This window comes from Callorhinus ursinus, unplaced genomic scaffold (assembly GCF_003265705.2).
Source record: "Callorhinus ursinus isolate GAN/ISIS: 27379988/994484 unplaced genomic scaffold, GSC_fseal_2.0 scaffold7, whole genome shotgun sequence".
NCBI classification, from domain to species: domain Eukaryota; kingdom Metazoa; phylum Chordata; class Mammalia; order Carnivora; family Otariidae; genus Callorhinus; species Callorhinus ursinus.
In genome coordinates, this window is record NW_027397069.1 from 42522012 (window position 1) to 42666190 (window position 144179).

The window sequence follows — 144179 nt, forward strand, 5'->3', positions numbered from 1 at the left end:
GACTGTGTAATGGCAGCCACCTCATGTTTTCATTATAACAGAGCTGTATGGTGCCGGCTGCCGCTTGTTTAACTTTACTGAGACGCATTTGACCATGGACTACATCCTTCTAAAAGCTAGTAGCAAACAAGGTAAAAGGAGTCTGGGGTTCTGGTGAAATAGTGGTAAGTGGTTACGTGACTTACTTGCTATTAATGTGCAAGAAATATAGTTGCTGTTAACGGCTGGGCAACTACAATAAACCAAGTAAACCCTGGACCTGTTTTGTGAGGACTGTTGTTTTGTTGTGTTTTGTTTTAGAATACTTTGTCTGACAAAGACCGTCAACAAGATTTGCAGACTCTGTATTGTGGTTACGTGTGAATAGATTTCTATTACCCAGAAGAGTCCTTTGTTACGATGGATGGTATTCATTGAGAGTGTACTATGTGTCCAAAGGGCTTCGAAACTTTCTACGTAATATCTCATTTATTTCAATTTCTTTACAGTTGCCTCATTTATTCCCATTTTACAGATGGAGAGATGAAATATACAGCGGTGACATAATTCAGGAGCTGCCCAGTTTCCTCTTTAAGACCAGATAGTAAAGATTTTTCTGCTTTCTGGGTCATACAGTTTTGTCCTAACTAAACTCTGCTGTTGTACTGGAAAACAGCCACAGACAATACAGAAATGAATTAGTATGCCTGGCTTCCAATAAATCTTTATTTACGAAAATAAGCTGAAGGGATGGATTTATTTGGCCCAAAGGCTGTAGTTTGCCCACTCCGGATATAAGGTCACATAGCTAGAGTGGTAGGAGACAGTTATAGCTCTAATCGAGGCAGTTCGGCTGCTCACCCGATGACCTTAAACAACCATCCTCTATTCCTCTCTGTAACTTTGCAACTAGAAATACTTCCAGTTCCATTCATGTGGGAACCTCTATTCAATGATTAACATTTTCAAAGAGAAAAAAGACTTTGCTCAATTATGTGCTTTCAAATATTTTTTGTTTTATTCTTTATATGTTCATTGTTTTCTCCCTAATGCTTTTATTTATGAAGCGCTTAAGATTTCTTTTGAATAATAGCCTACATAGGAAATGTATTATGGAAAATAAAAGTAGTCTTTTCCTGCAGATTAAAAAAATAAGCTATCAAATGCATTTTGACCTACATTTTCTTCATGTAAAAATGTTATGGAATAATTTCTTTTTTAAATCCAGCACTTTGTCACCCTCAGATTGCCGTAATATTAACATTACCAAATAGGGTAGTTGACAGATGTGTGTAGTTTGTTGAAATGATTAAAAGCTGTGGAGAATTGTAACCTGTCAGTGTTCCCTGGGAAACAAAGTCCTATCCATCTGTTAGGGGACTCTCTAAATGACTGTAATGAGTCACCTTTAAAATGGCAGCTCTCACCCTAGGATATGAACTCTGAAGCATGAAAAAAAAAAGAATATATTTATATATAAAAAGATGCATGCGCTTTAACAAAAAAGGAACATATATTCCCAAATTTCACGCTCTTGATCACAGAAGGAGGTCAGAAAGCAGTACTTTGTTATGTTAGGTTGTGATGTACAGTTTGCACCCCCCATCTTTATTTCGAGGCCCATAAAAGTCAGGCAAGAAGGAGTGATGTCGAAGTTTGGTAAGACATCCTACGTCTGCTTGTAACTCCTCACTTGTCTTTAACATTTCTCAAAATGAATATACCCTCACAATGAACTTTGTGTGCCTCAGCATCACCTGTGGAAATTACCTTTATTGAGCTGCAACAGCAAAGCCACAAAGAGAAGATTGAAACAGAAAGCCAATACACTAGTTGTGAGGGTAGGAAATACCAGGATTCTTCATGTCCTCCCCCGGCTGCTGGGTTCAGTGTTGCCAAGTAAGGATGGAGGTGTGAGACGGTTCTTATACTCATTCTCCTCTTTAACAGTTTTGGTTTTCTCTCTGTTTTGGTGTTTTATCTAAAATAGGGCAGGTGGAGTTATAACATTTGCTGTGAAATAAAATGCAAATTCCACTATGCAAATAGACCATTAGGAAGTAAATTAGCTTGAACAGTAGTGGTATTTCAGCAATTATATTGCTTTTTAATACGGAGTGATTCCAGCATAAATAAAACTCAGCAAGTTTGTATATGAGCTGGGTCGGTGACTGAGTCTCCACTGGAAGGAGGCTCCCTGAGACAGGAGGCTGTGGTTTTCAACATCTTGCTGGTCTGTTATACACTCACTACAATGTATAATAACTTTATTTTTTTAACATGCTTAATGCACATCTAGCCAAGTTATACCAAATAAAATCTCAAATGTGGATTGGTTATGGTAATGACTATTTATATTAATTGGCCTGTCAATGTGCAGACTTTCAACTTTGCCACTGGAGTTCCTGTCACCCTTTTAACACATTATCATTATTATTTTTAAACCAGAGTCATTTCAAGTTCAAATTCATAAAATGTGCATTGGAACCGCCCACCTTGCATTACAGATGGGTAAAACAGAATGTGTCAAGAGAAATAAAACTTTTAAGGAACCATTTGCACTAACCTTCCCCTCACCTCATTTAGAAAGTCAATCTGACATTTTTTGGCATTCCACGTATTACTTTGAAAGAATTAAAATCAGTATTTACAGTAGGAAGATGCCTAAGAGATCAATGGAAGCATTCATTCCACAGCATCCGGGCATATTTATGGTCACCTAGCGTCTGCTTGAACATTGCCATTCCTTGAGCCGCCTCCCACCGTCATCACCTTTTCTAGTATCTGGATCCCCCAAACTCCCAGTGCCATGGTAGAGACAGATTCTACATACACATTAAGGACAGATGACTTGAGGTTGGAGGATAAGTTGATCATTTGACCTATAAGGATCCATTGACCTATAAGGCACCAAGAGACTAGACTCTCAAGATGGTCCCAGAGGCATCTGGGACAATTGATATAGATCAATTGACCTATAAGGCACCAAGAGACTAGACTCTCAAGATGGTCCCAGAGGCATCTCTTTTCCCTCCCTATTCAGCTGGGGGATTTTGTTTTAGCTGTCCTTCTTAGGAAATCAGTTTCCGAAAGCTTCAAAGAAGAAAAGCAAATGGCCATCCCAAGCAATGCCTTTTCTTTACGTTCCATGGAGATTCCTCCAATTATCTATGTTGTTGGTATTGATTAAAGTCTGAGATGATATTTGTAGCTGCAGGAAGGCACTGGCCCTGCCCACCTCCCCGAGCAGACTGTTCCTGCAAGAAATTGAACATAAGCCCTATGCTCAGTAACTTAGAAGACTTTCCAGGACTTTTCTCAAAACTATGGAAGAAGACATGTCAATCCACTTAGTACTCAATGCCCATTGTTCAAGGCCCAGTGTTGTTCTCTCTTCTTTTCTTAACTCCATCCTTTCTGTCCGAGACAGGATTTCTCAACCTGGGCATTTTGGACATTTTTTTTAAAGATTTTATTTATTTATTCATGGAAGACAGAGAGAGAGAGAGAGAGAGAGAGAGGCAGAGAGAGAAGCAGGCTCCCAAGGAGCAGGGAGCCCGATGTGGGACTCGATCCCAGGACCCTGGGATCATGACCTGAGCCAAAGGCAGACGCTTAACCATCTGAGCCACACAGGCACCCCATTTTGGACATTTTTGATGGGGTAAATCTTTGTTGCAGAGGTCCATACTGTGAATTGCAGGACGTTTAGTAGCTTGCTAGGTGCTAGTAGAAAGCCAACTCCCTTACCTCTTGACAACCAAAATTGTCTCTAGATACTGCCAAATAACCCTGGGAGGCAAAACTGCCCCCCAGGTGAGAATCACTAATCTAAGTCATTATTCCCTATTTCAGTGTCCAAATAATCAGTAATTATAAGCTCCTCTACTGATATGCATAGAACATCATGGAAGCAATAAGACAGGATACCACTATCAGCCTGGGGGTTCCTGGGACAGCAGACATAGACAAAAGTTCTTAGGAATAGAATTATTCTGCCCAACAGAATTCACACAGCAGATAGCCAGGAGATGCTTGGAGAATCTGAAAATGTTAAAAAAACACTTTTCCAGGGATGGAAATCATCCATGCTCTTGATCTTTGTCTTTCTCTGCTGTCTCTCTTTGTCTCCCAAAACTTCCAACATGATTACAGATTTCAAAGGAAGAATTATTTCTGGAAAGTTGGAAATACACACATAAATACTCTGCTGAGGGCTTGAAGCTGAGAATTGCAAGATTCAGCAAAGTTGGCATTGCCTCTAGATAATTGGATCTGCCCCAAGAACAAGGTGCTATTAGGCAGCATCTTATAAAGAATGGATCACCAGGCAGCAGCAAGCTGTCCCAGTGTTTTCCTAAATTCTCATTTCCTTTGGCAAAACTTTCACAGAGCTCTCCCAGCTTGTGAACCTAATTCAGGGGTCCTCAAGCCTCCTCTTCTTTGGACTAGGCATTCAAGTGGTATCTCCTAAGCTCAGCATTCACTCTAATTCCCAGCTTCACCTAACCCACCTTTCTGACCCTTCCTAACTTTCTAATCAGAAAATATTCTGACTTCATTTCGATGTTTTTGCACATACTGCCTGTCTTCTTCCAGAATGCATTTCCCGTACAGCCCCACTGCCAAAATCCTGCCCCACCTTGCATGCTCAATCCAAATGCTGTTTTCTCCAAGAAGCTGCAACGATTCCTTCCCTCCATGGCTCTTTTCCTCAGCTGAAAGTACTTGTTCTATCTCTCTCCCTCTCTCTCTTTTTGTCCACTGCCACTTGCACTTCTCTCATGGTATCAACTACAATCTGTATTTGGGTAAATATCTTCATTTCCCAGTATATTTTAAATTCTGTAGAGACAAAGACCACATTTTATTAATATCCGTATGCTCCATTGTATTCAAAAACATGATACATGCTCCACAAATTAGTGTTGAATTGAATTGGGATGTTGTATTCTAAGGAGGAAAATCACCAGAGAAGCCACATTTGACCCATTCATTTATTTCTTTTCCTCCTCTGAACTACGAACAGAAAGTAAATTTTAGTAGTTATCCAAAATGAAAGAAATGATGAAATATGTATAGTAGTTGAATTTCAGAGGTGTATGGGGGATAAAGGCAGATTGAGAAATCATAAGCACATAATCTCAGAGGTAAGGGTCTTTTCTTATCTTCAATCAAAGCCAACCATTTCACATGAGATATTAAAATGAGGATTTCTTAGCGTATAGGAATTAATAATAATTGAGTGAGATGATTCACTTTCTCTTTTTCAACCTTTCAATGAAATAGCTAGGCAGTCTCACATAAAGATTTTTTAACTAAGATCCTGCGTATTAACCTATTTACTACTTTACATATATCTGTTATATTTTCCTATGCACTTTGTCCATTTTAACACTCCATGTAGGTTATATCTAAAAAATATTATCAGTTTTCTTATAGGTTCACTCTTGGCCCAAGCAGCTTGGACATTTTTCACATTGATGTAATTATTAGGAAACACATCACTATTTCCATAGTTGATCCATAACCATGAAGACACATATATATATATATATATATATATATAACATTTTTAATGTGAAAATAATAGATGATTTTGAGAGAAAATTATGAAGTAAGGATGAAAATAAGAGAATAGCCAAATGCAAGACAGCTATTTGATACTGTAATGTTTGATACTACAAATATCGACAAAAATCAAATTTTAATGAGGAAAGGATAACAGTTTAAAAATCTTATCTCAAAACAAATTATTATATTGAAGATAGTCTCTCAACTGCAATGTAAGAAAGAATATTATCAAAATATGATTTAATATTGCTAAAGAGGTAATACTGAGATAGTCAGCCGATCAATAAAATGAATGAATATTATACCCCACTTATTTGAATTTAGATTTTCAAACTATAAAATAGCTGATTAGTGTTAAAGGGCTATTAAAATTTATTTCTGGACCTCGTGAAAATAAAGCTGGTTTTCTGTAAATTGTAGAGAAATATTAAACATTTTAGTAAGTTAAATTCAGGCAGATCACAGATCTGTACTTCTGAAACAAATAATGCAATATATGTTAAGAAAAAAAAAAAGAAGAAGATAGCAGGAGAGGAAGAATGAAGGGGAGTAAGTCGGAGGGGGAGACGAACCATGAGAGATGATGGACTGTGAAAAACAAACTGAGGGTTCTAGAGGGGAGGGGGGTGGGGGGATGGGTTAGCCTAGTGATGGGTATTAAAGAGGGCACATTCTGCATGGAGCACTGGGTGTTATGTACAAACAATGAATCATGGAACACTACATCAAAAACTATTGATGTAATGTATGGTGATTAACATAACAATAAAAAAATTTTAAAAAAGATAAATTCAGGCAGAATCAGAACAACTTCACTTTTGATTAACCAGCCTGAAAATGACTTTGATAGCAACTGCAAATCATAGATTAAAAAAGAAATGTGTTGTTCGTCACTTAACCATATTGTTATTGCTTAAATTCCCCCTCACCTTTTTTTGTGATATTGGCTTTTGAAAGTAGTCAACTCTCATGCCTAATATGTGTATATTAATCCATATATATCGGTGTAATATTTTAAATGTCTCCTTAGTATTATTAGAGTTTATGTAATTATTTAAAAGAAACCAATTATTTATCTCATTAGTTCAGTATATGCCAAACTTCATGATTAAAGGGATTCAGTATAGTCTGTATCATTGTTTCTATATACCAAGTTCACAGAAAAACTAATATCCCATAATATTAGTTTAGAATATTTTGGAGAAGGGCGCCTGGGTGGCTCAGTTGGTTAAGCGACTGTCTTCGGCTCAGGTCATGATCTCAGGGTCCTGGGATCGAGCCCCGCATCGGGCTCTCTGCTCTGCGGGAAGCCTGCTTCTCCCTCTCCCACTCCCCCTGCTTGTGTTCCCTCTCTCACTGTCTTTCTCTGTCAAATAAATAAACAAAATCTTTAAAAAAAAAGAATATTTTGAAGAACTTACCACCAATGTTGTGAAACATTTTTACAGATAGCAACAAAAACTTGAGAGCAATCTTAAGAGAGGCATGATTCTTATGATGTCTTTTTCTTGGAGACTATAATCCCTATTTTCTGCTTTTCAAACCATTCAATACTGTTATGAACTATTAACATAGAGACTATTTAAATTATATGCCTGTCAACTTAAAGGGGAAGGTATATTACTGGAATAGTTTAATTTTTTCAGATAATAAATTTAAGATACTGAAGATGTAAGATATTAAATAGGGCAGGACTGCAGAAATCACAAAATCTGGAACAAGCAGAAGCACTGAACTTTTAGTTCAAGTGCGGGTTTAAAGCTTCCTAGTTAATTGCCCTCGGGTAAGTCCTTTTACCATTTTGAGTTTTAGAATCCTTAATTCTTTAATGTCTTGTAAATTTGTGAAAGTGCTCTGTGAATTGGAAAGTTCTCTACAAACAGAACTTATCAGTATTAGTTTAGGTTTGTGTAATCATTCTTTTATTTGATTGGCCTGATCCTGTAAACCCTTCGGGAAGCAAGCACAATTTTCATATAATTAGTGCTGAATACCAATATTAAAAATATGTATATAATGATAATCTGTATAAGGTAAACGAAGACTTCTAAATTTGGTTTTGTTTGTTATTAGTGATCTTTGAAAAATATTATGAAATAATTTGACTGAAGTTATGTCAAATCCAGGAAAGTAACTTCAGGAAAGTAGATTTTAAAATATAAATCACAATCAAAATTTAGTTTATAAAAATGCTATCAATAATGTAATATGTATAAGAAAAAAGAGAGTGGAACAAGTAATATAAGTTGTTCCTCTCAAAGTGAAATGTTTCACTTGTAAGACAAAAACCAGAATACCTATCTTGACCTAATGGGTGATAAGTCAACCTCTGTGATTCAAAATTTGTAAAAGCTCACTGAAATCTTCCCTCTCTCAATCAATCCTTGTAAGATATTCATTACCATTTAAAGTAGTTTGAAAAAAATAAAGTTATTTTTTGATAACTCTTTCTGAAACAGTAACAGAAGCTGCACCCTCTTTGAAAAATAGTGAGCATTTAATCCCTAGTGTACAATGGGTTGTTCAATACTATGAGTGTCTAAAATGAACAGAAAATAATATATTTCCTTGGTGAACCATGTGCAACCATCTCCAAAAGCACATAATAAAGAGTTGGAGGATGGTCCATTAGCTTGCTGATCAATTTCTGTGTGCTGTATTGATGTTATAGTGACCTTTAAGAATTCATTCTCTTCATATCCTACAAAGAATCGTTCTCTACCATTGTCAAATAATTGTATTTTGTGGGCATGTCTACTTAAAAAAGTGTAATTTGAGGGACTTAATAGCTTATTGACATGACGTAAGCCTGTAATATATGTCCCATTCATGACTTCCTTCTAATTGCAGCACTGCCAGACAGGGTCCCTCATTTGAATGACGCGGTTCTCTCTCAACCCTGGTCAGATGGTTCAGGTGAACCAATTAACAACTTGCTCTACCCTCACCCTTGAAAGCGATAAATGGCATGGTAGGCATATGGTTTTTGCTATTCTTAAAAGAAATTATTTTCGTTATGAAAAGATAATAATGTATAAAACAAGATAATTCCTATGTTAGTGTATATCATCTGGGCACAAACTACAGGTACTCTGAGGGCAACGTGATTGTAATTGGCTTAGTTCTTTGTAAGTTAGGATCCTTATATAGCACCTAAATGGTGTTCAATAAAAAAGAAACAGAGAATTCAACAAATAAATGAGCAAAAGAATAAATATATAAGCCATTTAGTCTATCCCAATAAGCCTAAACCATAAAGATATGAAATGTGGAAAAGCCTTGCATGCTTCTTGATATATATTATGCTGTTAGAAGAAAATTAAAATAAAGAAAAATCCAAATGGGCAGATTGTTATGTTTTGTTTTGTTTTTAATTTAGGAGATGCCATTCACTGAGAATGAGACAGTAGAAATAGGGATATATGAAGAAACTAAGGAAAGATGCAAACAACCCAATCCAATTTATATAAAGAGCAAGGCGTATTAGTACTTACCTATTTGTTTCTCCCACAAGACTGTGACCCAGGGACCACTGGTTTGTTTACTGTCTACTTCTCAGGCATAGTAGACAAGGCCAAACACACTAGCAATTCAGTAGATATTTGTTGAATGAGTAGAAAGAGAGGCTTATTATTTTAAGATACCATGATAAATATGTATTTACTTTAAAATCCTACTTATAAATACGTGTTTTCATCAATCATGTATGAGAAAGCTTTAAAAAAGGACTTTTCTGAAGTCCTTTCGGTTCTTATACCAAATTATTTTCAAACCAACTGTAGCTATTAGAAGTCGCAAGTGTCTAGGTCATGACTCCATGGTAATTATTTGACTAGCCAACTTATCAAAGCTATCTGAAAGGCTGTTAACCCATTCTTGTTGAGAACCTAATGACATTACTGTTAAATAAATTTTTAAGAAATCTTATTTTACCGGTAAACAAATAACAAGCCAAACAGTCGTGATGCCACAGTTGCTTTCCAAAATAATTATGATGAGGGTCCCTGTGGTTCACAGTGTATAACACACCACTTCTGTGTTAATGAATTCAAGGGAAGTCAACGCCACTATTAGTAATAGCTTTTTATTCGGAGTCCTCATTTTCCAGATAGGTCACATTAAACACAGCCATTAAACAATAGCGTTGAGATAAATCCATACAATGTATGCTGCTTTTGTTGTTGTCCTTGTTCACCAATTGCTTGGTGCAGCTAAGAACCTTATGGAATGATGGGGCTGATACATGGGAATAGCCAACCTGCAAGACACTGGGGCCAGGAAAGTCAGACTTTAATCAGGTCTCATTCAATTATGTTTCAAATCAACACATCTTGATAGCCAAAACTCTCATTTGAATTAATGCTATGATAAATGCTGTCTGTTGTCAAAAGAATATAATTAGACAATAATGACTGGGCATATATTATGCCAGACCTCAGTCTACTTGTTGACCTCAGCAACTTCTACTCCATTAGGCAACAAACAACTTTTAACCTAGTTCTAATAAAGCATACTGCTCTATTACTACATGACTTTTTTTTATGGTGTTATTTTTTAAATTGAGCACTGCCTAGATCCTTTAAAGGGAAGTCATGTTTTACAAGATCTCAGGAAAATGAAACAAAGTCAATTTCCCAACCAGGAATTCAATTAATTCATGGAGTAGTGAGCCAATCCTTGTATATTACCTGAAATAAAGATAAGTATGTAAGGTTAAGAAATAATATGAAAGCATTCCTTAAAATTGCATGATATGTCTCTTTAATGTTTACTTTGGTATAGGTATAACTAACACTGCTTCTCACTACTTTTAACTTTGATGAAAAGATCTTTCCTTAACATTTAATGAAAAAAATTGTTGTGTAACTGATTATTTTTAGTTCACCAGTAAATGATTTTTAGAACTTTTTGACTTTCTTACAAAAATTTCTATAAATTCTTATTCTGTGCTTGACTTCAGTTATTGAAGGACCTAAAAGACAAAGTATTATCAAATTATTATTTTTTTTAATGTGTGGGGTTTTCTGAGGGGTTAGTATTTGGAGTATGCAAATTAAGACAATTTTTCCACATTCTGAATTATGCTGAAATCCCTTGAAATATCACTGTTTGATCATGCATTACCCCTCAGAGCAACTTGTTCCTTAGAGGGGGTGATTTTGGCATCTCATAGACTTCCTCGGAAGCCAAGCACCAGAGGTCTGTGATAAAGTCAGTCGCCAGCCAAATGAATAAAGGCGAGATTCCCTCAACTCAACTATAAAAGCTCGGAGTCTTGACTGCTGAATTACCACCAACTTGTAAATAAATAATCACTACTAAATACAGATAATGTGTTAAACAGCTAACGCTAGTAAATCACCGGCGACAGCCTAAAGGTAAATCCCTCACACATTGGCACAATCAATTCTTAAAATCTTATAGTGTTTTAATGTCTTCAGACACATATAGTAAATTGAACAACTGGTTACTCAGTGTTAAGAATGTTTTAAAAATAAAACCTACTCTCTTTGTTGATTTCATTTACATACTGCCTTAGATTGTATCTGTCTAGTCAGAGAGAGGCAACACTTGGTAAGACTCAATGGAAATTAGTTTTCCATCAAATTTCAGCTATCAAGCTAAATCAACCTGTAGTCTCCTGGCAAAAACAAACAAACAAACAAACAAAAACATCATATAACATAGACAACACATTTCAGATACATAAATTGTCCAAAATATAGAGTCGATTAGGTTTCATGTGTACAAGATCCCTTCTTTTCTAATTTAAACATCGATGAGTAATAAAAACCAAGAGTAGAGCTTTGGAAAGGCTGTTACTAGGAACCAAATAGATTCTCAAGAGAATAAGGCTGATGGGAGTTGTCCACTCTTCCCTTTCAAAGCAGTTTTGCAAACGAGGTACAGTCTAAAATCTTGACGGCATTTGACGGAAATATTTTCGGTTGAATTTTTTGAGGTTTAGAATTACAAAACAATTCTCAAAGTTCAATGTTTGTTTTTGCTTTTGCTTTTGTTTTTAATATAATGATTTTATGACATTTACGCTGTTTCTACACTGGCTTGGTGGACAGAAAAGAAGGCACAGAATTCTCCACCAGTTTGCAAATAACGCATTTTTCTGCTCCACTGCACAAACAGCCTTTATTTAACTCAGCACCACATTTTCTAAGGTATGGGCTGGAAACTGTTTGTCATGAAGCTGTAAAATGCCAAAAATTTTAAACGCTGAAGGAAAATGTCAATCAAGGCATTTTCCCATCTGCTGCTACTTCTGCAAGTGCTAATTTTGTTTTTCCCAATTCCTGAAATCTGAGGTTTCCTAGCCTCATACGGAAGTAAGTTTGAAACTTGCTAAATGTCACAAGAAAAGGTGTAACCAAATGAAGGAAGAGAAGGTGTATTGTTCTCAAAGGACACCAATAAAAAGAGGCAGAGGAGTACTGAGAAAAAGGAAAAACATTTTGTTAAGACCCAGACCTCTTGAAACACACTACACAATGCAAGGAACCAGTGCTGGTACCACACATGCATTAAAGCATTTCTCATGGTTTTGAAATATAATGGGACACACATCTTGAACCACTTAAGATACTTTTGAGAAACCAATCAACATTATGATATCTACATAGGCAGAAGCTGGATGTTATTGAAAAACGTGAACAAGTTTCAGGTATCGGTACAAATGTTTCTCTTGTGATTTAGCGTGACTTTAATAAAAGCTTCTACAAGGACTTGCACATAACCATGACTGATGGATGTCTTTTTTGACCTTTCAGTTAGCTCCATCAACTCACTCAAACACATTTTGAACAGATTATGTACTGTAGTACTTGGTAGACTATACATTAAACAAGAGACTCTGCTCTGAGGCACTGCTTCCCACACTCCATGGGGAAAAGGAAGCAGGAAAAAACAAAACTCATAGAGTTCGACAGCTACCAAGGCAACACTTGCCATTTACAATATAAGCCCAAATATTTTTGCAACACAACTATATATTAATTTAATAAAATACACAATATAGCTCTTATACACTCAACAATTTGGCTCATATGCACTGAATCTGCAATAAATCAATAAAAATATGTCATTTGATGTAAACACATTGAATCTTCTTACATTTGCACATTTAAATGGTCATGTGATTGGTGTATGTCTAAGACATTTTCACTTTCCTGAGCTATTTTAGTGTCCACAAATGAATAAAACATATTAATCATGTTAATTTCCTCTGCATATTATCATTCCATGGTAACTATTTTTCAGGTCAAATTTAAAACATATCCATCGTTATTTATATGTTTGTTGGACACTAAAACGCTGAAGAGGCATTTTGAACCTTTTCAAAATTTCTTCTCCTTTAATGAAGTGAATTAGTCTATGTGTGTGCAGGACAAAATGGACTATATCTTTTTACATTTAACTTTTGTACGACATGAAGTGTCTTACAAATAACCAAGTTGTTTTTTTTTTATTTTTTTCAACTAATGATATGGAATGTTCTTTATGTTTATATGTGTGGCAGGTAACTTTATACAGAAATGTTTACCACAAATATGTGTTAATGTTTGGTGTAGCTTGGACTACTGCAAGGTCTTTTCGGGACTTTATGTAGAAGCCTGTGATGACTGCTAGAAATCCACCACAAATCACAAATTATGACCCTGCTTCGTATGGGATTTATAGGTAAACAGTTACGTCAGCATAAATCACGGAGGACAGTCTTAGTGACCAGAAATACTTCAGTTCTCACACTGCATACCTTCCTAACAGATTGTCAAAAGGTAACTCGCCTCTCCTCCTCCTTTTGCTTCTTTTTTTTCTCTTCTCTCTCGCTCTCTCTTTTTTTTTTTTTTCTCTTTCAGAATCGTTAATTCTGTCCTAACAGAAGTTTGGTCAAAACAAAACCATTGTTATCTCTGAAAAAGAAACAGCGGTGAAAAGAACATACTTGTGGGCACTTCAGATGTTCACTAAAAGCCTTAAAGCAGCATTGGTCTTTCTTCATCCCTGTAAAATGGGTTGTCGCCAGGAGGGATCATTTTTCAATCAACAAAAGGGACAAGAAAATGCCAATGCTTTTTTTTTTTTTTTTTCATTTTCTCACAGCCACAGGGTCGTTTCCCCGGCAGTCCTGCAAAAGCTTATCAATTTCTCTCACGACTTCCTCCGCATCCACCGATTCTCTGCCCAGATCCCTGTTGGGGTGGTCAAGCTGCTCAAGAACAGCGCCCATCTCGCTGGAATCCCGGCTGGCTCTAGAATGCACATCTGCAAAGACCCTTGCCATCTGATCAGAAGCCATGAACGGAGGGTCTCTTGGTTGCTTATTGGGTGACAGATACTGACTGTCAGTGGGCAAGTATTGGCTGCTTGCTTCGGCCAGGGCTCCTGATTTTGCTTCGCAACCATCCAGAGAGCCTTTTGTTGAGGTGCAAGGCTCAATGCAAGCCTTGGTTGGGCTGCTTGATGCTGAGGGGACCTCTTGAAGGAGAGGGCTCAGGGCACGTTTGGCTTTTAAATAAGGTTTAACATTGGCAATGAGAATAGTGTGCTCTCGCTTGTCTTTTCCAAATGTACAAAAAGTCTTTTTCCCAGTGGGATTCACAGTTTCGTAAGTCTCAGTCTCAACGTTAGCTTCAACTGTGGGTACAAAGAGATTTGTGCGGTAATCTGCATTTTCAGCCTGATTGGCTGCAGGGAACTGTGGCATCCAACACCTGTCAGAATGACCAAGCACTCGGCATTCATCTGTGCAATTAACGCACTCTTCTGGTTCTGTAAAACAAAAAAGAAAACAGCAAATCCAATCGTTAGGGTTGCTTTTAAATTTCTACTGAGGCTGCGATCAGCTCTCAGTGGGCTTGTTTGACCTCTGGTCTCTTAATTAAAAAGGAAAAGAAAACAATAATTAAAACATTTCAGGATGGTTGCATAAACCTGCTGGTTGAGACAATGGTTTTATTTAAGTCTATTCTCTAGACATTAATGAATTCCCATAGCCTGGGAAGAAGTAAAAAGTGGCCATTGGAGAATCATTCTCAGTAGAATAGAACATCACTGTAAACTAATCTCCTGAGGATATCAGTTAGTCTTTGTTCTGTATAACCCGTCCTGGAAATAGTGAACTTCTAAAAGGATTACCAGGATTAATTTTTCAAATCAAATAACGGGGTAAAAACTAGACCGCGTACTTCCATAACAAGTCCTAAACTGCTGCTTTTTTTTAATGTTTTATCCCTATTTTGCTTGTAATTGTTATTTTGGTGACAGTCATGAAATAAAAGGTTTCCTTTAAAAGCCCACTTTTCCTACTGAGAGGAGCAAATGGAATTTTCTATCAGAATATGTTATGAATAAACTTGTCAAAAAGTGCACATTCCTATTTTATTAGATATGGGTATGGATCATGTAATCAGTTTTCTTCACTCCAGCTTTTTGTTTTTGGTGTAAGTAGGTGAAAATGGATTCAGTCAACAGATACAGTTCAGATGAATGACAACTCATGATTTCCTATTTTAAATGATAATGTTTTCTGTGAGAATGTTTGCTTCTGTCTTTTGCCAATAGGCATACAGAGAATCTAAATAAAGCATTCTTTAATGATCCTTATTTCAAAGATGCTGAACAGAAAATATGAAAGAAAATTCCTTCATTATGACAACAGCTGCATAATTCCACCATCCCAATATTTTAAACTATAACTTTGAACTACATCTTCCCACTTGTCCCTTTCATCTACAAATGATTGTTTCCCTTTATGTTTAATGGTTCTTCTTAAATCAGGGACTTTTTTTTTTCCGGGAGAGGATATTTACAATTTACCTCTGTGTGATGGGAATAGAATTCCCTACACATTTAGAAACCCTTGGGATAGCCATTTAATTGATGTGAGAGGATCCCTACAAATTCATAGTGTCCTGTGCAAGACCCCCCCCCAAAAAAATAGATGAGAGATTTAAAATAGAAAGCACTGAATTTAACAGCACTGGTAAATTTATATAGTTACTTTGTAAAGTCAGATATAAAATCTGAGTTCATATTTAAAACACATAAATAATTCCTTATCCAAAAAAGAAAAAAAAGTAAACCACAAGTTGATTTATCTCAGAAGGTTTTAGGATAAAAGAATTTCTTATGAGGTTAAAATTATTTTAGAAAGAAATCAGAATGGTGTCTTGACAGAACAAAAATACTGTGGTATTTCATACCATGTGTCATTCATATCTGTGAAATGTTAAAAATGTATTCAGGTAGCTCGCCTCTATTTTAATTTTGTCATGTTTTCAAAAAATATATTTACAATGAATGAAATATGTTAAGTTTATTATGTAATGCCCGTAAGAATGGTGAAAGGCAGTCTCAAACTGAACTCCAATATTCACACCCAGAGACACAAATATTATCTGTGCCTTGGAAGATTGTTAAGCAGATGGACATAAAGAGTGGCAGAAAAATCTAGAGATAGAAATTTTCTCAGAGGCCTTCCTGTATGGATTTAAGGTTGAGCAGACATTTAAAAAACAAACAGATATCAGAAAATTTTAATATCAGGTATTTGTTTTCTCTACCTATTCTGAATGGGAATCATCAATATAACCTCTACAACTGTATCAGTCTGTGTTAGAAAAGAAATATGTATCATTTCATTCAACCAATTTTATCCTCTAAAAATACAGTAGAAAACTTCACTATCTGTTTCATTTGATAATAATTTTGTGTCTTTTAAACTCATGACTTTTAAAAAACTTATTTACAACCCGTACACTCTCTTTGAAATATGGTAACATAGTTTTATATTCCAATATTGAAGGGGCCTTCAATTTCAGCAATTTAGGTAGCCTAGCACTGCATGAATTCAATATGAATTTAAGAAGAGAGTAAAAGAGATAGAATAATGCAGATGTATGAAAGTATAAATCGACCTTGAATTTGAAACCATCAACATGAAATGATTGTTTGCATTTCACAGCTGAAAATCTGCAGCTTTTTACTTGACTCCTTTATGTCACAACCTAGGGAGCAAATTCTGCGTATTGATTATGATACATTTTAAGCTGTTCACCTTCTGATTAGACTGTAATTTTGACGGTAGCAATTCCCAGGCAGTGAAGAAAATCTAATGGATACTTTTGTACAAGCAGCAGAAACTATGAGCAAAAAGTGAACTATTACTGCCAAGGGTCAAATAAGAATTTATGAGAAAGTGAAATTATTTCTAGAGGAACATAAATAAACAGATGAATAGATAGGTACAAAAAAGGGACATAGGTAGTATATAATGAATGACCATCCAGACATAAAAATAAACAAAATGAGAAACATAGAAGAAAAAAAAAGAGGGAAGAAGGAAAGCTAAGTGAAGGGGGGGTAGTTGTGCGGGAGGGTTTCTGTCGTGTGTACCTTCTATTATATATATTTAAGATCCCCTCAATAAACTAAGTATGTATCATAAAAATAATAGTGTGGAGTATTTTCTCAAGACCTAGAGCTACAAGGTAAATAATCAAACTTCTTCCTGTACCTTAGGCACAATGGACTCAGAATAGATATGTTGAATTATATGCCACAGAAATGAAAATGAAGCAAATTATATAGACAGCCGCTATTAACATAGATTAGGTATTTGTATCAGAAAACAAATTCAGAGACCCTGGATAGAAAAAATCAAGGTAAACATAATTGATCCAAGATTCACTTTTTTCTTTTGGACCAATCTGGGATTACAAAGAAATTATTTATGCCCATTTTCACCCTTCCCTCAATATAACTTGATTATTCTTTCACAGAATGCACCCTTTGCCAAAAAAGATGGCATAATCCAAATGGTATGCAGATGAGAAACTGAGAGATAAGCATGCTTACATTGCAAAGAGAAAACTATCCTGAAGGCCAACAGCTGGGACTCTGGGCAGTTCTGCCTATAGGGAAAGTTTACAGTGTCTCATATTTAAAATGTATGATTCCTTGAAGAATCATGTGACAATCTGATAAATTTAAATACTTGGTTAGTATTAAGAATTTTCTATACTCCCATTGCCATGTCTGACTATTATACAAGCTCTCAAAGAGAGGGAATTAACATAGTCATCTTAATTATTTTAATTTGTAATCTTAATTTATATATTTTTGTAAAAGACATAAAGTCACTCAAATGACTATAGTACTTGCAATTCAGCTGTATAATAAACCACACACACACACACACACACACAGATGTGTGTGTGTGTGTGTGTGTGTGTGTGTGTGTGTGTGTGGTAAAAAAATTAGCTTTCGGGCACCTGGGTGGCTCAGTCAATTGAGTGTCTGCCTTCAGTTCAGGTCATGATCCCAGGGTCCTAGGATGAAGCCCCACATCTGGCTGAGAGCCTGCTTCTCCCTCTCCCACTCCCCCTACTTGTGCTCTCTCTCTCTCTGTCTGTCAAATAAATAAAATCTTAAAAAAATTTTTGAGCTTTCACCAGGACATAGTCCAAACAAAATTTTAAAACTCAGATGTATAACCAATGCATTCCTGAAAATTTACTATTAGTAATTGTCATAAAAGAAATACAGATGAATCAATAAAATGCAAAGGAAAGTTCTATATTCATAGTTTAGGAGATAACATAAGTACATATAAAACACACACACACATATATATATACACATTTTATATATAGAACATTACATATATAATGTACATATATAGGTATAAGTCTTTTTATTTCAAATATCAAATGACATTTTAATCTTTCCCTTTGCCCTACTGTAGGTATGAAATCCATGACTGGATCAACAACTTGACTACCCCTGCTTTAGAATTTTATGTAATTCAAATTGATTTAGACATAAAGATGTCTGAAATCTGCATATTCATATTTGCTGACATATCTGAAAGCTCTCTCTTTTTAACCTAGACTAAGCAGTTTAATAACTTAATCTTAATGATATTAAGCAAGCAATCGTTTGGTGCCAAAATACACCTTCAAAGGAACTGTCATTGTGGAAGTTACATCTCTGTGAGGAAAGAAAATATTTAGGTAAAACATCAAACTACCTACCCTTACATTATTGGGTTTTAACAATCTTCCACAAAGGTGTCCATAACTTAATGTTTACAATGTGATTTTCACCTTGTAATGTCACTGTATCATTAGGGGTGCATAGCCATCTCAATAATGGGTAAAAGGTGCCAAAGATTACTATGTATAAGATTAAAATTTGCAGCCAAAGCACTATTTAAACCAGCAAAGACTAATAAAGATTAAGGGAGCCTTAGCTAAACATGATCATTTTGGGAAAAGTCAGGGGAAACAATCCTTGTGTGTTATGATTCAGTGGTCACTGCAAAGAGAACATGTCAAGGAGCCAGTCCCCATAAAATTTCTTAGTTCAGAGTAAATCTACCTATTTATTCTAGTTTCTCTCACTCTCAGGCAGGAATTTATCACAAATCAGAAATTAAGCTTATTTTCCCTGTCTTCAAAGCACCATACCACACTACTCAAAGAGAGATACTTGGCAACTAATTTGTTACTACTTATGGGAGATATTAGGAAACATAAAAGGATTTCCTCCCTCTAGTTTCAACTTGCTTGCTGCCTCTGGAGCCCACATATTTGTACAAAAACATGCATATAGTTTCTAGCATAAGAGTTTCGCATATGCATCTGATTTAATTTTTTATAATGAAGCAATAAATGTCTGTGTCATAGAAATCTGAAAACCAAAATCCACAAGTCAGGGCATCAGTGAGGAGGTTCTAAAATGCTGTGGTTATGGGGGAAGGGGATTTGAGAGAGAGTTTGCTCTGCTTTTTGACTGTCAACAAAATGGTTTTATTTCTGCTTTGTAAACAGCTTTAAATAGGAATACTTTTTTTCTCTTAGTGTGGTTGTTGCTACTGTTTCTAACAGCATCTTAAAATTAGAGTTGTTTCCAAGTAGACAACTCTATAAATGGAAGTCCATTTTTTATTCGTTCTCATTTTTCTTTTTTATTTCTAATTTACCTTCTTTCACCAACATAAGCTTTCATAACACCTAATTAGCTGTCTGGAAAAGCAAAGAGCAGGCACCCATCTCTATTTATGGCTGGCACTGGTGTTTTGGAGATTAACTCTACAGAATCTAAACTAGGTACCCATCACAGATTATCCGCCTGCAAACAATGACAAGCCAAGACCTTCGACTAGCAGTTTCTGGGTACCAGTTTTCTACTGAAAGGTTTCACTGGTATACGAACAGTTTGTTTTCGCTGTCTTTTTCTGTTATTCAGCACACACATTCAGTTTCACACATGTACACATACTCCCTTATGATTGAGACAAATTAAAATTTAATCCAAATATATTCTAACATAGCAAATAAAAAGTATCGATGCTAAAATAGAAATCTCATCAGAATACAGTCCAACAGATCTCTAATAAAATTTTCCTTGCAGTGAGTTGATATAATTCGCACAATCCTGTGAACTGACGCTTTTCTAACATAAACAATTCTTTCTTTTTTTGGTGGTTGATTATTATTCGCTTACTTTCCTTTACCATCCTATAAACTCCTTACACTTGTTATGATGATGGAGTGAATCATTCCATATAAATGACACCTTAATCTATATTCATTCAAATAATTTCCATTTATGATTTCTATGTCCCATTTACTAGCCCATTAGTTGAAAATAAACCTTTTGATTTCACTCTATGAGAGGGGTAAAAATTTCACTTTCAATATTATTTCTAGATACAGTGTTGGAAAGTTGTCTCAAAACTTTTTTTTCCCTGGGTCAGAAAAAGAAAGAAAGGAATACATTACAATTTTACCATGTGCTTTTTTTTCTGCTAGTGTTCACATGACTGCCAGGCTTAATTTTAGCACAATTTTTAATAAGCTTGGTGCAACCCTAGTGCAGGGAAGAAAAAGGAAAGGGTTAGGGAAAATGTGGCATCAGAGAACCAACCACTTTACTTTAGCTAAGTGATCTTTCGTCTATTGCGTTGTATTTCCCGTGCCTCTTGTGCACAGGAACCTAATTGTTTTTACTAATCAAGTAACTGATACACAAATACACACATGTAGGATGTGTTTTTGCTTCCTTTATTTTTTTTAACGTAAGAGGGACCATGAAACTTGTTATAATATGCTGACGTGCTCATCTTATGAGGATGCCTATTTACATGTTGGCAGCGATACAGTGACTAAACACTAGGTATACAACTCCAGAAACTTAACATTATTTCCTAATAATTGGCCATAAGGAATCAGAATTTGGAAACATAGTTCCCATAATAAAAAAAACTCGGAGAGAAACGTATATATTTTTAGGTTGATCCACTGCCAATCAGGCTTGCAGATTTTACTTCAGTTGTGAAATACCATTCTGTCTGCTTTTGATAGGTGAAAAGCACATTTTGAAGAGGAAGTTATTATAATACCATCAAATAGTCAAACCGTGGCAGCTTTGAAGTAGCAATCCTCTAGCGTGCACCTGCATTGCACAATGCTTCCCAATGTACTGCCACGGCTGCATTCAGACACAGAAACCACTGGCCTATATCATATTCAACTGCATCCAATTGCAGCTGGGTATCTGGAGTGCTTGGAGCATTTGCACTTACTATTCAGTGCACCTGCACGCCTTCAGGGATGGTTTTAAGTGTTTGTGACCCTTTGGACATAATAACATGTCTACCAGAGTGAATTTTCTGGCATATATATTAACAACATATAGATAATGCTCTGAGATGAAGAAAACGTAAATTAAATGGAAACTTATGTTAAAGAATGAAAGGAAAAGGATATAAGATTTTATATGCCCCCATCAAGAATATTTAAAAAATGATAAGCCAAACCATGCATTGGGAATTTTTGTACAAATATAATTGCGTCCCCTGGCATACGTCTCTGGAATTAAGATTCAATTTTTATTTTTAGCCGCCCCTTCCCCCCCAGTCCCATACTGTAGGTGGAGCCATCACTGGGGGCTTACTACATTCATGAAACAAACTTTGTATTTTTTTTTTTTTTGAGAAAAGGACTCTGACAGAGCCTCTCAAGGAAAAACAACACAACTCAAATGCATCACCCAAGGAAAGATAGCTCAAATTCAGTGACAATATTAGATATGTACAGTTCAGTAGCTAGATTAAGAAGTTATACTCAAGCATTCACAAGGTAAGAATGAACAAAACACCAACTTTGTGCTTCAGGCATGGGAAGTTTTCAAGCAAAGGCACCTTGAATAGAATGTTGTAGAATAACAAGGTTGTGTCAAGGAAAGGTTTGTAGTAGATAAACCTATGTCTATCCACTTCTAAAATTCTCCAGCCTGTAAGATTTTATCTCTTCAGTAAGGCATTTGCACTTTGACTAGAAATTAGAAAGTAGGTTTAAAACCATCTAGGGGAAATAATTCATGATCAATTACATTTTGAACTATGTCAAATGAGTGTCAAGCAACAGAACTACAGAGAAGAGTGTAGACTATAATTTTGTGAAAGGCTTTGTACAAGAAGGGGTGCTTGACCTGCAATTCAAAGGATGATCAGAGTTTCAATAAATAGTGGAGAGCAGGAAAGGGATGATCCAGGTGAAGGGATTAGAAAGTGAAATAATAACCACACAGGATTGTGCATTTCACAGGGTAGAAAAAGACCAGCTTTATAAGTCAAAGGACATATGTTGTAAAGCGAAAAAATAAAATAATAATGTACAGAAAATTCACTAGGATTTAAAAGAGAATGAAAAAGCTCTGAATAAAAACAAACGTAAAGAAGCAGGCCATGAAGCACTATTATAGGTATTTGAGCAGTGTATTGTATGTCTCAGAAGATTCTTGAAATATTTAGGTGCTTGATTGAAAAAGATATTAGACAACATGTATGAACACACAAAACTGAGATGAGCCACAGGGCAAGCAGCATTCAAATCAGCATTATTTCTGGAAACAGATAGCTAGAGTTTTGGCCCCAACCAGGATATCTCCAGTGGAACACAACAGGACACGACATGAATCACTGACATAGTCATTCTGACCTCACTGTGACCCCATTCTGCTCACATCTCATCCTACACCTTCTAAACTAAAAAAAGTCTTAATGTATACTGATTCAACTGGTATTTTAAATATTAACTGTATAAGTCCTGTATTTTATAATTCTGCATTAGAATAATATTTCTTCTTCCTACATCTATCTATCTGTCTTCACTCTTTCTCTAATTTGCTATTATTATTGACCAACTATAAAATTGCATATGATCACATATCTGAAAGATTAAACTATTCTTTGAGAAGGTCAGAAGAGGAAAGGTTTGGAAGAAAGAAGATCCTTTCGGTAACTAGGAAAGAGGCAATAAATACTCCTACAAGGCAAGGACAAGAGCCGCAAATAAGGTTGATGTTGAATCTCAGAAACTTTTCAAAGTTGATTCTGGATATCATGAAGAAGAAATAACTGCAGGAAATTCCTGAAAACATTGTCCAAAATAAGCATTTCTATTTTTGAATGAAGATAATGCCACCATTTTCCCACTAAACTATATAATCTAGTATTAGCTCCCTAACTCTTATTCTTTTCTAATCTGTCTGCCTCAATGAGATCCTTATACCCCTTGAGGATCAAGACACTGATACCATGGTATATTCTTTTGGGCTCCATTCCTTGAGCACACAGAACACACTCATTAGTCACACCTGAATGCCGTCATTGATGTAAAGGAAGACTACATTAAAAAGATATCAAATACTATTGATAATCTATAATAAGCAAAACCATTCCTTACAAATTACTTATTTCAAAACCACTGAAATTAGAATGGTAAATAAAAACTTGAAACCAAACACCAAAACCAAACCAAACAATAAAAACCCCTCTCATTTATGAAGCTGTGATGTTGGCTTTCAGAAGGATCCCAGGACCTAAACAAAGTTATGCATAGTGGCTCTCCTTTGTTATGAGATATATGGGGTTTATTTTTTTTAAAGATGTATTTATTTATTTACTTGAAAGAGAGAGAATGAGAGAGAGAGAGCACACGAGAGGGGGGAGGGTCAGAGGGAGAAGCAGACTCCCTGCTGAGCAGGGAGCCCGATGCAGGACTTGATCCCCGGACTCTGGGATCATGACCTGAGCCGAAGGCAGTCGCTTAACCAACTGAGCCACCCAGGCACCCTATAGGATTTAAAGTCACATCAGCTCTGGGGCACCTGGCTGGCTCAGTTGGTAAAGCAGGTGACTCTTGGGCTCAGGGTCATGAGTTCAATTTCCCAATTGGGCCTAGAGCTTACTTAAAAAAAATAAAGTCACATCTCATCTGTCTGTTCAGTACCACATTTACATAAAAATTCAAAGTTCTCTAGTTATTATTGAGACTTAAAAAGTTCTATATTTATTATTTATTTATTACAATTTTTAATAAGATAAACATCTGCCTGGAATACATCCACTGAAGCACAGAGGTCAGAATATTTTTTCCTTGGGGAATTTTTAAAAATCAGCGACACCTTTATTGAAATCAAAGTCTATATTTAAATAATCACCTCTTTATACTTTTAAATTACAGAAAACAGTGAGTGTCCTAAAAACCTACACCTTAGCATCTATAGGGTTTTTTCTTCACTCCTACGTATCTCCTTTTGTTCTTTTTTTGATTCTACTGCATTGGGTCAAATGTGCCAGTTTCTCTCTTTTAGTTTAAGTTAGCTGCGTCTGTCTCTCATTCTTTATCCAATAGCCATCATCACAGATGAAATAATTAATGAGTCCTTGTAATTTTAGAGTCTTGAAAGGGTTAATGCAGCTTCCCAAAGAACCTGATTTATATGCAGCGATAAACTTATGCTCCAGCATGCAATAGTTAGTGAAAGCTGTTTGGTTTACAAGGACAAATTTAAAATTATAGCAACTTGAAAAATACTCTGAATTTCAGACCCAAGACTATTTAAATATGCTACTATTCTTCATCTTTATAGAGGATGTTTTCTTATGCTTTTATTGCCTGTGTTAGCTAACCCCATCTCAGATAATGACACCATTTTTGATGACATGGATGAATACATCCAAAATTCAAGTCATCCTCCCAGCAAAGTGGTAATCCTGTAAGGAAGGTCAACGAAAACATGCCTATTAAGCCGAACTCTTTGCAAGAAGCAAGCAAGATAGTCTTATTACCGTTTTTCTCTCAGGCTTGCTATCTGATTTCTATTAGGATGTATATCTACTTACCAGTTTAAATCCCATTGTTCATCTTATTTCTAGCACTTGTTTGTTTTCAATTGCTAGAGACAAGTACACAGAATCGGGTGTCATTTTTTACATTCTCAGAAAATAGAGTTAATTCAGGTGCAACTAATCCTCTCTTGCTTATTATTTAGTAATCAACACCTGCCAATAGGATTTGGGAGTCCCAAAAGATAGATTTTTCAGAAAGATTTTTATATTTTTATATTTTCAATGACATTCTAATCTCCAAAAGCTTTTCGTTAAATTCATAGAACTCTACTCTCTAGAGATAGATCCAAAGTTTCAGTTCAGTTACCTTAAATTAGATGGACATGGTTCCGAAAGAACAGAGGGGTACCTTGCTCAGATCAGTAGTTTTAAAAACATAGTGTTTTTAAAGAAAAAAAAAGTACAAAATACACATATGGAAATGTATTATATGAATTGGAAATATGCGTGAAACTATACTTCTCCATAAGTGATTCCTACAAAAATTACTTATATTACGATTTAAAAAATAAACCAAAGCTAGAGGTCCTTGATGTGCATGCATGCACACACAGGTGACAATAAATATGTATTTTCACCAAAAATGCCTTCTGTGAAATGAAGTTTGTCTGAAAGAACTATTAAAATTGATAGCGTCCCAGAGGTAACTTTAGAATGAAATACAGATAGTCTGAACCTAAACAATTTGGCCTTGATCTTACTAAAACAACTCCCACCATCAAGCTGCTAATATTGCCACAATTATTGCTACCATTATTATGGATAGTTCTAAAATACATAAAGATTAGGAAAGGAAAGATAACTGACATTTTAAATAAAGCCTGTTCTTGGAATTCCTTCTCTAAAACCATTCTGTTCTTATTACCTTTAGTGTGCTATAAGTTTATTGGAAGCTGATGTTTTTTATCCTGTATGATTGGGTCATCCTAAGAATGAAAATTTAAGCAAAATCAATACACTCAATATCATGTTCTAGAGTAAATATACAAAAGTGTTTCTTGTAATGGATTTTACTGGCAATGACAAGCCATTTCTTATGTAACAGCTTTAATATTTTGTAATCATTAAAGCATACTGAAGCAATGGAGAAATTGGGAAAAGAGGTCAGGAAATTCATATATAGAAAGATAGGAGGGACGCCTGGGTGGCTCAGTCGGTTGGGCGTCTGCCTTCGACTCAGGTCCTGATCCCAGGGTCCTGGGATCAAGTCCTGCATTGGGCTCCTTGCTCGGCGGGGAGCCTGCTTCTCCCTCTGCCTGCTCCTCCTGCATGTGCTCTCTCTCTGATAAATTAAAAAAAAAAAAAAAAAAAAAAACTTAAAAAAAAAGAAAATAGGAGAGATGTCCCTCTGTATCACCCTGCTATGTAATCATACCGAAAAGTCAAAAAGCTATTGGAGAATGCTACCCTTCAATCAGAGCAAAGATAAAAATGTGTTTCTAAAGGATATGAAAGCTTATCCATACATAATGCAGTATAAACATCAAAAGGTGTCTACAGTGATGTTTTAAATACTTTCTTATCTTGGAGAGTACTTTCTGTAATTTAACTGATAATCAACCATACCTGGAGCAAAGAACAGATGATTAAAAAGTGTATTCCCCATGAGTAATATTAACAGGAAAATAAATATATGAAAACTTATTTTATTTTCAGACTTGTAGTCTAAATCCAATGTAAGAGGAAATTCATACTGACATCACAAGGAGAATTCGTTGAGGCAGTCTTTTTTAATTTCAGGCATGTTATATTTGAATTTTTTCCCCCTAAAAGATATGTATGCTCAATCTTAGAAGAAGCTATTTTTGAGTAGCTGCCTAACAATTTCCATGGTCATTACTGAAAAATGTTATACAGTAGTCCTCCCTTTTCTACAGGGATACTTTCCAAGATCTCCAGTGGATGCCTGAAACCATGGATAGCACCGAACCCTATATACTATACGCTGTGTTTTTTCCTATACATACATACCTATGATAAAGTTTATTTAAAAAAAAGTTTATTTTGTAAATCAGGTACACTAAGAGATTAATAACAATATCTGATAATAATATAATGCAATTATAACAATATACGGTAATAAAAATTATATCAAAGTGGTCTTTCTTTCAAAATATTTTATTATATTGTATGCATCCTTCTTGCGATAATGTGAGATGATAAAATACCTATGTGATGAGATGAAGTGAGGGGAGGGACTTAGGCACTGTGATGTAAAGTAAGGCTACTACTATTGACTACCTGGTGATATCTTAGAAGAAGATCATCTGCTTCCAGAATGCGCAGTTGACTTGAGGTAACTGAAACCATGGAAAATAAAACTGTGGATAAAGGACACTGCTATAATCAGAACTACTCAGTTTAGTGTTCAAAACCCTCCATAATCTGGCCCAAATAAATTATTTAGGCAGTTCTGGCATATAAAAAATAATAAACTTAAATTTGAACAAGTCAAATTTGTACACTTTCTTTCACAGTAAATCTCTTTGCAATCTAGGAAAATGGCAGCAACCTTCTAAATGAACCCTGAAATTCCTTTAGAATGGTGTAATTACTTGAGTCCATTGGAGAATGTGGAACCTGCTAGTGGTCACATAGCTGGGATCACAAAATGTCTGCCCAAAAGAGAGAACAGCTTGAATTTGAGAGAGTGTCATCCTAACCTTAAAGTTTTAGGTGACTTATTTTAATTTTACTGGTTCAGATGAGTATGTTCCTTCATCTAAAATTAACTAGTATTAAAACCCAAGGTCCAATAAAAAAAAAACGGAATAAAATTTAACTATTTGATTTGGCAAATTTTTAATAAAAGAGGTATTTTAGTGTTTATTTACTGAATTGATAAAAATATACATGATCATAAAAGAAAATTACCTAGTTAATTATTATTATAAATAAGGTCATTGTAATAAGCATTATAGCAAAATAGAGAAATTATTAAGTTAGAAGTACTCGGCAAATAAAGACTTCTTATCTATTGGGAAGGATGCTTTTATGATTAAAAACATATATATCTGCACATAATTTTACATAAAATTCCAAATATAAATGATTCATTGTAAGATTAATCATTTATTTTAAAATTTCACAGTCTAACATATAATAACTCATTGATCTACTTATTATCCATAAACATAAAGGTGGTATCTATGTGAACTATATATTTGAGAGATTACAGTGATTTAAACCAAAAAATATAGTTAGTATGATTATAAAATTATAATACACACATAAAATGATTATATTACATATAATCATTCTAGTATGTTAAAATTCAAAGAAATATATATGTGCAAAAATAGGAGAAGATTATGTTCAGTGAACTTCAGTAATTGAGTTTTAAACTGGAGAGTTTTATTGTAGCATATATGTGGATGGAAAATATTCACAAGCTTCACTATCTTAATATTTTAAGTGAAGAAAATATAAGTCTTGAAATGATAAGATAACTTGTAATATGTCAGATAACTATCAAAAAAGAACTACAACTAAAAAGGCAAACATTCATATTCTTAATATATGCACCCCTTGTACCCATGATGAAAAAACACTTTCCCATACCAAATGGAAATGAATGGAAGGAGCCTTACCTAAGGACAAAAATCTTATGGAACTATTTAGTGGATGTAAAAATAAAGGCCTAATCCACCTTACAACAAACAGCCTTTGGGTTTCCTGATACTCAGTCCTAGCTCCCAGAGGACTCTGTGTTTCACGTTAGTAGACAGTCATGGTGAAGTACAGGTGTGTGCACAGGTGAGTACGTCCACACACCTGCACATGCAGCGGAAGCACACAAGTGCACATGAGCAGAGAGTTGATGTCAGATTAAGAGAAAGAGATTTTTAAGAACACACAAAATCATGTGCATAAATATATATTTTAAAAGCCAGAATGTTTCTTTGGTATAAGGTTATCCTTAAATTTAAGTTTTACAGAATTGAAAAATAAAATTTTTCCCAACTGATTTTAATTTAATGAATGTGAAATCACAAGTATTTAAGGATAACAGGGATGACTGTACATAGATGTGTCAGTATACATATGTGTACATGAACTCATGTTGTCAAACTTTTCTCCTCACTCCCCCAAATCAGAAATAAGTAAAACTCTCTTCATTGTAACACGATCTGCTTAAGGACTTTACTTGTATTTTCCCTCCAATTTCCATTCATTTCCACACAGAAATAATGCAACCTCTTCCCTTTTTCTGGCATGAGTAAAGCAACACAAATAAATATAACAGTAATTATTAGATTGCTATAACATACATGTATATTTTTCAAGCACCACAAAAACCTGATATAATAATTTTCTCCACTGGCTTGTTTCCTTTGTGTAGAAATTAAACTGCTCAGAAACCAATCAAATCTCTCAAAAGCATTCAAATGACTTAGGCTTGGACAATATACAATCCAGACATAGAAAAATATAATGTGATGAACTAAAATTTCACCTGAGAGAGATACTTCTTTCTGTCTTTCACTTAATCCATCCAGTTATTTCATATTTCAATGTGTTTTCTCAGATCATCTGAGTCACATCCAGAGCATACTTCAAAATTAAAAGATATTGACAAAATTTATCAAGTTCAGGGGATTTTAATTTTGAGCTTCACTAGCTGTTGCAATTGATAGGAACTTGGTTCTGCCCTGCCTTTAGGAATCTGTATTAGGGTGATGTGTACAGATTTTACAAAGTAATGTGTAAAGAAGCCTTTGATATATTTCCATAAAATAACACTTCTAAAATGGAGTGTAATTGCCTGTCCAAAGTGAAAGAAGAATTTGTGGACCTAGTTTCTCAGGTGAAACACAGTTTCTTCTTTAGGCTGCCACAGTCATATAGCTTGCTCTACACCCACAACCAACATCCAAGCAAAGTAATATTCCCCTTTCCTACACCAGCTTTCTCTCCAGTCCACCAATTTCTTCCCTAGCATTTCCTACATTCACTCCAAAGTGAAATTTGTATAAGTGGTGATTTTTTACAGTAAATAATTAAGAATTGGACCACTTAAACTCACTGAAGAACAATAAACATGAAAAACCTTGATATAAATGAATAAATATTTAGATTCTCTCTTCAACTCTTAATGTTACACATCTTTTCCTGAAATACTAATAGTACTGATGCAAAGATAATAGAATAAATTACTTATTTACTATGCTACTTTCCTTTAAAGAAATAAAGTCTACAAGTTCTGCATTTATGTGTGTATAGTCTTACGAGTGCCATCATCTAACAAGTAAAATTCGGATCACAGAGAAGAAAGCTAGCAGATGAAGAAATTGCTCACCTGGAGGAAGCAGATCAACAGACTGAAGTCTAGTTGTGATGGTGTGTAGGGTGAGGATAGCAAAGGAAAGCAAAGTCGGGAATGCTTGAAAAATAAAATATTTTTAGTTAACAAATAGAAAAACCAAGTGGGAAAAAAGGGCCAATTGAATCACGACTCCTTTATTGATTGCAATTTTTATATTAAAATCAGTTAGATTGATCAATCCCTAAAAGATACAGTCATTGGTATTTCCCCAGATATGTAAAATTTAGTGTTATTGGAAGAAAATTACTTTGGGGGAGTATTTCAGTTTAGATGAGAGAGAAACAATGCAAAGTAACTATATGAATGCCTAGGTCAATGGGAAAAGTACTCTTGTGATGATGGATTCATTTATCCTACATAAAATAGAAACTTCTCCGTAATACTTGGTAGAAGATGTACATATGCATGCCACCAAATCAGTTGCAGACTCTCTGTTCTCTAATATCTCTAGAGAATAAGGCTTTAGTAAAGATGTTCACTTCTAGTGAAATTTCGATGTGTTTTGTCTGGAACTTGAAACAACAGACTACTTGAAACTTAGCTCTTTACTCAGTCACTAGAAACCCTCAATTTTTAAAAGCATATTGACTTCCCTAAAAAGGTGAATTTTATGATTTGTGAATTGTATCTCAGTGAAGCTATTATTAAATAAAAGTGAATAAAAAAATAAAAAAATAAAAGCATATTGACTTTAGTAATGAGAAATACATATATTTCTGTAACAATTTCAACTTTTTTCACCCAACATATAAATGTCATTTCTATAAAATTAAAAGAAATGCTGCATTTTGTTTTTGTTTTGCTTTTTAAGCACCTCTAACTTAGGCATATATGGATGTATAATTGATCAGTTTCTTAGACAAAAAAAGAGAACACTTTGTTTGCATCTAAATGCACAGTGAATATATGAAATCGATTGCTATCTAAAAGTCCTGCCAAAAAAAAAACATGCCTGTTGGTGAGCAAAGTAGCTTTATTTTTTAAATAGTCTCATTTTCTTATTTTCAACCTTTATTCAACATCTGTTGTTTGCCCCTCCCCTGGAATGTAATTATGCAGGATTCCAATGTAAAACAGGTTGAGTAGTTAATAACAGGCAGCTCAAACATTTTTCCACACTGTTGCCCTGCAGATGTTTTCTTTCATTTTTTTTCTTTTCTCCCCGGCTTTGTGTTTAATTTTTGTATGTTTCTCTCCTATTCTTAAAGTATATTCCCACAACAGATGGAAACACCTGAAAATAAGTCTGCCTCATGCACATGTTTAAATGATGCCTATTGTGATATTTAACATAGAAAAGAGAATACAGAATATACAGAATATTGGTTTACAGAAAAAAATAATCAATCTGTAAGTCACCTTGTTACTGTTCAATTTAAAATTCTGAAGAGACAATCTAGTTTTTGCCAAAGACATATGAGCAAAAGTTTATAGTCTACAACCTTCATTTATTCTTATTTTGTTACCAGACTCATTTGTCTTTTTTGCATTTGACATGATTCTCTTAAGTTTTCAGTCCTACCATAAATTGGACTTTTTTTCTATCCACTGACCATTTTACTATGCAAAAGGCACTTTACATTCACTTGATAATAATGCAAACTCAGTAATTAATATCTAACATATTTTAGATATGTTCAAAGTATAGCATATATTTTTAAAATAATATAACAAGAATCATATAAGGTATAGACCTCTTTTGTTCAGAAAAATATATTTCACTGAAATTAGAGGAAAAAAAAACAGGTATAGGATGTTCTCTGGGTTGGATATCGTCCCCCTGTAGTCATGTCCACCCGGAACATTAGAATATGACCTTATTTGGAAAGAGGGTCCTTGTAAATGTAATTATTTAAGATGAAGTCATACTGGATTAGAGTGGGCCCTAATCCAAAGTATGATGTTCTTAAAAGAAAACTGAGACACAGAGACAGTCATACAGAGGAAATGCCATGTGAAGATAGAAGGAGAGATCGGAGTATTATGTCTAGCATCACTGCAACCACCAGAAGAAGCTAGAGGCAAGGAAGGATCCTTCTCTAGAGCCATTAGAGAGCATGGCCCTGATTATACCTTGATTTTGGTATCTGGAAGTGATATGCTGTTGGAACAAATACCTAAAAATATGGAAGTGACTTTGGAACTGAGTAATGGTAATAAACTGGAAGAGTTTTGAGATGCATGATTTTTAAAAGCCTAGATTGCCTTGAGGAAACTATTGGAAGAAATATAAACATCAAAAAACTTAATGACTCATCTCAAGGCTCAGTAAGAAGTGAGGAGAGCTAGAGAGAAAATTTCTATCATCTTTGAGGACACACATGTGGCTTTATCATCAAGAACAGAAAGTACATAGATGTATGGATGTTAAAGGTGTTTCTCATAAGGTCTCAGATGGAAATGTTATTGGACAGTAGAAAGCAATCCTTGTTCTAAAGGGGCAGGAAACTTGGCCACATTGTTGGGTGAAAAGGAGAAATTGTAACTGATGAATTTGGATATTTAGCTGAAGAGCTTTCTGAGCAAAGTGTAGTAGATGCGGCCTGATTTCTCCTTTCTGGCTATAGTAAAATGTGAGAGCAAAGAGATCAATTAAGGAATGAACTTTCAAGCAAAAAGAAACCAACACCTGATTTGGAAAATTTTCTGCCTATCCAGATAACATGCTCTGGAAACAAGGGCAAGGGTGTGGCTAGACAGCTGTTTGCTATAGAGATTAGGGTGTGATTTATGGATCCAATCAACCATCATCCTAAGAGAAGTCAGGATTAGAGATGAGGTTACCGAGGAAGGATCTGTGAAGAACACAGCTTGTCTAATGGTGTGGCTCCCCTCAACCTCCACAGAAGGCAAATAATCATTTAGAATTTTATGTAACACTGCTAACATGGACTGAAAAGGACAGAGATGAGACAAAATGAAGGGAAAATTACTTTAAAGTACCACTACAGAGACAGGGACCAGGAAGGGTGGGTTACTGCACCAGAGAGTCCAGAGGGCTTAGAGCACAGAGTGCCAGGACGGAGAGAATTCCTCTCAGTCCTTGAAACCTACTAAATTTGCCCTGCCGCATTCCCAACTTCTTTTAGATTAGTAACCCCTTTATGCCTTCCATTTTCTCCCATTTAGAATGAGAATGTCTACCCTATGTTTGTTCCACCACTATATTTTGGAAACCGGTAATTTCTTTTCCAGTTTGATAGGTCTGTGAAAGAAGTGTAATTTTGCTCAGGGAGGACCATACCCAGAGTCTCACCTACACTTGATTTAGATGCTGAGATGTGAGACTTTTTTAGTTGATATTTAGATGAGATACAGGACTTAGAGTTATGCTAGAAAGGGTTAAGACGTTTGGATGATACTGGGAGGGGGTAGATGGATTTTGTAAATGGGACAGATATGAATTTGGGGGTCCAGAGGATAGACTGGGTTGAATACTGCTCCTCCAAAATTCATGTCCACCTAGAAAATCAGGTGACCTTATTTAGAAATAGGGTCTTTGCAGACATAATTACTTCAGATGAAGTCAGTTAAGTTAATATTAGGATGGGTCTAAATCCTAAGACGGCCCTCCTTATAAGAAGAGAAACAAGAGATACAGAGACAGTCATACAAGAACACCATTATGACCATGGAATTATAAATGGGAGTGATTTGTCTACAATTGCTGGCAACCACACAAAGCTAGGGACACGAAAAGAATCCTTGTCTAGAGCTGTGAGAGAGTATAGCCCTGCTAATACTTTAATTTTGGACTTCTAGTCCCTAGAACTGTGAGAGAATAAATTCCTTTTTTTTAAGCCATCCAATTAGTAGTATTTTGTTATAGCTGCCCTAGGAAAGTAATACAGATTGTCAAAAAATAAAAACAAAAATAAAAACAAACAACCTTCAAAATATAAAATACCCAGATGGCAAAAAAAAATCGCTGTGGAAAATGACAATTGGGCAAATTACAAAGTAGGTTCTAGAAAAGTAAAACAAGATTGATATGAATGAATTAAAATGCCTTCTATATTATGGTTCATAAATAAACTAAATTTGGCATAAGAGATGGTCCATATGCCAGTAAAATTGATGCTGCTGAGTATAAGTCTTAACTGAAAATCACCCAGGAAAAATATATCTTGTGTGTGTGTGTGCGTGTGTGTGTGTAAGATTATCTAAGTCCTATGAAGTACTTCAAAATAGAGTATTTTCTTTTTTTTTTTCAAAAAGACTTTATTTATTTGAGAGAGAGAGAGTGAGAGAGGGCATGGGCAGGGGGGAGAGGGAGAAGCAGACTCCGCTCCGAGCAGGAAGCCGGCTGCAGGGCTCGATCCCAGGACCCTGAGATCACGACCTGAGCCAAAGGCAGACACTCAACCGACTGAGCCACCCAGGCGTCCCAAAATAGAGTATTTTCTTAAAATGACTGCAAACTAATAGCTCTCTGAACTTATTTTCTAAGATTGCTAAGACTTCTCTCTTTAGTTTCTATTTCTTTTGATTTTTATGTATAATAATCACATTTTCAGTACCATGTGTATGGCAACTTCGCTTAAAATTTCCATGCATACTAGTGGGCTCTTAGACTGAAGGTATGGACACATACGTGCATGAGTATTTGGATTAACAAATAAGAAAAAGTCTCTGGTAAGGAGAAAACATATTTCCATATATGTAAATATGGCTTCAAATACACGTATGTTTCTAGTCAGAAACTTACTTAGCATTATCTGAAGACATATATTAATAAATTTTTCCACTCGGGGGTGCCTGAGTGGCTCAGTTGGTTAAGCGACTGTCTTCGGCTCAGGTCATGATCCTGGAGTCCCAGGATGGAGTCCCGCATCGGGCTCCCTGGTCAGCGGGGAGTCTGCTTCTCCCTCTGACCCTATCCCCTCTCATGTGCTCTCTCTCTCTCATTCTCTCTCTCAAATAAATAAATAAAATCTTTAAAAATAAATAAATTTTTCCACTCTTTGGGAAAGCGAATACATAAATATTTAAATAGTCAATTTTTATATTTGTATGGGCAGCATTTGACTTGATTTTTCATTTAAGTGGGAAAAAATAAGGCAGAAATATATTTCCCTTAAGAATATGATACTAGGGGCACCTGGGTGGCTCAGTCAGTTAAGTGTTTGCCTTCAGCTCATGTCATGATCTTGGGGTCCTGGGGTCGAGCCCCTCATCGGGCGCCCTGTTCAGTGGGGATTCTACTTCTCCCTCTGCCTTTCTCCCCTGCTTATACTCTCTCTCTCTGTTAAATAAATAAATAAAATCTTAAAAAAAGAAATATGATACTAAATTTCACCAAAATATACTGTACATTAGCAAAAGTTATATGCATTATTAGCAAAAAAAAAAAACATTTTAAGTTAGTTTAGTATATATACATACAAACATTGTGTTTCTTTGGGGTTTTATGTCCCAGCATATTAATATTAAATCATCTTTTTTTCTGTAAACACTTACCTTAGTCCTTTTGGGCTGTTATAACAAACTACCATAGGCTGGGAGATTATAAACAATAGAAATTTAGTTTTCACAGTTCTGGAGGCTAAGAAAAAGTCTAAAATCCAGCCACCCGCAGGCTCAGTGTTTGGAGAGGACCCACTTCGCAGTTCATGGAAGGCTGTCTTCTCTGTGTCCTCACATGGTAGAAGGGGGCCTCTTTTATAAGGCCATGAATCCCATTCTGAGGGCTTCACCCTCATGACCTAATCTCCCCAAAGCATCATACTGAAGAGTAGGTTTCAGCACATGAACTTTGGAAGGACACACATATTCAGCCTATAGCAGCACTCTACTTCATGAAAGGAAACAAATGGAACCAAATCTCATAACTGGTCTGTTTTGGAACTACCTAAAAAGGAAAAAATACTATATATATATGTATATATATATATATATATATAGTATATACATATTAGACATAATATATTATATCTCAGTATATGTTAGTTACTGAGTATTCATGTGCCCTTTGCAAGTGCAAAGCCTAAGAATCGATCCAAGTTACATATCTCTCAAAGCAATTGAATCTAATGGTGTGTAAAAACTGACATTAGTATCTTTACACATAAATACAAGAAATTTATCTCTTAGTGTCTTGTTATACCTTTCACAGTAGAATATTTCTGCCATGTTATTTCAGTTTCTTTAAATGAAAAAAATCAATGCATGCTTTATTGCAGCATAGCAAATTACCCCCCCTGCCACCTTTTTTTCAAATAATGTCTTCTAAGTACCATGCCTACACCTTAGGTTTCAGTGGGTTCTTGGTAGAGATTTGAGTCACTGAGCTGGGCTCTACAATAGCAAAGAGCTATTAAATTAATTTTTCCTTGCTATTTGGCTCTCAATCATTATGCTGACCCAGAAAAAGAATGCAAAGTTAAATTTTAAAAACTGACTTTTATTATCAAAACTATAATCAAAGGGAAACAATACTTGATATACTTAGGGTTTTCTACAAAAGTTCAGCTGACTATTAGACTGCTTTGGTGAGCAGATTTTGTAATCTATAATGCTTACCAAAAAGCCATGGAGGCAAAATAGGCCATGTTATCATCACTGTCTTTAATGATGGCTACAGAGAGGAGGAAATCATTTAATCCATGTTACTATGATGTCAAAACAAAATGGTACACTGAGAGGTACAGGCTGGGTTATGATCAAACTTCAGAGATTACAAACCTATGTAGCTGAATTCTCAATCATTTTCATCTTGAAATCAGAGGATAAGAATGTAAGAATATTAAAACATCCAACTCAGAAGAAAATCTTATCTGAAAATTCTCTGTGAATTTCCTTACTTTAGTAACAATAACAATGACAGTAAAATGTAAAATGTAAGTCAACACTCTTATTACGACAGAAAGCAAACGTCACTAGAGCGCCGTGCACACAAAATTACTGAGCTTATATATATGCCACAAGCACAAATGAGTTACATTCTGAGAGTTTATTCCTTATTCTGACTTTGGAATTCAAAATGTATTTTATTACATAAAAGAGCCATAGTAAAATAGAGTCTTAGTTTAGTTTACAAAAACCTGCTTAACTCGAGGGTGTCTGACTCTAGTACTAAGAATACTAATTCTGGCTCTAATTTGAAGTCCTAGCAACAAGGAACAATAAAACATAATGGGCAGTAGAGGAAGAACAGAGCTGGTTCCCTCCATCCCAGACACTGGAGTGATTCTATGAGGATATATGAGTAAGACTTTGTTTTCTTCCCATTTCCTTTGTTCTCTCTTCTGCATTTTCCCTCCACTTGAAACACTTTGTCCCACCCTCCAATTTATTAGACCTCCCTTGTTTTCCTAATCAAGAAATATCACATTGGTTTATTTACTACCTCAATAAGTTTGCTATGCTCCCAAATTACCTAAAGATTTCTCCTCCCTCAAGAAAACTCTCTTTCTTGCCATGCAGTTCATAGCTGGTATAGGTTGCGAATACAAACATGAAAGCAACCCTATTAAATTTATCCAGATTCATGTGACTTGATACACCCCTAAATCTCTCAAAATTTAGAGAAAAATAAGGCGCCTTTTATGACCTATTTTAATGAATTTCTTGGCCGAGGAGTCCATGTCTTTACAACAATAGTAACCTTTCCAAAACTAGTTAACGGTCTCATCTGTAAAAATTGATCAAAGTAAACCGAGGACATAAAAACACGACCGGGGTGGAACACACCCATGCACACGTGCACCTGCATTCACACAGATGCATGCACATTTCTACAGAGGGACAGAAAGGCTAGTGTCACATGGGAGCCTGCCCACATCCCTGGCTGTGCCCGCTTCTAATAGCTATTTCCTTTTCCCACTTTTTGAAGGCACAGACAGCAGCAGGGTTCAGAATGTGGCAAAGACAATGAGGAAGGAAGAGTGTTCTTCTGTGTATGTGGGTCATTTATAAATCAGGCCCTGCTTGTCTTGCTACATGCAGCTGCATATGACACTGCTGTGTTCTTTCGCTACCCGGTTAGCACAACGCAAGCAAGGCGAGAACAGCCCGGTCAGCTTTGACTACAGCTACCTGCTCTGGGTGGGGAGTTGAAAATTTCCATCTTTAAAACTGTGTGCTCCCAAATGTAAATAATATTTGGCAGTTAGAATAACGAGGAAGGGCAGAGACTGAATTTGGCAAACCCCGTAGCTGGATCTGACGTCTTATTACATTGGTTCTGGATCAAATTGCTGAACTTCTACGTTCTTTCCCTTCCTCATCTGCAAAATGGGGATATCCTCATTGGGCTGTTGTGAAGATGAAAGGAGCACGTGCATGCAAAGCTCTTAGAACAGTTGACAAAAACCACTCCATGAATGCTGCCATTGAGTTATAATGCCAGGGCAGTACTGGCAAGTCAAAGAAAGTATAATACAATTTGTACACAAGCTCAGTGTGAATGTGGAGTCTGCTGGAAATGAAAGCCACTCATCTTGAGACTCAAGGTTGCAGCATTACAGAGCAAAACATACCATTACTGTTGTCGCTTTTATTTTTAATATGCTCAGTATAATACTTTTCACCCCAAATTCAAGCGTATAATGAGTAAAACACATAATCTTTTGGGGGTGGTATTAATTTACACAGTTGTGGTGAAAAAGCCATAAATATATGATTCTTTCCCTCTAGGGCATTTTTGGAGTGAATGGAGTCAGAATTCCAGAACACTGATGTTCTGTCTCTATGCTTTTCTAAGAGGAAAATGTATTCAAAATACACAAAAATAGATAAGATACATTTTCCTGAAGAATAAGATGACTAGATGGAAAACAATTTAAATCATGAATTCCCTGTTAAAACAAACATTTTAAAACAAAAAACAAAATGATGGGTATTTTAAAATTAGAACACGAGAATCCAATACCTCTAGCAGCTGTGAGAGGTATGTATGTATTTCCTGTCCTCTGCCTTTAGGGATTCTTTAGTGGAAAAATCTGATAAATACGAGAAAGGTAAAGGATTTGACCTGGGCCACACACAAACTAGAAGCAGAATGAAGGTTAGAACGATGTCCCATGTCTACCATATAGGTTTTTTCACGCTCTACTTCTATATTTATGCAAAAAATTCAGGGATTCAAAGTACTACTATCACAAGGTAATTTGATAAACTATGAAAAGTGATGCTAGTTTTTGTTTTTCTTAGATTTTTCAATTAATTAAGTTCCATTTTTAACAATTATTTCCATCATATCTTAATGCTGGGAGGAAATAATGAAGACTGCTTATTTTTTGTTTGGCCTCCTTATTTTTAAGAGTTTATTTTTAAGTAATCTCTATACCCTCTGTGGGGCTCCAACTCAAAACCCCAAACAAGATCAAGAGTTGCCTACTCTACCAACTGAACCAGCGAGGTGCCCATTTGGCCTTCTATTCATTATTTACATATGGTTTATTAACATTCAAAGAAATGATGACTCAAAAAATATATCTTATTTAACTCTTAATTGAACATTGTGGAAAGAACCTCATTTACAGAATTGTTTGCCTGAACTTTTCTTAGAGTCTTTTTCAGGTCTCCATGTATATGACTTACTGCTCACATACAGAAAAATAGTTACATTGATACACTTAGTTTATATTTTTCCAAAGATATTTGGATAATATCAATATAAGTCCAAAGAAAGAAAAGCAAGTATTCCCTCCCACAATCAGGCTATCTCTTAAATCAAGCATCTAAACTTCTTTCCTTTCAACTATTATTTATATACATACACAGTCTTTGTGTAGTTTGAATCTCAAGGGAAATGTAATTATGTGTGGTAATTTATATTTTAAGGATGAGAAGTTTAAAGATCATGCAATAAAATGTCTTTATTTTCCAGGCAAGAAAATTGAAATTCAGAATAGTTAGTCGCAAATTAAAAATAACTTTCCTGATCCCAAGTATAGTTCTTTTCCCTCACTCTATATATCTCTATATTTTTCTTTTTATGTTGTGCTTTTGTAGTAGTCACCCATAAATAACAGGTGACCACAAACATATTGTCTAAGCAAGGGTATTTCTGAAAGTGATAGAGACCACTATTAATGACTGTGTCTGGACAACAGGTTTAAACAGAGATTTTTCTGGGTAAATCATGACAAATGATAATCTATCCAGAAAATAAAGGAAGACCAAGTTTAACATCCTGTGATTTGTTTCTGAAAAGTCATTTAAAAAATAAAACAAATAAAAATCTTATTTGAGATCAATAATCTTAACATTTTTTTCTAGAAACTTATATGAATTTTTATTCTTTAAAATTGGAAAACAATCATATTTATTGACTGAATCAAAATATGTTTCATCTACATACATAGAAAAATGCAGTAGAAAATCTTTACTGCTTGGGGCACTTGGGTGGCTCAGTTGGTTGGGCATTCGATTGTTGATTTCAGCTTAAATCATGATTTCAGGATTGTGAGATGGGGCCCTGTGTCGGGCTCCGTGCTGGGTATGGAGCCTGTTGCTTAAGATTCTCCCTCTCTCCCTCTCCTTCTGCACTACCCTCTCTCTCTCTTTCAAAAAAAAAAAAAAAGAAGAAGAAAAAGAAGAAGAAAAGAAAAGAAAAAAAGAAAAGGAAAGGAAAGGAAAGAAAAGAAAAGAAAAGAAAAGAAAAGTGAAAAAAAGAAAATCTTTACTGCTTTGTGAGAAAAATCCGCATTGCCACAAACAAAAATCAAGGACTGTTAGGGAAATCCATAAAGGATTAAGCTAATCAAAAACCTTTAAACCAAATTAAGAGTTATAAAAAGTAATGATAAAAACATGCCTTGTAAAAAAAATCTAATAAATAAAACAGCTAGTAAAAAACAAATATAAAAATAAAAGAAGAATAAAAAGGCATTAGATACAGAATAAAAATGCAAGTATGCAAAGAGACTGTATGAATTAATCATACAAAACAGAAGGGAGAAATATAATGTGCAAATTTGATGAAGCGATTCTGGTGGTGCTCACTTGAGTAATCAAAGAATGACAGATCAATAATTAAAATTAGCAAGATAACTGAAGGAATAAGTTTCTTTAAAATTCAGGAAATTAATAGAAAGGAAACCTCACCTCTTTTTTTAATTTGGGGAAGAAATAAACCAGGGATATGAATTATTTCACACACACACAAACTTTAAAAACACAAATCAATGAAACATAACTAAATATAGACTCCAATATCTCTTTTGACACAACATCAATGCCTACAAGGGAATGCACACATTACAATACTACACGCCGAAACCATTCAAATGTACCATGGCTAGTAATTATCTAGGACACTAAAAGATCCTGGCAAAAGTTAATCTAATAAATCTGCCATTATCTTTAATACTTCAAATTTGCGCCTTGAGCTAAACAGTTGTCAAAATGGAGCTCTGTTTACAGAGAACTGAATCAGAGTGGGGAAATAAAGATGTCAAGGCTTTTCTATTTTTTCCCCTTTCAATTGTTGACATGAAATGATTAGCTGGTACATTTTATTCTGACTTTCCACACTGTGCCAAAGATCACTTTTTTTCCTCTCGTAAATATATGCTACATAATGTGAAGGTGACTGCTCATTTGAGTTCTTTAGCTCTGAAAACTGGCTTTGGCAGTGTTCAAGGCCATTTTACAAGGCAACATCTCTGATTATTATATCTCTATGACCTGAATGAATCAGCTTCAGAGTGAGAGACAATATGTTAGAATATTTTTTTTGAGGGGGTCACATTATTTAATGATTTCTGTAAAACAGGTGAATTCATTTCACTAGAGAGTACTCAAAAGTAGTATTGTAAATTGTTCGAAACACAATATGGTGCTCTTTGGTGTTTTCAGTAACATAAGCAGAAATAATTGCCTGCTGTTTCCCAGGAAGATTGAGAGAAAGCAGTATGATCTTTACAAAACACGAAAGACCAATGTTGGAACCCTGATTTTCCTTCACAATTGTGCCTCCTCACAGGTAGATGTTCTGTAACCTCAATTTCTCTATCAGGTCGACCAGAAAAGTTGGTTCCCATAAGTATCTCTCAGTAATGGTACTTAAAATAAGCATATGAATGATCCTATGTTATTTAAAAAATAAGCAAAACAAACAAACAGAAAACCTCTCTTCTTTTTTTTTAAAACCCTCTCTTCTTATAAGTATCTTTTTATATACTTTCCATATTTATACATATATATAGAAATATAACCAATTCAATCAATTCAGAACCTTTTATAAGTCAATGATGCCACAAAATACATCAGATTAAGGTAAAAATCCACTTGATGAAATTTCCGTGTCTACTGTTAAAAACAAAATATACATTTTACTACTTTATCAAGGTTATGGATGTTCACTGTCGTGGAATTTAAATGCCCCATTGTTATGACTTGATTATTCATGGAAGAAACTGAAGAATATCTGGAATACTAAAGTATGTTTTAATATATTTGAAAGAATGATGGAAAGATATGTAGGATTATGATCTATTTGATTTCAAATAATGAAGATAACTTAAATTCATTTAATGTGAAGTACGGCAGACTTGTAGTCTGTTTTGTTTCTGACCCCCTTTCCAACTATCTTGGCAGCCTTAAAAAAATTCACTTTTGTTTTGAGCTGTAGGATGGGGATGCTAAACATATAGACTCTGTGGTTTATTTCATTATTAGTATTCTATGATCTTAAAAAAACATTCTAGGATATTTGACTTTTGATTCTACATAGAGAACATATAAAGTTGGTCATTCTTATCCAGGCAGTGTGATTTGGTAACAAGTGGTTCATAGTTCACTTTTGGTAGAAATGTGTTTATAATAAACCTAAATAGCAGATAACATGGTAACAGAGCTATTCATGTTGGATATAAGAGACAGTTGGCTTCTTAACATTTTCTCTATTCTGCTTATTTGGCAAAATCTTTGCATTTTTTTTCTGTATGAGTTGTATATAATACATGTTACATTAAAAAAATCTGAGAAGATAGCTTATAAAACTAATATCCCATCAGGAATAAGGAAAATCATCTTAGATTTCTAGCACGAAACACTCATGCAAAAACTTGCTAAAATGCTGTTCTGCAACATGGCTAATATGCATAAAAGTAATTTTATTTTATGAATAAATAAGAACTATTCTGCTTAGCCATGAAGGTCTAGAAAGAGTGGAAAACCAACCTGAATTCACGGGTTTTCAACTTAATGAAAACAAGTGCATGCAGCTCAATGGAGAGGGCGCCTCTGAAAATGTGAGTGGGTGCCTAAATGAATGGAAGAGTGTCTCCAGAAAAAATGGGTTCTCTACCGTAAAAAAAGCAAATGATTGCTCTAAAAAAGTAAAGTCTTAATAATGAATAAATAAATAAGGGATAAAAGACAAAAGCCACACAAATAATCACGCTTGATGCAAGTATTTCCTAATGACTTAAGTCTACTTAAAAATCCCCAAAATTTGAGAATTATTTAAAACAAATCAAGTGGGCAATGATCAATTTGTTGAGAGTGTCAATCAACTGTGGATGTGGGAGGAATTTAAGTAGATGAGAACATTGAAAACCTTCATATTTGACTCCTTTCTTCTACTAACACAGACAAAAACTTTGGCAGTTTCACTGCCATTTAGAAGGAAAACTTTTCTTCCTCATTGTGAATTTCAATTTATAATTCTTTTCTAATCTCTATTGTTAATACTCAAAATGCATAAAATCTTATACCTTGTTTAAAACAAAGAACCACTAACTTCCTTCATCCAATGTAAATGATAACAATAAATTTAAATCTCACTATTAATGCTTTGAAATATGTAAGACTAAGTGCAAGAATTAATTCTAAAACATTTAAAAACAGTCATATTATTTCCCTTATTTTTTTTGTTTTCAAAAAAGTATATACCTGTATTTTCTTCTGTTCAAATAATCTGAAGTAACACTGACATTTTCTAATTATATTCTATTTTCATATGTTTTTCTATTCAATGAATATGATTTTCTTTCTTAAAGTGTTAGGACTAAATAAATTAGTTTATATGAAATTATAAACCCACTCTTGAAAATTTACAAAATAAGAAGAATTTGGCCCTTGAAAACTGAGGATTTAAAAAATTTTATACCATCTGCAGTTTTCTTTTTGTGTTCTAGAATGAAATAGTATTTTCATAAAATGTTGCCTGTTGGAAGTTAAAAGTAACGGGTTTAGAAAACCAAGGTAATAGTTACAAATAAAATATAAAGATCAACCATCAATCCTTATTTCTTGGTAAGAACAACTGTTATAGTATCATATATGTATAGAGTTTACAAGCTGTGTTCACATTTATCAGTACACTTGAACTTCATCTCTAAAGAAGATGGGGCATTGCTATTCCTTGGATCCTGAAATCCGGCATTAAAGGGACAAGAGGCAAAAATAAACCGGAATCCAGGTTTTCGTCTTCACTGTCTACTTCTACATGAACCAAGATACCCTGAGCAGACTTAAAGTACAAGAATCCCAAAGTCATAATCCCTTTTTTAGTAATGTGGGAATAACATCTAAATTACAGAGGCTTCATCTGTGAGAACAGTGATGATATATGTAAAGAGTTTAATGCAAAGTAGAGATGTGATAAATGGCAAAGTATTCTACTGCATTGGTCAATAATTCTTAAATTTGGCTCAATTTTCCTATCCAAAATTAACTTAACTTCAGAAAAGTTTAGTTGGGGGAGGGGACTGATAATCAGCAGGCTATAACTTGAAAATGGGTTGATTTTTACTAAAATGTTTGGAGTAAATGCAATTTCCCATGAAGACAACTTATCTTTAGAAACCAATTTTTTCCCTTCCTTCCTTCCCTCTTTATCCCTCCCTCCCTCCCTCCCTTCCTTCCTTCCTTCCTTCCTTCCTTCCTTCCTTCCTTCCTTTTTTTCTTTCTTTCTCATTTGCAATCTTACTTTTATCTTGTATGTTTATATATGACAGACTTGTTTCTGGCAGCATCTCAAAACGAAGGAGCTAAGCTAGTATTGATATTAAGAAGCGAAAATTTACAAAGTGAATGTGATCATGCCCTTCCTTTTTGAGAATTACTTAATTTTTTAAGGTGTAAATTATCAACATATTTGGAGCCTTTTTTTTTTTCCTAAGATTTATTTATTTATTTTGAGAGAGAGAGGGTGCACGTGAGAGAGTATGGGAAGGGGCAGAGGGAGAGTCTTAAGCAGACTCTGGGCTGAGTGCTGAGCCCGATACAGGGCTCAATCTCAGGACCCTGAGATCGTGACCTGAGCTGAAACCAAGAGTCCGCTGCTTAACCGACTTTTCCACCCAGGTGCCCCTGGAGCCATGGTTTTATACCAGATACCTCACAACAGAGAAAAGGCAATTCAACTTTCCCTTCCACATACACTCAATTTTAACTTATTTGGAAAAGAAAAACATAGTTGATTTCATTTCTTGCAGGCAATAACAACCTCTTCTAAAAATTCTATTCAATTGGATAATTGAGGCCTTCACCTACTGGAACAAAAGTGTGTCCTACTTAGCAGGTATGCTGAGCAGCAATCAACTGGTTAATAACATACAAAACACTAAAGTCTATATGGCACAAAGGCCAATATCTTTCTACTCCTCATCAGGGAATTATAGAAACATCCTGACCCAGCTCTCTGGACACACAGGAGTTGCCATCCTGATTCAGATCCTTGATTAATATACTCTAGAATGATACATCTGGCAATGGCCTACATAGGATCTCTCTGAGGACTAGGGAAAAAATAGACTCTATTAAAATGGAACAATTATACTACCATATACTGTGACTGTATTTCAGTTTCCAGCAAAACAAAATGAAAAAAAAAAAAGGCTTAAAACCTTAAAATAATCACATGCGGATCTCAGGAGACTTCAAGGTGATATAAAACAAAATAAAATTTACCTTCATATTGTTTAATACAGAGACTAAAACTACTGCTTAGTGTGTTTATTCAACAATAAATAAATTCACACAGACTTCACTTTGAAGGTTATAAATTTGCTTTTAACTTCTGAATTAGCTAATGCTTCATGACACTTTTCTTAATAATACAGAACATTCAGTTCAACAGGGAATCCCTGCCTGGAAGAGGAAGACTAACACCAGGATAGTCCTTCAATCTTATTGACACCTTTTCATATTCATTACTTTTTGAATCCTAACAACTGCTTTCTATGATGGTAAGTATACAAGGAATTGCTGAACATGATTTTACACATAAAAAAGTAGCTATTATAATGTAGGAATTACATTGTGCTCCAAAAATATTGCAGAAAGAACCCTTCTCTAACAGGCATTGTTAGTAATAAATACCTTTGGCTGAGAAAACATAGCACGAAGAGTCATACACTTGGACTGGTTTACCTACTTCTAGCTTTTACATCTTAATAACTGAGTCAAGATACAACTCTTGGAACACCAAAGGAGGATTGATTTCATTCACATCTAACTTGACCCAGAAAAAATATATAGAACTTGGCTATGAAATATCCAGGACATGTTGCCATCAATTATCTGCACCTTCCTGATATGCCATTCTTTGTGTAGATCAACTAAAAAAATATACTTCACTGAGTGCTGCAATATGGTCTCTAAAATTTATGTATCTACAGTTTATAAATTGGAAGTATTTTTACAAACTCTTTTGACTTTAATTGGTCTCTGAAGACATGGCTTAAATTATTGCAAAAGAATATAGAATATGAAACTGTAAAAACATAATAGGTTTTTAGATTTTCTTCTTAAATCAGGGATTTATAAAACTGTGTTTTTTTTGCAATATATATATATTCTCCAAAGACAATAAAAGATCATAAAATGTGAGAAAGTAGCATAAAAAGAAATATAATTAAGAAAATGATTATTTGATTGAAGTGAAGGGTTGTGTAATAATTTAATCCTTCTTAGAAAAGATATTTCTGAGTAGTTGAAAATTAAAAAAATAAAACGATCATCAGTGTTAAATTATTGTATTGCCACAATAATATTTTAAATAAGATACGGATGATTTTAAGCAAGTTAATTCACCATTACCATATAAAGTATATATATATAGGATCCATCTCTACTCTGATCAACCTGTAATTCCTCTAATAATACGCCCAGACTTTAAAAAGGTAAAATATGAAAGAGCAATGCAAAATTTTTTCAGTATACCTGAATTTGAGAATTTGTGTATTATTTGAGAAAGTACATTTTGTGTCCTAACTCCTTGATGTACTTATAAAAGTAAGAGAACATATCAGATTCCTTTAAAAATTTTTTTCTTCCTCAAATACTATTTTAATTCACAATGAGTTTATCACACTGAAAGAGAACAAAATGTTGATCTGTATTCAAGTGCTCCCTTTTTCTTATGACAGCAGTAGTTTCCTTGGTATTTGAAAATTGTGGCCATATCTTAAAGTGGAAGTCCTGACAATAGTTATATCCCTTGAAATGAGGAATCAGGAACTATACCCTCTAATCGAAGCTGTGTCATGGATTTCCTTTGGCTATAGGAAAGCTGGGAAATTCTACTGCGTCTATTTCTTGAATTGAAGAAATCCTTAAACCTCGTAAGAGCTTATTTATTAGAGAAATGGACATGAAATGCTTTGATTGTAAAACAAGTTCAAATACATATAAAATCAGATATTGTATAGATTATCTTCCCACTGGATATGTATGTTTATACATACACAATGTTTTTTAATTGAAGTGGTAATTTGGAGAATGAGGTTTACTTTTATAAAATGAGCTAGAAAAATTAAGTAAGCGTTTTTTCCCCTCCCCTTTGAAAGGAAGAGCATGAACAGGAGATAAAAAAAAAAAAAGAAAAGAAAAGTACTAACCTAGAATAAGTGAATATGAAAATACAAATTAGTGTTCTTCCCTTCTGTTCTAGATTATATTAATTCATTGACCATTGTCACTTTTAGAGATGTGTTCCCATAAAGGATATGAAATACATACAACATTGTAGAATTCCCAGATGTAACTATTTTACATTAAATAAAATACTTAAATTATTATGGAAGAAACTAGCTGAACTAGTTTATGGTACATCTTAACTCATTTTAATAAAAGGCTTTGAAAGTTTTATTTCATTGTAAGTAAGATTGCCAAATATCAGCCTAGTTAACTTCAAAACATATTAACAATATTACAAAAGTAAAAAGTAAAAGAAAACTAATACAGATAAAACTAACTGTTGATAAATGAAGAGGGCAGCTAGTTAAAGTAATATTCAATCCCTGTGTAGAAATGAAAGCTTGCAATATGCTTCCTGGACATGGCTGAGAAATGGAGAATTTCTCATTTATTTATCCATAAAATTGCAGACAATTTAATAATAAGCATAGAACTGTTATTCAAAGCATGAAAATGCTAAATATCAATGTCTGGATACCAGAAAATAGAGGATCAAAAGAAATAGTAACAGAAATTTTTATCAGTCTGCGCCATGAAATATTATCACGTTGAAATTATCTTCCTGAATTTTATAAGCCTTTTAACTTCCTGTTCTCACTGGCATTTATTAAACCATAAGTCACCTTAAATTGGTTTACTTGTATTAAAATTTAATAAGCTCTAGTATACATTCAAAATAGAAAGTCATAGTCTCATATGCATTCAAATATAGATTTGCCTTTAACTTAAAAATAAATACCTTTGTTAGTTGGCATAATATTAACATGTTTATTGACTGAAGAAAAGGTAAAATATGTAAGGATGATATATTTCACTTTGTAGAAACTAAAATTATTCTAGATTGGCTGTCTTATCTATGAATTAAATTTTAAATAATTTTCTTTATCTTGGATTCTCTTTCAAACTAAGCATTTCCACTTCAAATACACAAGGGAGGTGAGTAAAGCTATTTGTAAAGCTATTGAACTTTTAATTGATGTGTACACACTCCATCTATGAGTAACAAAAATAGCTGGTATTCTTTTTAAAAATTAAAATGCAAATGTTAAAAGCTTTAACATTAAAAAATAATCACAGAGGAGCCAACTAGAACAATATTAATTTTTATGTTTCGCTTTTTTTTTTGGTTTCACTTTTTATCTCTCCATTGTTTTTATATTTGTTTTCCTGCACAATCACTGTTTATTTTATTATATTTAAAACTCCTTTATTAGACGCTTTGATTTGCCCTGAAAAATCAGTCTCAGAGAAAGTACTAAAGGTACCACTTTAACCCTAAAAAAGGAGCAACTTTGGATTATAAATCATATGGTCATCTGACTAAATTCTGTCACTAAGTGGTATTAAGATGGTTATGAGTTAATGAGTGAATGAAGTTTATTTTTTTTGAATGAAGTTAATTTAAAATGAACAAAAAATGTGTTGCATTACTCTCTCTATATATTCTTTATTTAATAGAATTTTGGCTAAAATAATTAAATGTCTATAATTTCTTCATACCCAATTTTGGGAAACACTTTTGACTAATGAATTGGTAAATAGTCACCAAAGAATTAATACCTTATAATTCCAGTGAGCAAGAGCAGATGATAAAAATTATATTGCAGACATTTTTCAGAAGATATAAGTTTTAACTCAAATGCATGTAACTTAAATGCCTGCAAAATGATTCTGCCAAAATGTTGATGCTGCATTTAAAAATCACAAGGAATACCATTTTCAAAGGTTATATAGTTATACTGTCAAATGAAGGGCATACAATATAGCTAGTTAGAGTAATGTAATTAGTGAACATGCTGTGGTTAGATTATTTTGAAAATTGTACCTGGCACAAAGTAAAGACTACACAATTTACACATCATAAATCATCAAACATAAGTGATACTATAAAATATGGCTCATGCATTGAATCATTTTTTTTACCCATGAGAATTTTCAGTTTTATTCAGAAGTCATATTCTCTGATTGTAGCTACATACTAAATATATTATTCCACCTACTAAAAATTCACGATTTTGCTCATTTTTGTCTTTTCCATTCAGTTTCTGTTGCATAATTTGATAAAACAAGGTATATTTCTGTGTGACTATTATAGTAATAATTTTAGGTTTTTTGAACTGCTGTATCTAAAACCTGAACTCTCTTAATTCATTAAATGATCTCTACATTCTAATTGGATAAAGAACCTTTGAGCACAATCCCCTAAACTCTTTTTTTTTGCCCAAATAATGCCAGTAGTATAATAAAAACCTAGTATGAATATGGTTAGGGTGTTGGTCTAAAAATTAAGATAATTATTTTTTCATATATGATTTCTGAAACCTAAGTATGAATATGAAAAACCAATTATATTTCCTTCTTAAGAATATCCCCCTTATGGATACTGGGCTGGTTATCCATGTGAAAATTTTGAGGAATCTATTGTCTATTTTTTTTTTTTAATTCCTGTGGAGATCCGTATGGCTTCTTTGGAAAAATGTCAATTTGCAATGACGTAGATGAAGCTAGAGAGTATTATACTAAGTGAAATAAGTCATGGTATATATGGTGTATATTCAAATACCATATGATTTCACTCATATGTGGAATTTAAGAAAACAAATGAGCAAAAGGAAAAGAGAGAGAGAGAGAGAGAAACCAAGAAACAGACTTTTAAGTATAGAGAATAAACTAATGGTTACCAGAGGGGAGGTAAGTGGGGGGATGGATTAAATAGGTGTTGGGGATTAGAGGACACTCGTGAGGAGCACTGAGTATTGTATGAAATGTTGAATCACTACATTGTACACCTGAAACTAATAATACACTAATGTTAACTAACTAGAATTCAAGTAAAAACTTTAAAAAATTCCTGTGAAGTTTTAGTTTTTAGTAGGTACCTTAAAAAACATTCATGTTCTTTGAAACATTAGTAATTTGCTTCTAGGATTAATTCTTAAAGAAACAATAAGATATATTATTGTAAATTCAAGAGTACATTATTTGTAAGAGTAAAGTAAAATGGCCCATTGTTTATAAAAGTAATTATAAAGTATATGTATATGTGTATGATACAGAATTTTCCCCAAATAAAGGCATACATCAATAAGGACTTATGCAACTACAGTTTTGAATACTGAGTTTGAATACTGAGTTGAATGCAACTAATGCTTTTGAAGATTTACGGGTTGGGGATTTGCTCAAGATACAATGCTAAGTGTCAAGGGAAATGCACAAATTATATATTTTGGATGAATCCAATTGCAATATATGTATGTGTGTGTATATACCCATGCATGCTCACATACAATACACACACACACACACAATACACACATGCACACAAAATATATCCAGAGGCACTAGAGAAACATACAAACATGTTTACAAAGGTTGTCTCCAGGGAATTACAATTTAGAATTCCCACAAAGTTAGATATTTTAATGTAAGAGAACCCAATTTAGATGATTCTTTCAATAAACACATCACAAGCATCACCAGTAAGATAATTAAAAATTGTGTCCTTTCAATTTTCTATGACTATATGGTGCTATAGTACCTATCTACCCCTTTTCTCTTCCCTAATGCCTCCTTCTACCTAAAACTCACCTCCTCTGTCCCAGTCATGCTGGAAGTTGTGCTTTTTTCCCCCCACTACTTCCACTGCCATTTATTTATTTATTTATTTATTTATTTATTTATTTATTTATTTATTATGTTCAATTAGCCAGCATATAGTACATCATTAGTTTTTGATGTAGTGTTCAACAATTCATTAGTTGTGTGTAACACCCAGTGCTCATCACCACAGGTGCCCTCCTTAATATCCATCACCTGGTTACCCCATTCCCCCCAACCCCCTCCCTTTTATAACCCTCAGTTTGGTTCTTGGAGTCCAGAGTCTTGTGCTTTTCATTTAATATGCCAGATAAGCAGGGAGCACTGGTCATTCATTGCTTGGAACTCTCTTCCCCAGAGAGCAATCTGGCTATACCTCCTCGCTACCTTCATGGCTCTCCCGCTCATGACTTCATGTTGACTAGAATGCATATTCTCCATGAGGAATCCTGTCTCCCCTTTCTACAATATATCCAGCTTAGTGTAGACAGTCAGTGAAAGAGTACTAAGTGAATGAATGTTATTGCTCAGAAATATTTTTAATTATTAATATATCATCATCCATCCTTATTATGAGCAACAACAGGACTGCAGAAAATTTGGGACAGCATAAATGAATTCCCTCTCAATGAATTTTTAGTTATTGATATTATATGTGTAGAATTAATCATATTTCTATACTGAGGAAATAATTGGTAGAATTTGCATAGAGTCTGAAAAATCAGTCTTACAGTGGCAAAACCTTTCAGAGTCCATATGTCTGTACATATAGAGCGTTATAAAGAGTAAGGCATGATAGAGATAACCTAGTTTGGTCCTTTCATTTACAGGTAAGGTACTCAAGACCTAGCAAGTTAAGGTCCTAGTAAAAGACAGAGATAATTACTGGTATTACTTAAAGAGCAACTGGACTCTGGACTCTGGACTCCAAGAGCCAATACCAGAAATGAATCTACAAATTCCAGATCTGACATTCATTACAATGATGTAAAAAGTTTCAAGTCTTCTTCCATGTATCTGATGATAGATGAAAGCAACTTTATAATGTATAGCATTTCTACAAGTACTCATGCAACCACCTCTGATACTTAAATATCAGTAGGTGTTTGTGAAACAACAAAACAAAAACAAATCTTGTATTAAAGAGAGATCAGCCTATACATAATAGTCACTAGCCTTGCTTTTTTTCTCACCAAAAAATAAAACAAAATAAAAAATGCATTAGTATGTGCTGATTAGTTTAAAATAGTTTTTTATACTTGCTATACACAAACACAATTTTCCCTAAAGAATTGTTAAATGCACTAACAATCCAAGGAGAAAAGCCCATGACCTCTAAAAATTTCAGAGAAAATGGACTGGAGATGGGAGATGATTGTATTAAGCTTTTTTTCAGCAGAGAAAAAATTTCCAAAGATGTTTGTAGTATGCATTGCAGTATGGGTAATCTGAATGAGCAGTCAACCTCTACACGGTTTATCCTGACCAAAATACTCTCACAGGATTCCAACCACCTCGCAAATATTGTACCTGATGGGAAAAAATAAATCTATCATGTTCCAGGACTTCACACCCCTGAGGGAGCTCCCTCCTCAGTGTCAGCCTTAGACAACAATGACAGTGAGATTTGAGAGAACAGTTCATCACAAGAGAGTTTGTGGTATCTGTCCCCTTGTGGGACAAAAATCCATTATCATTTTCTGGTACCCATGGCAAGTTGGTGGTCAAATATATACATCTTTATTTATTTTAATCACGAAATTATAAGTCACACTTTACTGAATCCAATGAAAAGCACTGTACAAATCAACAATGAACATGAGTTCACTCTCTCCCACCCAGAGAACTATTTCATAGCTATGCTTTTGATGATGCAATGTTAGATTTTTTTTTTAATGAAAGGTGGTTTCTTTAATAAGAATGACCCTAAAGAGCTGGTCACATCTATAAAATGAAAATTTAACTCCAGTTGAGATTGTGTTTAATCTAATAGTTATTTCTAATTTGAACATTTCAAATTGCCTACAAAAACGTTCTTAGGAAAATCCATTGACATCAAGGGGACTGTTCCACACAATGGGAACAAATTCAGCTCTCTCTCTCTCGTTATTGGTGTTTTGTGGGTCACTTTCAAATTTGATAATTTCAACCATTTACACTTCTTTAAAAGTTTCAGAAGTAATTTATTTTGCACTTGTGAGATATGGAACATAAAATTACTTTTAATAATCAAAAGTAGAAATGTAAATGAGAATAAAATAAAAATTAACTACCTAAAATTTCATTTTATCAAATGAATTTGGAGTTGTAGCCGTGTGCCATTTTTAGACTTCTATTAAAACTATTAATTAATATTCTGAATACATATTAGAGATTACTGATTAAGTGGTAGTCTGGCAGCTAGAAATTTTCCTATTTTACTCCCAATTCTTAGTTTATGCATTGAGAGTATGACTCACTGTGCACTTATGAGAAAATATTAATATTTCAAATAAGATTACAATAATCATCATTACAAAGATTGTGAAACAAACCACAGTGACATTCTAGAGGTTTCTCTAGACTGTCCAAGAAGTTTCAAATTATTTAAACACAGGACATTCCTGGAGGAAATAATTAAACTTTCACTTAGCCTTGGGAACTCAAATATATCTTCTTTTACCCTATGTAACAGCAACTGTAGTTTCTATGTCTAAAATTATATGTTACTTTCCTATTCTATATCCAGTTTATTATGTTATAAATCTCTTTTTGAAATCACCCAGACTGTGTTTCTCTGATAGACTTCATGTCCAATGAATTGCCAAATATTGTTAATTGATTTATCTGTACTGTGTCCAATCTTTGTTCTTCCTTCACACTGACCACCATATGAATTCTGGTCTTTATCATTTTGCATGAAAGTACTGAACCCAACTGTTCTCCTTGATGCCGCCTTTCCCTTTTTATAGTTTGTGCAGTCAAGGGAAATTTTCCCTATGTAGCTGCATTACTTTTGGTATGCTCCCACCCACATATTTTTAATGGCTTCCTACAGATCATTAAAAATGCCCAAATTCTTAGGTTAACATCTAACGTTCTGCACAATTTTGTCTCCTCAATTTTTTCTACCAGAGTTAATAATGTTTTAAACAAATTTTAAAATTTCAGAATCATTTTAGATTTACAGAAAAATTGCTAATACAGAGAGTTCCATGTACCTCACACCTAACCGGCCCTATTATTAACATGTTATATTGATATAGTTCATTTGTCACAATTAATGAACCAATATTGATGCATTATTGTTAACTTAAGTCCATATTATATTAAATTTCCTTAGTTTTCACTGTTATGTGCTTATTTTGTTCAGGAATTCCATGCAAGATACTGTTCCTCAATATTGTTATCTACAGGAAAGAGATGAAAATTCCATCCTACAGTTTTCACAGCGTCAGAGAAGATAAACTTTTACACCTCCCAATTTTTTAAAGTCAACTGTCATATATTTGTTGATTTCACATGGTAGATCTAAGGTGTGTTTTTCAGATTTGTATGCTTCAATAACAAAAAGTCAAACTAGATGTTGTTCCAAGAGCTTTGATTGGCATAGACATTTACTGGGGTAAACTACCAGAGATCAGTACTTAGGTTTGTTTTGTGTATGATTTTATTCCTTAGTGTCTATACAGTGTCTGGCACAAATAAATGTTGAATCATCTACTGCAAACTATATTTGAGAAGATAAAAAGGAATGTATGCCACTTTGAAATATCACCAATGCTTTATGCATCAGTATAATTATAACTAGTAGATTTTCTTACCTTTTCCAATATTTTTAACAGATATTGCACATTAAGAGGACAAACATAATTTTAAGGGAATACTTATAGCACCAAAGGAACAAACTACTTTTAGTCTCCTCAAATAAATTAGACATACTAATTACTATCTGTAATATCTATTCATCATTGAAGATTTCAATAAGGATTTATACGGCAACATACTATTGGCTCAATTTGAATTTCAGTTGTCTTAGAATCAAAGCAAAATAGAAATCTGACGTCTCTTTAAAGTAATTTGTGATGTAGATAGGTCCCCCCGGATAGAATTAATGACTGTGCTGCATTATTTAAGTGAATTTGAGTAGTTTAACACTATTTAGCTGATATCAGAGAAAGATTGGTTACATCTGAAGAAAATGATAGCATATCACTGAAACATTGATAGTATTAATAAATGTATCCAGAGTGTTTAAATGAACTGATGACATGTGAGTAATACATATACTGAAATGAATATACATATTTATATTCACTAACACCATAGTTCCAAAAAAACAAATTAGACAAAATGTGCAAGCTCTGTTTATAAAACATATTGCTCATAATCTAAAACAAATAACTTTCCTTATAGCTTTTACAAAGCTGTTTCTTTCACTCTTTTCAACATTCAAAAAATTTGTAAATGATCATTAATAAAATATTGTCATGTGAACATAAAAATTATTAGATTGTTAATGGGTTTTCAATACTCCTATGCTAGTAAATCTATGTGAAAATGCATTATTATATATTGTTTAAACATTTTGTAATTTCAAGGAAAAGTGTGTAGTAACCTGGCAGAATTTCCAGGCACAATTACAATATATTTCAGAAGTTTATGATACTCTGATGGATGTAGGCTAAGTGTAATTTAAAAAGCTTTGCCATTCAAATTTTGAAGATAAATAATATATATATGTAAATTCACAGATTTTCCATATATATATGTGTGGGTATAAAACACGAAAATTAGTTTAGCAATCAAACATATAGAAAATCAAAATATCTAAAATAAATCTAGGAGATGTATTTTCTAAACTCTGAAGTTCTATGTAGCCTAGTTTTTAAAAATCTCAATATTTTATAGAAGGAAAGAGAAGTAGAAATAGTATTAGTATCCTCAATAAAATGCAAGGAAGAAATCCGGAAAACTCTGGCCTCTAGAGGGTTGTTTCTTTAATCCTTACTATTTTAAATATATGTTCTTATTAAAGTGTAAACTCAAGAGGATTTCACATCATGTTCTGGAGAGGTACACTAACACTTCTCCTTGGAAACTCTTCAATATAGGAGTACTTTCCTGCTCTTCCTTTTCTTAGTGTTGTCTATTACTCCTTCTGACAAATCTTTCATTTTCACCATTATTTTCCCCACTCCTCTTTCACTTTAAATAGACTTATCTAATTATTGAGGTTTTTTTTTTTTAAATCAGTGCATGAATATGGCTAACTGTATCACTATTTCTCACAAATAAATGATACCACTTTCCTGGGTATTCAAACCTAATGATTTTATTGCAAATATGGCTTCTGGGTCTAGTAATAGGAAGGACCACTTCTGTGCTCTGTGGAATCTTGACCTGACTCATCTAAGGTTCAAGATAAGTGTTCATTTTACTAATTTGTCTCCTGTGTTTCCTAGTGACAATTTGCTTCACTCTTTTCCTGAACATGTCAGTTTATCCACATGCTCTAATTTTTGTATATACTTTAGAGTCCAATATTAGTGACAGACACCCAAACGATAACTCAAATTTATCCACCTTTCCCTCAATTTTACAGAATAATCTGAAAGTCTGCAGTCAGATATTTCAAGTGGAGCATCGTATACTTCAATTTTTCTTGTATTCATTCCTATTGCACCATTTGCTTTCTCTGCACATTGCTTTAGCCAGCAAATACTATTCAATAACCCAACAATATCATTATGACCTGGTGGAAGTTTTTAATTTTGAAAACTTGATGACCCTTGGCACCCTCACGACTCCCTCTTATTTTCAATATCATCTAGCCTAGTAAGAACTTCATTACTTCTCACATGGGCAATTGCCACTGTGAGATGATGAACAGACCCATGAAATCGTAATCCAATAGCCTAGGCTAAAATTTTGGTTCGGCCACATAAAAGCTTGATGGCCTTGGACTGGTTATTTCCTGTATTCGAAATGGAAAAGGCAATTATATGTTATAAAAAAGGCAATTGTATATTATGAAATTATCTTGTAACTATCTTATAAAATTATTCAAAACTGTGTATTGTAAATGAGATAATTTAAGTAAATGTGCATAATTCTGTTCTTTGAAGTCATTAAATGTTTGCTGGATCTGTTTCTATCTGCAACAGAACTGGCTTCCCTAAAGATTAATTCAGTATCATGTCATTTACCAGATCAAGATTCTTTAATATTTACCCTGTAACTTCAAGTTCTTCAAAATCTTCTCCTTGATCTTGTTTTAATCCTCCGTACCCTTTTCTTTTCTTTTCTTCTTTTTTTTTTTTTTTTTTGGTAAATAAACACTGGAGATATATTGAGAACACATCAAAAATAAGAGAAGTCTCCTTCCCAACACAGAGCTGGCAGACTACTGAGGGAGACAAATTAGCACAAAGAAAGTCTCAGCACCAGAAGTCGCTTTCTTGAGAAATGAAAGAAGAAACTGAAAGAAGACCTCCCAGGCTGTTGTATAGTAAGCTAGCCGGAGAGTGACACAATGGGCAAGGTTTATAGACAAAGGTTAAAAGGGTAGTTTTTTTGTTTGTTTTTTGTTTTGTTTTGTTTTTCCTAGTACTAGGTACAACGCACTGCAGGGTTGTAATTGGAGGAGGAGTGCAAGGATCAAATTTACATCTCACGGAGATCACTGTCTTGCTAATGGATGGTAGTTAGCTACAGGACAAAAAAAGAAGCAGGTGAGCACCTGCCTGGGAAGGTGTTCTGAGAAAGGGAGGCAGCCTGGGCAGGGGAAATTCACTGGAAGGAGGGGAGCTAGGGGAACTAAAGAAATTTCAAGTAGAATTGGGAGGTGTAACAACAGGACTTAGTGACACCTACTGGGATGCTGCAGAGAAAGAAAATGAGTCCCTTTACCTGTTTCTGACTAGGGTGAGTAGATAGATGATGAGAGCCTTTACTGAGATTAGAAGGCTGTTGGCTGGACAGAGATTATGAAAGTAGATAGAAAATATTGATAGGTTTGGAATGGAGGGGAAAAAATGAGGTAAATGGAATTTATTCAAGCTTTTTTGCTCTGTTTTAATTGTGCAAAACCTTTGATCAAATACCTAGAGAACTGTGAAATATCTTACTACATAGGGACTACAGTGTCTTATAAATTGTTGATCATTAATAAAGTGGAATTAAATTTGTGTGTGTAATTTCAATATCTCTGAGTCGTCTGTCATAGTTCTAAAAGTAACCCGGATGCTAGAGCTTCATCCATGCAGCATAACTGCCTTGGGAATTCTTCTTTGCACATGATTATTGAAGACTCCATAAGCAGAATGGACTAGAGTGGAAAGGGCACAGACAAGCCATCAGACAGAGCTGCTACACTGCTAAGGGTCTCAACTGTGGGCAAGTTCCTACAGTTCTCTGATGCATAAGTTTCTCATTTATTACAGGAGATAAGAGATCTCATCAGCTTGCCATTAGGACAAATTTTTTTAGAAGTGCTTGGTGCAGGAGCACCTGGGAGGCTCAGTCGGTTAAGCATTGGACTTTTGATTTCAGCTCTGTTCATCATCTCAGGGTTGTGAGATCTAGCCCGTGTGGGGCTCAGTGCTGGGCTGTGGAGCCTGCTTAAGGTCCTCTCTTTCCCTCTCTCTCTGCCCCTCCCCCCGCTCTCTCTTTCTATCTCTTAAAAAAAAAAAAAGTGCTTGGTGCAGTGCTTGCCATATATAGGTGTTCCATAAGTTTTTCCTTCTTTTTAATTCCTTATTACTAGTAGCTGATCTTTTGTTATCTGAAAAGTTCACACAAATATCCATAATCTTTTAATAGTTTTGTTAGGATTTATATTTAAGATAGGGTTGCCAGCTCTGCTGTAAAACAAAAGGGAAAGGGCAAAATCAACTTTGTTTACCATCAACAAATATAAATAGGCAGTACTTTGAATTGAGTAATCTTCCTTTTGAATTATATTGCTCAGAATGATTTCAATGAAATTTTGTGGGCACAGCAATTAAATTGCATGGCATGATATATAAAAACTAGGAAGTATTAAACATGCCCCTGCCTTTTTGAAATGTGATGATTGATCAGTTTGGCCCTTGGGCTCCTTTCATTTCCAACTCTCCTCTGGTCTATTGTTAATTGATCACTCTAAAACAAAAACGTGATCAGTTAACTCCACTCAGAGTTTTCAATTGCCTGTAGAATATGATTCAAACTCATTAGTATGGCATTCGAGGTCTTTCAAAATCTGACCCTAACCTATTCATCTGGTTCAATTTCTTTCCATTATAACTCTACACCCCATATTCCAATAAGAATATTTCTACTTTTTTTTTTGGCCATGCCTGGAGTTTGCTATAATTTCCCACATCTCTAAATCTTTGATCATGTTATTATCCCAGCTTCAAATATTTAATTCACCCTATATCTTGTAGTCCTACTCCACTTTCAAGACCTTTTTAAAAGCACATCTAATATTATTCCCTACTTATTTCTCAGCGGAATTAATTTTATTTTTAAAAAACATTGTTTTTAACTACTGGACTTATAGCTAGATGGATGGAGGATTGAAATTTTCAAAGACTAAACACCTTGAAGGTAGAGTGTCATATACGTGAGTGCTAAAATAATATTTATTGAATTAATGTATTCATGTTTTAATTAATGGTTATAAAATCTGCTCCTGAGCAACAGTCACAATACAACTCTATGAGTTAAAAATATATATATATGTTATCAGATAGATTTCCTTAAGATTCAATCTATTATCTATTGTTTTCCAACAGTGTAGAGCAACGTTTAGGTACATCACAAAGTCATTCTGCATGTATTAAAATTTTCTAAAGTTTTCTTGCCAACATTCTCTTAAATATCTTAAAAAATGTAACTTTGTAAGGGCAAAAGATCATATGTCTATATAAAGGAAATTATGTAATAAACACAGTAATTAATATTAGGCAGGAAATGACTCAGGGCAAAAACAAAACAAAATAATTTCATCCTTCAATATGAATTTTCAAAACCTTAAAGAAAACAAAATCCAGGGCAGACAAATCAATCTCCATGAAATATGTACTTTGTTTCAAAATATACCCTGTATCAGAATTGTGGGGGTGCATTTGTTATCTGCAAATTCTGAAAGTATTACTAACAAGAAGCTTATGAAGTGGTTAAACATTTTCATGTTCCCAGATTACTTTTAGCTTCCCAAAGTAAATATTTATCACATTAAAACTATTACAGGGGTGATAAACTATTTTTTTTCTACATTTGGTCTGAAGCAAGACCCCAATTGCACATTTCTATTATGATTTAATAGGAAACTGGATTAAATAATTTCTCTGGGTGGTAGATAATAATTTTTTCATTATGTTACTACTTGAATCATCATCAGTATAACTGGTTGTCAAGAATGTAAGGGAGCAAAAGCCCCAACATACAAATTAAGTACAAGTCTACAATTCCTTGTCCATGATTTAGAAATCCAAAAATATTTCAGATCTAGAAATGGTGGTTACTCATATGGTGGTAAAAACTGACTTGAACTGACACGAACTATTTAGTTTTCATTTTGTCCATTTTGTATAAATATTCAGACTTCTTTACTACAAAATTTAATGTGTTTGATTGTGAGTACTGCCATCGATTCCAGTTATATAATATCTGATTTATGTATTACATCACCTTTCCAGAACCTGAAAAATTCTTAACTCTGGAAACCATCTTGTTCTAAGAATTTTAAGCATACACAACAAAAAATCAGCTTTCAAAAATTTATTCAAGCTATGAGACTGGAAAGTACAGGAGGAGCAAATTTGAATATGTTAATATATTTGGCTATATAGTTATCAAATATAAATATATACATTTATTTTTTGATGTGACATATTCCTATTTCTTGTTTTTTTAAACAATTATAAATATAAAATAACAGCTACATCTGTTTTTGACGGGTGCATACCTTGGAGTATTTTGGTAATTTCCTGATCTCCCCTGGCTTTTCACAAAGCTGAGGTCATTTATATGATATAAATGCTTATGTGAAATAATGAGATTGATGACCTTTGCCTTGTACTTCATAGAGAAGATTGGACCCACCTATTATGAACTCCCCATAATTATTTTCCCTTTACCTCTACATTGCTGTTGATTTTTTAAAATTTATTTCTCCTTTCTTTCCTTTATAGAAAAAGAGTTGATTTTACTTTAAAGCTAGCATCTCCATTACGTTCCAATGAATATCCTCTATCTAGCCCAATTCTTCAATATTTCCTTCTAATTGGATCCTCTGCCTCAGTATATTAATAATTAGTTACCCTAAATAATTAAAGAATTTTCCATTCATAATACCATCTTCCTTAGCTACTATTTTCCCTTTCTTTCCCTTATTCCATTATTTGATGGTCTTGAAATAACAGAAATTTCTGTCTCCCATTCCTGACCTTACTTCTTGGTCATTCTTTTTGAAATCCTTTTTTTTTTTTCATTACTCCCTTATAACGTCTCTCATGGAAATCAAGAGTGATGTCAGTTATCAGATTCCATAGCTGTTTCTTGAGCCTCATTTTCTTGGATTTCTCTAAAGAATCAAAATGTTTGTTCTTGTCTATCTCTGGCTATTGTGGTGATATGTCTTTCCTACTTTCCCTCTCCCTTACTGACCAACTCTTTCCTGTTTTCATCGGCATTTCTTCCTTTTGTCCCTTCTCCTCTGGACACATTGGACTATTCATTATCCCCCAAATATTATATACACTTTCCATATTCCATGTATGTGTTTATGTACTTGTGTTTCTTCTACCTCTGAAAGTAAAAATCTTTTTCATCCCTTAAGTCTTAGCTCAAATTTCATCTCTTGTATGAAAACTTCATTGAATAATTATCAGTATTCTACTCCTCATTTTGAAACTCTCAGACCCTTTTATATGTACCTATTCAATAACATATTATTTTCTACATTTTATTATATTTTTGGTATATGTATTACTTCCATTACTAGACTATCAGTTCCGTGAAAATGGGGGTTTTGTGAGTTTCAAAAGAGTTCACTTGAGAATTTCATCATTCAAATATAAGCTCAATGTGAACAGGAATATTTACTTTGCTTACTGTTCAATCCTCAACACTTGGGAGAGTGCTTGGCACATACCAGAAACCCAATGAATATTTGTTGAATACAAATACAACATAACACCTAAGATATATGATGATATACATATATATATATACATATATATATGTGATGATATATAATGATACTATACAAAGTGTTACTGAATAACATTAAAAATTCAAAACATTTGATTCCAAATGAATGTTCCTTCCTTCAAAGCAAGTGAGCTCTGGAAGTTATATATTTATGCCCATGAGGCCAGGTCACATATGTGGGACTTTACCCCAAACTAGTTTGTTGAATCATAAAATAGAACTATCTCAGTATCACCCTGATTTTAACAAAAACAGTATTATCCAACTTTACTTAATGTATTGTTTTAATTTGGCTCTGAATTACATGTGGCTGGAGATGAAATCTATAATCTCTAGCTTTTAGTCACGTAAGTCACCTACAAGGTCTCTGGATTTGGGATTGCCATAGAATATACTGAACATGTTTCTTGGCAGGTGGAACAATTCATTGAACTTTCTCCCTTCCCAACTTCTAAATTCTGGAGGATTTTGTCCTAGATCTTTTCCTTACAATAATCCCAGATTCCAATCTCTTGGATTCTTTTCTCCCAATGACCTTTCTCATTGATTTACATACTTTAAGTATCATTCTATATCAATGGCTTCCAAATTGATACCTCCTAACTTCTTTGTGGACTGCCAAACTATAATTTCTAGTCACCTCTTCTGATATTCATCTAAACTCTTTTTACTTCACAAATATTTTCCCAGTCGTGACCTCATGCTGTCTTTGACACTTTAGTAAATTGAACTCAGTCACCCAAGTCATGATGCTAAGATTCATTATGACACCATACCCTATAGTACCTCACCATTTTCTACAAAGACCTGGTTAACTGAAGTTTTTTCATTTTTGTTTTTTCCTATCATCTTTGAATGGTGAAATTTCTTTAGTAAGTCAATTCCACCATACAAATAAGCATTGTTCATTTAGAAAAAATCCTGAAAGTTTCAAATATTTATGTGGTAGTTTAACATATGTGGTATAAATTACACAGAAGCATACTTAAATAGTTCAAGTTATACTCCATTTATTTGGGTATCAAATGATTTTTTCCCTTTAGAAACTTTTATCCCAAAATCAATTTCAAATGAACGCTAAGCAATTTATTATAATCATAAAAGTAGTGTCATTTACTAAAAGGAGTTTTTAATTTTTCACTTAGTTCCATTCCTGCTAGTTCTTTACTACTCTGGGCCTCATTTTGCTTTGCCTTGGACTACTTCTCCAGCTTCCTAAGCGTATCCCTGTCTCCCCACCGCATTGACATAAAAATAATCTCTTTAAAATGAGACTTTGAACTGTTACCTCCTGAACCTCCAATGGCTCCCGGTCAGCTGTCCCATCACTGGGCTTCTCACAACCTCTCAGTCTCATATGCCCCATTCTTAGTCTCACACCTTCCTACTCACACATATCCAACACGTTGTTTCACTTCATCTGTGTTTCTGAGTGTCCTGTCATCTCCCCTCCCCGAACATCACTGGGCCAGGAACAATAAACATTTTCTGAAGGAACAGTTGGCTCAAATGTTTCCTTCTCCAAGAATTTTCTTTGATCCCCTAAATCTTGTCTGGGTTTTCTTTCTCATGACTGCATGAATACTCAGGGCATATCTCTCACTGCACCAACCTCACGGTTTATATGTCAAGTTTTCTTACTACAGCGTGAGCACCTTGAGAACCCAGCCAGTGCATTAACTCATCTTTGTATCCCTGGCACAGTTGCTCATTAAAAGAAAAAATAAGTGATTAAATAAATAAGTGCACAAAAATCTCTCCTCAAGCCATCATTCCTTGGTATGCTCAGAAAATATCAGGGACCCACACTTAGGAGAAGTGTTTATCTTATGCCCAGACAAGAAATATATGCACCCCTGTGCTTGATGACAAATAACACAGTAGAGTCGATGCCTACATTTGGTATGATACATTTTTTTGAACTTTTAGAGCTTCTATTCAATATATTTATTCAGTATATATAATATATAAACATATTAAATATTTATTCAATATATATGAAAGAATTAATCTCTGAAGCATAACTGTTTACATCTTTAGATTAATAAGTCAACAAAGTGCAATGACAAATCTGAAATACCTGCTTGGAGACACAGAGGTCTCTCTATCACGTGTTATAGGAATTGCATGAAAAGTTGCAAAGAGCTCCAGACCAGCAAATTATAAACCTGGAATTAGTACTACCTCTACCTCTGATTGAAGACTCTATTAAAGTCATTGAATCTGTCTGTTTTCTTACAAAACAGGGGAATTATACTTCAGGAATCTTTCTACCCTAATGTTTTGTATATGGCTTTCAAAAGAACAGAGAACCTGCTGGGCGCCTGGGTGGCTCAGTTGGTTAAGCGACTGCCTTCGGCTCAGGTCATGATCCTGGAGTCCCGGGATCGAGTCCCGCATCGGGCTCCCTGCTCAGCAGGGAGTCTGCTTCTCCCTCTGACCCTCTTCCTTCTCGTGCTTTCTATCTCTCATTCTCTCTCTCTCTCAAATATCTCTCCCAAATAAATAAATAAAATCTTTAAAAAAAAAAAAAGAACAGAGAACCTGCAATAGTAGAATATGTGTTTCAAGTGAAATTAATAGAAAATATTTAGAAGAAGCTTAAGACCTATTAACATTATTTTCTCACAGTTCTTAACAGATGAACTGATAACCATTCTGATTGTCATAGGTTACGGGCTTACTCCAATTTTCATAGAAGTGTGCATAATATTAATATAGAATTTTATTTGTAAAAGTGAAAAAAAAATATTGTCCTTCTAAAAAACCACTAAAGGAAAATCCTCTGGTTGTTATCAGAGTGTTTGAAAGATACAGTAATTCTGGGAAGGGTGCACCTGCCCTAAGGCAAATGAGTTCTTAAAAGTTTGGGAAATACTGTCCCAACATTCCCAAATTGGAGTGTTTTAGCAAAAGTCATTGCTGTGCTTACTAAAAGCAAGAGAATCTCAAAATCACATTGAGTCTATAGTAAATCATGCAACACTTGTTAGGGAGGCTTTACGATGAGAACAAATGTGAGGTTGATAAAATCTCTCTATTTTCATGATACCAGCTGCTGGATTCTAGAAGCAGATGTTTGCACACGACAAAAAGAGATGTCATTGAAACTTTTAAAGTTAGGTGAACTATGGGACATTTGCAAAGTTTGGTAATCAAAAATAAGCTGAAGCTGCTCACAGTTTGGGGAATATTTTATCCACTAAAATGTAAAGCCAAATGAATTCTGCAAGTCCTAAAAGACAGCATAAGAGGGTGAAAAAGTTGATATTAAGGTGCTCTTAAAAAATGCAGTCCAATAAAAACTTATAGGGCTTGAAAATAATAATTCTTGGCACAAATAATACAATTTCTTAAATGCCACATATCTGAATCATAAAGCAGCCGTGTCTTTAAAAATTTGTAAATGATTTCTTCCTGGTATTAAATATTCAACAGTTCCTTCTCTCCCCCCCCATATATGGCAGTAATTTTCCATTTCCTTCCTAAGACAAATTGACTATTAATAAGTTTACAGCAGCATTTCTTTAAAAATTATATTCAGAGATTGTGAGATGGCTGCTGAGGGGATGGAGGTCGCCATCATCTCTGTGTCCGTACTTACGCAGAAGCGATTTGCTCTTGCTTGTTATGGGAAGGTCTGGGAAAAGACACTGATGGATTGGAAGGGTCAGAGCTGCAGTAACCGTAGTGCAGCATAGAAAACAGAATGGAAGCTTGAGAATGAATACAAAAATACTAACCTGGTACTTTCCTATTTCGGGTCAGTTCTAGGGGAAATTGCAAAGTAGGTCAAGATTGTGTTCAGTGTCCTAATCCTGTCTCAGTAACCCCGTCCCAAATCCTGGGTGTGTGGTTCCACTCCTATTTTGGTGGACAAGAGCTTTACCTTCTATTCTCCCATCTCCCTGCTACTTCTTTAAATCATTCCTACACAGCAAAGTATAGGTTGTGGAAAGTTTTTTTTTTTTTTTTTTTAAGATTTTACTTATTTATTTGCCGGAGGGAGAGAAAGAGCCCACAAGCAGGGAGAGTAGCAGACAGAGGGAGAAGCAGGCTCCCCTTCCATCTGAGCAAGAAGCCCGATGTGGGATCATGACCTGAGCCAAAGGCAGACCCTTAACTAACTGAGCCACCCAGGTGCCCGTAGGTTGTAGAAACTTTAAACTGTTTCCTTTCTGGACATAATTAGAAAAATGGTGAAACTGCAGTCATTCTGCAGTAAATTAGGGAGGGAGATTTGAAGGAGTGGGGCTCAGAGCCTCGCCAAACAAATACCACAGTCCTTTAAACTAGCCTAATCCTGCTTTGAATATGGGGCCCACAAGCAAAATTCAAGCACTGACTGGAAGAAGAAAAAAAAAAAAAAAGGAACAACAACAACAACAAAAATCCATTAGCTTTAGTTTTTGTAGTTTTCCATAATGTCCTCTGGGAAGAGGGAAAGCAACCCTTAAGAATGTAATTTAGTTTTTTTTTTTTAAGATTTTATTTATTTATTTGAGAGAGAGAGAATGAGAGAGAGAAAGCACGAGCGGGAAGAGGGTCAGAGGGAGAAGCAGACTCCCCGCTGAGCAGGGAGCCCGATGCGGGACTCGATCCCGGGACTCCAGGATCATGACCTGAGCCGAAGGCAGTCGCTTAACCAACTGAGCCACCCAGGCGCCCAGAATGTAATTTAGTTTTTAAAACTGAATTCACTGGAGCAAATCTGGCTTATTTGGTATTTTTATTATTCTCAACTTTCTATTGATTTTGTATTTATTAGATTTTAATCAGGGATTCCGTTGTGAAATGTTTTGAACCCAGAATGTAATTTAAGAAGTCAGATTTTTCTAGCAGAAGCGAAAGGACTGGGGAGGCACAGAATTGAATAGGAAAAAAAAAATTATAAGGCAATCAAATAAAAGGAGAAATGAGAAAGAATTTGAAAGAAGCAACTCCTGAGGATCAGAAAAGTCCTGGAATCCAGTTACAGAGGAAGGGACCAGTAGGGGTCCCCTAACAGGAGCGTTAGATTCCCTGATGGTGATCCTTCCACTGCCATGGCTAGCAAAGGCTGTCAACACTTACAATGTGCGATGCTAGTCCACTAGCTTCTGGCTTCAAGAACCTGGTTTCAGTCAACTATAAAGATAGCAGACGACATTATCTTTGAAAAATTGAGAACAGTCTTAAGCTAGCAATAAGGAGCTCAGAGAAATCATCAGAGAAATAAAGAACTCAGAGAAATGCATCAAAAATGCATTTTGAACACTGCACATTTATTAATTGGGAATCAGTACAGACTATTGAATTTTAGGGAAGGCTTACTAAATCTTTTTAAAGAAGAAAAGGTAATTGCTAACAAGCAAAATACTTTTCCAGACTTCTGTAGTGGACAGAAATTCAGAGGTACAGGTACTTCTTTAAAGAAGTCAAAGTGGATTGCTTTACCTACCTACCTATCTACCTACCTACTTACTTAGAATTAATATTTGACAAAGGAAGTATGGAGACAATCTAATTGACAAATAGAGAAGCAGGGCACAAAAATGCAAACAAATAGAAAGAAACATTCTTTGAGAATTTTTAAATCCCAATAAGAGAAACTAAAATAACCTCTTTCTATTAGAGATTTATTAATATAAGATCCTTAAAGCTATCCCCAGTTTAGTGCCCTGTATCACCCCTTCAATTAACATCCCAAATTCCCCTATTTGCTAAAAAAAATGAGTAACATATACTAGTGCTGTATATTTGGGTTGGTTAAGCTGATGGGAGCAAAAAACACAATTATCAGGAATAGAACAAATGGGAAGAATCTGCGCAAAAGAGAAGAAAAAAGTAATACTTGAACTAATAATATGAAATCTCAAAGGCCTAAGTCATTTGCAGAGAAAAACCATTATTAGCACAGAAAGTTACATTGAAAATGTGAAGATTATTTTTGGAATGATTCTAATTTCTAAGTTAAAGAAAATTTTGATTTAGAAATAGAACGTTATTTTTCTTAATAGAAAAAAATTAAACAAGGAAAGAAGCTAACTAAATTAATATAGAAATGTAAAATAAAATATGCTACTGATTTTTTAATTGAAATGTGTTAAGCACTACTACAAATTTTTAGGAAGAGAAAAAGACTCATAAGCAGGTTTCTTTTTGTTTAGTTTTTGGTTTCTTTCTCTTAAGAGGAAATTTATTTTTGTTTCTTAGGAGATTTTTAAAGGCATTAAAAACTAGTTTTAATATTTGAAATCTGACGTGAGATAATTGCTTAAATACGGCTGTCATCATCTTTCATCTGTAAAGAAAATTATTTTTTATAGGTGTGCATTGAATTAATTTGGCATTGCTTCTCATGACGCTTTTCAAATAAATTAACAGAGTGCATTGACCAAGACAATGGCTGATTGCTTCTTCAAACGTTTTAAAATTATTTCTGAGTAAACTGTTCATTACATGAATAGTATAAAGCACTGGGTAAGGCTCTGAAGGCATGCCATTTTATTTCTAATGCTGACTTCACTACTTATAGCTATAGAATATTGAAAAAATTTCTTAATATCTACTAAATGTGAGAGTAACACTAATTACCTATTTATGAATGCAATGAAAACTAAATAGGATAATAAGTTTTAAGTACTGAATAATTCATTCAATGCATATGAGCTATTTTGATGTTCTCCCCTAAGGTTTGCATACATGAACTCAGGTTTTAACTTACTCTTCAATGTTTATTTGATATCTAGTCATAAAAATGAACAAGATTGTCTATTTGGAACAAATTCTCCCATTTGGAGACAAAGCTGTATAGAAAAGACACAAATTTTGGCTATATATAAACATAAGGTAAAACTCCAACCTGCTGAGCAGGCTAATAAATTTCCCATAAGATCAGTTTTCTTACATGTAGGATAAAAATGATAAATATTTTAGAGTTTGCAGGTTAAATAAGCTAACATTGAAATGCAGCTAACACTGTTCAGAGTAAATAGTAAAAAACCAGTAAATGCTAGTCTCCTCCTCCAATCTAGATAGGTAGATAGGTGTAAACATGGATACCTGAAAGAAAGGGAAGAAAGAAAGCAAGGAAGGAAAGAGAGAAGGAAGGAAGAAAGGAAGGAAGGGAAAAAAATGATGGACATAGAGATAGAAAAGATGACAGGTGGAGGTAAATGAGAGAGAAGAGTGATGAGGGAGGGGAATGGGGATACAGAGAGAGAGAGACAGAGGAGAAGGAGCGAGCGATCCCTCATCTCTACCAGTTACATACAGTTTCTTGAAGGCAGGCTCCAAGTCAAATTTATTTTTGATGTTCCTAAAGAATCTAACTTCCCTCAGGTATTGAAAAGATTTATGGATATTTATTAAATAAATGAATTAATAAAGAGTCAAACAACCAATGAAACACTACTTTAGCTAATCCTCCAAAATCATGTTTTAAAGTAGAGGTCAGTATCTTTCCTATAATTCACAGATTATCTAAGTGTGGCTTTCAGCTTCCTAATAACTTTCCCATATTAATTAATGAGGACGTGTGGAAACTACTTGTTTTAGAGGAGACATCTGCATTAGCATTCTCACTCTGAGACTAGCAATTGTTCTATGTGTAACATTAACTAAAATATATGACAAATGTATGTTCTTCTAAGAACAACAGCCACCCTCCTAAGGTATTATTTTCTAATATCAAAATTGAAAAAACAGATTTTCAGTATAAATTACATCTCCAGACATGAATAAAACCCCTTCCTTTTTCTATAAGCGTCCTTACCCCTTCCCATCAAATACATTGCTCACTTGGTTGATGAAAAAAATTTAGAGTTAATGTGAACAGCATATAAGCTTTTTTTTTGATTCAAAAAGTTTCTCATGAAGATATAATAAATGCAAACTATTTACTTACTCTATGCGGCTTTACAAAAAGTAGCCAATGCATTATCTGTCAATCACTTTATTACACACATAAATGAGTCTATGTTAGGTTCTGTATTCACATATCAAGATCCAACAGCCCATTATTTAAAATTTGTCTAAAAAATTAACATATTATGACATAGTCAAAACCCATCAAATCATTTAAGTCACTTCAAGTAAACATTCAAATCTGTAGGAATTATGAATATTCCATAAGCATTCAAATACCTTTTACTGAAAATAATTTAAAATGCAATGTTGCATTGTTAGACAAAAAGTTGCTATGTTATATTTGGCAGTTATAACTTATCAAAAGAAGGCTTTTTGGGAGGCCAACCTTAAAAAAAAATCCAGCATAATTATATTCAGTGCAGAAATTCAAATATATATAATACTGAACATATGTATTTATCTCTGTATTGAATTTATATGTGTGTAAACGTGTGTATTAAAATTTCAACATGATTTGAGAAATTAATAAACATGGTATCTGTTGAAGTATGTGTGATATGACAGACTGCACTACAGGCAAAACTTTATTTTCTATGAATTGTCAATCAATAAATGACTTAGAAGAATAAATGACTATGTCTCATAGTTTAAATGTAGTTTCTCATTAAAAAACTGAAATAATAAATATTAGGTATATTTAAATATCATTAGTATTTTGAAAACTAATATTAACAAATATAACATGCATTTGTAATTCTGAAATCCGGTTTATACAATAGTTCTTTTCATTTTTTATAATGAAACATAAAAACCTATTCCCAGGGTCTAAGTCTTACATGTAAGAGTTCCTTATTTCTCTTTGGGTGAATCATTAGCAAATATTTCATTGTGTTTGAAACAATAAAAACAGCAAAACTAATAAAAAGGCATATCAAACAAATAAATTGAAGATAGACTTTTAGAAAAAAATATATGTATTTATTAAGAAGTGTTTCTTTTTTATATCTCTATCAGGGTCAACAAGTACATGTTTATTTGACATCCATGCAGATTTAGATGTAAATCCAAAACAGGAGCCAAAACTCTGGCTTCGCTGTAATTTGACTCTTGAAAAATGACTCTGAAGCTAAAATTCATACTAAAAATAAACAAACATTGCTAAGAGCTACAAAATTCCAATCAGGTTTTCATTTTAACTAAAAGTGGTGAATTTACTAAATTTAGTCTTGTAAATTAGTATATTAAGATGTGCATATCTAGCTAATACATGCCCTATTTTCCTGGTTAATAAAACACAAAATGGGAAAGGTTAGGAAATGTCCATAAAGATAAGAACAATCTAGTGACTTTGGTCAAGTTCTCATTTTAAGAAGATTACAGACTAATATCCATGGCCTTCCTTTTTCTGTTGTTACTGAGGTATTGAATAGCTGCTTTCTGTCTGGGACAAGCTCGGGATTTGCTGTTTCTTTTGATATATTATCAATGGTCCATTCCACCGTGATAAACTGCAACTCTAATACTAATAGGTTTATAATGACTGCTTAAGCTTTACACTTTGTAAGCATTGGAAGGCTTCACTCACCTTGTTCAAGTGGTTGGCTTTTAGTTGAAGTAGTTTTCATCTTGAGTGCCTCCCTAACAGACATGTCACAGCAGGAGCCTTTGTTAGTGTCTTGGTCACTGTCAGCCTGATCACTGTCCCCGTGCCCACTGTCTCTCAGGCTGGCTCTTTCTGGGTCCTTAAACGTGGAGCTACTGAAATACATATAAAGAAAAAGAAGAGAAAGTGTTGTCTCTACGAGTTTGAATCTGAAGTGTAGTCTCTTGCAAAGCAATTTTGACACGAATGCAAATGGGGAAGCCGAGAAAGTTATTTAATAGGCCTTACCTTTGAACAAACTGCTGCCTGCTGCCCATGTAATTGGGCTCTGCGGGAAAATTGTCTGTCTGCGAAAGAGAAGGAAAAAAATACGTATAGTTGTACACTGGACAAATCTCCTGCGGAGCAACAAGATTTCCTAGTGGAAAAATGATTAATAATTCAAAAATTCCCTTAATCTTCAGATTTGTACATTTTAATTAAATTGGAAATTGCTGACATGTAATTATGTACTCAGAACAATTAAATGATTCCGGTCCACAAATTACCTGTTAAAGTAAACAATGAGCCTGTCATAACTGGCATTCTCTGTTACTACCAGGATGGATTGCACTGTCTGTGTGGTTTCATTACTTAGATATTAAGATTGAACATTTGTGGGAGGTGTGGAAAAATGACCTAATTTCTCCATATTAAAAGTGTGAATTATTTAATAATATTCATTTTTAAACATAATTACATCATCTGCTGGGATTCTATGCCCTCCTTGATGTAATATCACTTAAAGTCATCCACTCCTCAATTAAGAGATACAGGGCCTTTACTTCAAATTTTGCCAATAACAATTACAAGCATGGCACATATGGCTGAACTCATCTCTATAATTCATCCTTATCTACACTCCGAGTATGGCATTGGACTCGAACTAGACAGTGGGAAAGGTTATTACTTCTGGTTATTAAAAACAAAGTAAAATAAAAACAAGAAATAAAATGTTACTTAAAATATTGAGAGTAAAGACATTGAGAAACCAGGCTTGTTTTTGTGGTTGTTTTTACTGCTTCCAAACTGATGTGGAGGTCTGCCAAAAAGAACTGAATTCTCCTTGTATCATGGAACAGAGTCTTTTGGGAGAAAGATACTAGATCTTTCATAGATCTCCCTATACTGTACATTCATACACATCACTTCTTCTTGCAGCTGACTCAGCGACAAAGGTTCTCCTGTTTTCTGCATCACTTCATATCACACCATTGTGCTCTGAAGCAGCTACGGATTCGTACAAGATCATCCAGCACGCAAGTATCAGTGACACGGGAGCATGCAATTCATGAAGAAGAGGGCCCAAGGTAAGGCTTAATGCAGTACAATATGTGTTTTCCTTATAAATAAAGCTAATTTAAACTAACAGTACCCTTTTTTCTTCCCATGTAATAATTTAATTTTGTGGCTTTCTTAAACTATTACTGAAAAGAAAAAAAAAAACAGATATGTTAAGAGTAATAGCTAAAAGTACTACCTAAGTTTCACCGTCTGTTAAAAGTTGGGGGACAGGAAATACCCTCATAAATTTCTTAATCTATAATCTTTTTCTGTTGTTCAAATGACCTTTATCAAAGTGCAAAGATGAATAAACAAGGTCAATACATTTCTCACTTCTAATCCACTTTAACTAGTAGTTGGTAGCAGACATTTTTCATTAACATGTTTTATTAGTTTTGAGATTCTGTGAAGCACCTTAATTTTTCTTTCCATAAGGGCAAACTATCAATTCTTAAGGATAATGATCTTTTAGTAAAAATAATAGTGGCGGGGGCAGGGGAAGGGCGCCTGGGTGGCTTAGTTGGTTAAGTGTCAGACTCTTGATATCAGCTCAGGTCTTGATCTCAGGGTCATGAGTTCAAGCCCCACACTTAAAAAATTAAATTAAATTAAATTAAATTAAATTAAATTAAATTAAATTAAATTAAATAATAGTGGGAAAAAACACTGGGGCAAAATGTTTGCAAAAGAATTTTGCCAATTTTTAAAGCTACAATTACTTAAAACTCCACAATTTAACTTAATAAAATCTGTTGAATTGGTCAAAAACATGTATGCAAACCATTATTGTTGTCAGTTAAAGACTAAGCCATGAGTATCTTAGAACAATTCAGAAAAACAGAATTCTGGGTATTAAGGAGAGAGTAAAATGTGAAGTGAAAGTGGGAACTCTAGTTTTCATAAGTGCTATTATAAGTAACCTTGTGACTTTAATGGCTTTAATTAGGTGGAGCATCACAGGATATGGATCCCTATTCAGTCAGACACAGAGAGACAGACAGGGAAACTTCCCTTCCTCTGTTCTAATAGGGACAGTATCTGAAAGTGTTTGCCTCTTGTTAAAGTTCTAAACAGCTCTGATAAAATACAGGACTTAAACTAAGAAATAGAATACATTTCCCCACTGAATGAAGGACTATTTTTAAATTATGTGTATGTGTGTGCATGTGCATGTGTGTGCATGTGCATGTGTGTATGTATGTTTGCATGTATGCATCAGAGTGTTTGATGAACACTCAGCAAGAGTATTGCTACCAAATGTTATTTTGATGAAAATAGAAACATGAGAGGAAGTCATAAAAAAGGGGATTTTAGAAAAAAGAAAGATGAGAAAAATAAAAGTAGGGAGAAAGGCAAGAGAAAAATAGAGAAGAGAAAGAGAGAAACAAAAACGTATATATACTGTGGAGGAATGAGGGTGGAGAGAGGTAAAAAGGAATGTAAAAGAAAAAAAAAGAAAGGTTGGTTTATTATCGCAGAATTTCACAAAGTACAACTTTTAAAAATTTGCAGCTTAATCAGTAGCAGAATATTAGAAGTTTACTAATAATGCCTGCATTTATCCATTAAAATAGGTAGAAATGTAAGAAATTGTATGTGTGTTTATAATTACCGTAATGAAATAGCCATTTGGCCTTAACAAACATATAACTAACTCACTATAAAACCCACACTGGTTTTAATATAGAAAATAACATTTTCATTATCCAGACTCCAAGGGTGTCAGAAAACTCATTTAAAATAATCTGGATATAAAATAACTGTATTTGCATAGAAAAATGAAAATAGACCCAAAACAAAAGCCATATGTACCACAGCATCATTTAATTTAGAAATAGAAGGGCTTTAAGCTATTTTCCAATAATGTACTCTAAAAATTTAGTTCTACCTTGCACATCTCTAAATCTTAACTTTTAAGTCTAAGAAGAAAGTAAAATTCAAGGTCAGACACTTGAAGCTTTTTAGGTCTCAGCAAAGTAATTAAATATGAATATTTGTAATTCTTGAAAACTTTACCTTCTTCCATACAAACTAATCATACAAACTAATGTTTTCCCTTCAAACTCATCTTGAATGCAGTAACCTTTACTTTTAAAATATATAATTTGTTTATTTTTTTAAAGTACCTGGAATTGGTAGATCATTACAGAAAAGTTCCAAAATAAACACCGTAAAAACTTTAGAATATGATGATCTTTTTAATCTATTTCAGTCAAGATACAAAGACAGAAGTTGGGGGATTTTTAGTGATTATTTGCTAATAACAAAACAGATCTGAACTATCTTATCAAACTGAGTCCACCCTCCTAGTTTGACTTTTTTGTTTTACTGTTACTTTGTTTGCTGAATATGAAAACTTAGATATTCTTTACTTTCCTTGGTACAGAAAACACAAAGAAATAAGCAAGTAATCACTTAAACAGACACACAAAGTGGATAAGTCTGCATGATATGAAGGGTTTCTTTGATTATTTGCCCTATGTATTTCTCCAAAAGTACTCAGTAGATTGTAGTCAATTTATAAATGATATTCAAAATCAGAATTTTTGTCAGCAGTAGTCAATAATAAACTATTCCTAATGTATATCAGAATGTATATTTATATGTTCTACAATTTGCTCATCCTATTATAACTCTAGAAAACAAATCATGTTTTTTTTTTAAAGATTTTATTTACTTATTTGAGAGAGAGAGAGTGAAAGAGTGAGCCCAAGAGGGAGTAGAGTCAGAGGGAGAAGCAGACTCCCTGCTGAGCAGGGAGCCCGATGTGGGACTCGATCCTGGGACTTCGGGATCATGACCTGAGCCGAAGGCAGTTGCTTAACCAACTGAGCCACCCAGGCGCCCCAAACAAATCATGATTTAACAACAAGTGTCCATGAGGAAGACCAAAAGGAAGCACCTACTGAAACTGAGCCATGTTGGCTGAAATTAGGTAAGTTCTTTATTTGTGGAAGTAGATTAATTTGATATGACCACTTACAAGTGCCTAAGAAAGTTGAGTTGAAAATGGATAGTAAAAGGAGTCAAAATAGATTTTTTTACTATTAAAATAATAAAAATAGAAAATTTTAAAATATATAAAGCATTTGATAAAAGTCATCATCTATTAATGATAAAAATTCTCAGCAAAGTCAGAGTAGAAGGAAACTTCCTCAACTGTATATAGAGCATCTAAAAAAAAAATAGTATAACTAACATCATGCTTACTAGTGAAGGACTGAAAGTTTTCACCCTTGGCTTTCACCACTTTTATTCATCATAGTGCTAAAAGATCCAGTAAGTTCAAAAGGCAAAAAAAAGAAATAAAGGATAAATTAAATAGGAAGGGGAAATTTTTCAGTTATTCTATTCACACATAATATTGTTTAGGCAGAAAAAAAGAAGGAATCAAAACAAACAAATCACAAACAAAACTTCTTAGAACCAATAAATAAATTAAAGTTGCCATAAAAATCAGTCATATTTCTATATTCTAGCAACGAACTCTAGAAAACCAAAATTTCAAAAGCAATACATTTATCATAGTTCCCTTAGAATCAAATGCTTAGCAAATAAATATTCTCAAATAACAAGTACAGAATCTGTATCCTGAACATGACAAAAATGATGAAATAAATCAAAGAAGACCTAAATAGATGAAGAGATATATTGTGTTAGTGGAGTGGAAGACTCAACATGGTAAAGATGTCAATGTTCCTCAAATAATCTATACATGTAACATAATAACATTCACATTTACAGCATGATTTTATGTAAATATAGACAAGATTCTAAAATTTACAGCAAGAAGCAAAGTGACTATAATAGGCAAAATAGTTTTGAAAAAGAATAAAGTTGAAGGAATCATACTGTTTTGAACTTACTATGAAGCTACGCTAATCAAGACAATGTAGTATTGTAGACAGAAAAGACACATAGATCAATAAAACAGAAGAGACTGCCCATACGTAGCCCATAGAAATATGGCGAATTGATCTTTGACAAAGTTGCAAAGGCAATTCAATATGTAATTCAATAGAAATGAACCTTAACCTATACCTCACATTTATATATATACATACGTGTATATATACATATGTCAAAATGGATCATATGTCTAAATGTAAATGCAAAACTATAAAACTTTAGAAGGAAACTTAGCAGAAAATCTTTGCGACCTGACATTTGGCAGAGTTCTTAGACATGATACCAAAAAAGCATAATCCATAGAAAAAAAAAGACCCAAACTGACGCAGCAATTTGGTATTTACCTTAAAGAAATGTAAATTAGACTCACATGAAAGATTTGTACATAAATATTTACAGGAGATGTTTTTGTCAAAACTGGAGTCAGCCCAGATATCTTTCAATAGGTGAACAGACTGACTGTGGTGCATGCATGCAATGGAAAACTATTTAGCAACAAAAAGATGAACTAGTGATGTAATAACATGGATGAATCTCAAAAGCATTTTGGTGAGTGCAAGAAGCCAGTCTCAAAAAATTGCATACAGGGTGATTCCATTTATAAAACTTCTCAAAAAAGAAAATATCAAAAACTGTTATGACAAAGAACAGATCAATGGATGCCAAGGTTTAAAGTTGACTACGGATACAGCATAGAGAAGCTTTTTAGGGTGATAGAACTGTTTAGTATCCTGTTTATGGTGGTGGTTTCATGAAGTTTTATATATACATGATTAAAAATACATAGAACTCTACACTCAAAAAAGGGTTCATTACTATATGCTAATAAAAGGTAATTCCAAATTAAATCTAAAATGACATCTGCATGTCATATATACTGAAGATCCTTCCATCTCAAAGAAGATTATAAAACTACAAGCGCTTTTATTAAATATGTTCAATAAAGAATGTTTCTGAACTTTGTCTTTTAAAATTATACAGAGCCAACTTTTAAAACCTATGTAGAAATTCCATATTCATTTGGACAGACTACAAATGGATCCAGATATAAAGATCTATTTAGCCACACTAGCAAACCCAAGCAACAGTTCTATAAGACAGCCACCTTAATATGAATTATTTAGCTAAATTTTCATTTATTTCAAAGATGTTTTTCTTGTGTGCAGTTCCCGTTTTCCCAGCCATAACATAAATACTTCAAACGAAGTTTGCAGACTGCATTTATTTCAAAGGAACAGCTTTTTTTTCTTCTTTTAAGTAGGCCCCATGCCCAATGTGCAATTTGAACTTGTGACCCTGAAATCAAGAGTTGCATGCTTTACCGACAGAACCAGCCCGACAGAACCAGCCAAGCACCCAAACAAAGGAACATTTTTTTTGTTTTGTTTTGTTTTGTTTTTATTTCAATGCAGGAAAGAAACATGGCTACATTTTGAACAACTGGGATCCATCCACAGAAAGGGTGAGTTTTTAAATTTAGAAAATGCCTTGTAAATTGATTCTGCGTTTGGAAGTGAATAGAATATCTTTGTAAAGACTCTAAAGACATTTAATTGAAATGATTAGTATCTAGGATGTACTGAAGTGTATGCAAAATATCATCAAAATAATTTTGTAACTTTGGTGGTAAAATTAGGATATACTATTTAAAATGTGTGGTTTTATATTGTATATGAGATAACGTATGAAAATCCCTTAGTTATCAAATATAATTCTTGTTATAATTTTTACATTAAAAAATCACACATGCAGCACTATAATAATCATGAAATAATGATAAGTGGGTGTAAGTCTGGGCAATTTTAAAACAATATTTGGATTTCTAGAAAATGAGACAACTGTGGGATGAGAAAAATAAAGACCTCTTTGAGTCTCATTTCTAATTAATTTCTAAGAAAAAAATATCAGAATACTATTTTCCAAAAGTATTCCTGCAAAAGGAAGAGAGAAAAATAATTCAAGCATGAGGAAAATGGATAGTACAGTTAGTTTTCACCATTGTAGATGCTATTTCAGTAAATTCTAGAATTCAATCTGTGATTAGTGCAATCACTATGTGATAAAAATATACACAATACCTTGGTACTAATTTGCCAGTATTCTCTTATATTTCCCATTACAGAGTCATGGGGCAGTCAGGAAATTTCTTATGGAGAAAACAATTTTTGACAAACCAAGCAGCTCTGGCATTTCCAGAATCACTGATGTGGAAACATGGGTAGCAGTGGTTCCTAAACTGCTGGTATCCTTGATATCCTTTTACCTTTCTATGTCTGTTTCTTTATCAAAGAGGAGACCTTTGAGACAGAGGCTCAGTGGGTAAATTCATTCCACAAACAAACCTTTAGCTTGGACCCTAGGCAATATTTTAAAAATCCAGCATTCAACAATGTAAAATTCACAGTATCTGAGATCTGATCAGGAATTATAAGGTATGCAGTAAACTAGGAAAATATAATCCATGGCTGGGAGAAAATCAATAAAAACGGATCCAGGCATGAAAAATATGATGGAATTAACCAAAAAGAATCTTAAAAATCTGTTAGAATATTAAAAATATGGTCAAGAACATGAAAGCATGAACTTGAGAGTAAGTGTCTCCTTAAATTTTGAGCCCTCAGTACCTCCCCTGTGTCATCTTTATCTTGGGCCTCAAGGAGAGAAATAGATGATACAAAAAAAGACCCAAATGTAACTTGTCAAAGTGAAAACTACAAAATTTGAGATTAAAAAATACACTAAATAGGACTGACAGCAAATTAGATACTGAAGAAGAAAAAAAGATGCAGTATTTTGTACCAGATTCTAAAAGTATTTGCCTCAATAATTTTATATATATAATATTAAATTTATCCTTTGTGTTTGTCCAAGTTTTACACATTTGTGTCAACATTGTCTTTTTAAATTTGTAATATACTAGAAAGTAGAGACAGGTATGTCAAATACAAGAAGGATCTCCCAAAGGTTGCAATACAATATGAAGAGAGTTTTAATTCTAGAGGTATTGATTTAGAATACCTCTAGAATACCTTTTCTTTTTCTTGTTAAAGAAAAGTGAAAGCATGTCCTTAACTCTTTGAAGTCATCATTTAGAGAGAACTTCTTACAAACGAATTTGGGGTTGGATGTGTAGTTATGGTGTTACATCATTATAGCTTCAGCTACATACTAAGATGATCAGTGTTTTCCTGCTTCAGAGGTACAGGGGATTGGAATTTTGAAAGTTCTTTTGAATTAGGGACATAAGTGACTGCATATATTGATGCCATTGGGTTGAAAACAAAGCCAAACAAGTTGAACTTTTCCCTTAATTCAAAGGCACTGCTTTTCACATTAATAGTGAGCATTTTTTTTGCAGCAGACTGAACACAAGGGAGAGTTAAGAGGTGAATAATTCACTTGAAGCCTTTTCATACCGACATTGCTTCTGATAGCTTTGCCTTCAACAGAATATATGGTGTGGTTCTTTCTACATTGCTGAAGTAGGCAACAGCATTTTAAGCCACCACTTATAAAGTTATCTGACAGCACCTATGGCTTTGGAATTTTCAAAGTCCATGAGGCATGGCAATAACTGTATTTATTAATGACTTCCAAAATAATACATTTTATACAAGTATAGTGTGGTCCACATTTGTTTTTTGCAACTACAGGCATAATAAAAACATGACGAATTCTTACCACATTTAGCAAAAACTAGCATTACTTTGAATTAAAAATGAGAGGAGAAGAATAGCCACATCCTGTACGAGAGCATTTTAAATCTACTGCTCAATTAGGATGACTGGAATGATTTTTTTTTAAAGTAACATGGCTGTATATTAAAAGCTCTTGCAGGGCACCTGGGTGGCTCAGTTGGTTGAGCGACTGCCTTCAGCTCGGGTCATGATCCCAGGGTCCTGGAATCGGAGCCCTGCATCGGGTTCCCTGCTCGGCGGGAGGCCTGCTTCTCCCTCTTGGACTCCCTCTGCTGGTGCGCGCTCTCTCTCTCTCTCTCTCTCTCTCTCTCTCTCTCTGTCAATTAAATAAATAAATAAAAACTAAAAAAAAAAAAAAAAGCTCTTGCAAGTGTTAACTCTTTGGTACATGACATTGATAACTTTAATAGTAACTTGTGTGCCAGAATTTAATTATGTAATTTATGAATCTTAAAGGAAACCATCTTTGACAAGAAAGAAGAAAATTGAGATAATCAAAAGGTAGGAGGAGTGCTATTTGTTATCTATAAAAGCACACAGAATAGAGAATACTGTACATTCTTTTTTGATATTTGCTGAAGCTTGGAGTCCATAGGCCACCAAGGTGCCACTGAATGTTAGATGTGCTTTCTCACTGGCAATGGCATAGAGTTATGCCATGAGTTGATGTTTTAGGGGGGAAAAATCCAAAATTCGAGTTGCTAACGCCAACATCTCCAATTAACCCATTCTCTTCAGTACAGTCAGTCTCTCCATGTCAACCTTAGCTAATACTCAGTCTTTTCTTTTTCTTCCAGTGATGGTAGTGGTCGTGGTTGGGGGGCGAGGAGAGGTTGGGAGTTCTAGTCCTTTCCGTTTTTTATTTGTTTGTTTGGTTGGTTTTTGCCATCTCTCAGACAGATATGTTGTCTTAGAAGACTCTCCTCTGCTTTCCTCTATTCATGCTCTTTTTCTGTCTCTATTAAGAATATGAAAGGATTATCCCACTGGAGGGAATACCTAAAACTGGATACTCTGCAGTTGGGCCTCCAAACTGAGCAGTCAAAGATACATGTAGCCTATGAAAAGTCATTAGAAGTCTGAACTTCTAGAACTCTGACATATGAAGAGAAAGAGAGAAAAGGGAGGGAGACAAATTGGTGACTTATGATTTTACTTATTATCCCCATGAATGCCGAGTCTTCTGCAAGATACATTTCCTTAAAATCTTATTTTATTAGAGTTAAAGAACTTGCTAAAGCAAAAGGAAGTTTTTATAAATTGATTTATTTAGATTCAAACCAGTTTTCAGTCTAATTCATTTAGCTAAAATGGACCTATTTTGAAACCATACTGCACTGAATCTAAATTTATGTAAATCGTGTCATTGTGCACTTTCTGTGGTAGGAGGCTTGGAGTATGCTGCCCTCTATTAGGATCTACAAAACAGTATTAATGATATTTATTATTCATTCTTCCCAATTGCCCTAGAAGACATAATAGTGTTATTGTCTACGTGGTTTCTTTAACAGAGAAACTACAGCCAACTAATTTTCATAAAGTTACCCATCATATAACCGATTTGTTGCAGAACAATAACTCTTGCTGGTGACTGCCAGGACCAGTCAGTTGCTGCACTGCCTCTCTAAGAAACAGAGAAAAATAAGGCTCCATCCCAATATTTTCAGAAGTAAGTTCATGAGAAATTAATGTAACTTGCCTTGAAGTGCTTTTAAAAATTATTGTTATACACTAAGAAAAAAGAGTGCTACTATCCCCCTAATAATAAGACAACTCATTGAAAAAGTCTGCACTTTTACCTTTTTATACTTGCATGTTAAATTATTTGAATATGCTGAACATTATGTATAACTTCAATAACTAGATTTCTTTTCCTTTGGACAATAACATAAAAAGGTAATAATGGCCGTTTATTACCAAATATTCTAATGCATGCAGTAGATTTAACTGTATGATTACTTACCATCATGATAGTCATAAAATTGTCAAAATAGGCACTTTTGAACACTTACCTTTTAAAGTGCAAAAGAAATTCAAGATATTACATTTAGTCAATCATTATGTAAAATTCCCAAAAAACAAATAACTAATTTAAAAGGTGAACCAAAATGTCTGCCTGTTATCCATTTCATCAGCTTATTTTTTCAAAATACACTCAAATTAAAAACATTATGAATGCAATGATTTTGATACACACAGTTCAACAGTCTTGCTCCCCCAAATATTAAATGTTTAATCATAAGATAAAGTCAATTATTATTCAGATAATTCATTTTGCAAATGAAAAAATTATCAGCAAGATCAGATTCCTGTCTGATTTTGCATCTGTCTTTCAAATCATCACCTATATAGGTATATTCCAGTTTCTAATAGAATTTAAAAAATAGAAGGAATTCAAGGTGAAATTGAATGATGCACACCTTTCTCATTTTTTCCTTCCTCCAACTCTTGATAGAGAATTTTTAACTCTTTAGAAGCAATAATGCAGGCAACCAGCTAACCAACCAATATATTTGACAATAGTTAGTAAATACTTTGGGGGAATTTTGAAGCCCCCAGTCTTTTGCATGGGTTTCAAAGATAATTTACTATGCTTTCCAAAATAACAAAAATCATATACAAATTTAAATTTTCAAAAAAATTATCCATTGTATTTGAATTTCTGGTTTGAAAAAGAAAAGAGTAATGTGAGAATACAATTATGAAAATTTAGGAGATAATATACAAAGAATTTGGAAGACCTGTCCTCAGAAATGACTATTACAAAGTAAAAGGCATTCCTAAATTGGAAGAAAAAATTTAATTATTAATGAAATTTATGACTATTAGATTACTAGAATATTTATCATTTTCCCTCTGAAATACAAGAATAAGTATCACATTCAAAATGTATGATTCAATGGAAAGAGTCTATTTTAGGTTGGCATTCATACCTGAAATTAAAATAAAGCTAAGTGTCTTTACTAATGTTAACAGATTTTTAATTAAACATTAGCACAAAATGAAATGAAATATCTCTACTCTTTATCAGACTGACACTTAATACCTAATTCAAGTATCCCCAGCTTTCTTTGCTTGGAGACTTCAATTCTAAGAATTTTTTCTCCTGTAGTAAAAGCAGCAGTCTTACCTACACAATTGTTTCATGAGATAATAGGCCTGCATTCTTCCATATCTAATTCTGAAATAATGGACAAACACTTTGATCTTGTTAGAGACTATTTATAATTTACATGGTACAGTTTTTTTTTTAAATACACAAATGGAAAGAAATTTAAGAAATGTTAACAGTTAGTAATGCCTTACAAAACTAGTTGGTGAACCCTGGCCTGTGGCCCACTATTTTTGAAAATCAAGTTTTTTGGAATTCATCCATGCCCTTTCATTTATATTTTGTCTATGGCCACTTTCATGCTTCAATGGCAGAGCTGAGTAGTTGTGACAGAGACCGTATGGCCCATAAACCCTAAAATATTGACTATCTGACCCTTAACAGTAAAAGTGGCAGGATCCTGGCTTAGAAAAACAAGTTAAAATTAAAATTAAAAAATTAAAAATTAAAATTAAAATTTTCACTCTATTCACTCCTGTAGATAAAATACTAATGAGGCATTTTCACATATACACTCTTTTTAATTAGGTCATAGTTTAAGGAAAAAAAAAATAACCCACAAGTCATTTTCATCCTCTGTGGGACAGACTTCTCTCACAGAGTTTGCATTTGGAAGGTGCCTGATTGAAAAACTGTTCATTTTTTTTTTTTTAATGGATTTCAATGTTAGGTGATTTGTAGCATGTTTATATTCAATTCCAAACTACTTAAAACTGTGGAAACAGTACCATCATGGGAACACCTGAAAACAAAATGCACTTAGACACATTAAGTTTCCTGAAGTGTATTACAAGTTCCTCTAGAGTGTACTTAGAATAAGAGTAAGTAACCTGTTCTTTCCCAGAGAAAAGAACTTTTCTGTTCTTGGTCCTTTGTCTCCTGTTCTTCCTTATGTTTTTTACAGGGTGATTTTTGTCATTGTTTCTCATCTTCTCCAAATCTATTCCTTCCTTTCAACCTCACCAGCTGGAACCATTATAATTTATATTTTATGGATAGAGAAACTGAGGCCTGTGGAATTCATGAAAGGCTAGCTGGAGATCCCAGTATGAGTAAGTAAGAGGAACAAGTTTCTTTTGACTTAAAATTTTACACTCTTTCAAATAAAAAGCCTGCAAGTGCTGAAATGATCCATCTTCCTTTTGTGTGTATTATGCTTTGCTTTCTAGTCTATTTATCATTGTCTGATGTATTTTACAGATTTATTTCTTTCATTCTAATAATGCTTGTTAATCAATGCTCCCTACTGAGTTCTGATACCAGGTCACACCCCCTTGAATGGCTTTGTTCCTGTAATTGTTCAGCTCTGAATCATTTTAAACACAGATAAAAGCAATGAGGTCTACTGGACAACTTTGATTCAAATAAAAGAATCAAAGCCAGTTCTATGATCAAATCTGATGATCCTGGGCTGCTTCTGGAGTCTCCAAAATTTGGAAATATTTTCACTTTATTTTTTTTATTATGTTATGTTAATCACCATACATCACATCATTAGTTTTTGATGTATTTTCACTTTATTGGACCAACTTACAGAACCTCTTGAATCTACTGCTGCTTGTCAGTTTGAAAGACCCTGTGACAATGTGTCATAGGTACATAGGTTCCAGCAGAGTTTCTGAAGCTTTGTATATGGAGGCCTTAAAGAATTCTTTTCCAAATTGACCTGCATTCCAGGAACTAAGTTGTAGTAACTCATAGTAGCAATTATTCATGCTACACAATGTTTTCATACTCCATAGATACCTCAATAGAAATGCATGTCAAACATGATATCCCAACTGGTATAGGAACAAAAACCCTAAACTCTGAGTCAGATGACATTAATTCTCTATTCCTAGCTAGCTGTATATATGTGAGTAACATTTCTGTGCTTCAGTTTTCTCACATGAAAAGAAGTGTAAATGAAATCAGATGTTATCATATGTCTCTAACTTTCTGATATTCATTGCCCTACAACAGTTCTTTTGTAGAAACTTTTCTTCAGTTTCTACCCGGTGTGAGCTTTTTTTCTTCCCACAAGGTCTCCCTGCATAAAAAGCACAGTTCTTAAGGAAGACTTAATAACATCCTTCCACTTCAAAGTTTACTTCGGTAGTGTAAGAAGTTTAAAATATCTGGAAATTATTTTTTTGGAAGATGGTCTATCAAAAATTGGTCACTTTTTAAAATGTCTACTTAACACTAAAGCAAAAGTGACCAATCCTGGTTTAGAGAGGTCAAAATGGAAATTTGTGATAAAATAAATTAGCATTCCAGTAAAATTACTTTTTTATAATCATAAGTATTCTGGAATAAAATTGTACTCTTGTACAATTGCTAACATTTGGGCCAACTGAAATATTGTTTTTATGGAAAATATGCCTGCATATCAGCACCCTAACTGCTTCAATGTTTTATGTCATTTGCTGTTAACAACAATAACCATATGTGTTATTCAACATTTAGTATTGATTATATCATTTATATGCATAATCATATTTCGTCTTGAATTCTTATGATAGCTCTATGAGTAGCAAATAGTATAACACTTAATAAAAAAACAGAAAAAAATGTTAAGCAACTTGCTCTGGACTGAAAACCTTTTTTTTTTTTTAACCAAGAACCTTGGAAATTGAATCTCAATATAAAGAATCGAACTGTCAATCAGGGAGTAGCTGATTAAATGAATTATCCATTAATTGGCCCAGAATTCCAGCACTGTTAAGATAATATGAAACTACATCATTGACATGGAATGATGTCTATCTATGATATATTTATATAATTTTAGGCAAAAAGCAGCTTAAGATATTATGTTTAGTATATACCTGTAAAAAATCTAGTGGTGTGTCGTGCATGTGTGTGCACTTCACAGCATGGGAAGACAGGTTACGATCCCTTATTCAAAATCCTTGCACTCAGACATGTTTTGTAATCCCTAACTCTTTCATATTTCAGAGTGACATTTGTTGTACATGTCATGTATTACCCATCCCAGCAGGGAATGGTACAATACCTCAAATTTAAACAGCTTAATATTTCTTCAATAAAAAATGTTCATATTAACACTAAGTGGAACAAGTAAAGATTAAAAATAGTCTTAAATCAGTTCAGGTCCGAGAAGGGACTGTGGATCTGAACAACAAAAGGTTAGCAAAAGCTACCTCTGAATACTGAATTATAAGCAATTTTATAACTTTTTAAATGTAAATTTCTCTATTTTCAGTCCACAAATATGTAACAAGTTCTTATGATACACTAGGTGCTGTTTTAGGTATGGATTTTTAGCAGAAGTTTTGCAGTAAAAATTCTTCTTAAAATACAAAATGACTATAAACTTAATGACTATAGTGACTATAAATAAATAAAAACATAATCATTTAATTTTGAAATAAAGAAAGAAACTCAAAGACGCATATACTGCACACAAAAAATCTGAAATTATTTTAATGCAAAAACTTGGATTTTTTGCATATAAGAGTTTTATAATAGTTGCTGTTATTCCCAAGAGTAAAATCTCTTCTAGGGAAACTACTGACTTGGTGAAAATCAAATAGGAAAGAGGTAACTGGCATTGCAGTCAAATGTAGCCAGTTCATCCCTGGAGGCTGACTACAAGTTCAATGTTAGAGTAGTTGAAATCCAAAAGGCAATAGACTAGTAGTGCCTGAATCTCAGCTCTACAGGTCTAGAAGCGCACTCTCAGTGGAGTAGCTTCATCTTTAGAATATCTGTCATGGAGCACAAAAACCAAGGGTCCAAAAATCTCATATATTTACCTTTCAATTGTCCTTAAAAAACTCTTCTTTATAGATTACTTAATTCTATGTTTTTTTTAAATATTATGTGCCCTGCTTGTATGTACATTTTTGACACATTTTTGAATGAATATAAAACACAAAGTAGATAATTTTTCCCGAAAAGAAGTGAAAAAAATGGAGGAATTTTTCCCTTTTCTGATAGCCTGCTTTTAAAAATGGAATCAGGTTGTCATATATAGTTTGAAAAAATAGGTTTTTCCTGTCTCTGAAGGACCATGAGTTTATTCAAGCAGAGTTAGGTAGTTTATAAAAGCTATCCACGTAATATAAAAAAGACAAAGTATAAAACTCTTCCTGCAGCCTAATTTGATTTAAGGTTCCCGATACCCCTTTTCTTAAGAGGACAGAACATCCAATATGAAATGGTGCACCTAGTAGCATAGTACATAAATAGCTCAGGCTGAAAGCATAACAATAAGCTCTCCGTCTATTATTGCAGAACCAATAAATAAGCATAATGAAAATTATGACACATTATTACATTACTCTGTATTGCCTCTATTCATTAAAAAAAGATGAGTGCATTTAAAATAATTTCACATGTCAAATGACAGTAAAACTTCCAATTGAGATATTGAAAGGAATATTTGTAAAGGGCGGATGCATGGTCTTATGTGGCTTATATCAAGATTACAATAGAAGCATGGAGAGTCTGAGATATAACTACTTCATTCCAAACTGATAGTAGCATAGTATCCCAAACAGTTACATCATTCACCTGCGCTATGTGTGTTCTGATATTATGAAGTCAATAAAAAACACATTAAAAAGATTTAGAAAAGATTTCCCTGTCAATTAGCCCTTGGATGGATTCTACTTTTTCAGTTTCCCTGTTGATTTAATATACTAGATTATATTAGCAGCACTGGCTTGTAAACAAGGAAGATCTGAATCCTATTAGTGGAGATATGCTGCCAAAATAATCAGCTTCCTACTTAACAAGTTTCCAAGTATTTGGAAAAGCTGTGAAATGGGATTATAAGGTTAAGCTGTGTACATCTGGCTCATCACTATATAAATATTTCAGAAATTTGATCTCATAGGCAAAGAAACACCTGTCTAATCATGACTCTTTTCCAAGTTACAATGAACTTCAGTGCGCAGAGCATTACACAAATGCTGACAAGAAATGATGATCAATTTACATAATGTATTTCTTGTGTTAGGCATATAATTTTATCATATATCACTCTTCTGAGTGAAGACAAGAAATATTTTGGGAAGGTTCTGTGGCATCCTATCACGTTGGCAAAAAGGATTGAGGGAGGTGCAAAAACTTTTAAAATTCAGGATAACCACCTGAAGTACTAAATATTGCTTTTTTTTTCTTGTGCCATGGTATATAACTTTAGAGTAATTGGATGTTGTAAGTATAAACTAGTATAATATGGACCCAGAGAATAATTAATGAGAGGCAGGAGTTCGTGCATAAAATAACAGTAAAAATCTAGCAGTCCTTCTAGTTAATCGAAACCTTAATGAATTTGAACATCAGTTGCTTTAACCAGATCCAGGATTAAATAACTATGCTGACTCATTGTCAAATATACACCAGCCCATTAGGCCTAATTTTATGTTTTCAAATTTTGTTCAAAAACATAATTGGGTTAAAAATGTACCGAATATGGCTCTTATCAAATTAACTTCAAATGTCCAACTTGAAAACATAGATTTTGAAAGTGTGGTCCAAAATGGTAGTTAAAGGTCAATGAATCAAATTTCCAATTATATTTCCTGGGAGCAGATGGGTGCAATGAAACCTAATGATTGAATTTTAAATGCTTTTATGCACCTTTTATCTGTTTCCCAACATGTTGATTCTACCTTAATACTCTAACAAGATAATAGGTTTATTACAATTAACCAACTGAAATGATATCTCCATTTTCCAATTATTTATATCATATTACCTGGGGATATTGAATCAGAGCTCCTTTCCTCTCCTACCCCTAGGGCCTTTCCATCACCATCCTACACTTACACCAAACAAAACCCAAACTCTTAATATCATTAAATAACAGGTGTGTCCTGGGAGATCTGACTTCTCTAGTTAAATGATGAGTACTTAAAATGAAGCCAAAATTCACTGAGGCTCATTAGGAAATTTGTAATGAAAATACTTCAAAGGTATTTGTTGAATAAGTTTAACTATAAATTTCCTTTCCTTATGTTATAAATTGATACATTAGTCTATTTCTCTGACCTGCATAAGCTTAATATATAAAGAAGGTTTATCAAGTGGTTAAAAAATTGTATGTTCTAGGGGCACCTGGCTGGCTCAGTTGGTAGAGTGTTAAACTCTTGATCTCAGGGTTGTGAGTTCAAGCCCCAAGTTGGGCATAGAGTTTACTAAAAAAATTTGAATGTTCTATTTTAGGAATAGCAAGTGGAGGATTTTATCTCTATTATATCTCAGTAGAGCACATCCATGCCCAAAGAATAAAAGGAAGGAATTATGGAATTTATTGCTTTTACATAAAAGAAATCAATATGTTGTCTCTTAAAGTCTAGATGAAAGGAAATCTAAAAAGCTTTTTTATTTTAACTAATAAACAAAAGTTTCTCATCTATTAAATGCATTTTAATAATGCTAAACATAATATTATTTAATCCAACCCTTCTCAAATTCAACCCACCCCTCTATAGCTCCACTATAGAAATCAACTATAGGCATCTGAGGTCTGAATGTACATATAGTTAAACACAGCTTAAGGTGATAAAAAAACACCACGGTATCTGAGTTCTTTAAAAATATTTACATTAGATGTAAATGTACAATGTTCTTAAGGTATCCCTGTAAAAATATATTTTCTGAATGGATATCACAGAAAAGAGACCAGATGAAAAGAATAATGAGAAAACAATCAGAACAAGTCAGCATAAGACATAAATAATAATTCCCTTCCTTTTGCTTCAAACTATGTGTTTTGATGATAATTTTCAAATATCTAAACAGCTTTTTGAAATTTCTAAACAAATAATATGTTTTCAGATTATATGGCTTTATGTGAAGACTAATATAAATGCACAAAACCTGGTTTATTTATAGGACATTCACATTTTTCCAACACTGTTTAAAGTCATATTTCCAGCAGATTTCTAAGCTGTATTTTTTAAAAGAAAGCATGTATGATAGTTCAAGAAAAGCACATTCAGAGAAATGAATAAAATTCAGACAGATTATGGACATTTACAGAACTAGTTTCTGATCTTTTGAGAGGGTATCTACTCCCAGTACTCAGGCTTCTCTTAGTGACAGGAGAGCAAGACCAGCCTGGCAAACTCTGGAGTGAGCAGCACCCATTGTTGCTAGGCCTTCTTTCCCCAAAATGCCAAATATTCCAGAGCAAATTTACAGATGTGCTCAAACTACAGTGTTTGGATAATTGTGGATATAAATGTCCCTGCTGAGAACTTGCTATTTGTTGGTTTATCTTATATAATATTTATTTAAAACTTTCAGAAAGTCTTTCTCTTATTTTTGAATGTTAACTGACAATGAATAATAAACTTCTCAAATTTGCATTTCTCTGCTCCTTTCTATTATTTTTTCTTTCACTTTGTATCCCAACTATATGGCAAGTGGAGAGAATTAAATTTTTAACATGGTTTGAAAGTTCATTCTGCTTGAAAACTTTACTCTATCAAACCTCCTTATTGTTTGATATGGATTTTGCAGTTAAAGTTTAAAATTTAGATAAATAGTAATGAAGTCCTAGAATAGCTTAAAAGTAGTGAATTATTTCAATTAAGTGCTTTTTAATTTTTTTATTTATTAAGTGAATTTATGATTATGGATCGAACAACTCTGTAGGTTGTAGATATGCTTTAAATAACAATACTGAAATGGGCAACATACTGTTTATATGAATGCTTAGCTTATGTTTCCTCAATATGTGCATAAAATTTCATACCGCCTACATGAAATAGATTCTGAAATTTTGAGAAAAATTTTGTAGGTTGGATTATTATTATTATGCACATCGATTATTGCCCACGGTGATATTTTTTCCCATTATCAGATGGCAAATGGTTGGTACCAAAGTGATTAAATCATAAAATTATATATTAACAAATACAAATAAATATAATCCCAAAATTACTATTTACGGTTTATCTATAATTTCATTTCATTAAGAAAGTCCCATTGATAAAATAATCACATTATTTTCTTAATAATTTACTAGAGCTGTATGATTCTTAAAGCCTTAACAAAGAGACATAACATTTGAACTGTGTGGTTTTAATACTTTATAAAACATATCAAGGAATAGGACAAAAGACAAAAGACATACTCTTACCAACACTACTTGCTCTTGATATACAGTATATATATATATGTATATATATACATACACATATATACATAAATGTAGACACATATATATGTGTGTATATGTGTGTGTATATATATATAAACAAATTCACTGAAAGTTTGATGTTTATAATCGTGAACTGTGGTCATTTTCTCCCATGAACTTGTAATAGTATCAATAGAATTGTATAGGAATTTTCATTGTAGTTATTAAGAAGGTAACTATTACAAATAAAAATTATCAAAATATGCCACCTTCAAATAAATTGTTTACCAGGATGTTTATTCAAATAATATCTTAGACTTTGACTTCTGTAATTTCTAGTTTTGGATCTAAACTCCAGCTCATATCTGATCAGTGATCAGAGGATTATAAAGAATCCGTATTTTTAAGTCCTTACTATGTATCAGAAACCATGCTAGGTTCTCCCAACTACAGAGACAAGCAAGATGTCATATGGTCGCTGTCCTCCAATATTCAGCTATTTAAGCTGCTTTGTGACAAATTAGCTTTGCTAATAGTTACAACATTGATCCAGAGTTTTAAAACTGTTGAGATTTAATAATATTCATTATTTTGTGTGTAGACCAATTAGATCTTTATGGAAACAAAGTCTACATACCACAACCGAAGAAGGAATGAATGGAAATAGGTAGGGTGTTAAATCTCCCGTTAGTCATCCCAGTATCAATATCTTTATTATGGCCCTTTAAAATTCCTATGCATTATATAGCTTTAGGATGAAGCATAGAAGAAAATATACTTGCACTGACTTCTGCTGATTAAATATTATTTTATAGTTCAAAAGACTGCACTTTTCTTTTTACCTCCCAGTCTGTCCTGCTTTTTCCAACACTGCTAAATTGTCCTACTACCATGTACTTCAAACTTAACCAGGCAACAGAGGAGCGTGATGGAAAATATTATCTACCCCTTTGCTAAAGCATTACATGTCAACTTTTCACCTAAGGCAAAATTTAATGGCTGACTTGTGGATCTTTATTTCTAGAGATTTACTATGGAAACACTGACATAACCTTTAACCAGAGCAAACAGAGCCACTCTAATAAGCAGGCAACACCAAACCTAAAAATGAATGAGGAACAGAAAGATCCTGGCAGGAATTAATCTGCCATTTTCACACATCTGCCCGAGGGAGGTATTGTAATTGCAAAAATTTACTCTAAGACTGCTGAGACTCATAGTAATTATGTTTCTTTTTTTTTTTAATAGAAATAGCCACAGGTGGTAACAAATTGGGTTTTGAGATGGGGAACTGGGCATGCATTCTAACCCAAATTACTATGTAATTGTCTTAATTATAAAAAAAATCATAGAAAGTCTATTGCTCAAAACCAGAAAAAAGAAATACTCCTTAAATGTATTCCTTGTCTTTTAGTTCCCTCTTAGTTTCTCTCCACTTAGGCATATAGCTTCATTTGTTGATATTGGCACATCTGATATCAGGGCCACACTGTAGAATAGGCTTTTGCCAATAACCCTTAGAAATTCCTCTCAGTGGGATTTGTGTAATAGGATAGTTCACTTATTTCCTGCCTTATTACCATCTAGAGATAAATAGTAGCTTTCCTAGAAGGTCAGGATCTGGAAATGTAGCTAATAATTACTATTATCCGTGCATCTGCCAATGCTAAAAGTGCAAGGTTATAGATTTTTATTTCAATCTAACTCTTGTTTGTTATTTTTCTTACACACACACACACACACACACACACACACACAATCTCAATAACCCACTATCTTACTCTACACTTAGATTCATGCATTAGCACCAAAATATTATTGTTTTTTAAAACTGCAAACATATTCCAGGCATACCATGCCAAGTAAGATTCAATTATCAAGTGTACCTCCAAACTTTCTTAATGAGGAAATTCGGATTTAATCAACCAAGATTAAAATAAGAGATTAAGTACTGACTTAAAACAAAATACATTAATGTAACAGAAGGTCACATAAAGCTTAAAATAATAATAAAAATAAAGCAATCAAGTGTCTTGCCTTGAAATTATATGAAGATAAGTTTGTATGTAATCTTTAATTCCATCTTAATGATAATGATAATAAAAATAAATGATTGATTTCTCTTTCATTTTTCATGACTTATAACTCCCCTTACTCACACTCTTAATGCAATAAGTTGATTTGCGATAAACGTTTTTAAAATAGATGCAAAACTGCAAAAGCAAAATAGAAAGCAAGACTTTTGTGTCTCAAGAAGATACCACAATAGAATTCACCAATATTTAGACAATATTCTATTTTTGGTGACAGAACCATGGAAATCAAAGCAAATAATTTTTAAGGATGTTTGGAAAGTTTTTCTGACAAATGTTTATACAAAGATATATCATTAAGCAATTATCAGGTTTGAGATGGAAAATAACCCCTTTTGGAACTAACTCCCTTTTTTTCCCAAAAAATACTAAATGATAATATTTTTTCTTAGTAAATTTTGCTGAGATTTTAATTATATTATGTCTCAAACATTCTAATTTCTTATTGTCATATCATCCACTGAAATGGAAATATTGGCACTAAAGCACATATTGGCCACTTTACACTCTGGTAAGAAAATGCTTCTCATGGTAATCGTAGGTGAATTTCCTCCATAGATATCAGTTCTGCAAATTGGAATTGCTCTGGTGAAATAGCAAAAAATCTATTGAAGATTCAGTCATAAAACAATCTCAGTTTACCCTGATAAATTATGCCGTGTGAAAAAGAAAATGAACAGATTTAAGCAAAGGCATTTATATTGGGGCCTGTGAATTGAAAAGAAATTTGTCTTGAAGGTAAAAACTATCATTTAAGGTTTCAAAACTGACGCAAGTGTTCATCCTGCAAATAAATATTTAGGAATTTATCTAAGACAGTGATAGTGTAAAAGTGGGTTATAGATATAAGAAATATATTTAAGCCACTGTGACCATATCTGCTTATAATAAAATACCTGTTGCATTTCCGCTTTATAAAAGTAAGCTACTGGAATTTAGGGAACATGTGTATATTTCAACTTGAGTTTTATTGAGTTGGAGGGCATGAAAATTCTAGGTGTAATTGTAATCCAATCACTGTTCAGCAGTGATTATTAATGATTCAGGCAGAAATACTGGTAAAGAGGTATATCAATTGATGACTTATGCCTAAATTATATTTTTTAAAAGTTATCACCAAAGTTGCTGAAGGAAATATATCTAAAGAACCATAATTGTTAAAAGAAATTATTTAGTCACATTGTAAGTTAAATCTGTTATTTAAAAATATATATATATGCCACCAAAATAGCATTGGAATTTTTCTGAGTATAAAGTCATTATCCACATTATGCATTAATATAATTTACAAATATGTAATCAGTGTTTCTTAAAAAGAATATGTATCTACAAAAACAATTATAAAATTATAGCTTTGAAAACTTGAAATAGAGTTTTAATGCTCTCACTTTCAAATTCTACAAAGGCTGCTTTTAGCTGATAAAGTAAACAAGAAATTGTCCTTTATATGGTCCCTTTAATGTGTTCCAATAATTAAAAATCAATCAAAAACATTATAAGTTTAAAAAATAATAAATAAGGTTCAGACAGAGTGTATTCCAGAGCCAAACAAGCTTACATAATTATACTTATCTGTACCTTGCCCATTTTGCTTCCAATATAAATATGGTTCTTGAATATATTATTGAGTAGAAACATAAAATAACATGTCTTTAAATATTTCAAAATTACTAAAACAAAATGCATTTCTAATACTCTTAAGTTATTTTAATATATTCTATTCCTCTAATCAAACCAAGGTCTATTTATGTAGATTAGTTACATCTAAAGTCTCATTTACCCAACCTGTATTTATCCTTTGATCACAAAGCTTGTTAACTTAAATGGTCTTTTATTGTTATGATTCATTTTCCCATAATTATGCTGTTTAACTGCCTTATTTTTTGAATAAATATATGCAAACGCGCCAATCATATTCAGCCACAGTTATGCTAGATGCTCAATGAACTGTAAGAGCCATTTCACTACAATAAAACTGCCTGGAATAGATCCAGGGCAAGGCCTACAAATACCAGTAATCAGAATGTTACTAAGACCAGAACGGATAGAAGTGTGTCACATGTATATCAAGAGATTCTCTCAAACACTGTCTGAAACCAATTTTACAGTCTATTACTGGAAGAACTTTGTGCATATGAGGGAAAGATGCCACCCACACAGCCCACAATTTTGCATCTGTCTTTTTGTCTATTTTTTTTCTTTTTTGGCTTTACCTAAAAAATATTGAACTTCTACAGCAGCAAGGAAGCACACAAGAAAACTTCTGCTTAGTCACAGCTGGGAATGTTGATGTCATTAAGGACTTCTTTATTATAGATAATTTATTTCAGGAAACTAAAGGATAGCAATATATCACTGTCAAAGCTGGTGGTGAAAGCTATGACTAACCATAAAATACTGTGTGCCACTGAAGGAAACTCTTGTCAACGTCTCCTTTATTAAAATAGGTTGACAATAGATTAGTGTAGGTCTGATGGACTTTAAAAGTGTTTTGTAGGTGGGTGGCAGAAGTCACAGCATCTTCAAACTGATGGGCAAAATGAACTTTATGCCATCCTCTAACAAATATATAGTCATTGGTTAAAGGAATTCAGTACAGGGGGAAAAAAAAAAAAACAACTTCCCTGATGACTTTACTAAAATATGACTTTAAGATAATGCCCTGTGGGATTTATTAAACAGAAGTATCACTGAGGGGAATACATTCTGGAGCAATGACTAATATCATAATTAGCAGGTGCATTTGTAAGAATTTACCCACTATTGAGTGTATTGCAAGGCTTCTCAGCATTAGGAAGTTAAGTTTTACTTCCTAACTGGCATGAGTGCAGTTCTAGCGGCCTCATCTTAACCCTGTGGTTGTTTCATCATCAGGATCAAAGTATATATTCTCACAATGCCTCCAGCCATCCCACCATCCTCCTGAAAGAATCTGAAACTTCGATGAAAATTTTTTTCTCTTCATCTACATAAACTCCTGCCTATTGTCTGCTGAAGGCCAGTCGTTCCTCAACTTCTTCTCTGCTCTAGAACAACAGGCTCTACTTTAAGGAACTTGAAAATGTGTCAAGTTTGAAAACAGTGCAATCATCAAGTTTTAACATATTTTCAAAGAAAAAATGAAGGTTTGAGGTCATCCTTAAAATGAGGAGAGCTGGAGCGCCTGGGTGGCTTAGTTGGTTAAGCCTCTGCCTTTGGCTCAGGCCAAGATCCCAGGGTCCTGGGATGGAGTCCCACATCCAGCTCCCTGCTCTGCGGGGAGTCTGCTTCTCCCTCTGCCTGTCATTCCCCCTGTTTGTGCTTGCTCTCTGTCTCTGTCTCTTTCTCTCTTTCTCTCTCTGTGTCAAATAAATAAAATAAATAAAATCTTTAAAAAATTTTTCATTAAAAAGAGGAGAGCTGCCCTGGAACTAAAAGGTATAAAATGGGCTAATATTTGTGCTTGAGTATTTATATACGTTATGTGGGAAATATATATACATGGATACACATACTTTAATTTTGTCAAAAAGTTTTATGATTCACATTTTCATAAATATAGACAGAGCCAAACTTCAGGGCAATAAGTGCATATGACTCTTTATTAATCTTAACATTAAATATTTTCTTAATTTATAAACCTTTTATTTTTATAAATATATTTCTATTGCATTGTATTACATAAGCAGCACTAACAGCAAAAAATGTGAAGCCTGATAGTGGTAGGAAAACATAAGAAAATATAAATATTATATTTGTAAATAATATTAGATACTTATCTGGCGTTTTTTAAGTTTTTTTTTAATTTTTAAAATATCTACATTTCTTAATCCTTTAATGAGGTATTTGAGATTATTTTAAGAGTAACCAATTTATTTTAACCTCATATATAAATCTATATGCACTGTAAAAAGTGAATAATATATAACTTCAAATTTATTAAGAAAAGTTTCTAGAAATTCTGTTTGTTTTTATTTTATTAATGTTTTTAATGTGTTCTGAACAATATGGTCACAGGTGATCAATAATGTTTTAGAACCTGGAAATTCTTTTCTTGACTAAAAGTGATGTTCAAGCAATTGAGATTGGAATTTTAGGACATACTTTTCTATGATCTGATAATTTTCATGATCACACACAGCCTCAAATAACATGAAGATGCCAGGAATAAAATTCCAAAATCATCCAAGTAGACTTGGATATGGTAATATTTACTGAAATTATAAAATTCACTCATAGCACTTAAGTAAAATTATGAACTCACTCATACACTCAGAAAAACTTAAAATTATCCTACAGACTGATGAGTCATCATCTCAGTGGAAGGATGATGGAATATTTTACCTGGTTGGCATTTTGGAAATTTTGTTGAAAACTAAAAACTAATGGATGAAGAGGTTATTACCTATGAGTAGTTATATGAACTAATTGTAAAAACAAAGTTCTCAGGTTTCTAATTCATATAATTAAAAAAAAATTATACTTTTGTATTTTCATGTATTGCAAGATAAACAAATGCACCCAAATTTACATTGGAGCTGAGATTTTCGTAGGTGCACACAAAACTAAGAATAAAAGTAACAATGTATTAAAAATAATGATAATAATCTGAATTTTGAACTCTTCTCCAAAGAAACTCAAAACATCTTGATGGCTGATTATCTTTTCAGTTTTTTTGTACCTTATTTATACTATTTTTAATATATGGTAAAACCGAAAAAATGCATTATGATTATGTACTCATGTTAACTTAAAGTAGGAATTAAACCTTCCAACTTTTTAAAAATTAGAAAAAAAAAAAGGCAAGTGGAGAAGACACTCCTGGAGGCCTGCTATAGGAGAGACATCCCCTTCCTATTTAGCTCATCATTCCCCTTATAAGTAGAAACGTATATAATGTTCATGGAAATGAGTGCATGTAACTAATCAAACTGTACTATCTTAGAACAACATTGTGGAAAATTAACCTCAAAATTATATATGAAGAAATTGTTCACGCATTTTATGTTTGTTATTGAAATCACTAACATACTAGGATATGAACTTTTAAAGATCACCATCTTGGGAGCTCATCAGTCCCTATAGTCAAGAATCTCTTGTGTTCGAGAAGTGGGACTAAAGGCAGACAACGGATAATGTTGCTAGTAAAGATATACTTTTTCTTTCACATTTTAATTCCAAAATACTGAGTTTATTGTCTATACTATGCTACTTTAATCCTCTATGCTGCAATCTCATTTCTATATATTTGGATTGACTGTATTTACCATGTGTTTAATTCCTTTTTATTGAAAAGGCCATGCACATATATCAAAAGGATTTTCTCTTCCTAGCATAAAAAGTCTAAAGTCAATCCTAATGTGAATCTTTTAAAATTCAACTATAAAACACCACATGAGAATGTATTCTTTTGTAAAATTTATTTTAGTAGATCTTATTCTGCTGGCTCTATATATTTTCTTCTATGAGTTCATATTGAAATGACTTACAGTAGTACTACAAAAAAATCTGAAAACACAGATGTTCAAATAAAACTGGAAATTCTCCCAACAGTGAAGAAGTCCCCAGCCTCTTCTCAGCCAGGCCTTTGTTGAAAACACCTGTTGAGAAGTTACCCTGAGACTGAACAAATAATTCTTGATAAGCCTCGATAGGCAGTAACCTGTGACAATTAGTAATGATCTCTACTTGATTTTAGATTCTCATATTAACATATGAAATAATTCACATGAAGATTACTATGAAAAGTGCTTTTATAAATTTGTATAACAATTTATTTGCCTTACCTACCACAAAATCTGTGCTCCTATTTTTCAAAATCAGTGTTATAGCTTTAAAATGAATAAAATATTTCATTAACACAATGTTGTATTATGACTCACATTATTGAGGATATTTTAATCACTAGTCTATTATTCAAACACTTTATTTCATCTGAGAAACTTGAAAAAAACCCTGAATAAAATCTCTTCTCACAAACCACTGTTTCTACATAGTGGTTACATGTGCAACCAGCTTACAGGATTGTTCTGCATTCACTTTCAATAAGAATGCTCTTTGCCCAAGAACCCACAGAGCTTAACCTTAAAATTTAGACCCCGTGACTCACACAATATTATTTGATACTTTAAAAAATCTTAATTTAAGCGGCAATATGAGTCTTCTACATCCTGAAATTCTTAAATTTCATACCAGTGTATCTCAAAACAATCACGAAATACGTTTCATTCCATCAATAGAAATACACTGTGCACTTTCTAAACAGGACAAACATACTGGAAAATAAAGGTAAAGCAGACCTAGTAGTTGCTAGTCCAAGTGCACTCCGTGAATTAAAATACTACTTTCAGAAATACACGTGAGATTAGTAGTGTGTTTCCTCAGCAGACTGTGTTAAATATACACACTGATAAATGCACTTTGAAACAAGGTTATGGATACCTGAGCACTTGAATTTAAGCATGTCACTTCAGCACAAAGCGTTTGCAGCATTCTAGTTTAAAGAAAAAGAAGAAAGGAGGATCACTATAGTTAATTTACTCTGTTCTCAACAATAGGTACTGAGAAAAACCTGGTATACTGAAAAGGAAATTAACATATTAGGAATTTACAAAGCATTCTTTATAAGACTGCAAAAACTCAGGGGAAAAAAAGAGAGAGTGCCTCTTTTAACAGTTTATATCGAGGATATTTCTAGGGCAAGAGCAATCTGCAACATTGAGTCACCTTGGAAAAAATTTCAAGAACTTAAAACTGAAACTTTTTCTGTGTTTTTATGGCATGGATTTAGATTCTAGAAGAAAGGGAATGGCAAGGAAGTTTGTCTTTTGTTTTCTTTTTAAATTATCTGTCTCTTTCCCTGCATGTGTGAGATTTGCTTTGGCTTAAGTTTTACGGCTGAGAGGAATCATCATCATCATCATCATCACCATCACCATCATCACCACCATCCATTCCTCAAGCAATGAACAGCTTAAAGAACAGCATGGTGTAAATACAATACAGGCACCCCTGTCCCTCGAAACCTTCTGGATACTTCCATCCAAATTTGTTCCTCACTAATCTGACCAAGGAATCAGGCTTGCTGATATTCTACTGCACCAACTTCATTTTTACTGGAACCTAAATAAGAATACAACTAACAGCACTTGAAATGGAAGATTAAACATTACTCTGTGATATCTTTGTAGTTGTCAATGGTAAAAATAGAAGAAAGGTATTTAACATACATGTATAGATAAAATGACTGCAAAAGATCTATAAATACATATTTTAACATATCTCCCTAAAGAGATTATCGTAAATACCAGTTTAACACAGTCACAGAAAGACTTTCATAGAAACCACACTATTTTTTAAGGGAGATATTTCTTGTTCAGTCTTTTATAGACATCAAAAAATCATGATTACTGGTATACAGTAGACAGCATTAAAAGTGGGATTTAATACTACAATCGATTCTTTAGTATTCAGTAGCACCAATTACAAGAGTCTGTTTTACAAGGACATTATAATATTATAAGAAAATATGTTTTGCTAACTTTTGGCATTTGTTATACTTCTGTTAGAAAGGATAAGGTTATGAAGTTTTACTATTCATTTTAATAATAAAAACATTACTGAGCCAAGTGTCATTAAAAGGTATTTGCTTTTCAAAGCATAAAATTATGAACAAATTAACTTCATTTGCCCCAAACTAATCTTCCTCCCAAAGTGTCACTTTTAGTTAAACTCAATTTTGAATTTCAAGTAGTGCTCATCCAGAGTAATTTGTATCAACATGCATTTATAATAAGCAAGGATTAAGTTTTTCTGTGACACAACTTAATAGCGGATAAAAGAAGCTAAGCAGTGACTAGACAAAGTACAGTCACCTGCTATTGTTAGAATCTATGTCCATGATGGGTCAGTCATTTAGGTTTTTTTTTTTTTTTAATATATCAGTGACTTTGGATTATACTATCTAAAATATATTAAATATCACTTGAAAATATGAAAACTAAATACATCCTGAAATTCCTTTTGGTGGGTCAAGTGCCTTTAATGCCAAATATGCCTCCTGTTTTCAACCATATAAGTTGAGTCTGTGACCCTCTGGTGCACTCTATTCCTTCCTCAATGACTCCAAGAAACAGATCAGGACAAAATAAATATAAACTTCTCATAGACAGTTAACGGTCATTATCCAAAGCCTACATTTATTCAAACTTTTGAAAGAGCTTCAGAGCATAATTTACATATTAAAAGTTTAAACTACACTAAGACATCATGATGCAGTTTCTAGTGTAAAGAGTAAATCAGAGTCATATTCATTAAAACACTTCTTAAAGTATAATACTGACTTTTTCGGTGAGGAGTGAAAACTTAGCTCAGATTCAGGCTCTGGAATTCTCTGACTAGTTGCTGTTTTGTACTTGAAAAAGTGAACTTCTGAGTATTTGAGTATACATTTCTTTCATTTTTGGCATCAGATTTTTTTAAACAGAATTAAAAAGCAATTTAACTAAAACTTTTTTTTTTCTCTACTCTGGGAATCCTTTGTTATGGAGAGAAATGTGGACCCACAAATAAAAATAAAGTAAAATAAACTCTAAATACTGAACACTGCTAACATTTTTAAGCCTACAAAAATAAACTTTAAGATACAACAAAAGTAAGACTTTTAGACTACTTGAGACTATTTACAGGGGAGGGGTTATGTATGGAATGTGTCGAACAGGTAGTGGCAAGAGTGTAAACCATTTTCACTTAAAAAATTTTCCTCTCTCACTGCTGCTGGCCGCGTGGCTTTGTCCTGTTCCAAAGGTTTCAGGACAGCTTCCCAAACCAGCAATAAAGTCAAGTCCCACTTAGGCTAAGAGTCTCTTACCTGAATTATGGACATCCGAGTGGCAGGGGTCTCGCTTGCATTAGTCCCTTGTCCGGTGAAGCTGGTGTGGCAGCCCGCGTGCCCCTGAGGAACAGTCAGGTTGTTGGAGGCCGGTTTGAGATACATCACCTCCGATCGGGGCGAGCTGAGGGGCAGCCGGGTCTGGTAGTCGAAGTACATAGGGGAGGTGGCCAGGGAGGGGCTGCTCACCACGTTCATGACATTCATGGCGTTCCTCTCTTCCACCTCGCTCTGCACCAGCATAATATCATTTTTGTTGATTTTTTTCTTCTTGCCCTTGCCCCCGCCCAGCTGCGGGTGGCTGTACTCGGCGATGCGGCAGTTGTAGGTGCGAATCTCCTTGTTCTCGCGCTTGCACTTGACGGCAATGGTGATCATGGCCGCTAGGAGAATGATAGAGATAGTGCTCAGAGTCACGATGAGCGGCAGCGACATGTCCCAGTGGTGCTGCTCGCCGTTTACCCGGGGAACCCCTTCGGGCAAGGAGCCGCTCACGGAGCGGATGATGAGCTTGGCCACCGCGGACAGGGTGGGCTTCCCGTGGTCAGTCACCTTCACCACCAGCTCCACCACCGGCGTCACGTCCTCCCAGAAGGGGTGCAGCGTGCGGATCTCGCCGCTGGAGGGATCGATTTCAAACAGGTGGTCGTCGTTTCCGTCTACGATCTCGTAGGTGAGGCGCCCACTCTCGCCGAAGTCACTGTCAAGGGCGCGTACGGTGCTCACCAGGTAGCCCAGGCCGGCGTTGCGCGGCACCTGCAGCTCAGCGGTGTCGTTCTGCAGCGTGGGCAGCACGATCACCGGCGCGTTGTCATTCACGTCTAGCACCGTCACCCTCACAGTGGCGTTGCTCTCCAAGTGCGCGGGCGCCCCTGAGTCCTTAGCAAGCACCTTGAACTCAAAAGCCTTGGTCTGCTCGTAGTTAAAGGAGCGCAGGGCGTAGATGGCCCCGTTGGTGGGGTTCACAGACACATAGGTGTAGATGGACACGTCGCCGATGTGCGAGGGCAGGATGGAGTAGGACACCGTGCCGTTCTGGCCCAGGTCGGGGTCCTGGGCGAGCACGGAGCCCAGGTACTCTCCTGGGATGTTGTTTTCGTGCACCTGCAGCACATAGAGTCCCTTGGTGAAACGAGGAGGGTTGTCGTTCTCGTCCAGAATCTTGACAGCGAACGACTTGGTGGAGTTGAGAGGAGGCGAGCCCCCGTCCCGCGCCACGATTGTCACGTTGTACTCGTCCTGTGTCTCGCGGTCCAGCGGGCGGTCAGTCACCACCGTGTAGAAGTTGTCGTAGTTCTCCTCAAGCTTGAAGGGGACAGAACCTCCGGGCCCGCCCAGGCCGCCGCCGCCGCCGCCCGTCCCTCCTCCGCCCAGTACCCTGCACTGCAGCTGCCCGTTCTTGCCCGAGTCCCGGTCAGTGACCCGCACTAGGGCTATGACGGTGCCGGGCGGGGCGGCCTCGCTCAGCGCCCCCTGGCGCACGGAGACGAAACCAATGGACGGCGCGTTGTCGTTGCGGTCGATGAGCTTGACAGTGACCTTGCAGTGGGCCGGGATGGGGTTGGGCCCCAAGTCTCGGGCCTGTACGTCGATCTCCAGCATCCCATTCTCCTCATAGTCCAGATTGCCCTTGACACGGATCAGGCCGGTCTTAGGGTCGATGGAGAAGAGCTCTCTTACGCGGTCAGGCACATAGCTGCTGAAGGAGTAGAGGACTTCACCATTGGGACCCTCGTCGGCGTCGGTGGCATTCAGATCAATGACCACGGTGCCCAGTGGGGCATTCTCTGGCAGCTCCACCAAGTAGGAGGGCGCCTCGAACACCGGGCTGTTGTCGTTAGAGTCTATCACCTTCACGTTGATTTGCACAGTGGCCGATCGCGGCGGCTCGCCGCCGTCCAGGGCGGTCAGCACAAGCGTGTGGTGGTTCTGCTGCTCGCGGTCCAGCGCCTTCTGGATAACCAGCTCTGGGAATTTGGTGCCGTCGCCGCGGGACTTGACGTCCAGCGCGAAGAGCCCATGGTCGTCGCGCGTGAGCAGATAGGTGCGGAGCCCGTTCTCGCCGGCGTCCGGGTCATGTGCGCTGGTGAGAGGGAAGCGGGTACCCGGCGCCGCGTTCTCCGAGATGTCCATCTCAATCTGGTCCGAGGGGAAGGAGGGGGCGTTGTCGTTGATGTCCTGGATCTCCACCTTGATCATGCAGATTTCCTTGTCGTTGGCGAACACCTCGAGGGACAGCTGGCACTTGGCGTTGTGGCGGCACAGGGACTCACGGTCGATGCGCTGCTTGGTGTAGAGGAGCCCGCTGTCCGCGTCCACGTCCAGCAGGTGCGGCGCTGAGTTCTCCAGCACCCGGTAGCTACCCGACTTGCTTCGCCCGCTGCCGACACTGCCACCGCGCTCTGCGGGCGGAAGCCCCGGCTGCAGTCGAGCATCCTTGCCGATGTTGCCGATCACGGTGCCGGCCCCTTGCTCCTCTGGCACCGAGTAGTTGAGGTTTTTGAGCGTCAGGGCAGGGGCCCATAGGAGGAAACAGCAACAGATGGAAAGGTACATCCCAGACCGGTGGGGTGGGGGCTGGAGCGGCCGGACTGGAGGGGCGAGCGAGTGGGTGCGCGCCAGCCTGGGGCTCGGGCGCAGCGTGCGCGCGCGACACGAGCCACAAGTCTGTGGGTCCTTCCTTCCCTCTGCTCCTGGGCTGCGGCACCCGGCGGTCTACCTTATTCCGCTCAAGTTCCCCGAACCTGTTGATCTACAGCATCCGCACTGGGCGAGAAGCGGCGGCGCAGCGAAGCTGCAGGGGCACGGAGCAAGGCGGCGGCTCCCTGCGGCTGGGGGCGAGCCCGGGGCTTTGTCTCTTCCGCCGGGACTTGGGGCGACTCAAAGTTCAGCGATGAGGCCAGCGACGAGATGGAAATCGTGTCTAGAAGGGATGGTAAAGAATCCGTGGATTTTCCTGGCTCCGCTAGGGCGCTGCAAATCCACTCCCGCGGTAGCCGCCGGAATACTCTTCACATCGGGTGGGGGAGGGAGCGGGGAGGTGTGTCTTCAGGCAGATGGGAAAGTGAAATCCTTACTTGTTTCTCGTCTGCTATGATGAAATTGATGGGGATGAGGAGCAACGGAGAGAGAGTCAGATATATTTTGAAGCTTCGCTGGAGCCCGGTGAAATGTCTGCTGGCTTCGCGGGCTGTTCGGTTTTCAGGCAGTGTTTTGCTGCATTTAGAGATCTAATCTTGCATTGCTGGCTGAGGGAGAGGCGGCGGCGGACTGCATCTCCCAGCCAAGCGTATTTTCTCTCTCTCTCTCTCTCCTTTCCGAGCAGCCAAAGGGAGGGGAGGAAATGCAGCGCAAAGAACTAGTGTCCCGATTTGTAGTTTCCTCCCTCCACCAGGCTCCTCCCTCTCTTCCTCGGAAAAGGCTCTCCCCCGAAGTCAGGAAAGCCACCGCCAGATCAGCGTTTGCGGTATGAGTCTATTGGGGGGGGGGGATATATAGCTCTATCTCCGCCTCTGTTCGTAGAACACACACTCTGTGATTTCTCTATGCCAAGCCAGTAGCCGCCGCTACCATCCCATTCTCTCCCCGAGAGCGAGGACTTCTCTCGATGCAGTTTAATTCCAGTTTGCTTTTCTTCCCAGGCGAAAGGAAATCAACAGGCAACTCATGGTTGGATGTGCAGATTTGAAGGGGGAAGGGGAGGCGGAATAAAAAGGAAGGGGGAGCCACCCTCCCAGTCCTCGCACACACACTCTCCCTGTCTCTCGCTAGAAGGGAAACAGTCTCTGCATTCACAGGGCTGGGCTGTCAAGTGCCTCTCTTTTCTTTCTATTCAGCATCTCCTTCCAATGGCCCTGCCTCCCAGTCCTCTTCATCTAGAAAGGAAAACCTTGGCGAGGAATAAAAGTGGTGAATATTTGAAGCGAATAAAGTGCGGGGTTTTTTTTCCCGTCAATTTTTTTTTTTTTTTTTAATAGTAGGAGTGGGCTGGATGAAAGAAACACATCAAGGTTTGGCGTGATGCATTCTGCAGTCTCGCTTTCACACAGTCTCTCTGGGCGACTCGAGGAGGGCAGGGGGTGAGGAGCTGCGGCCGCGGCGGTCCAGCCAGGGGCGCCCACCCCCGAGAGCTACCTCCGAGGGGATGTTAGGCACAGGTCTGTCTACACATTATTTCGGGTTCTTGAGGCGCCTCGACATATGGGAATGACACATCCAGAAATGCAGGTGTTCCGATCTGCCCGATGAGTCAGAAGCAGTGGAACGAATCGTATTCACTCTCGCCTCATGGTCCTCCCTTCACAGACATTAGTTGCGGCTTCTTCCTAACGCTTTCTCTGACTCACTGTATAGAAAGAAAAGCCAGATTCTTGTTTTGGAGGAAAAGAAAAAGCGAGAGAAAAGGGAGGGAGGGAGGGAAGGAGGAAGGTGTAGCTGAATCCAGCAGCACTTTTACTCTACCTCTTTCTGCCGGGGTCCGAGGGTCTGGAAAACAAGGCGTCTGTTTTGCTAGGTGTATTTATTTATTTATTTATTTATTTTTAAAAAAAAACCTTTCCTTTTGGTTAGGCGTGAGGAACCCCCAAATCTTTCAGAGTCCTGGAAAAAAAGAGGAAAAATCAGGATTCCAGTGACTGTTCACAGCTTAGCCCCGCATCATAGTTCATGATTTTCCTCTCAATGTTCTCTATTCACAAAGTCCAGCACCGGTGTGCATAGTTAATTGTGTAGTCCGTTGTGGAGGGCTTTTTTTTTTTTTTCCTCCTTTTCTGTCACGGGTGGTCTCTTTTAATCTGGTGCCTGTCAGGATCAGCGCATAGCCTGCGAAAGACGTGCGGATTTCAAAGCAAATAAATCCATCTCCGCAAGCAAAGCATCGGAGGAAATGAAAGGTGAAAATTCAACAGTTGGAGTAGCGTCTCCCCAGCCGCCCTCTGCCGCTGCCGCATCCGCCGGGCTCGCAGTCCCAGCTCTCGCCCCAGCGCCTCTTGCTGACTGACTCTATTCACCTCACGCCGCCGCTTAAACATTGATACTGATTCCCTGCCAGCCAATCCGCGTGAGGAACAAGGCCCTGCCTCCTCGGCCCACGCCCAATAGAAGGCGGAAAAGAGACTGGCGGGGGCGGAGCCAGGAGCCCCAGCTCTTCAGAGTCATTGATTAGATCAGTTAGATGGGAGACCAGCTGGGCTACCCGAGCCCCGCGCGCCGCCTTGGCAGCGGCGCCCAGGGCCTCGTCGCCGGGTCTCCCGAGTTTTTAACTACTGCGAGAAGCTCCTCCACCGTGTTCCTCCAGAAAAAGGAGAATTAAAAGAAAAAAAAAAAGTTTGACAGCGATTTAATTTTTTTTTTTTTATTCCATGTACACAGGAACCGGAATCGCAGCGTGTTTGCAGAATAAGGTAGCTGCGGTCTTCCCGATGGGTTTCTGTACACACACACACACCGACAGCAAACATACACCTATGCCATGAGAGGCGCAGATCTTCTGGCTGCCTGTGAATCCGTCTGAATGTGGTGCAGAGGGATGTGTGTGTGTGTGTGTGTGTGTGTGTGTACACCCGCGTGCGTGGTGTGTGTGTGTGTGTTTCTGGGGGGTGTAATGTGTATTTCAGCGAGTGTGTGTGAATGCGAGCGCGCGAGCGCGCCCGCTTCTGCCGGAGCTGGTGCAAACACACCCGGAGCAGTAGCAATCAATATGTAACTTTCTTTATCCTCGGAGAAAAATCAGCTGTCCCCATGCACCCATGCAAGGAAAGTCACTTGATTATGAAAGTGTTTCAGAAGAAAAGCAGAAGCCCAGTGAAAGAGAGGCCGTGTCTTCCCAGAGGAAAAACTCCTCTCCTTTAAGGAGAAAGGCTCACTGTCAATTCAATCTTTGTAGTTTGTTAAAGCTCAAATCTGGCTAAATAATACTTAGGACTCTACCCTTTTCAGTCACCCTCAGCTAAGTCCTGATTTAAGGTAAAGCGGACACCACACCCAGTACACACACACACACACACACACACGCACACACACACACTAGTTTTCGGGTTTTGTTATTTGATCTTGTTATTGAAGTTCTATACGGCAATCTGAATTTTATCTCAACCAAATAAGTGTTGATAATCACATTTGCCAAAGCTCCTATGCATAAAAGCTGAGCGGAAAGCGGAAGGCAGATCAGTGGGGCATCTGTTAAGATTCATGTTTTGTAAGTAACACCATCACCACCACTACTACTACCATCTCCCTCTCTCTCTCTCTCTCTCTCTCTCTCTCTCTCTCTCACACACACACACACACACACACACACACACACACACACAGACTCCTGGTTCATTTACCCTGTCAACTTCAGTTTCTAATCTCAGAGATTCTTTCTTCCCAAACTATTATCACAAACATCCACAAGTGAAGACTATTTTGCTCCTGATCCTGCGGTTCTGAGAAAGAGTTAAGAAGGAAAAAGAAAATTGAAGTATTGAAATAGAAAAGGTGAGTGTTTTCATTGCTAGAGTACTGATCGCAATTCATAAATACTAAAGTTGCCATTTATAAATTGTGAATGACTAATGTACAATTCTGTTACATGAATCATTCAGGATTCAAAGAAAATCAAATCCAGACCAATTACAGAAAGTTCTGATGATTGTTGTTGTGATAATTGCTTAAAGATTCAAGTAAAGGAGCTATTTATTTCCTGGAGGATTCAATGAGATAACTTATAGTCTGAGTTTACAGTCTGATCTGGATCCAAAATTCACCACTCCCTTAAGATATTATCTTTAACAATTTAAAAATTCAAAGAGGAGCTCTTGCTAGACCTTCAAATCCTAAAATGTCTTTGTATTTTCTAAATAGGTAGTTTGTACATATGCCTTCGCTAAACAGGGAAGCTAGAGCTTTGTAGAAATCTGGGTTGTTTTGCTGAGTGAGTGCCTAAACACTCTGCTTTGTGAAACCTCACCTTTATATCTCCTTAGGCTTGGTACCTCTGTCCCAATATGTGTACCTTGGAAGCTGAGGCTTTGATGCTTTAAAAGCAGCAGCTAACTTAAACAAAGAGTCGTAATTACACATTCCTTAATTAATCATTACTTTTTTAATATGACAAACCTATGGCTTTTTTCTGCATTATATACTAATTCAAGCAAAGTCATAAAATACCCTTACTTGAGGTTTACAATAAGGCAAAAACAAGAGAATGAAAATATTTCAAGGAAAGGGGAATATGGCTTATTGATGAGCCCTGATTAATTGTGCTGTTACACAAATGAGGGGAGAAACACAGTGTCTGGGAAGAGACCCATGATAGGAAATACAGCCTCATAGACAATTTGCCCACCACCCTTTCCAGAGTAATTATGTTACACTTCCCCCTAGTGTGTAGAAAGAGAACACCAGGCCACAGGGCATCTGCCAAAGGGAGCAAAATGGAACTATATCAGATATCTACTTACATTTTATTTAAACTGTAGTATTGAGTTCTGTTACTTAAGACTGACATGTACCCAAAATAACTAATTTTTATCCTTATGTCTCATCCCTATTTTATTTTTAAAGGAAATAGAGTCTACTGATATTTTCAATTCTTTTGCTTCCCCTTAGCCAGACACAATTTTTAAAGCTATAATCACTACTAATTTTTACCATCTCATAAATTCGATTTTTTCTCCCCAAATATTTGTTTGATATATAGTTATTAAGTAACTTCTTTTTAAGTATGCTTAAAATATTAAGTTCATTTAGTTCAAAGATTTTATTGTATTCTATACCATAGTAGGCTATGACGTATGAGATCTGGTTGAGGAATCTAGAAAAATGTAGTATTATGCATAACTCACAGTACCTACAATCTCACATTTCTCAAGAAGAGACTGGCTGATAATCATGATTTACAATTACAGATGGTAGCCTCAAACTTAAACCGAAATTGAATTATTGCTTCCTTATTAAACGTATACTGAACATCCAAAGATTTCATTGATTTCATCAAAACACAATATGTGTGCACACTTACTGAGAAAAGGAACTTGGAAAGACATATAATCAATATAATTATATAGTATAAATGTTAATTAATAAATATAAAATTATTTAATTAATATACATATAATATAAAATTATTTAATAAGATATGATAGTCCAAGTAAATTTTAAAATAAATTGATTATTATGTTAGAATAGCTACCAATAGAAGCACTGTGGTCTATTTTATAGACTAAGAAGGACTAATTAATGCTTCTACATTAAATCAATAGCTTAATTAACATTATTAATACCTAATCTTAAGGATGCTTTTTAATGAAATCTCATGTTATTTAATTTTGCCTTTGAGAGACTTTTGGTATTTCATTATGTACTAGTTGGAGTTGGAGTTCTGAGAATTTATGCCTGCAGCCATAAAAGCAGTGCTTATAACTGTCTTCAAATGTTATATTTGCTGTTTGCTCTATTCCTGAGTTCAATACAGTACTTAAAAGAAATTTTGATGCTGATATTTTCAACATAACCACTGTTTATATGAATGAAAAATGCCCTCTCTACTGTTACCTTTTCTGTCCTTCTTACCGTTATTTCACTGCCTGGTTTCCTATATTTTTATTTGTTAATAGAGAATCTTCAAAAATAATTTTAACAGCTATTGTTTTTTATTTTTTTATTTTTTTAAAGACTTTATTTATTTATTGGACAGAGAGAGACAGCGAGAGCAGGAACACAAGCAGGGGGAGTGGGAGAGGGAGAAGCAGGCTTCCTGCTGAGCAGGGAGCCTGATGTGGGACTCGATCCCAGGACCCTGGGATCATGACCTGAGCCGAAGGCAGACGCTTAATGACTGAGCCACCCAGGCACCAACAGCTATTGTCTTTTAGAGATACTTGTGGCTCACCTCTAAAACATAGCTGTTGGCCGTTTGCTGACTTTTAACCAAAGCTTTCTCTTTTTACAAATGACAAATCTATGCTAATAGGACAATCACTAAAACATCTCTTTCTGTTATGATAAATATGAATTATAATAAAGATGTAAAATAACTATAATTTTTAAGCTTCAGGAGAAATGTTTTGTAATTTAAAAAGTTTTTGAGAACTCAGTCTCTCATACAACAAAATAAGAAACAAATATAAAATATCTTCATAAACAGTAATTTAAATTGAATATTAATTTTTTCTAACTTTTATTAAAACTACAAAATCTTGCTATTAGAAAAATATTTGCAAGGAAATAAAATATTTTACTTTTCTTCTTTATTATATGTATATGTTGTTATGAAATGATTATACATATACATGTGACCTCCTCCCACACATACGAATGAAGTGCATTCCTAGAGAAAGTCAAAAATAAAGTTACAGGATTTACCCTACAAAACCATACAAATTCTATTAATTTGAAACTCACACAAGAAATGAACTAAATTTCCAACCGGTGTTCATCTATTTTACATATATTTCTAAGTATGTTAGTCAAAAGGACATATTCATAAATTAGTCATGAATGATCAACTTTTGAACAGTGGCACGTATTTCAGCCATTTATTTTAAGTACCGAGACAAATTTAAAATTAAACAATTTTATATTTAAATTTGACAACCTAAGGTTATTTGGCGTGGTGTAAATAAATTGTGTCTGAAGTAGTGTGTGGAATACTTGAGAGAAACCACACAGAAACATGATTGTCAGATAAAAAAATGTTATATCTACTGTATTAGTTAACATATAATTAAAACGGGGAGTTGGATTACATTGTGAAAAATGTAATCCTGAGAAAACCTATCTTGAGCTTCATAAATTCCAAATGTCATATTCATGTCTTCTCCTGACTTAGCCAGAAATAAAAAGGTTCAATTAATTATGAAACCTCAACTCTCCTGCCCCATGAGAAGTTACATGCTGGCTCCCCCTTGTGGTCACTTCAACCATAAAGAGAGACGTTCAGGCGTTTGTTTTGGAAAATTTCCTTCATTAAGAAAGTTAGGCTTGTTCAATCTTTGTCTAAAACTTTTTAAAAGAAATGAAAAGTTTATGAATGAAATAGTTAATTTATATATATGACTGCTGGATGGTTAAAATAAAATGGCTTAAGCGAGAAGCAAAGATAGTATTTCATGTATGGTGCAGCAACCCCATTGTTTCTTACAGGGAAGCAAGTTAGGACAATTCTAAATTTGCAAGGCCAGCCCTTGGAGGGAACCTGGGCAACTTGATTCAGTAGGTGGCACTCTTTCCTCAGAGTCAGTTTTGCTGTGATGACCTGAAATGTTTCAAAAAGCTTTGTCACTGGAGGTCCTGCCTTTCAGGTGAGGCAAAACCCAAAAGCTTAAAATCACTTATTGGTATAACAGGTCACACATTTCTATCTATTATCCGAGATATTTAAATGTCCTGTTATATAGCTATCACATAGAGAAGTATGAGAAGAATATGCGGGAAGTACACTGAGCTCTTCAGAAAGCAAATAAGTGCTCTACAAATCCTCTGCATTTTAATTATCATCATAATCATTAACCCTCCCAAGTCTCAACGACAAGGTCTTACTTGGATAATTATGTTCTACTTATGTAAATTCCTCTTTTCAGTGAGCTAAGCATATTATTTCCTCTTATCTTTAAAAATTTGGAGCAGTTCAATTGAAAACCAAGCTCTATTAAACAGCTATCGTCCCTCACCCTGGAAGTCACAGGCTTTTGTTTTAGGTAAAGCACCTTTGATTGGTTTTCCCTTACCCCACAACATGCATAAACAAGTGCATAACCAATAAAATTATTTCTGTTCTTGCTCAAGTGATGTTTTAAAAGTATGTTAAATGTTAAATAAAAGGAATCACTGGATTGAATCATCCTTAAAATTACCGTGGCTGGACTGATTCGTGGAGCTATGAAACCTCATTTCTTAGAGGGTCCACAGGTTTTTGAGTCAGTGTCATCTGTTTCTCAAAAAGAAGAGAGCAAAATATGCAGGGGAAAAAAGGCCATCGCCATTTACAAGTTGCCAGTACTAAAAGAAATATAATGATTTATAATATTTTATTTTTATTTTTTTAAGATTTTTTTAAGATTTTTTTTTTAATTTATTTGACACAGAGAGCACAAGCAGAGGGAGAGAGGGGAAGAAGCAGGCTCCCTACTGAGCAAGGAGCCTGATGTGGGACTCGATCCCAGGACCCTGGGATCATGACCCGGGCCGAAGGCAGCCACTTAACCGACTGAGCCACCCAGGCATCCCTGATTTATAATATTTTAAATTAAACATTGAAGAAGTCCAACTTTGGTAATAAAAGAGTGAAGTTTATTAATCAACAAAACTAGTTACTATAGCATAAGCTTGTTATGTGACAACAGTTAAACTATGAAAACAAAAAGAATTTAGATTCTTGAGTACTTACTTAAATGTTGGTCTGCTCTGGGGTGCCTGGGTGGCACAGTTAAGCATCCAACTCTTGGTTTTGGCTCAGGTCTTGATCTCAGGGTGCTGGGATGGAGCCCTGCTCAGTGCCGAGTCTGCTTGAGATTCTCTCTCCCTCTCCCTCTGCCCCTCCTGCTCCTGTTCTCTCTCTCTCTGTCTCTCAAATAAATAAATAAATCTTAAACATAAATAAATAAATAAATAAATAAATAAATAAATAAATAAATAAATAATAAAGGTCAGCTCATCTTAGAAAAACACAAATAAATCCTGAAATACATTAGCTGTACTAATTAGATGAGTTGGGATGATCTATTTTCCCCTTTTGTAAGATTTGATTGGGGCACAGGGATCAGAGAAAAGCCTAAAAAAGAAAGCCTTTAAATTTTACAGTACTGCTCAGCCATTTATATAGACATGTTAATAATATTCTGAAGGTATATCAATAACAAATAGTGGTAATTAAAATCTTTTGTGACAAGGATCCTTTCAAGAATCTGCTGAATGCTACAGAATGCCTTTCCAATAAATTTGATGGTGATCTATAAATTCAGTCTGTATAAATATTTTATGAACACTTGTAGGAATTGTATATACTTGATTAGCATACTCAGGTACAAACACTGAAGTAACTGTTTTGGAAAATTATCAAAAAGTAGCTTTGCTCTGCTGATACTAAATTTTTAAGAGAGGCAAGATGAGTTTGTGTGATGCACTGAACTGTATGAGACATTTTAATAATTAAAAAATCCATTTTTTAAAAGTAAAAGCTTCCTTTACTATGATCAGAAGCTTCATTTGCAGGGGAAGCTTAATTGACTATAACTACTGTGATGCAAGTGAATCTCACAACCAGCACAAACTCATTCTACACTCCTACCTGGAACCAGGAGTGGTGCTTCAGTATTTTATAAAATCTTGACTCCATATACTCAAAGTCCTTCTGCATTTTTGGTTCTTTCCACTCCTATACCTGAGTAAATAAGCAATTTCCATAGTTCTGCATGTTTCTTCTCCTTATTTTGTTTCTCTCTCTATAAGATAGCTGAACAATATAGTATTTTCCTGATTCTCTTGAATTATTTCTATCTTATTGAATTATTTCTACCAAAGTAACTCACTTTGGTGCATTTCTTTCCTCCTACAAAAAATAGATTTCTCTTCCAACTTTCTCATCCTAACAGGACTATAAATGTAATACAGAACTTCTATCTCCTACAAATCAAGAAAAATTGAATAATTTCTCAAGTAACAACAACAAAAACCCTGTTAAAGTGATATTAGCAATCTACAAAATCGGAAATGTAATTCATTCATTCTTGTTTTAGCAAATGAGATATACATTTTAGTTTCCAGAATTATAATGAACAAGGCATACAAAGGAGTCCTTTGTCCCTGATCCAGGATTGTTGGCCAAATTCAGTTGTGTGTGATTATAGGAATGAGGTCCCCATGTCCTTGCTGGTTGTTGTCAGATTTTCTCAACTCCACAAGGCTGTCTGCATTCCTTATCACATTGCCCTCTCCATCTTCAAAGTAGCAACGTCGACTTCTTTTCAAAATTTGAATCTCTTTGACTTTTTCTGCCACATCTGTTTTGACCCCAGCCAGAGAAAACTCCCTGGCTTTAAGAGCTCATGTTATTAGATTGGGTCCCTTCAGAAAGCTCTGACAAGCTCTCTAAATTAAAGCCTGTAACCTTATTTACATCTGAAGTCCCTTTTTTCCATGTTCTGTAATATATTTGCAGATTTCCAGGGATTAGGATGTGGACATCTTCGGAGGGAGCATTTTGCTTACCACAGAGGACGTGGATAAATACATTATGCAACAGCTATCTCAAATGTTAATATAAGAAAAATTAACTAAATGGGACAACACTTAAAATTTTACATTAAACAGCATTTAATAAAAGCAGAGTATGCACTATTAGAATGTTCTTAAAACTTATGTATATACATTTATACATAAAAAATAAGGGGAGACATAAACATCAAGCATTTATAAGGCTGTCGTAAGCATTTATATCTGGGTGGTAGGGAGGTGGGTGACTTCTTTAATTTTATAATTTTTTTATTAGGAACACATAATAATCTATGTTAAAAACATATAAACAAACTAATACTACCATTTTCTCTCCCTAACACCTTAATTTCAAATACTTCACTATCTCTCGTATAAACAATATTAATTTCTATGTTTGCTTTTGTCCTTCTTCCCACCAGGCAAGTCTTTTTATCATAGAGATCACTCAGTTTTCTAAAACGCTAGAGTTCCACAAGAAACAATTAATTGGTTATAACTGCTTTCTCTTGTTTTTCATTGTTACATTCATTGTAAATAATTTATTCCCCAAGTAGAATAACAGCATCCTTGGTGTATGTCCATGACTAACATTATTTTTTATTTTGGTGCATTGCTGGGAAACAAAACAATGCTAAAGAGAAGAATTAATTTATAGGTAAATGAAATAAGAACCCATCAGACTTGGTACACCTTAACATAACATTTCAAAGGGAGAAGATTTATTAGTACTTCCCATTTTTATTTGTGTGACTTTACTCTTTAGATAAGGCAAACAAAATTGTTATGTTTCAATATTGCTATATATGTAAAGTCCAATATCTGATAGGTTTCTTTAGTGATTCCATTAGATTAGCACAATATTAATAAAATACTATTTTTCTTATAAAAGTGTGGATTAATTCTTTGAAACTTACAGTTGTCTTCATTTCTGTCCAATTGAATACATTGATCATTCATCCTGATGGGTTTAAAATATTTATGACACAAGAACAAAGCTAATTGTTTTATGTGGACTTAGTATGTTCAATGAAAGCATTAATAAATAAATTTATTCAACAAAGCATCTATAAATATAATCCTTGTACAAAATAGAGTACATGGGATCATTAGCAGTCTTAATTATACCTAAAATTTTCTGTCAGCCATGATGTGGGGTAGGGCTGGGCTGTTCAGGGTAGGATGTCTCATTAATGGTGTTGAAAATGTTATTATCTGCTCTGAAAAAAAAAAAAGAAAAAAAAAGGAAAAAAAAAGAAATGGTTTCAGGGCAATGCTCAAAAAAAAAAAAGAAAATGTTATTGGAGGGAGGGATAGGGTGGCTGGGTGATAGACATTGGGGAGGGTATGTGCTATGGTGAGCGCTGTGAATTGTGCAAGACTGTTGAATCACAGATCTGTACTTCTGAAACAAATAATGCAATATATGTTAAAAAAAAAAGAAGAAGAAAGCAGGAGGGGAAGAATGAAGGGGAGTAAGTCGGAGGGGGAGATGAACAATGAGAGATGATGGACTCTGAAAAACAAACTGAGGGTTCTAGAGGGGAGAGGGGTGGGGGGATGGGTTAGCCTGGTGATGGGTATTAAAGAGGGCACATTCTGCATGGAGCACTGGGTGTTATGCACAAACAATGAATCATGGAACACTACATCAAAAACTAATGATGTAATGTATGGTGATTAACATAACAATAAAAAATTTAAAAAAAAGAAAATGTTATTGGAAGATTTTGGTTTCATCTGGTCCAATAAGCAAGTAGGTTAACCTCCCAGAGACTAAATTTTACCATCTCAAAAATACTAATAAAATATTGGATGTTCCACTCTCCCAAATTTGTAGGGACTAGAGGACATTTGGGAAAGATTTGCTGACTCTAAAAAATAGTTGTCATATTATTACAGTACCAGTCCATTTTGTAGCTAAATTATGATAAAAATGGGTATAACAAAAATTTAAGAATTAAAGTTTGTTTTAAGAAATACAGAATTGCATTTATTTATAATTACTAATCTCTTGACCATCGTATATGTTATTTGCTCTCAAATATTCCAAATGTTTAGAGATGTGCTTTTGAGGTTGATATTTTATTTGATTAATCTATTAAGTATTTTACATATTTCAAATTAACTTGCTTTTGATTTATGTGTTTATCTGACAATACCTAACTAGGTCATATTTTTACTTTTGTTTACTTTTTCATTTGTTTGCTCCTGAACGTGTGGCAGCATAAACACAACTCTAAAGATCACAGATAAGCTCTCAAAATGTTACATGGCATTTTACCCAAACATCTGTCAAGTAAAAGGTTAAAATTTTCACTTCCAGAAGAAAAACATATACCAATTAGCAGCAATATTCTGCTGGGGGAGGGCGGGGATTGACATGCTTGTTGATTATATGGAGGGCATTTCTACATGGGGCTTTTTCTGCTGAATGTCTGTAAGTTGATTCAAAAGGTAACTTCTGCACATTATTTAGAAGGTTATTTGATACATAAACATTTAGCTTCAATGTGTATGACTTTATACTGGATATATTCTCAAAAATTATCAGTTAAATTAATAATAATCTTACATATTCCAAAACACTACTGGGTAATGCTTTTCCAAATATATCAAGAGACTTTGCTATCGAAAGTCCCATACTGAATAAAATACTTGAGGTTATAACAATATTTTTAGATGTCATTAAAATTCTTATAGATATCTAATGTCATAAACCTGTTAGAGTAGAAATTCTAAAATTTTTTAATAGGAGAGATTTTAATTATTTGGATTAGCACTAAAATATAATTTGGATAATATTCTAAATTTGTGTTTGATATGAAATAATATTTTTACAGAGGTAATATTAATATAATGTTTTCAAAATGTAGTTCAGTCATAATATTTACAAAACTACCAATACCTATATGCCACGTAAGTGGGGTACGTATATGATGAGATTACTAATCATACTTTTATGTAATTTATTTTTTTTCAGTAATGATAAATCAAGCACATCTTTCTATACCAGGACATTATATTTTTTAATAAATATGTAGAATTTTATTGTGTAGACACATAATCATGTATGTAACTAATTTCCTCTCAGTAGGTATATAGATTGCTTCTGATATTTTATTTATAAAATATTGAAATTGACATAACCATTTTATGTATATGTGGAAATATCTTTCACATGAAATTAACTTATAAGAAAGTAATTAGCTATGGAAAAAGAAATACATATTTTAATAACAAATATAAATATATTCTACTAAAAAATTAGAGGAACTATATTCTTCATAAATGTCAATGTCACCAGGAAAGGCTTTGGAAATATTTCAGATTAAAGGAGACTAAAGAGACATGACAATTAGTTGTAATACCTGATCCTAGACAGAATTCTGTACTGAATTTTAAAAATGCTATAAAGGACATTACTGGATAAAGTGACAAAATTGAAATACACACAGCTGATTAGATTAAAAAAGTATTAATGTTACATTTTAATGCCAGTAAGGGGTTATGCAAGTCAATACTCTTATTTTAAGAAAATATACATAACAATATTTAGTAGCAAATGGCCATGGCATATGAAACTTAATTTCAAATAATTCTGGAAAAAAATGTGTGTATACACAGATCCGATATATATGCATGTGTGCTTACATGGATGCGTATGTATACAGACACACGCCTTATAAAGAACAGAGAGAAGATGAGAGAGAGATCAAGAAAGCAAATGTGGTAAAGTGTTTGTAAAAGGTAAACCTAGTAAAGGATTTATATGTGTTCTTTGCACTACCGTTACATTGCAACTTTTTGGTTAAGCGTGAAATTATTTCTAAGTAAAAAGTTATAAAAATCAATAGATATTCACAAATTGCTCTCACAGAAACAGGACTGTTTTTCTTCCTTTCTTTTCCCTTTCCCTTTTCTTTCAACAGTATTTCCAGCTTTCTCCCCTCTATCTTCTGCTCTCCTTTTTCCTTCCTTCCACTGTCAAAAACCCATCTGGCAAACTCAAATGAGGGAGGCAGCCCTGGGGTAGGAAGGCTTAAGTCAGTCGAGGGGCCCCTGTGGAGGTGCTGCAGCCTGGCAGCAAGGGGAGATTGGCTACATTCAAGACGCTTGAGGTGATAGGAGCAATATTTCACACTCCACCAAGGGAGGCACAAATTTGGAAGTGGGTAGAAGTAGTGTGAACTCTGTAATTTAGCAGTCAAACTGGAAATACTTGAATATATTCATGGTTATCAACATACATGCATAGCTATAGAAATACATAGAAATGTGTGTGTGCATGTACTTACATACATGTATTTTCTGGCTGTTTCCACTGAAAGAGCCTGGGACAAGTGACACTCCAGTAGCAATGAACTTATCTAGTCCTCACATGCTTTTCATATATCACTCTCCAATTAAGGAACCCGATATCCTTGAGGAAATTGCTGCTTTTGGGCTGAGGTAGAGAAAAGAGTAAAATGAGCCTGAAAAAGCTTGTTTTATAAGAAATTAAAAAGATGATCAAGAAATGATAGGAATATTGTTAAAACAGCCTGAAAATGTTTCCACAGGCCAAATTGACACATTAGAGTATCAAAATAGTGACAGTGGTAGATTATAACCCATTGAATAAAATAGGAAACTACAAGTACTCAATGATACAAGTATATAAGTAAGGAGAAGAGAAAGTGCTACTTAGCAAGCCAAATAATAAATATGGAGGAAATAATGGTGTTGAAGATCAGCATTTGCAGGTATCTGAATGATCATTGATTCAAGCAAGGTACATAAATGAATTCTAAAAGTAGTGAATGAAAGTCAGATGAAGATGGAATACGTAAATAATTCCAAGAACTTCACCACAAAAATAGTTATTAATTGTAAAATGGTAATAAGTAACATTACAGTGGAAAAACCTGGCTGATTATTATCATCAAATGATTAATGTTACCACCAATAATGGGACAAATAGACATTGTGTACTACCCATTGGTATGCAATAAAAAGAAACAGCACCTGTAATATTTCTGCTAAAAATAATTGAGGAAACATTGGAAAAACCCAAAGTGAGAGACTGTGGTAATCAGAATAATGGCCTCCCCAAAGACTTCCATATCCTAATCCCAGAATCTGTTGTTATGTTTGATGACATGGCAAAGGAGAATTAAGTTTATAAATGGAATTAAGTCTGTTAATCACCTAACCTTGAGATGGAGAGATTACCTTGGATTATTTCAGTTGTACCAATGTAATCATATGTCCTTAAAGGTGAAAAAAAACAAGTCAGAAGAGAGAACCAGGGAGTTGGCAGTGTAAGACTTAGTGCAAGGTTGCTGATTTCAAAGATAGGGGAATGGGAACATGAGCCAAAGAATGAGAGTGGTGTCTAGCTCAAAAAGAAAACGGAACAGATTTTCTCCTTGGGCCTCTAGGAAGAAACAGTCAGATTGGCACTTTGGTTTTAACCCAGTGAGACTCATTTGGTTTTGACCTCAGGAACTATAAAGTTTGTGTTGTTTTAAGCCACCAAGCCTGTGGTAATTTGCAACAGCAGCAAGGAACTGATATAAGGGCAATCTAAAAAATGACTGACATGTAATATATATATAATACACAAACATGCCGAATTTGGAAAAATCAAAAAGAAACTGACAGACTGTTCCCAATTGAATGACAGCAACACATCACAGGGTGCAATGGTAATTCTGGAATGGATCTTTGACTGCAAAGAACTTTACTGAGAAACCTGGGCTTACTGGGTAAAGGTACATGGTAGTTCTTTGCACTCTTCTTGTAATTATTCTTTACACTTGAAACTGTCAAAATAAAATTTATAGAAATAAAGCAGGACCCAATTATAACCTCATCAGGTATTGATTGTCTATTTCCGCATATTTTCCCATTACTGGATATTATAAAGTATTTTTCTTCATTGCCAAATAAGCAAATAAAAAATTATAATTTGATTATTAACAGTTAATATTTTTACATATAAAAGCATACATTTTTAAAAATCAATTGTGTACTTGATTTTTAGGAAGCTTGTTTTAGTTGAGTAAAATGTTTGTCTATGTAAGACAGAATACCTTGCTAAAGCAGAAAAACAACCTAAATCAAACGCTTTGCTTATACACCATTAAATTTATTGAACTAAATAAATAAATTTATTGAGTTTAAAGACATGAAATAGGAAGACTTTAAAGAGTTTAAGAGTAGATTGTTTAATTTAATTTAAATATATGCTTAAATGCACTTATTTACTTTTTAAAGCCAAAATGAAGTATTTTTTCCCCCATAGAAATTTGGGGTTGGGATACCTGGCTGGCTCAGTCAGAAGACCATGCAACTCTTGAACTCGAGGTCATGAGTTGGAGCCCCACGTTGGGTGTAGAGATGACCAAAAATTAATAAACTTAAGAAAAAAAGAAAGTTAGGGTTAAGTTGCAATTGTCTGGGTCTAGTGGCCTAGTTTTTATTTTTATTTATATATTTATATTTAGAGGTGAAGAAAATGACAAATACTAATTAGAACTTATATCCCATCAGGCAGTTTATAAAATACTTTTATACTTACTTTATTCTAATTACACAATACCCTTGTAAAATAGATATGCCAGAAATTATCTTTCTCATTTCTGAGAGGAAACTGACTTTCTCAGGGTTTTAAGGATGTAAAATGGCAGAGTTAAAACTGTATTCAGTAAGTATGACTACGTTAATATCACCAAAGGATCCATGGTCCTTTGACTCTATTTTATTTATCTTTACTGTGTATTAATAATGTAAAACCATTTGAATATTGGAATATTTGACAAGACAGCTGAGCTCTGCATTTCAGAGTGAAGGTGCCAAAGTCAGATTTCCTCAGTTCAAATCCTGGTTCCACCATCTACTTGCTATACTCTATGCCATTTAAAAAATTCTCTGTGTCTGTGTGTTATTTATGCAGCTAATGAACTAATAGATGTAAAAGCCTTGATCCAAGTCTTGACAAGTAATAAGTGTCAAATAAATGTTTTTATTATCACTGTTGCTATGATTTAAAATAAAAGTAAATGGCTTTGATCTTTTTTTTTAAGATTTTATTTATTTAATTGACAGAGGGAGACACAGTGAGAGAGGAAACACAAGCAGGGGAAGTGGGAAAGGGAGAAACAGGCTTCCCGTGGAGCGGGGAGCCGGATGCGGGGATGGATCCCAGGAGCTGGGATCATGACCTGAGCCGAAGGCAGCCACCTAACGACTGAGCTACCCAGGCTTCCCATAAGTGGCATTGATGTAATGAAATAAGTCAAATCAACACCATTGGGGAAAAAAGTAGCTTGTGATCTGTCAGTGTTAAATCAGCTATTGAATGTAAATCACCTAGCTCAGGACCCCAGGTGGTTTAGTCAATGTGATTTATCTGCATTTGCAAATTGTCCCTTGTGGAAGTTAGGCTCAGTTTTCATCATCATCATCATCATCATCATCATCATTATAATCATCATCATCATCTGTTATCATCTTTTAAGGGAAAGGTACATAACATGGCTTAATGCAAAATGTCAAATCAATACAAGGGAAAAATTTACACATACAGAGTGCTATTTAGATCTCTTTTCTGTCTTCTATTTTCCAAGACAAAAAAACACACCAACCCCCCCAAAAAAACCCACAAAGTCCCAATTCCTTTCATTGTTGATGCTAATTTTATCATTTGAGTGATGCTCTTACTCTTAAGCCCAGAAAGTACTTGTTTTTTGTGTACTACCCTGGTTTATACATAGGTTTAAGCAAATGCTAGATGTTTGACTTTGGGCAAGTTACTTAAACGTTTCTATACTTCCATTTTCTCTGCTATAAAATGGAGATAATAGAAATGTTTACTTCAAGGTGGTGTTATGAAGAATCAGTAAGTCTGTGTCAAGTGATATAACACCTGATCTAGTTCAGTGCTGGTGTCATAAGAATCACAACTGGAAGAAGTCTGATATTTTAAAACTTCTGGCATTCATCATGTATTAATAATTAAGAGATTCATTGGAATCCAAAGTGAACAGTAGAAAAAGTGACAAACTATTATTAGTATCATGCCCCACCTCTTCACATAAAGTTCATTTTAAGTAAAGTTGAAACAGATCATCTGACTAAGATGGCCTTAACATTTCCTCAGCTTGACTAACTTCAACAGGCTTCTTCCTGACTCCAGGCCCCTGACCTCTTTTTTCTTAAAGCATTTACTTTAGAAAGCTTGCAATTGCAGTTTCTTTCTTTGCCCCTTTGAGTTGTTATTTTCTACATTCAAAGGATATCTTTCTCAAGGATTTAGGAACCATATCTTTAAAATGTAATCATCTAGAAAGATAAGGGTCCCCACCATCCAGTTTCTGTGAGAGTTTAGAGTCTAACCTCCACAAGGGACAATTAGCAAATGCAGAGAAATCATGTTGACCAAACTACCCCAGGAATGTCTTCTAGTTATTTTGCACTAGCATAATAACATTGGCATTTAAAAACTCTCCTGCCTTTTGTTTCAGGGAAGTTGAGTTCAATCTTTCTCTCCTATTGCAATAATCTTTAATAAAATCTTCATTGCCTATTTAACTAATCTGGTAGAATTTTTCTTTTATACATCTGATCACAGAAATTGTCTCCAGAATTAGAGAATTTATTACCTTATTGTGTATAAAATAATTATAGTGGTCTGTTAAATTTTCAAAGAAGAGACTCATCAAAATTCAGTAAGAATTTGTATTTATATTTTCATTTTAAGTAGATCGTTATCAGTTTTGACATCATATGCTAAGTACTTGACAGGATTAATTTTGGAATCATTTTATGATATGTCTTTTAACTTGCTTTATTGTTTCAATTATCCTTATGAAGTTAATTTCATTTTTTACTGAAGTGTCAGATCCACAAATTTTAGCAAACCGCTTTACTCATAAAAGTCATACATATAAATGACTCAATGTTATAGTTTAAGATGTGTTATGATAATTAATCAAGGACTTAATTCTATTTTAAGATGAAGATTTGAGAAAGCATTTCTATTTCTTTAGTTATTAGCTTGATCTTAGAATCAAAAATAATTTATGAGACACCAAATTGTCGTAAACACAACGGCTTGCTCTTAAAGTTTCAGTTACATTTTATATGGTTTTAATTAATATAATGAAAAATATTCCACTTTTCTTTATATTCTATGTGATAAATATACAAAATGAGTTTTTATTTAAAGTATGGTGAATGATTTAATTGGTAGGTTAAATGAAATGATTTACATTAAATACCACACATAGGGCAATAGTAGACACAGAATGAGTGCCTTTGATCTTCCTCTCCTCAACTTTTCTTAAATCTTTCCCTTATTCATTCATTTAGAACAATAGAAATGATTGGAATGATGCAGGTTAGATTAGAATGGTAGATGAAATTAGCATAAGGTTGGTTGGATATGGATAAAAACAACGACAATGTGGGTTGAACTATAATAATAAAACGCTGTATTAAAGGTTAGTTTGTCAATCAATAATATTAAATCTGGAATGAGCATTGTGTTATTGGATTGCATATGGTTTAGATACTAGTCATCAAAATGAAGAAAAAACATGACAGTTAAGTACCTCCTAGAATATGCCAACAAGCCTTTGTCTTTGTGTCCATTTAGGATTATACCTATTTTAATGACCTAATTAGAATAACCATTATCTATATCTAAGCCTAGGAGAACTATAGCTAAATTTAACACTATGATCACAAAATAAAATAAGTGCAATGGAAAGCAATATATAAAAGAAACCTGAATTTACAATCAGTGATTTCATTATGCAATAAAAGACAATATGCCTTCAAACATGAGAAGTATTAAAGAATAGATGTGGGCATTATAAAAAAATTATTTGAGGGACACTGGGGTGACTCAGTTGATTGTGTCTGGCTCTTGATTTTGGCTCAGGTCATGACCTGAGGGTCATGAGATTGAGCCCTGCATGGGGCTCCAGGTTGGGCATGGAGTCTGCTTGAGATTCTCTCTTTCCCTCTCCCTCTGCCTTTCCCCTTCTGCTCTCTTTTAAAAATAATACTCGATTTTGAAATATTTCTAAATATAAGCACAAAAGATGCCATGATGATTTGACCCAAATTTGCATTTTTCTCAGAGTTTTTCTACAGATTTTTTAAGAATGAGGCTACTCTCTTTAATTTCAACTTCAAAACTGTAGTTGGTCCAAAATATACTTATTAGCAGATTTTTATAAAACATAGATAAATTTACTTCACTCTATTTCTTCGTTGGTATATTATTTAATGAAAAACAAGGCTTCCAATTATAGTGACAAAAAGAAAGAAACAATATAAAAATATAACTTAGGAAGAATTTTCAACTTTTAAGCAAACCATAGTGATTTTATATAATTTGCAGGTGTCATTTTAGATAGACAATATACTATGTACCCAATTACATCCCTTTTTGAGACAACAATTTGCAATCAGGAGAATGTGTGATGAGGTTTAATCAAAGATTAGAACTTTTTAATTAAATAGAGCCTTTTGTGACTAGTCATTTGACATTAATTACTGTTTTAGTTGGATTCCTTTTGATTTGTAAAGGGCCCTGAGCACTGCAAAAATTATATCACATCACAGAAATTGTTGATAATTAAAACAAAAGCTTGTCTTCATCAGCCCATCACATACCTTAAAAAAGGAACATCATTTTAAATGTTAAATGGTTGCCTTAGATAAACAGACTAGAGGGTTTTAAAGGAAAAATAACAGATGGCATGTCAAGCCAGTTGCTTTCGATGGGCAGTTTAAAAGTTGTTAATTGTAATGATTTATAAACTGTTTTAAAATGTTCAGCCACACTTTTAGGGCTAACTAATGGTAAGAAGTATATATGCTATTCTAAAGCTTCAGCACCCCTATGGGAATCATAAGCCTAATGCCCTCTGCAACTTTGAATAGAGGTCATCATTTAACCTTAATGCTAAAACAGAAACTGACCTAAAAGTTCAAATAATTTTTATTTGTGGACCCATGAAGAATGAAATGAAAGTTGAAACTATTTTTGTAAGATGATAATTCTAAATCCAGATATAATATTCACACTAAGAACTACCATTCACCTCTTTGTGATTTGGAATTTATATGCAAGGGTTAATCAAAATAAAAAGATTTGAAAACCAATGAACTGATTTGTTTCAAAAGAATCTGAGAAAAAAGTAAGAATTTATACATGAAAAGGTAATTTAAAACATAATAATAATGTCCTGTGTTTATGTAAGACTATAGTGATTTAACTTGTATAGACATAGACACTAAATTGTTTTTCCAGATGGAACAAAAGAATCACACATTTCCCTGTGTTGGCTGCTTTATAATGGAGGGCATTCAATTTTTGTACAATTTGCCTTAGGTTAGGGTTATAGTCTGTGGACGGAGTAAAACTAATTGGCGCAAAAACGGATATCACCCATGCCCTTGGCTTCATTAGCAGCATGCACTAACCAACTGAGTTAAATAGACATGGTAGTAATAAAACAGAACTTGAAAAATACATGGTTGTATGAACAAAGGATATACAGTACTGAGAATGGAACATGTGATTAATTTTGCCTTTATTAGACCATGTGTAAAAGCTAATCAGCTAAATTGTGTTTTATATAATTGTACTAAAGAATCTTAAAGATAATAATCTCCCACAACAGTAAAAACTACTTTAATAATATCAATAACTGAGGCCATTTCAGTCTCCATTAAAATAAAAATTATAAATAATTTGTAAGAGAAGATACTCTATGTTGTCTATGGATGCATATTTATTGACTTTTTATTAGCTAACATTTCAAGTTTAAATTTTATGCTCTTTTCATGTCCAATGGAGACTTACTATGAAAACATCAAAGAGTGGAAATTAATTGCTCATTATAGTGAATAGCTTCGGGGGGGTTAAGGAGACTTTATTGACCTCACCCCTCACTTCTCCAGCACTAGGATAAAACAAACTGGCACCACAGTAAAGGGCAGCTACAATGCCAAATTGTCCAAGATAACTAGGAAAATGGACTATGCCATTATGATATGCCCAAAATATTATTAAAACCAACTTTATGCCTTGGGTTTTCCTAGCAAATTGAAGAATTAAAGAAGTATAAATTAAGAAACTAGACAGAACTTTACAATTAATGATAATAAATATCATGTATTACTGCTGACTACCAGAAATGTACATGTGTCATATCATTTAATCCTCCCAACAACATCTTGATTATCCCTATTTTACAAGTGAAAAATTCAGAGAGGTTAGAAAACTTTCCAAGATGACACAGTTAGTAATGACCTGGTTAATATTTAAATCGTGTCATACTTGGAAAACAAATCTAAGATTAAAAACTAAGATTACAAAAAGATTTAAATGCTCTATTTGGTATTTTAATAAGGAAATTCCATTTCTCTTAAATGCAGAGATATCACAGAAACTATGGAAAACTAGATGTTTGGCAAGAAGAGAAAACATGAGTCAAAACAGGCATTGGAAATGTGTTTTTACATTGAAGTTCCACAAGTACAGACCAAGGATTCTTCACCTGAGTATTTATGTGTGTATTTAATCACATTCTGTCCAGTGTAAACTTTGCCTCAGTATTTCCTGGCTAACTTTAGCCCTTCGGCTCCATTTTGGCTTTTGGTCTATTATTACAATCAAGTATGTGCTCTTTCAAGTCTTTCTTTCTCTCTCTCACTCACGTAAACAAAAATGCTTTTGGAAAAACCAAGCCTCCAGTTCTTTAACCCTTAACAAAAAAATCCCACAACTCAATTTGGTTCAATATAGACCCTGATATGAACGGAATTCTCCATCCTTGGGGCTTCACTTCCATCCTGCTGCTTAGACTCTCCCAGGTCTCCCAAGTTCCCTTTGTAATCATTTGTATAAGTTCCCCTTTGTTTAAACAAAACCAAAGCTTTTATATCAGTATCCCTTAAGGTCACATCCCCTTCAATAACTATTTTCAGGAAATTTGTCCTCTTCCTTAATGCTAGAAACACAGTTCATAGGCTTCCCCAAGGGCCCTTTGTCCTCTAGATTAAGAAGCTAGGAGACGGGAGTAGTAAACTCAACAAAAATATCTATGCAACAATACCAGGGATGCCTGGGTGGCTCAGTCGTTAAGCGTCTGCCTTCGGCTCAGGTCACGGTCCCAGGGTCCTGGGATCGAGCCGCACATCGAGCCCCACATCGGGCTCCCTGCTTGGCAGGAAGCCTGCTTCTTCCATTCCCGCTCCCCCTGCTTGTGTTCCCTCTTGCTATGTCTCTGTCAAATAAATAAATAATCTTAAAAAAAAATCCCAGTTCTCTGACTCCTGTTGTCTATAGATAATCTGTAGTTTGATATTTAGTTTTAGTCTTTCTCATTTCTGTTCTAGGTAAAGGGAATGAATGATACCAGAGTTGCTCTACGACAGGAATGATCTTTGGCATGGCATTAATCAGACCAAGTTTGGAGCCTTAGAAAACTTCATCTTGGTGTCATAGTTTACTACTACTAATTCTCTTTTTTTTCTAATGAAACCAGAAGAATGCTAATCACCTTAAACTTTTTCTTCCTTTATCCCCCAACAAATGAACAAAAGCTAAAAGGTAAGAATTATGGAAGTTCTTTTTTTACAAAAACCTGATTCATACTCCTAAAAAGACATTGATGTTTTAAATTTATAATTGAAGTTAATTCTGTTCCTTATACTCATAAAAGACAGGCTCAAATTTAAACCATGAGATTTAGCACATCAAACATGAAGGAGTTAAAATTACAATCCATGGTTAAAACTATGTTTGGTATTTTTTGCATTGTTTATTTTCCCATAGAATTTAAAAGGAGAAAGAAAGAAGAAATTTTTTTCATTAAATGTTTTTTAAACTCAAAAATGTATCTTATTAGAACAATTAAATATAAAATCAATAATTATCATTAAAGCTTATTTACAATTAAAGTAATAAAATTATTTTTCCCCTAGAAAATGTATTTGGGAAGACTATAAAATTAAAACTATGTTTGGTATTCTTTGCATTGCTTACTTTCCCATAGAAAGCCTATCAGTTAAAATGATGAATTTTAACCTTTTCCATTTCTCCTAGAGAACATTTAATTCATATTCTCCAGGCTTTTGAAACTGGTTCCCCATACTGATGAAGAAGTTATTGTTTTTATAATATTTACTAAGGCCCAGTTATTGAACCTTCGTCAAGGACATTTCATTTGCTTTTAATGTGTAAATCTCTGAGAATCATTTTGGGGGAAAAAAGCAGGCAAAAATATTAATATATGCAGCTAATTGTATGGTTTAATGAATTCAAATTAAGTCATAATATATTATATTAAATACAATGCATGTGGTGAATAGGAAATAAAAAGGTCATGACATCTAAGAATAGTAGGAACAAGAACTAGAATACTAATGGATCAAAAATGTCCTGTATAAAATATTCTTTTACTCCAAGTCCTAGTTTTTTTTCTTTTCAAACTAACTGCTCTCAAAACTATTTTAAAAAGTCAGCAATATGATTTTTCAGTGTTCTGTGACTTCAAGTAAGTGCAGGATCATGTTATACATTAAAATATGCTATTTTCAGAAATAATTCATTAAATCATAATGTTCTGAACATTAATTATCTGAAAATGTGTGCAATAAGCTATAATTTAAGAACAATCTCTTGACTCTCTTTACAACGACAGACATTCAAACACATTGCTCAGAAGATGTTGACTCATCTAATTGAAAGAACCACTACTCAAATGGTTGTCCCAGAACTGTTATGTTACAAGGTATATGTAGAACCATGCTAGCTGTGGTTGGTCCACACGACTTACTCTAGATCCTTCCAATCTAAGGAGGTTGTCACTGAGGAACAAAGAGAAAAACATCTTTAAAATCTTTGTTTCATGATCCTTCAGTTGTATGATTTCATAGTTTCCATTGTGTCTTTTAGTGATAACAGCACCATGCTACACATATTAATCTTTTCTTTAAAATCACTTACATAACCTTATTATGGTAATAACTGACTAATTCTTATTTATTGCCCTATTCATAAGTAGTTTGGTAATGTAAATTTTAAGCTCTGAAAGTGAGTTTAGAAATTTTAAATATTCCAACTTACTGTCTGCTCTGATGATATTCCTTCCCAGTTTCCTTTACTGACCTCTCCTCTTGGCATAAGTGTATGAGCATGGATTCTGGGAGATACTACCTCAGTCAGAACATGGTTTACCACTTATGAACTATGTGATCTTGGATAAGTTACTTAACCTCTCTGTGGCTTGGATTCCTCAACTGTAAAATGTGTATGTTAACAATAGGTAAGTAGCAATTTTTGTTACCCATTGTATAAAGAGGAAGCCAGATCTCACACAGTTTATATCAAATTCACAGGTTAGCTGAAATCAAATAACTGGTATAAAATTATAAATTTCTGGTTAGTAATTAGTAAGTGGCAAATCCAAGACTTGAAAACAGAATGATTTTTCCCCCTTGTTACTGGTGAATTATACTTATTAATTTTACAAATGAGTATAAATTCTTCAATGGAACTCTTCCCCCATGTAATATAATCATTAGCTTAGCAAGGGATTAGTTCATATTTAAGTAACATTTAATTTTGATTCAAATACATTTGTCTCAGCTTTCAGAGCAAGTCACTTAAATCAAGACCCTTTGAAAACTCAGTGGTCTTTAGGAAGTGAGTAGTGGACAAATGCAATGGTTAGTAATAGCAAGAAAAGCTTTCTCCCTTCACTCACTAGGCTTGCCATTGTCCTTCCTGGATATAACTGCAGGCAAGGGGCAAACACAGGGGCCACTTGAAACCTCTTTAGTGTGGCCAAATTTTTAGAACCTGCAGAAATAACAGAGCTTCAGGATTTGAATACTTTAGTGATCTCTGAATAACCCTGCACTTAACTTTGCCATTACTTTGTCAGGATTGGGAATAATAGTAAGGTTCTAAGTCTCCTCCCTTAATTACCAGACAAGGTCCTTTCCCGATTAGGGTGAGAGAGTGGTATAGGCAAGGATTGCTCCGCTCCCCTTAATCATGTCTCTCATTCACTGTATCTAGTAGATACTCATGGAAGTTTCTAAAAAGTACAATTGACCCTTGAATGACAAGGGGGTTATGGGTGCTTACCCCCACATGATAAAAAATTCACATATAACTTTTGACTACCCCCAAATCTAACTACTAATAACCTGTTGACTGGAAGCCTTACTGAAAACATAAACAATCAATTAACATATATTTTGTATGAATCATACTTTATTCTTACAATAAAGCCAGAGAAAAAAATATTATTAAGAAAATCATAAGGAAGTGAAAATGCATTTACAGTATTTACTGTAATGTTATATTTTTATAAAAAGATCTGCATAGAAGTGGACCCATGCAATTCCAACCCATGTTGTTCAAGAGTGGACCCTTTCAATTCCAACCCATGAGGTTCAAGAGTCAACTGTAGTGGGCAAGTAGTTGCTACTCTTCCATTTATATACTTCATTGTTTATTTTTTGGAGAATTTGTGACACAGAAGTGTGGATAAATTGCTATTATCACATTACTATTGAGCATGAAAACTTACCAGAATACTAAGTATTCATATAGTTACTTCAGGGATGTAGACCTTGAATTTAGGGTTGGCATCATTAAAGAGGTTTTTCCCTTACCCCTCCCACCCCCCCAAGCCCTAGAGGACTGTAGTCATAGAATTGAGGAAGGATTATATATCTGGCCCATCTTCCATAGGTTTTGCTTCTCAGATGGAATTTTGCTTCTCTCAAGGTAATAAAGAATCAGACAGTGAAATAAAACCTATTAATCAGTGATCAGTGATCAGATAATACATATTGTGCCTACATGCATTTCTGACTCCGAACTATTTGCTATTCCTTAAGTAAGCCTTCTGTTTTCCTATTTTCCTTTTAATTAGAATGCCTTTAGCACCTCACCTTTACCTGTTGAAATCATATTAATTCTTTATATCCCATAAAGTCATCCCTTAATATCCTTTAAGGCCCACTTAAGAAGCCCACATCTATGTAAATCCTCTTTTGAGTCCTTGCAATTGGATGTGATTTCTCCTTTTTTAGACCATTACAGCAATTTACTTATAATTTCTTATGACACATACTTTATTCTGTTTTGTATTGTCATTTCTGTTTAATTGCTGTATCATTCTCCTTTTGAAAATTATAAAGACCTAGAGGAGAAAAATGGTTTACCCATCTCTGTGTAGCCCACAGTGTCTAGTACAATGTTTTGCAAATAGCATCCCCTCAATAAAAATTGAAATAAATTATTCTATCCTTTTCTGATAGCGCTTATTACTGTGTTTTGTTCCCTCTAAGAGAATACTCTGTTAGACATTTGAAATTTCGGGAATATGAAATTTCACTTATCTTAGCACACAATAAATACAAGAGAAGAGCTATGCAACTGGTTTCAGCTTGTCCAGATACCAAGTCTGAACATCACTTCGTGCAGCTGAGTTAACAACAGACTGAGGAGGAAATATTTAATAATTGTTGAGCATAATACGTGAGCCTATAAATTAAGAAAGAAAAGGTATACAAAGCTTATCATTTATAAATCATCATAAACAAATGGCATCAAATAAATATGAATACATCCAGGAGACATAAATAAATTTGTTTATTTATATAAATATTTATTTATTTATATATTTATGTATATATAATCTCCAGGATACATAAACAAATGAGATATACAGTGATCAGTAAAAGCCATTTTCTAAAATCATGGCTCACATAACCCCTATTTGCAAGTAGGATGTCCTAGTATATTACTTTATTGTCCTAAAATTATTGCTTAATTTTAAAGGACTTCATTTAAGCTTCTTAAAATATGACATGGTAATCATTGGCATAATTTGTATGAATAACAAATAACAATGATGATACTGCAGTTCTTTTAATGAAATAATTCATTATTTAAGCTGTCTAAGCATTATGCATGACAGCTACCCTATCAACAGAGGAGTTAATTCAATGCACATGGAAGAACAGTTTAAATATTAAGCAATCAATCAATCATTCTCTCATCCTAGTTAATGAATAAGACTATTATTTCAGTTGTTTCTTCTCTGCTGAAAGGATGAACATAATCAAATTGGAATTTTGTAGAAAATGAGGAGAATTAACATTTATGCTCCATATTCACATATGAATATCATAGGTTCGACTTACTTAGAAATAATGTTAAATAGATAAATAAGTTTGAATATTCAAACTTGTAAAAATTATTTTAGCTTTAGTCAGTCTTTGGTAATAGTCACTGAAACTGTTAACATATTTTATTAACAGGCAGGCTTCTTTCATGACTAACAAGTGAGTTACTGATTTTTACAAATATTGTAAGTAGCAGAGAAATTTTATTGTGTTTCACACCATGAAAGAACAATCTTTATTACCACTTGATTATGGGCTTATACTAAGGAAAGACTCTGGATAAAATATAGAACGAATTCATCTGTGTAAGAGTAGGTTATGAAAACAGAGTAGCTAAGCCAAGATCCTTACCGCATTCTCTTGTAACCAGAGAATACCTGTTGATCGTTGATCGGCACAAGATGTACTTTAATCAAGTAAAACCTAAAAAGATTTTGACAAAAAGAGATGGTATGCTGTTATATCCTGGGCCTTCTAAAACTGTCCAAGAATTTGGCAAATAGAAAGTAACAGACTAATAAAGTATTAGACCTTTTGTGAATTGTTGGTGGGCAAGAATTAGAAAGTCTTTTGGAAAGAAGACTTTTCCAAAGGAAGCAACAATCATTCGGGCATTGTCTTATCAAAAAGAGCTTATGAAAGGAGTGCTTGGGTAGCGCAGTTAATCCTCTGACTCTTGGTTTCAGCTAATGTGGTGATCTCAGGGTTGTGAGGTTGAGCCCTGAGATGGGCTCCATGCTCAGCAGGAGTCTGCTTACAACTCTCTCTCCCTCTCCTTCTGACCCTCCCACTCACATTCTCTCTCTCTGAAATAAACAAATAAACAAATAATTCCAGGGAGAGAGACACACACAGAGAGAGAATGCAAGTGCAGAAGCAACGGGGAGAGGCAGAGGGAGAGGGAGAAGCAGACTCCTCAGTGAGCAGGGAACCCTATGCGGGGCTGGATCCTAGGACCCTGAGTTCATGACCTGAGCCAAAATCAAGAGGCTGTTTAACCAACTGAGTCACCCAGGTGTCCCAATAAATAAATCTTTAAAAAAAAAAAAAAAAAGAGAGATGTTTAACCAACTGAGTCACCCAGGTGTTCCAATAAATAAATCTTAAAAAAAAAAAAGAGAGAAAGCTTATGATGAGCAAATGTATGGGAAATCTTTTCAATAAAACAACATCTTAGTGTGTATCTTCCTGAAAGTAAGAGTGCTTTCAATTAAGTGTGCATTAGAGAATATGTGTATATATAAGACATATACAGAAATTGTAAATAGTGAACATTGATGCTTAATTAATGTGTTAAAATTAGGAAGCACTGTAAAGAGTTTATCTCTGAATTCTTATACTGAAAACTTATCATTTGTTTAATTTAAAATTAGTATTATAAAAAGGATTGTAAGAAAAATATTCAACAAGATTTAATTAACTACTTAACTAATAGCTATTTGCGATCATTGATTTTTACGGAACACAGAAAAGAGTTTGTGATCTAGAAAAGAGGAAAATGTCACCCAAAATTTCAAAACTCAAAATAAAATGTACAAGAAAAAATGTTTAAAAGCTCTTTCATTCTATTGAATTGATGAAATATATACACAGGCGTTCTTCTTAGAGTTTTCACTGGTGGAGCCCCTGGGAGGCTGCATGTGGAAGCAAAATTTCATAACAAAAAAACTGCTTAGAGTATATGACTCCAAATATCTCTTTCCATTTAATATGGGCTGTTCTTTGGTTTATTGCATCAAAATTTTGTCAGCTATTCTCTCCTCCACAATCCTATATTTCAAACATCCCACAATACAATGCAAACCAATCTGTGTATTTTTAATAGTAAAAACTGAAATTCTGAAGAACGATGCAGGATTTCATGAAACAATGGAAGCTAGAGAACCCCAACTGCTGGAATCAAATGCAAAGTAATATAAAGCATGTTGGTATTAAAATAATTAACCACTGACGAAGAAAGTTTTACAAAGGATCTTGACAAGATTTACTTTTTTACTTTTAGGTTAATCTCTCAAACTTTATTTTGTTGTTTCTTCATATAAAATTTTGGTCCTTGCTTTAAGTGGATTTACTTTGAGTGATTTTTTTTTTTTCTAGAGCTGATTATCCTTAGATAATGAGGTTTATATTAAAAGAAAATACAGTGCAACCATAACATGCTAAAGAAAAAAGGGCATATGGCAGTTGATTGGGTAATTCCTTGAACATATAAAAAAAATAAATTGCATTTGGATTTAGAAAAATGAAACAGAAAAGCAAACAGCACCTGCAAATACCAGAGATAAAGTTTCCTCCCCAAGCAACCCCAGACAAGCTTTAAGTTCAGGGTCAATAAATCCAAAGAGCAGGGGATGAGAAGAAGAAATTGTCCAGGTAATTTATTACAGAACTTTAATTAAAACATCTGAGCTAGCCTGAGCTTTCCTCCTCCCATCCCTGTGTCCTACATAGAAAGCACAGGCAGCAACTGTTGTGGCCTGATTTTAAAACTTGAGATCCACTCTTTAAATTAAGTAACAGATATGCCACAGAAAGTTCCAAATGTTAGTGCCAGGGCCTGAGGAAAAGAAATAACTTCTGAAGGGAAACATTTAAAAACATTGCAAAGCCATCTTTGCCTATTTTTATTAAACTTACTGAACTATTGCAGTCAAAGAGTAAAGGCTTCCGTAACTTGTGAGTGGTGCTATGTTGGAGCATTTTGCAGGCAAGCATCCTGTCCTGCAGGTGTCCTCCTGTGTGGAGCCCCTCATCAGCCTTCCTTACTAAAGAAGTCATCTCCTGTGGAACAGACCTATAGAACTGAAAAAGAAGGCTGTATCAACTGCTTATATTAAACAACATGGTCTTTTTCATAAAAATGAAACAAAAAGGGGCACCTGGGTGGCTCAGTCTGCTAAGCATCCGACTCTTGATTTCAGCTCAGGTCATGATCTCAGGATTCTGGGATCGACGCCCACATGGGGCTCCACACTCAATGGGGAGCCTGCTTCTCCCTCTCCCTCTGCCCACCCCTTGCCCTGTGTGCATGCTCTCTCTCTCTAAAATAAGCAAATAAATCTTTTAAAAAATGAAATAAGGGGCACCTGGGTGGCTCAGTCGGTTGAACGTCTGCCCTCTGCTCAGGTCGTGATCTCAGGGTTCTGGGATCGAGCCCCACATCTGGCTCCTTGCTCAGTGGGAAACCTGCTTTTCCCTCTGCCTGCTGCTCCTTCTGCTTGTGCTCTCTCTCTCTCTGTCAAATAAATAAATAAAATCTTTTAAAAAAATAAAAACAAATAAAAAAATTTTTAAAAATGAAATAAAAATACAAAGATTATCAGACATGTATAGAATAACACAGACATGAAAAAAAGCCACACTGATATCACATTATTCAGGAAGAAAACTTGGAAATAAGAATCATAACACTACTTTTTAATAAATTTCTATGGAGAGATTGTATAGGCTAAAACCTACATTGAAAAATAGATCTAGCTGTAACAAAGTACAGAGCAAAGAGAACAAGTAAAATTTACCTGACTTCTGAAATAGGAAAAAAAATTAATGAATAAACTGAATAATCTATTACCAGGGCTAAAAACCAACTCTTTGATCGAATAAATAGATAATGTTTACTTAGTGGTTATAATAGGTTAGGTATTATTCCATAAACTTGATATATTCTTAACTTGTACAATCTAACAACAAACCTATGAATTTGAGACTCTTACTATCACCAGTTCACAAATGAGGAAACTGAGGCAGAGAGAGACTAACAAGCATAAGACTATACAGTTGGTAATGAGCAGCCACACTTTTTTTATTATTTTATTTTATTTTATTTTCACAGTGCCATATTAGTTTCAAGTGTGCAATGTAGTGATTCAACAATTCTGTACATTACCCAGGAGCAGCCATTGGGTTTCAATGATCATGAAGACAAAAAAAAGAGAATATCTAAATTTTTAGAACCAAATTATAGACTATAAAAATACAAAAGAAAGAAAAATATGGAGTTAAAAATACTATATATATTTGACTTGGGTATGTTTAAGAGTGAGTTTTCAAAAATTTTCTTCTACTTTTATTCAGTGGTAACTTTTAATATAAAGATATAGTATGAGCAGTTTATCACTTGGGCCAAATAAATCTTTTCTTGGGGACCAATCATACCACCTGGCTCTGCAGTAACTTATAAAAATGCAACACTGCAAATTCTATGTATGTATCTTATAATTGGAAACTGACCTGTAAAACATTAATAACATAGCTACAGAGCTGAATGCAGTATTTATATGTAATATAAACATAACAAAATCACTTCATATCCTTCTGTACAAAAAAATTTCTACTATTATTTTAATTGAAGCAGGTATTAGTTAAAAGAGGTGTATGCCTTCTTTTTCTTCTTCTTCTTCTTTTTTTTTTTTCCCGAGAGAGAGCACGTGGACGGGGGGGCAGAGGGAGAGGGAAAGAGAATCTTAAGCAGGCTTCATGCCTAGAATGGAGCCCCATGCAGGGCTCAATCTCACAACCCTGAGATCGTGACCTGACCGAAATCAAGAGTCAGACCTTAGCCAACTGAGTCACCCAGGTGCCCCAAGTTGTACGCCTTCTAAATGTTCATATTTAGACCCCCTGAAGTTTACTTGTGTTTTTTTCCTATATTCAGACACAACATCATGTAGTAAGTATTTTTCTTCATCATATATTCTTTTTATTTTTGAGGATTTTATTTATTTGTTTATTTGAGAAAGAGAGAGAGCACACACACAAGGGGGGAAGGGACAGAGGGAGAAGCAGGCTCCCCACTGAGGAGGGAGCCCCCATGCAGGGCTTGATCCCAGGATCCCAAGATCATGACCCCAGCTGAAGGCAGACTTTTAACTGACTAAGCAACCCAGGTGCCTCTATTTGTCAAATATTTTATGTATAACTATAATATTCTGATATTTTTCAACATATTGATATTGAAAGATTTTGTCTACTAAACTACCGCAAGGCCTACATGGTATTTATACATGGGAAGAGCTAAATTGCTGGTGCATTTTGGTTCCATTGTGATTTCTTTCTCTATAAATGACTAACATGCTCTCTTCCTACTCTCCCTTTAACTCTCATTCCTTTCCTTCACCCCATCCCCATACCCTAAGTTGGGCTAAAATGATGTATTGAAAGCCATGCACATAAAAAAGTTGGTAGAGAATGCTGTTGGTTTGTTTATTAATTAATTAATTAATTGTATTCCTGACTTCTTAGGTAAATTATCTCAATTACCTTTAACTCTCTAAATTCAGTGCAAATATCCAAGATATTTGGAACCAGGCAGTTCTCATTCTATTTCAGTTGTCAACTGATAATCTGTGACTTTTGAAAAAAAGATGTATCTCTAGTTGAGGGATTAATTGTAGTAATGGAAATAGTAAATATTAAATGGGATAAATTGTTTTAGGAAATCAAAAAATGGTTAGATGATAGAAGGAAAAATGAATCTAATCATTGTTATGGTCACCTACACATTAGGCCATGTTCAAAGCTGATTTACTACAAAATCATCTGAGAACTGTGACATCTTTTGGTTGTCTTTTATTTTCAGCTCTATTCGTAAATATGCAGTCTGTCTACCTGCCAAAAACCAGACGCTCCTTGCGTTTCATGACTTTAAAACTCTAGGATATAAGTAGGATTCTGTCCGGTAAAATAAATGTAGGAATAAACAACAGAATTTACACCTTTTTAGCAGCTACGTATTGCCACATTAAGCATTCCGGAGCATCCCTCTCCTCACTCAATAAAGTTGAGTTTAACATACCAAAACCCTTTGACTGCCAGAGGCATTCGATTTGCTCTGCTGCAAATACTTTCAGAATCCTCAGGGGGTCTAATACAGGGTGAGCTCCCCGGTGGTTGATTAATACTTTGTCTCCTCACATCCTGCGAGGCTTAGATGGTGTTTATACTAGCCATTCTGCAAAAACAAAACAAAACAAAACAAAACAAACAAAAAAAAACAATGCAGAATCAGCAGTGAAGTTTTGTTTTGAATTGCTACAACCACTTTACAATAGTGGTAGTGACATAGCTTCCTAACATTTCAGCAACAATCTACCATGGGGCACTATTCCATTCACAAGTAAATGAGATTACGTTGTTTTCCAGGCAATCCATAGCTAGTTTGTGTTGTTTTTGCTGTTGTTTCCTTTGGGAGAGGTAGGAGATTCCCTGGGAGAAGTTTCTGGGAGAAGCACTCACTAGAGGGTAACATCTGTACTACCAGCCATATAACCATTTATATAGAGAACTAGAATTCCTCTGTTGTGGTTTGAACATAAACTGTAATTGCAATATTCCTTTAACGGAGCTTTCAACTATATCTTGTTCCAAAAATGAAACTTAGTAAGTACGACTCTAAAGTGGCATGTGTGTGTTGGGCATTTAATGTTTTAATATAATGTACAGAGATTCGTATGTGGACATCTTATTGTGCTTGCATCTAAGAAAATCAAGTTAAAAATAGTGAATATACTTTCCTGTCAAAAGAAAAATTAAGCTTATTTTAGAAAAAGAGCCTCACATACACTATAATTATTCCTCATTAGGTATACCAACTCTATGTGAAAACTAAAAGTTTGTTTGGTTGGTTTGCTTTTTCATTTAATTTTTGTTCATTTGTTTTGAGGAAAGAGAAGCTTGTGTGTAGTTTGGAAAGTCTTTGAAGTGTTTTCTAAAGATGGGAAGTTTCTGTAATGTCATTACTTTTTGCTGTAGCACCACTCACCTTGTTAAATCATGTGATTCTCTTAACTCTCTAGCTGCAGAATGGAAGTCATGGTTTTCACAAGAGGAAATTCATACATTTTCACATTAGCTGATCAGTTGAATGGATCATAAAAATACTGTATGTGGACTATTTCATTAGTCAGTTTAGGGTTGCCAAGGGGGTAATTAATTACTTTTTATTGTGGGAAGAAAACTCTCCCTAAATTTAAAGCATGAAAGATAAAGACTGTAGTGTATAAAGATGCCTTAAAAGTTGATAGAAAATGTGTACAAAAACAATAATAATGTGTCATTTATTTAGCACCAGCTAGGCTTCAAACACTTTACTTACTTATTCTTTCATACTGCAATTTATTCAAATAGAGATAAAGAACAACAACAAAAAAAAGACAAAATGAAATCCACTCTCTCAATATGGTCTGATGCAGACAGAACAACATAAACAATTGATTTTAACCACTGAAGTAGCGTAGTAGCTGCAAATAAAAAAAAGTACAGTTGGAGCTGAACCATGATTTGAACCTAAATCTTCTCATGCCAATCCAACTTTAAAAAACTATACTGTACCAATATTCCATAACACAAATAAAGTGAAGAATAATATTGTAGCTATTGTTGGATATCGTTTGATTTTGGTTTCAAGTATTCCTTAATTAAAGTCTCCTTTTCTTTATCAAGAGAGCTATTTTAACAGAACTACCTCTGCAGGTGGTAAATACACCCCTTCCAGTTTTATAAGACACACTTGATTAAAAATGGTTTTTAATTCTAAGAAGCTTGGAACTAATTTAAATTTTGTTAAATAATACAGCTGAATTTATACTAATTTTACTGAAGCTTATCAGGTCCTTGATATAATTCTTATTCTTTGCTCTAGATCCTTTAAAAAATTTCTTTTCTAAGTGTTTGCTGATAAATATTTCAGTGAATTATTCTTTTACAAGGAAATGAGCTTCACTCAAGAAAAATTTCATAGAATTTTTTTCTCACTTTGATTTCTTAAAATGGAATTTTCCTTTTTTTTAGCCTGCTGAGGGGATAATTAACCAATAACTCAGAATGGAATAATTATAACTTGATGGTTTCAAAATATCACCTACAATACCAGCGCCATCCTGCCAACATATGTACTCATCCATAGCCTTTGCTGTATTTCCTACAGCAACTCTTCTAAATTTTTACTCTGCACATTTTCCTTACTCACCTTGGCACTGAGCAAATAAACAGAGCAAATATAGTGCTCAAAGCTTTAACTTCCTTCAGAGCCCTGAGATCAAATTTATCCATTTCTGAAATTTTCTTTACATTCCTCTTGCCTCAGCCTCCCTCCTTACATTATTTTCTCTTTTGGTTTCTCTTCACTTCCAAACTCTGAAAATAACAAAAACAAGAACAAAAAGTTTCCATTTCCTCAAATCAGTTCACATCTCGACCACAACTTTTGACTGCCAATCCAGAATTCTATCTCTGCTGAAGTCCCCCATGCAAAGGCTTAAGTTTTCATTTAATGTGCTCCTGTTAGCTTTTGACATTGCTACTGGTATACCCACCGTATTTGTGAAACTCTCCTCTCCCTAGCATCATAGGAACTTATCCTTCTATGTTCTTTTATGTTTTTTTTTAAAGATTTTATTTATTTATTTGAGATAGAGAGAATGAGAGATAGAGAGCACGAGAGGGAAGAGGGTCAGAGGGAGAAACAGACTCCCCGCCAAGCAGGGAGCCCGATGCGGGACTCGATCCCGGGACTCCAGGATCATGACCTGAGCCGAAGGCAGTCGCTTAACCAACTGAGCCACCCAGGCGCCCCTATGTTCTTTTATCATGAATATAACTACTTCTCTTAGGGTTCTTAACTGATCCCCCTCCTTCCACACAATAAATTTTGGTGTGTCTGTTAAACATTGGCCAATCTCTTGTTCCAGATGCTGTTCCTGAGTGGAATCATCTTTATTTTTATTTTTTTTTAAAGATTTTATTTATTCATTTGAGACACAGAGATACAGAGAGAGAAAGCATGAGCAGGGAGAGAGGCAGAGGGAGAAGCAGGCTCCTCGCTGAGCCAGGAGCCCGATGTGGGCCTCAATCCCATGACCCTGGGATCATGACCTGAGCTGAAGGCAGACACTTAACCATCTGAGCCACCCAGGTGCCCTGGAATCATCTTTAGAATCATCCAGTCTTGTGATTTCCAGTCTATGGATTATTGTCATATCTATGTTCTTCCTCTGTTCTGAGATCCATTATCTTCAGTGCATCTCATAGATGAATTGAAATTGACATGACTCAACCTAAATTAAGTAGCTTGTACTTTAAGGCTTACTCCTTCTATACTGTCTTGGTTAATGATGTCATCATTTACTTAATTTTATAAGTAAGAAATACTGGAGTCAACCTCAGCTGTTTTCTTTCCCCTAGATCTCCACTACTTGTCCTACGATCAATCCATCAATATGTACTATTATTTTATCACCTAAATAGATTTTGGGATAGAGCTTAGGCTTGCCATCTAGACATTGTCTAGACATTGACTTCAATTTAGATTTTAGAACATGTAGTCAAGAATAAAGCAAAATAAGAAACATAAACTTGGAAGAAAATCACATGATGCATTTGTCTCTTAAAGAATTAACATGGGGTTAGGGATGCCTGGGTGCTCAGTCAGTTAAGTGTCTACCTTCAGCTCAGGTTA

General features: G+C 34.7%; 1 protein-coding gene and 1 long non-coding RNA gene across 3 annotated transcripts; one reads left to right on the plus strand and one right to left on the minus strand.

Moving 5' to 3' along the window:
• Positions 1-9632: 9632 nt before the first annotated feature.
• PCDH17 (protocadherin 17) lies at positions 9633-108302 on the minus strand. Of its 2 annotated transcripts, XM_073894476.1 has the most exons (5): positions 107777-108302; positions 103295-107660; positions 72496-72554; positions 72190-72362; positions 9633-14337 (listed from the first exon to the last, which is right to left on the minus strand). In XM_073894476.1, the coding sequence occupies exons 2-5, from the start codon at positions 105869-105871 to the stop codon at positions 13655-13657; spliced, it is 3492 nt and encodes a 1163-aa protein (XP_073750577.1). In that variant the 5' UTR covers positions 105872-107660; positions 107777-108302; the 3' UTR covers positions 9633-13654. The 2 variants fall into 2 exon arrangements, with proteins under 2 accessions (XP_073750577.1, XP_025730654.1); XM_025874869.2 differs by having other exon boundaries at positions 103295-108302.
• On the plus strand, positions 76203-85289 carry LOC141373055 (uncharacterized). Its single transcript, XR_012378684.1, has 4 exons — positions 76203-76465; positions 78852-78901; positions 82708-82806; positions 85216-85289. It is a non-coding gene; the product is annotated as an uncharacterized lncRNA (long non-coding RNA).
• Positions 108303-144179: the final 35877 nt, after the last annotated feature.

Bases quoted from the DNA above. Each gene is read 5' to 3' on its own strand.
- PCDH17 (XM_073894476.1), bottom strand. From the start codon at position 105,871: ATGTACCTTTCCATCTGTTGCTGTTTCCTCCTATGGGCCCCTGCCCTG. The intron at 72,363-72,495 runs GTAAGGCCTATT...TATGTATTTCAG, and splicing joins AGGCAGCAGTTTGTTCAAAG to TAGCTCCACGTTTAAGGACC. The intron at 14,338-72,189 runs GTGAGTGAAGCC...TTTGTTTTACAG, and splicing joins AAGCCAACCACTTGAACAAG to AACCAGAAGAGTGCGTTAAT.